This window comes from Thamnophis elegans, chromosome 7 (assembly GCF_009769535.1).
Source record: "Thamnophis elegans isolate rThaEle1 chromosome 7, rThaEle1.pri, whole genome shotgun sequence".
Taxonomy (NCBI): domain Eukaryota; kingdom Metazoa; phylum Chordata; class Lepidosauria; order Squamata; family Colubridae; genus Thamnophis; species Thamnophis elegans.
In genome coordinates, this window is record NC_045547.1 from 29,047,244 (window position 1) to 29,191,422 (window position 144,179).

Consider the following 144,179-nt stretch of genomic DNA (forward strand, 5'->3'; position numbering starts at 1 on the left):
CATGATAGCAGTGTTCCAATATCTCAGGGGTTGCCACAAAGAAGAGAGAGTCAAACTATTTTCCAAGGCACCTGAGGGTAGAACAAGAAGCAATGGGTGGAAACTAATCAAGGACAGAAGCAACTTAGAACTGAGGACATTTCCTGACAGTTAGAACAATTAATCAGTGGAACAGCTTGCCTCCAGAAGTTGTGAATGCCCCAACACTGGAAGTCTTTAAGATGATGTTGGATAGCCATTTGTCTGAAACGGTATAGGGTTTCCTGCCTAGGCAGGGGGTTGGACTAGAAGACCTCCAAGGTCCCTTCCAACTCTGCTATTGTATTATTGTATTATTATTATGATATTTGGAACAGCATACCCCCAAGGTTCAGATAATCCAATTATATTGGTCTTCCAAAGACCTTGAACCTTGGTTCTTTCCCCGTGCATTGTACCCAGATGTTGCATAAACCTCTCTAGCAATGATTTGGGACCATGAATGATTGTGGTTTGACCACAACTATAAATTTCTCTTGTTTTCTTTTAAACAAGAAATAAGTTTTATTTGTAATTATTCTCTGTTTTAACATTCTATTGTAAGTATAAGAATGGAAGGCATATTAATAAATAAAAAATAACCAAATGACAGTGAGCAAAATTGGTACATGTAGTACAGCTTTATGCAAGGCAGGGGGCATAACTCCATTTTTTCTCTTCAGCAGGTCACTGAGATATGTTTGAATAGGAGGAAAAAGTGAATAGCTATCATACACACACACACTTTAGTGTAAATGATGAAAAATTGGAGGGAGAAAAAGAATTGGTGTATCTTGACAGAAAGTTTATTGTACATGGGGTAATGGATGGAGAACTTTTAAGATATGTAAATGCTGGTTGAAAGGGAGATATGGTATGTGATTTGTTACAAGGGATTAATGTCTAAGGAAGCCCAAATGGTTGCAGATAAGAATCTGCATTTGCTGATTTCGTTACAGGGAAGTGAAAATTGGATATATGGTGGAGAAACCAATATATCTCTTAATCTCACTTCCAAGATGAGCGACAATATATTTGGATTTTATACAACTGAAATTTTCCTGGTGAGACAGGAAAAGGGAAGAGAAAACTATTTTAAAACTGATACACCGATATCTAATGCTATGTTATCACACTCATAGACCATAGGCCCAGTGAGGATGTCATGTAAACCAAGGAGACAATTGGGATTGTCAAATATAATAATTCTATAGCAAATTGAAGTGGAGCCAAGATCTATAAAGGATTGTATACAAGCACAGCTAACTAACTAGCATTTCAGCAGCCAGCCCTGCAGATCTTCCAGGGAGCTCCATAATAACAATGTCCTCATAATAATTCTTAATCCCCTTTACACTACTATTGTTCATTAGACTTTTTCTAGTATATGTACTTTAGTATATGTACTTCCAAAACTCTTGTGTTTCATCAGGAACGTGAAAAGGGCTATTTTGGTGGCAAAGAAGTCATTCCCAAATATTGAAAACTGAAGGAATGATGAATATATGGGAATAAAGGTGGCTTTGATTTATAAATATGAAGATTCACATTATAACGTTTGATAGCTTGATACAGATTTTCTTGAGTTGTATGTACACATGGTAGAATCATCAGTGAACTGGTTTTCCTTGGTTTTTGAAGATTAAATATAATTGATTACATTATAACAAGATACACACCTGGAGCCTGACCTCATCACAATTATTTAGTAGTAAAGCACAATGATTTCTAAAATAACAGATTCTGTGCCAGAGCGTATGGACAAGCAACCTTAACCTATAATGTGCAAAGCAACTTTGAAGATGTCTGCCTCAAAACTCCTGGATATCATCTTTAAAGCCTAAATGACAGAGCCTAAAATACATCAAACATCATAATCTTCTGCCTGAACATGTCTCTCAGAAGAGGATTCTTTACACCTTACCACAATTAAGAAATTCAGTGTGTGGATTCACAGGAAGCAACCTTCTTTGAAACAGTACCAAGGTTATTTGGAACTGGAATCCAATTTCATGAAATCTATTGGTCCTTTCTCTAATAATACTTCAGCCCATTAAAATGATTTGTTTCAGTGAGTTAATGGTCTTGATTGAGTTTTATATGCAGTTTCTAAAACTATCAAAACATAACATTGTTATTCTACTTATGTCAACATTAAGATTCAAGGTAGTCTTTGTTTTTGTTTGCTTTCCACAACTTGACTAATATGAGTCATATAATGTGATTAATTCCTATCATTGACCACTATTATGCTGTTAAATCGATAGACTAGGGACAGTAAGAATTCTAATCTACATGTATTACATTTCAAGGGCAGCAGCAGGGTGCCGAACATAATGGAAACCCATGATATAAATATTAACACTTATAATAACAGTGGATAGTTTCTCTTCTGTTATTAGCTGTGGACAAGAAAAAAATGGACACAGAATTGAAAAAAGTACTTGACTTAAGATTCAATTTTATTTAATTACCAGTTTGCAAAAGCAAGCAGCAACCATGGATTAAAAATGATAAAATTATAAAAGAATAGGAATTTTCCTAGCTTTTCATTATGCTTAGCATTAAGAACTGTGCTTCACAGAAAATTGAGTTATTATGCCTTATGGCGATTCCATTCAGACATTTTATACTCAGATGGGGCACGACGAAACCACTCTGACCAGGATCCATCATAGATGGCCACATCTGGTTTACCACAGAGATATGCTCCCAAGGCAATATGGCAGGCTGTAATCCCCTTGCGGCATGTGGCAATCAATGGCTTTGAAAGATCTACTTTCTTCTCCTGGAACATACTCCTGATTTCTTCTTGGGGTTTCTCAAATCCTTCCTCAGTCAAAAAGTTGAAGAAAGGAATGTTTGTGGAACCTGGAATGTGACCTGGTTCTATCCCTGGAATAAGAGAAAGAGTAATCACTCAACCAAGTCATAAAAAGTACTTCCCTTAACTATTATGGTCACATTCAATTCAATTTTATTATAGCCCTAAGGCCAGATACAAACAAAATTATTGAATAAAAGAAGAATTACATCCTTCTACATATATGTATAGATGCATAAGAGAAGAACAATAAGCATAAAAGAGTTTAAAATAATGAAGAACATGGTTACTAAAATAAATGCAAGTAAAATAGTATTATAAGAAGTTATAATTCTAAATAATGGTATGGCATATAAATGGTAGCACATAATTGGGGAACAAATGGTAGCACAGAAGTGGGATTATCAAATAATTTGAAATTATCAATTATTTCTAATACAAATAGGTTGAATAAAAGGTAAGAGATAATGTTGGTTATATAGGTGATCATTAAATGTAAAATAAAACAGCTTTACAAACATCTGTTTCTACTAAATCACAACTCCAGAATTTACTGCATTTAAATATAGATCAAAATAATGTAGATTTTTGGAAAAGATGGATGTGAAGTCAAAATGATGGGAAAGGTAGAAGTAAAAACAAGAGGGCAACCAGCAACATAGCAGATGGATCGGATTATAACAGCAAGAGTATTGAAAGACACATATGTTCTTGACACAGATGTTAAGTCAATCACTATAGATGTTAGTAATATGGTTGTTAAGTGAGTCTGGCTTCCCCATTGTTGCTTGTTAGAAGATCACAGTGACCCTGGGACACTGAAACCATCATAAATACAAGTCAGTTGCTAAGCATCTAAATTTTGATCCTATGACCATGGGGATGCTGCAACAGTCATACATGTGAAAAATGGTCATAAGTCTTTTTTTTCAGTACTGTTGTAACTTTGGGTGGTCACTAAACGAACCGTTGAGACCCGAGGACTACCTGTAGTGAGAAGTATTTGTGTACATACTTTTAGACAGCTCTCTCTATTTTAATGATCTGAATGCTATAGGAAAGAAAGTATTATGTTCAATTAACAAATATGGGCATCTTACACCCTCTCTACATTCATTGTAAGAATGGACATAAGGGAAAATAATACTTTTCCAATAATTTGAGATGCAGGAAATAAAAAAGATTATGCAATGGAATAGTTAGCTATGGCTCTTCTAAGCTGAAAACTTTCTACAAACAGTTTTAAAACTTCCTTTGGCTATTGTGTTCTTTCTGTTGGATCTTCCATGAATACAATTAAACTAGTTCGCTCAGATAAGTGCTATGCAAGGCTTATTGCATACTTAACTACTTCATCAGCTTATTGCATACTTAACTACTTCAAGGACAATTCCTGCCTAGCAACTATATCTTATTGCACTCCTATCAGGAAGCTGAATACACAATCCTCTCAGAACTATTTTACAGAATGAGGTGAAATTCCTTTCTGCCAGTTTTATGCTAATGCATTCCTGGAGGTTCAGTGTCTTGCCCTAGAAACCAGCGCTGCCAGACTGAGGTTCCCTGGGGAAATCTCCAACTAGAAACAACATTGTGAAGGTTGTCATATTAGACGTCAGGTTTGCTTCAGCCCAACCATTCCATAATGACTCTGTGACTTAGAGGCCAGTTGCTTTCCAAAGAAACTTTGGATCTAGCTTACATTATGGAGATTGGTCTAATTGTGTAATGTTTGCAAAATGATCTTGTGTCTATATCACAGTGTTCTAATATTTGGTGTATCCTTCCCAAACTGTCTTTGTCTGGACCTTCATAATGTCTACATTTAGGGATCTAGCCACTCATTTTCCTTATCTATTTTTTACTTAACCATAAGTGCTTACAAGTCCCTTGATCCTAAATATGAATCCTAAATGAAACAAGGATAACCGAACAATAATGCTGAAATAAGGCACGAAGCAGTGGTGGGATTCAAATCATTTAACAACCAGTTTTCTGCCCTAATGATATCTTCCAACAGCCAGTTTACCAAACTGCTCAGAAACTTAATAACCGGTTCTCCCGAAGTAGTGCGAACTGGCTGAATCCCACCACTGCACAGAAGCTATTAAGATGTAGTACAATTTACACTCCACCCCATATTTTTTTTTACAGAAAAATACTTATTGGAAAAAGAGTCCAACACATGAAAAGCTATCAATCGGTGAGATTTTTATGCTGACAGATCCTGGACTTGCTGGGTGTGGCAACCTGGAAAATCATTAACTTGGAATGGATCGATCAATCAATCAATCAATCAATCAATCAATCAGGGTTTTGCTCCAGAAGGCTGTAATTCTTCTCTGACACATGTACATGTGCATATCTTTCATCATTTTCATGGCTGTGGTTCCTGCCCTTTGTCCGGGGGCTTAAAGGTTTTAGCTCAACATTATTGAGATGGGGAAGACCGTATAATAAAGTGAAAAATGTCTTGGATGTTTTGTGTAATTATTGGGAAGACTGATTTTTAGGCAAAGACAAGTCAGACAGTCTCCATTTACTCTAAAAAAATAACATTTTGGAAACAGCAACAAACATACCAAGTTAGAATAGAATAACAGAGTTGGAAGGGATCTTGGAGGTCTTCTAGTCCAACCCCCTGCCTAGGCAGGAAACCCTATACCACTTCAGACAAATGGTTATCCAACATGTTCTTAAAAACGTCCAGTGTTGGAGCATTCACAACTTCTGGAGGTAAGTTGTTCCACTGATTAATTGTTCTAACTGATAGGAAATTTCTCTTTAGTTCTAAGTTGCTTCTCTCCTTGATTAGTTTCCACCCATTGTTTCTTGTTCTACCCTCAGGTGCTTTGGAGAATAGTTTGACTCCCTCTTCTTTGTGGCAGCCCCTGAGATAACCCCTGAGTTACTAGAGATGTATTTTGAACAGGGTCCTAGTTTCTGGGGCAGTGTGTCTGGAATACTGGAATACCCACAAGGGTTGATAGCAGATCCTACCAGCATGGAATCACAAACGAACGAACGAACGAACAAACAAACAAACAAACAAACAAACAAACATAAATGGATCCTGTGTGTGTGTGTGTTTGGGTGTGCCTGTGTACATTTCTTACCACATGAGAAAAAGGGAAAGGCCAGGAAAATAATAAAAGTTCTCCCAATGGATGAATTCTTAGATCCCCTTATTTGTCTACTCAGGAATAGTTTACCTACATGTACCAGTTTTGGAGACCTATGGATTTCCTCTTAGGCACAGTAATATCGAACTGTTATGAAAGTGTATTTAGAAAGTGTTCCACTATGTTTAGTGGAGGTTGCTCACAAATAAGCAAACTTAAAGTATGCAAGAGGGATATAAAGACTGAAATATCATTAGCAGGTAAAGACTATGGAAAGTGGGCCAGTTATCTCAGGGCGCACTCCTACCTGTCTTTCCTGGCTCAGGTTCTGTTCCTCGGAATCGCCCTTCAGATCTGGCATCCACTACCTGGAACCGCTTGGATCCCATGTTCTCCACCATCTCTTCATAGGTCTTCAGGAGAGATGTGTTAAGACTGGCTTTAAAGACAGATGGCTCTGGCCGGGTGATCTCTGATGTTACTGGGTGACCTTCCTTCAGCCAGTTTTTAAATCCCCCATTCAGCACTGAAACAGTTCGATGCCCAAAGACTCGGAACATCCACCATGCGCGTGGTGCGTAGAAGGTGCCCAGGTTGTCTCCATCATACACAACGACATGTGTATCATTCCCAATGCCCAAGTGGCCAACGTAATCGGCAAAATGTTTCTCACTGGGCAGCATAAGCTCATAAGGCGATGATTTGTCTTTGCATTCTTCAATATCAAAAAAAGAGGCTCCAGGCACGTGTTTTTCTTGGAATTCTTTCTGGGCATTTCTTGTTCCAGGTTCATACCAGGAAGCATCCAGCACCCGCAACTCAGGGCCAATCTTTTTGGCTCGGACAGCTTCTGCTAGCCATTTGGTGGAGACCAAACCTCTGTATAAAGCTTGTTGCACCATGTTAAGGAAAGCTTTCTTGATGGGTGAACTCAAAAGTGGAAAATGGTGTGTGCAGAAAAGGGAGGTACTCTGTCCAGGCTCTGATGTCTTGTTCCCTACCAATCAACTAAGAAAGGGTGGAGAAAGAAGCCCTAGCCAATTTCATTCCTATTCAAGTCTGGACTTAGGACTGGCACAGGGATATCCACAATCAGCTGCAAAATCACTCCCTCCCTCTAGTTACTTAGACGAGTTAGACGAGAAACTGAAGTAATTGTTTAGAGAAAACTTCCAGGGCTTTTTGTAAGAATGTGCCTCCCGTTCTTGCACAAGAACTAGAAGGTCAATGGATCAGCCAGCTTTCCGGGTTCTGCTGTATGAAAAAGAAATGCATTAGTGTTCACAGTCAGTGACCGTGCAAAAGTAAACTGGCTTGGTTAGAAGTGGGGCAAAGGGCAGATCTGAAAGAGGAAACCAGCATTGAGACACTCAGTAAGGTCGAGAATGTGGGGTCCCAAAGAGCAAAGTGTAGAAAAGGAAACACTGTAAGAGAAGCTGGTATACTGACTCCAAACATCCAGCTACTGTTTCCTAATATAGCCAGCTTTGCAAGTGCAGCAAGGTGATTACATTGAAATGGTACATATAGCAAACCTGCATTACATGCACATTTTTCAACAGTTTGTTTGGTTAAGAGGGACCCAAAAGTTAAGAGGAACAGTTAGCAAGAGACTGCTGAGTCCTAAACTTTGCAAGTTCTGAAATAAAAGCTTGAATTCCCCTATCCTGAACATGCTCAGGAGGAGGTAGCCAAAGTAGTGGTCTTTAATTTTAAAGACAAATGAGAGACAAATTCTACAGGTTTGTGGGAATACAGCAGTCTGCAATGATCTGGAGTTGGTATGGGTTGAATCACAATTCATATTGTGTGGAATTGTAACAACACTCTTTTGGAGAAGAGATACACCTTGGATAAAAGGTGTTTGGTTGGAAGATACACCTTGGATAAAAGGTGCGTTGGAAGGAGTGTGTGTGAGTGAGTGTGTGAGTGAGTGTGTGTGAGTGTGTGTGTGTGAGTGTGTGATTAAATGATTCACTCGAGGTCGTGAGAGAAGTCCCTGCAGAATGAAATTCTAAAGCAAGTAATAAGTATGAAAGTAATTAGTGTCAAAATGATCTCGCCCCGTCCATAGTTGTCTGCAACATCCCTTATCCAGATTCTTCCTCCTCCTGAGAGAGCAAAGGACTAAAGAGTTTATCGCAACCGGGTCCAATGCACCCTTTGGCTTTCCAAACATCATTGCTGGCGGAGAAGACAACCCACCTTCCGTAACGCTCGTTCTCTAGGAAGCTCAGGCAAGGCGTCCACTGGAAAGCGTTCGAAGAAACGCGCCTCGCCTCTGAGTCACCCTCGGGGAAACAAAATGCTTCTCTACCCCGCCTTCGCAGTCTCCGCAATCGGCTATACCAAGAAGTGGCTGGTAAGAGGGGGGAGAGCAAATCAAATATTTATTTTCCCTCCAAAAATGAGCGGACCATGGGGCGAGTGGTCAGTCAGATGTCGCGAGGATAAAAGAAGAAAATCGTGAGCGATTCCAGTTAGATGAGGGGCCGATCTCCAGGGGCAGGTTAATGGGTTTTCTGCTAATTTTCTCCCCCCTTTTTTCCCCCAGTTGGTTCGCCCCGACAAGCCTTCCTTTCACTGGATATCAAAGTGGGACGTGGTCCTTTTCTCCGCCCTGGAGGTAGAACAAGGAAGGGGGAAATAAGCTGGTGGGCGAGAGGCGCAACGCTTTGAAGGTTCAGCAGCCGACGGGCCACCCGAGGTAAGAGAAGAGAAGAGGAGGGAGAGAGGTGGAGGTAGATTGGTCTTGTTGAAGGTTTAAAGGAAAAAGCATGAGATGAAAACTCGCCCATGCCATGTGCCCAGGGGGTCACTAACCCCGCTAGTTCTCCTCTGGTGGCTTCAGCATTTACCTAGGGGTTGCTCTCCTCCCTTGCAACCCTGGAAATCTTTGAGCGTTGGGTTATAACTCTCAAATCCTTCCTGGCAGGGATGAGGTCTAACACTCTCTTCTCTATATAGGTTGGCTGAGGTGGATGGGAGCTGCGCTGCAACACCTGTTGGGGTTGCCATAGTGGGTCGGCTCACTAGAACTGTCTTTCTTGGAGAAGGAAATACATTGTTTATTATACTCTAGTTGGGTGCTTGGTGCAGTGTTTCGACTGCCTTCAACTGGGGAATTGGAGGCTTTGGTGTTTTTGTGGATGGAGAACTCTTGGGGGAAGAGAGATAGAATCTCACCCTCCAGCTTCTTTTTTCCTGTTCCTGACAAAGAAACTGGGTAATTTAGCAAATAGTGAAACCCACTGATATGAACATATGTGCTCCGAATAAAATGGGAGTGCCTCTGAATATTTGCACAGCATCTTCCTGCTTAGCTTTAACAAAGAGACTCCAGTTCTGTAAAGCTGCAGACGTGATGAAAAGAAAACTGTATTTTCAGGCAGACTCTTGGCCAGGGCTTGTTTAGAGAAATCTCTGTTTGGCTGCTTAATCAAGCAACAGGTATTAAAAACAAACAAACTTCTTTTTAAACTTCAAGAACTTACAAAGAAAATGATAGAAGAAGTACGCTATCTTTTTTTCTCTCCCTATGCATGGAATGAGAATTATTTTTTATTTCACCTGCGAACTCCATATTTCCATATCAGGGTTCAAGAAAGATTGTGTTAAAAAGCAATTAAATGCAACATAATCCTATAAACGGCATTTAATCATGACAAAATAAAAATGACAGTATGAGGTGCATTTTAAAAAAAGAATAAATTAAAAAGAAGATAAATAACAAATGTGGTGTCAATACTGAGAAAGCCCAGCCTACTCAGCTGCTGTTATAGAAGTAATGACTTAGATCATCATGGAGAATGTGCAAGGACTTGATCTCACTTCAAAGTCTATCTTTGTTTTTGTAAACCCTGACTACTCTTGCTTTTTTCTTATTTGCTATTGAACATAGACTTCATGGATGTTTTGCACTAGGTGAAGAAGAGAACTTGGGCATTACTGCGATGAAAGGATGGCTTTTAAATACAATCCTATGCCAATCTAAATAGCTTTTTCAGAGATGAGTCACAAAACCGGAGAAAGTCAAGCATCTGTATGGGCCCTTTTTATTTTGCTTAGATTATTTAATTGTTTCACCCATGGAGAGGTGGACTATTGAAGATTCTTGGAGCTTTTCCCAAAAGAATGGCTATTCTATTCAAGTTCATTTTTATTATAGGCAGAAATACCATATTTTTTGGAGTATAAGATGCACCACAGTTTTGAAGAGGCAAATTTTTTAAAAAGTAGGTAGGTAGATAAAGGGATAGAGAGGGAGAGAAAGAAAAGAGAGAGAGTAGGTAGGAAGGGAGAGAGAGAGAGTAGTTAGGTAGATACACACAAACATGCACACACACGGACGTGCATGCACACACACACACACACACACACACACACACACACACACACACTTCATCTCAAGGGAGCAAGAGGACTTAGAACCTAAGCATCTATGGTTTTCTATAATGGCCTCCCCAAATGCCTACTTCAGATTACAACAGTTCTGAGATACCACAATGGGGGTGAGGCTTTTTCCAGAATAGATGGAGATTTGACAGTAGATTCCCATCCTCCTGGCAATTTTTTTCCTTCAAAGAACAAAGCAATATTGTATTGTTTATAACAGGAACATTACATCTTAACTTAGCCACAGAATTGGCTGAACTTGCTGTTTCGTTCAGGTATAACTAACTACCTGTTATAATGTTCTTTTCTCTTGTGAGGATGATCCTAATTTGCTGTATTGTCTTCTTTCACCTCAGTGCCAGCGGAAATCCCAAGTGACATCCAAACTCAAACAGGCTGTGAGTGCCATGTCTCAGCAGCTTCTCTACCGGGCATTGGTGACTGCTAAATGGGTGTCAGAAGTTATCAAGACTCCTCAAACTGGATCGTCTGTGAAGCTCTTGGATGCCTCTTGGTACCTCCCCAAAATGAAACGTAATCCCCAGAGAGAGTTTGAAGATCGCCATATTCCAGGAGCCGCTTTCTTCGACATTGATCATTGCAGTGACCGCACATCACCTTATGATCATATGCTTCCCAGTGCAACAGATTTTGCAGAGTACGTGGGCAAACTAGGAGTCAGCAATGATTGTCATGTTGTGGTGTATGATGCAAGTGACCAGGGCCTGTTCTCAGCTCCCCGGGTCTGGTGGATGTTCCGAGCTTTTGGCCATGAAGCGGTTTCTCTTCTAAATGGTGGGCTGAAGAACTGGATGAAAGAGGGGTATCCTGTCACCTCTGGAAAGAGTCATCCTGCTCCTGCTGAATTTCACGCTTCTCTGGATAAATCAATGGTGAAGACCTATGAGCAGGTGAAGGAGAACATTGACTCACGCCGGTTCCAGGTAGTAGATGCACGATCTGCTGGAAGGTACGCTGGGACAGAACCAGAGCCCCGAGAAGGTAATGATTTCTTTAAATTTGGAACGTAGATGTGGTGGAATGTAGTCTAGACTAAATGCAGGGGTCTCCAACCTTGGCAACTTTAAGACTTGTGGACTTTAACTTCCAGAATTCCTCAGCCAGCTTTGCTGAGGAGTTGAAGTCCACAAATCTTAAAGTTGCCAAGGTTGGAGATCCCTGGTCTAGAGTCCCAGGAGGAAGGGTTCCAGAGGAGCAAGAGGCAGTGAAGTTTATATAGTTTGGATAGTTTGAAGAAATAGAGGCTTAAGACAATTCCTTCCTTGATGTCTTCAGAGTACATCTTTATTGGTACAAATAGCTTCCTTTAGTTGAGCAAGATTTCTGTCTGTATTTGTAGAACAATGAAGGAGATTGCTTTGGATTAACTCAGTGTGCCTTTTTTGATTTTGGAGCCTAATAAGAATTGTTGGGCTGGTTTAGCTCTGAGATTAAAACCTCTAATTTTAAAACATCATGTTAAAAAAAGAGAAGTTGCAAATTATCAGCATTTCAAGATAGAAGAAATTGGGAAACCAATGACAAGTAGTTCAATACTACTTTTACTGTCAAGCTGTAGTAACAGAATCTTGCAAGTCTGATTATGCTTCCCCCCCCTCCCTCCCTTATCTATGTGTGAACTAGGGAGAGGTTTGTCTGTAGTGTTCTCTCATTTCAGTTTTTGCCTGGATTCAGGCTCCCTTTCATCTGACTGTTAACTTGGTAGTAGCTCTTTCTGCCGTCTTTCAAGGCCATTTCCTCTGACCTCTCCACAAGTCAAGAGGAGATGTCTATATACCAGTACTTCCTCCTAATAAGGTTGTTATTGAAAGGAGAGGGTGGGGCATTACAGCGGTGGGCTTCAAAAATTTTAACAAGGGGTTCTCTGCCTGGTTGCTGGGTGGACGTGGCCATGGTGGACGTGGCCCAGTCAGCCTCCTGCACCATGGCGGGAGCGGGGGGGGGGACGTTTTTGTTTTTCCTGGGCTCTGGAGGCTTTCCTCGAGTCTCTAGAAGGCCAAAAATTACCACCCCAGACTCCGGAGCTCCTCTGGAGGGCCTTCCCAAACTTCTGGTAGGCCCGTTTTTCGCCCCCCTCCCCCCTGAGCTTCCATGCACACCCTGCACTTACCTGCATCCAAAACGGACCGCGTGGGGATTCCTGGGAGGGGAGGGGCTGGGTGGGGGTTCTCCAAACTGCACAGAATCTTAGCTAGAGGTTTTCTCAAACCCCTGCGAACCCCCAGCAGCCTACCAGATATACTGTATTTATACAGTATATCAAATGGCAGTAATTTATACATTACTACTTTGTATAATAAAATGTGTATGGGATTAACAGAACAGGCAAAGGTTGGGCTGTCATTATTCCTAATAGCATACTAACGGCATTTGATTTTCATCTTTGCTGCATCTTTCACTCCTTGCAGAAGAAAGATGAAGTAGAAGGTGATAGGACTCCCAAAAATTGTCAAAAGCCACCCCAGATTGCAGAAGGTATAGCCTGGCTTCTGATTTTTACAACTTTATTAAGTGTCCTTCCTCAATTGGGGAAGATGTGGATCAAATAGTTTTTTTTCCTGCACACTAGAGCAGGGGTCTCCCACCTTGGCAATTTTAACCCTGGAGGACTTCAACTCCTAGAATTCCTCAGCCAGCGCTGGCTGGGTAATTCTGGGAGTTGAAGTCCTCCAGGCTTAAAATTGCCAAGGTGGGAGACCCCTGCACTAGAGAAGTGGGAACAGTCATTCCTCATGTTCTCCAGCAGATGGGTGATATCAGTTAATCTCACTTTATATTCTGGCTTATTGGGGCAAATGGGAAAGGAGGGGGGATTCATTCTTTACCATTAGTGTAAAACAGTATTTTTCAAAAGGACAAATTTCAGATACTGTACATGGACTTCAGCTCCCAGAATTTCCCAGCAATTATGCCTACTTAGAAACAGTGCCATGTATAGGATTTCAAGGCTTACTACATTACAGAATGCATGTGTGTGTGTGTGCACATTATTTCTAAATTGTACTGCTCATTTTGCAATTTTGTTGAATGAACTTTAATAGTAATTCATTTTTTTCAAACTTTCTCCAGGAATCGAACCTGGTCACATGCCTGGCTCTGTGAACATTCCTTTCACAGAATTCCTCACTGAGGCAGGCTTGGAGAAAAGCTCAGAAACTATCCAAAGCTTGTTTCAGGAGAAGAAAGTAGACCTCTTCAAACCTCTTGTGGCTACTTGTGGCTCAGGAGTCACCGCTTGTCACGTGGCATTAGGAGCATATCTGTGTGGGAAGCCAGATGTGGCCATTTATGATGGGGCTTGGGTAGAGTGGTTCATGCGCGCACAGCCTGAAGACATCATCTCAGAGAGGATGAGGAAGAACCTCTGAAGCACTTAGCCTTCTGCTAAGACAGAAACATTAGAGAAGGGGATGTCCTTCCAGATGTTCTACCTGTGGAGTGAAATGTTTTGATAATGAACTGGGGGAGTTTGCCATTCTTTTACTTGTCTCCATTGCCATGTATAGATAATGTCCATTATTCATAGCAAAGAAAAAGCACTAATTATGAGAAGATCATATTAGAGGTCCAGGTAGAACACCAGAACTCTGGAGATTTACAACCACAAAAAAAGGACTTTGCTTTTTAAGAGGATTAATTTTGCACTGTAACTATGGCAAATTGTGTCATGCTTCTGGCTGTTTAGTATTGATTGTTCCTCCACTGAGTCCTGTAATTTGGTTTCTATTCATTTTTATGAAAATGCCACAATACAAACATTTTTAAATCAAAAGCATTTTAGTGTTCCCAACAGTTCATTGCTTTATTTTGTGTTCTCATCCTGAAGTGGGTCAGATTCTAAAAACTTCTGTCCATGCCAGTTTGTGTAGTGAACTGCAGTTTGAATTCAGCTAGTTCTAATCTAGACTATACCAAATAGAAAATGTTTGTTCAGATACCTAGTTCCCTTAGCCATTCTTCATAGGATTTAGTCGCCAGACTCCTTATCATCTTTGATATTATCTATTGGCCATTTTTTATCTCATCCCATAAAAGCTTTATATCATCAGGAACCAATATCTGAAGGAATACGATGACATATCCTGACGTACCCCACCACAAATCAAATTCTTTAGCTCTTTTCTCTTTCTTCCAAATCTCCACTCTAACAAAAGCATAATCTCACTCTCTGTAATCCAACCTCACAGAAGCTAAAACATCATTTTATTGGCTCCAGAAAATTCCACCCCAATAGCCCTAATTTTGCCCCACTTTCAGCTCCATTAAGTCTTAGTCCAGGCACTCCTGCCAAATGCGAAACCATGCTACAGAATAACCCCACCATAGAAGTACTGAACTTTCAATACTAACTGCTAACTCCAGCTTTTATTCAGATAGGTCACCTGGTAGTGAACCAAATGTAAGTAAATTGGAGAGATAAGTTGTGTGATGTGGCATTTGCTATAAGGGAAAAATGCAAGTGATGACATATACTTCACTGGCCTCTGAGAATTACCTCAGTACATAGGAGAAAGATTTCAGTCTAGACCCATGATGGTGAACCTATGGCATGCGTGCCACATGTGGCACACAGAGCCATTTCTGAAGGCACTTAAGGCGTTGCCCTGTCAGCTCCAGCGCACAAGTGCTTGCTGACCAGCTGATTTTTGGCCTTGGTTTTTGGCTGCTTTTTGCCCTCCGGAGACTTCCCTGAAGCCTCTGCATGGCAAAAAACTACCCAACATGCAAACCAGAAGTTTGGAAAAGTCCGTTACTGACCTTCCAGTTTGCATGTTGGGTCATTTTTCACCCTCCCCAGATTCCTAGAAATCCTGGGGAGCCTGGGAAGGGTGAAAAATGGACCACCAGGCACACCGGAAGTCGGAAAACAGTCTGTTTCTGGCCTCCGGGGTTGGGGTGGGGGGTGGGGAGACAGGGGAAATCGTTTTCACCCTCCTTAGGCTCCTAGAAACCCTCTGGAGCCTGGGGAGGGCGAAAAATGGACCTACTGGCCCACCAGAAGTCAGAAAATGGGCAGTTTCTGGCGTGGGGGAGGTGTATTTTCACCCTACCCAGGCTCCAAGAAAGCCGTGTGTGCATGTGCGGGGGCAGCAGGTGTGTGTGTGTGTGTCACACACACATGTGCAGGGGTCACAGCATGGGAGATTAAATTATGGGGGTGAGCATGCGAGCGTGCCTGTGCTTTTGGCACCCGAGGCGAAAAAGGTTCGCCATCACTGGTTTAGACAATCTGAAAGAGAAATATGAGTCCAAAACTGGAACCAGTGCTGGAGAAAGCATATCGGAATTGGCCACCCCCCTCCAAGTCTCTGCATCTAAAGGTGGGAGAGGGGGGTCTTTCAGACTTGCAAGATTTTATTACTTTAATAGGGGTAATTAGGAGAATGGGGTAGTTGGATGGAGTCCCCGAAGCAGTAGGCATGAGCTTAAATGGACTCCAGCAGAGGATGGTAGAGGAACGCCTGGAGGAATGTTATCCATGGGGTTGTGATGGGTCGGACAGGATTTTGCAACTAACAAGAACAATTGGTTTTGGTTGTCTGGTCTCCATTTGAAAAGCTGACATATTCTTAATTAAGCTCCATGCTTTTGAAAGGAGAAATTAAAGCAGTGGTTTTTTACAGTACAAATCTAGGGAACTGGGTTTTTTTTAAAGAAACAAATTACATGTGTAGGACATCCCTGAACTGCAGAAGTTACTAATTTCCAGTTTACTGAATGGAGTTTAGGAAATTATGACATTCTTGTTTTAGAAATGACCCAATACAGATACTGTATATCTAGAAAGAAAAGAGATACTGAATCTTACAACCTTCTTGGCAAAATAGAATAGTGATGTAATGATGCTATAAATAAGATTTAGCCCTGGATAGGTTTGTCCAGTAGATATCAAAAGATTATTAAATAATCCACCAGTTCCATACGTGGCACCCAATGAGCCTTAAGATTAACTTAAAAAAATTGGAATATCATCCTAAAAAGTTGGAACATCACCCAATTCCCCAGATCTAGTGAAAATTCATGCACCTTGTAGGAGGGTTCAGTGAAAATGTCTCTGCCATTAAAATGTATTTTTTAAAGCACTTTTCAACCTTGGCAACTTTAAGATGGGCGGACTTTTATTCAAACATGCTGACTGGAAAAATCTGGGAGTTGACATCCACTCATCTTAAAAGTTGCCAAGACTGAGAAACACGGCTTTGAATTGTTTTTGCACTTTCTGCTTTAAAAAGATCGTTGACCCGTCATCCAAAGGAAACTCAGCCAAGCACGCTGTCACTCAAGTGCCACAATATCGGGCAAAATAACCCGCACGCTTGATTTCTTGGGTTCCCGCTTAAGTCTGAAATGTGTCCTAGCCTCGAAACGAACTACAAGCCCCAGAATCCTCCGGGGCGCAACACCTGCAAGCCGCGTCCCGCCTCTCTGTGAAAGTAGGAGGGGACGCGCCCAGAGAAAGAGATGAGAATGGAACGAGGGGAGGACGCACCGGCTGCACAGAAGGCGACTTCGTACGCGTGGGCTTGCTCGCAGCAGCCGCTTCCCCCCAGCAGCCGAGGCAAATGGGTTCGGCTGAATGTCGGGGGCACCGTTTTCTTAACCACCAAGCAGACCTTGTGCCGCGAGCAGAAATCCTTCCTCTGCCGCCTGTGCCAGGGAGAGGAGCTGCAGTCCGATCGGGTAAGCGCCCGCGCTCCGCCGACCCTCCCAAGGAGCTCGGCTGTTTTGCGAACACGCGAGCGTTTCCCCCTTCGCTTCAATCGCCGGGCGTGTCGAACGCCGATGCTCCCGCTGTGGGCAGCGATGAAGGGGGGGTGTTGCTCCCTTTGTTTCGGAAGATCGGAGCCCACTTTGTAAAGATCTTGCTAAGCTTTTCTCCCCTCGCTTCACCCACTTTTCGAGTCTCGCCCCATAAGCAGAAGTCATTTGTTGTTGGTTTTTTTTGCAAAGTCACACTCGCATGTTTACTTCGTGAACATGCAAAGTTGTCGTCCGTCCGTCCGCCCCCCCCCCCCCAATTCCTCAGGGGTTTTGGAGCTTTACGTAAGGAACGAGGGTTTCTTCCCGGTACTCTTCGGCTACAGCTACACCAATGATTCCCAACATGGGAGCCACGCCCCGCAGGGGGGGATTTGATTTTTGATGGGGGCAATTTGAACCTTGTTTAAAACAAGTTAATGGCCCTTTATGCTTCCTCCGGGTGAGTAGAGTTAGCTTTTGGAGTAAAAAAAGAGTTATAGGTGGGGTGGGAGGGTGGGGAACCAGGATTTTAGAGATGCTTAGGTGGGGTATGGCCCCCCCAAAAAAGGTTGGGAACCACTGGGCTACACTGTTTAAAAAGCGAGGCAAGTCCTATATAGAAGCATCCGCGTCTCTGCCCTGCCTGAGCAGCCAAAGTGTAAGCGATAAAACTTGTTTTTAAATGCCCTCAGGCCAGTCGCTCTGCTGGTTGAAAAATGCCGAGAAAGTCTTCCAGCTTCTGCTTTTTGCACGCGAGGGTGCCGATTAAATGGCTTGGTGGAGATAATGTGGATTGCCCTTTATCTCCGAAGCGCGCTGATTTCCGTTAAAAGCCTCGATAAAGATCACGAAAACTCCACTTGTTCACCCACAAAGGGCCTCGAAGAAATTTTGCCCAGTACTCAAAATAACCGCGAACTTAGGAGTCGTTTCCATCCTCTTCCTCACCGTAACATCCCTTGTGTTAAGGTGGATCTTTTATAGCCAGTGGTTCCAAGAGTTGATCTTGGCGCTGGATGCAGCTTTTGCTAAGGCTAATGTAGTCTTGGGCAGCCGTTCAAAAACTTCATCCTCAGGATGTTTTTTGAGTTGTTGATTTTTTTAAAATGGAGTAAAGCATATGCTCAGTCAGGCCAAGGGCAGTTGACTTCGGTGTTTATCCTCCAAGGATATGCATTCAGAAATAAATATGATGATAGGATCAAAAAGCTGCTAACTTTGGACAGCTTGTTAAGCTAAAATGTGTTTTGTAGTGGGATGGCTGGATTTGCACACAACTAGGCTAGGCTAAGAGGGGCTTTAGCATATTGAAGGAATCCAGCCACTGTGATAATGTATTTTGTCAGCCAGAGTATCAGCTAAAGCCATAATATAAGGATAGTTCATTTAGATGCAGCATGTTAGACCTCAGCAAATGTCTTTTAGTCCCTCTGATTTACACTTCCATTACAAACTGAATAGAATTTATATAAAATGTAGTTTGTTGGGTGAACCCAGCCAATTTGATTAATTCAGATCACATCTTAATCTGTTTCATGAATACTGTGTAGTCTTTGTGAACCCATTGTTTCAAATTGGCCAATATTATTTGGAGGAAGTAAACAGTTGTGCCTGCGTACACGCACAAACACACAAAGTATGGCAGCCTTGCCAAATCCCTCTCTTCCTATTTTTCTTGGCAGCTTTGCTTTTTTTCTCCCCTCTGATCCTGCAGATACATGCAATTGGTTTTGACTTTGTTTTGCAAACTTAGCCATTGTGTTACATAAATAAAATTTATGCCATAGCACAAGGCTTGAGTAAACTCAGTATATTGATGTAGTGCGTTTAACAAAAATTATTTAAATACTTCACAGCTTAAATATCTTTATAATTATTTGCCCTGAGTCTCCTGCTATTCAACTACATTTAATGCCTTAGGGTTCCCATAAATATGACAGACAAACACATCTCTTTTGCTGAGTGTGCATAGTTTTATACAAACTTCCTTTTTTTGTCCATTGTTCCCCAGTAAAAACAAACAAACCATCTCTGTCAGATATTTTCTCTTTGGAGAGTTGTTCCAGATTGATTTTTTTAAAAAGCAGTTTTGAGATACAGCAATTTTTGAGATATAGCAGTCATAGGTGAACAGTATATCTGTGTAACACATTTAATGTTGGCAGTACAATTTGTTTTATTTTTTTCCTAATGGATACTATCCTGGGATGTGTCTCTTGTGGGTTAAGGCACTAGGCTAGAGATCAGGAAACCAAATTTTCTGGCCTTAGGCACGAAAGCTGGCTGGGTGACCCTGGGCCAGTCCCTCTCCCTTACCTTCAGAAGTTGTGGGAGCTTCATCACTGGAAGTTTTCAAGAAGAGACTGGACTGTCCTTTGTCAGAAATGGCGTAGGGTTTTCTGCTTGGGAGGTGGGGGGTTGGACTAGATTACTTACAAGGCCCCTTCCAACTCTGCTAATCTATTAAAGGTGGCTGTTGTGGAGAAAATAGGAACAGGAAGGAGAATTGTAGGTGTTCATCACCTTGAGTTATTTATAAAAAAATGATAAAGGCAAGATATAAATAATAAATACCTTCACACTTTGTAGCTTTATCAAGATCTGTTTCTGAACAGTCATTGCCACTTTATTCCCATCAATATAGTAGGTATGAATCTCTCTTATTCTCTCTCCCTCTCCCCCTCTCTCTCTTTCTCTCTCTCTTTCTCTTCTCTTTCTCTCTGTCTGTTCGTGTGTATAAAACATTTCAAAAGGTTTTGCCCTGTTTTGTATCATTTTACATATAAGCGTATGTTAAGGCATATTCAACCTTTCTGAATTTTCTTTTACCCCTCTTGAGTAATGAAGGGTCAGCAAAATTGGTTACCAGACTGCTGATTTCTAAATGATTCTTACTGGTTTAACTTTAAGCCTTACATAAGAAGCACATGTTCTAACTGGTGTTTATACCCCCTTTATTATGAAACCTGACCCGTTAATTCTTTCTCTGGGCTCTGTTTTTAAGCACTTAATGATCCATAATAATGTTTCATTTCTTATCCCTGAAAACTAAATTTATTCAGAGGTTTGGGTGAGGGATTGAATTCAATTTTTTTTGAAGATCCACATAAAGAAAGAACTCAGAAAAGTTAGTGATACATGGCTTGTTTGGTTCTTTGCTTTTGGTTTAGGATGAGACTGGCGCGTATCTCATAGATCGAGATCCAACCTATTTTGGACCTATTCTGAATTTCCTCCGGCATGGGAAACTGGTACTGGATAAAGACATGGCTGAGGAAGGTAAGTCTATAGATTTGTATGTTCTGGAACCCAGGTATCACTGGTGGGATACGACTGATACGCCCATGTCATGTGATCATCATTGGAAACCTTTCCAGCCAGCTTCTGACAAGCAAAGTCAATGGGTCACTTAATGACAACACAATCCACTTAACAAATGCAGTGATTCGCATAACTGTGGCAAAAAAGGTCATAAAGTGGAGCAAAACTCAACAAATGCCTCACTTCGCAATGAAATTTTGGGCCCAATTATGGTCATAAATTGAGGACAAGCTGTATTGTTTATGGTGTGCAATGAACATAATTGATTGCTAAGCGCTGTTTATTGAAATGCCTCTGAAATACACTTGGGAATACTCTTGTCTCTGTGTCTGTTGTCTAAAATCATATTTTGTGACAGTAATATTATAGCAGGGCCTTAAGAACATGTTAAATATTTTCTGGCAATGTGATCTTTTTCATGAGAGTGAACGCTTCACATATTTTCTCAGGAAATGATTCCCCATGTTCTATAACAAAGAACATAGAATAATGCATTATACCAAATTAGACTACTTGTCTGACACAGAAATAAATATATATGCAGTGATAGGGTACCAAAGGGATGCAGTAGCTCAGTGGCTAAGACGCTGAGCTTGTTGATCAGAAAGGTTGGCAGTTCGGCAGTTCAATTCCCTAGTGCTGTGTAATGAAGTGAGCTCCTGTAACTTGTCCCAGCTTCTGCCAACCTAGCAGTTCGAAAGCATATAAAAATGCAAGTAGAAAAAATAGGGACCACTTTGGTGGGAAGGTAACAGTGTTCTGTGTGCCTTCAGTTTTTAGTCATACCGGCCACATGACCACAGAGATGTCTTCGGACAATGATTTTTTTTTTTTTTTGATTTGTTTATTTATAGGCCGCCCTTTTCCCTGAGGGGACTCAGGGCGGCTTACAATCAAAAAAGGGAAGGGGAGTGTAGGACAATACCAAAAAGAGATGTGCACAAAGTAAATTAGACAGTAAAACTCAACATTCACTCAGCATTCGGGAGGGGCGAAAATAAGATTATCCCCAGGCCTGACGGGCTAGCCAGTTCTTGAGGGCTGTGCGGAAGGCCTGGACGGTGGTGAGGGTACGAATCTCCACGGGGAGATTGTTCCATAGTGTCGGAGCCGCAACAGAGAAGGCTCTCCTCCGAGTAGTCGCCAGTCGGCACTGACTGGCGGATGGGATACGGAGGAGGCCAACTCTATGCGATCTGATGGGACGCAGGGAGGTAATTGGCAGAAGGCGGTCTCTCAAATAGCCAGATCCACTACCATGGAGCGCTTTATAGGTGGTGAGTAAGACCTTGAAGTGCACCCGGAGACCAACAGGTAGCCAGTGCAGCTCACGGAGGATCGGTGTTATGTGGGCGAACCGTGGTGCGCCCACGATCACTCGCGCGGCCGCATTCTGGACTAGCTGAAGTCTTCGGATGCTCTTCAAGGGCAGCCCCATGTAGAGCACATTACAGTATTCCAGCCTAGAGATCACAAGGGCTCGAGTGACAGTTGTGAAGGCCTCCCGATTCAGGTAGGGCCGCAACTGGCGCACCAGGCGAACCTGGGCAAATGCCCCCCTGGTCACAGCTGAGAGATGGTGGTCAAAAGTTAGCTGTGAATCCAGGAGGACTCCCAAGTTGCGGGCCCTTTCTGAGGGGTATAAATTTTGCCCCCCCAGCCTGAGTGATGGTATGTTGGTCAAATTTTTGGGAGGGAAACACAACAGCCACTCGGTCTTGTCTGGGTTGAGTATCAGCTTGTTTGCTCTCATCCAGTCTTTAACGGCTTCCAGTCCCCGGTTCATCACGTCCACCGCTTCATTGAGTTGGCACGGGGCGGACAGATACAACTGTGTATCGTCCGCATATTGGTGGTATTTTATCCCGTGCCTTCGGATGATCTCGCCCAGCGGTTTCATGTAAATGTTAAATAGTAGGGGGGATAGGACCGACCCCTGCGGCACCCCATAGGTTAGGGGCCTCAGGGACGATCTCTGCCCCCCCACTAACACCGACTGCGACCTGTCCGAGAGATAGGAGGAGAACCACTGCAAGACAGTGCCGCCCACCCCTATCTCCCGCAGTCGTCGCAGAAGGATACCATGGTCGATGGTATCGAAAGCCGCTGAGAGGTCCAGGAGAACTAGGATGGAAGCATGGCCTCCATCCCTAGCTCTCCAGAGATCATGGTGGCTCTTTGGCTTAGAAATGGAGATGAGCACTGCCCCCTAGAGTCGGGAAAGACTAGCACATATGTGCGAGGGGAACCTTTACCTTTAACTAATAGGGTAACCTCAAGCTTCTTTTTACTGACCAAAGGCCCATTCTTTCCACTCCTTGCACCCAAGGTGGATGCCCTTTCTCCCCCCCTCCCCACCCCCATCCCTTTGGTATGCTACTGGACATTAATCTAGCAGCTGAAGTGAGGAGAAGAAAGGAGAAGGCAGGCCAGGCTAATTTCTTACAAAATAAACGGGTGGAACTATAGTTGCATACTTCACCTTAATCTGGGTCAGAGATTGACGTCTTCTTATAATGAAAGTTGGCAGTTCTTACTACCCAACTTGGGAATGCCCACATGGATATTGTCCTCACCCACCACAACCATGTTGAGTCGGGTTGAGACTCTGAACTTGAAAATAAAGAGCAGTTGTACTTATTTACTTCTGTACTGTGGTCCTTGATTTGCTTTGGCTCTACCATTTATTTTTAACGGTCTGCACCCCCTTGGTGCAGTTCTGTGTTGGGAAAATGAGAAACAGGCCAAATAGTGCATCCCAAGGGTGATGGTTTGTACCCTTGTAAATACACTGATGCTTGGTATTCTAAATATTTAGATTTAGAAGCAGCGTCTTTCCTTCAATTTTTTTTTTATCGTTTTGTTGAATGCTATTTATTACTCTGTGTTCAGGAATCCTAACAACCAGCTGCCAGTGACATATTTTGGTGGCACTTGTTTGTGATAGCAATCAGCTAATTAAACAGTAGAGCAAACCATATAAATATATACAAGCTATAATTTCCAGTGTTCAAGGAAAATAGTATAAACGCTTTTATTCAGTTTCAACCTTTATTGTCAATACACAACATGTGTACAATGAGATTGGCTGAGCCTTCCTTACTGCATCCACCCTCAACATCAATATATATCACATTGAAAGAAAGAAAATCCCATACCCAAAAAATCATACTAACAACACACAATCCTCTATACCAATATGTGCGCAACTAATATATTGCACCAAAATGAACATGTTTCACCGGCCCTTCAAGTCTATCGTACTACATACTTATGATGTTACATTGCATTTGGGAGTCTGACAGTAGCAGTAAGAGATAGAAGACAATGGGAAGGAAGAAGTCTAATGTTGAAAGCTACATTTTAATGTTGTTTTTATGTTTTTATGTTTTTTTACTTTGCTTTTGGTATTTCATTCTCTTGTGTCTTTTCTAATTTTTAACATCAGCCTGAAGAGTGTAAAGTGATTATGTGCTTATAATAAAGGTTTTTTTTCCAATTTAAAAAGAAAAAAGCTGATGAGCTAATTCCCAGCATTACGCCATTTTCAGCTTCTCTGTTCTGACAGTTTCCTTTTCTTGTGGGAGTAGTTGGCAGTGGTGAGAGTACTTGTCTGAATTATTCAAAGCACAATTTTCTTATAGCACAAAAAAAGGAGTAAGAATAGGGAGAAGAACTGACTGAGTTCAGGCAACAGTACATGAGATTAAAGGTGCAGTATGTGTTATAAGAATTCAGCTACATGTTATGGACACCCATGTCTGGTTTATTTGGGGACATGTTATGTACAAAAATCCTGTCTTGGTAACCTAAGTTTAGAATTTAGCATGTTACAACTGATCACTCTTGAAGAACCTGAAATTACATTTTTTTTTAAAACTTTGGTACATATAAGAATTTATTTAGGAACAATTACATTCAAATTGAGTTTACAGGGAATTTTGGAATTGCAAATAGGTTTAAGACTATGTCCAGGCTAAATAAATTCTGACTGTGGTGAATTATATTTGAGAAAAGGAAGATACAATACAATGATAGCAAAGCATGTAAAGAATATACTGTTAAGTACAGAAAAGTATTAACTCTGCACTCCTACATATATTCACTTATCAAGAATAAGTGTTATTGATCTCAAAAGGGGTTGAGTAGACATTTATAGGATCTCACAATAAGAACATAGTCTTGTGCTCACTTATTTGGAATCACAGTTGCACATAGAAATTTATAGATAAATGTGCACTGGTAGAATTTTAAAAGGCAGTAAATAACTATCATAACATGCTAAATATTTAGCTTGGTCTCAGTTTTTCTAATGTTAAATCTCATAGTAATCAAAACATGTACTATTATAATGAAATTACAATATTTTATTCTATTTCTATTCTTGTTCTGGTTCTGGATACTACTTTAGTATTGAAGAGACGAAGGAAAAGAAGAACAACATCGTTGTCATGATGATGACAGTAATTTTCTGTGATGATTGGAAAATGAAACTGCTTCTTTGTTTTCCTCCCCACAACTTTCAAACTGAGAGTGGCTGTATTTTTTGCTTTGTTTATTAATATATTCTCCTAATTTGCTGAGGAAGGAAAGTGACATATTGTGAGGTTCCTAATAAGGCTTCAGGTCCAAATAGATTGTTCTGATGAATAACAAAATGCTAGTTCCTAAGTGTAACTTTAGTTCCTCAGTGGTTTCATTAAGTGCCTGGATCCCACATGCCCGCTGCTGAAATGTATCACACACAGGTTCCTCTAGGGAAGAGATGTGCGGATGCAAATGATGACAGAGGAACAAAATGGAAATCATTTTATTTGCATATGTAGCAAATAAATTTCCAATTTATTTGTAGCCAATTTCCCTTAGGCTAATATTTCTTAACCTCAGAAACTTTAAAGTATATGGACCTCAAAACTTCCAGAATTCCCCAGTCACCAGTTGCAACCTGGTCTCTGATATTTGGGGCTAGAAATTCCCAATTCCTTAATACTGCTCTTCTGTCTGGCAGATAATTCTGTTTAGTAGATATTGATAGCTACTGTGATAAAAATAATAAGAGCAAAATAGAATCCAACAAGTTTTTATTTAGCTATCATTGGATTAGAGCTAGATAGTGGATATGGTTGAAGATTAAATTTTGAGTGTTTCTTCATGAATCAAATATCTGTATGCTTGGTGATATAATCTGGCTAGTTGGTTAAGGTTAACTAGAGCATGTGTGTTGATTCCAAGCAGTGATTCATCCTTGAAAGAGGGGGTGGTCCAACCCATGCTTAACAAAACATCCCCCCCCCCCCACAAGAAATCATGTTGGATCTGACTGTGTTAGTTAATTTCTGGACTGCTTCCTTTTTAGGAAAAGTTGCTAAGAAAGTAGGTTGCAGTTTCAAAGGTCTCTAGATGTGGATTTCTGAATCTTTCCGAGTAGGGTTTCAAACCTGGGTACAGTGTAGATGTGGTGTTGATTTCATTTGTTGACTTGTAGCAGGATTACTGTAGAGGTGGTATTTCCTCTATTTTACTTGAAAGTATTGATACCATTGATTATTATATCCTTGTGGACTGACTTAAGTGTTGGAAGTTATAAAGTTGTTGTGGTTATCTTTCTTCTTAGGCCATTTCAAGCTGGTGGTGCTGTGGAGATGAGGAGAGAGGTCTAACTCAAGGTTCTAGCTTTGTAGGATAGCTCAAGGCTTGATTCTTTTCTAACTCTTGTTTATAGAAGATTGCTGGATGGGGTCATTCATAGGCATGAAGTTGGATGTATATCTTAATTGATACCATCAATATTCTGTCTTGATGTCTAGAGGTTACAGGGACCTGACTGGCTACAGGGACCTGACTGGTGGGAACAGGCTCAATCTTAACCCTTGTAATACAAGTAGCTATGGGTTTGGGGACCATCTGATCTAGAGACTTTCCATATTCTTTCTGGATAGAATAGCACTGCTTCAAATCTACCCAATGTGCAGTTTGGGAGATGTACAGCTCTTGTTCTAAGAGGAACAATACCAGTTGTGCCTATGTCTGAATCAGGAGGCTCTCCTCATAGTCATTCATGCTTTACAGTTCCAACCTCACAGTTGGATTACTGCAATGGCTCCACATAGGCTGTCCTCAATGACCTCTCAGAAGCTGCTTCTGCTGGCCCAGAATGCAGGGATATGAATAGGGTACCTCTCTATTTTATGAGTTACATTGATTATCAGAGCTTTTGAGCATAGTTCAAGATCCTGGTTCTCATTATGAAGTTTTTCATGTCACAGGGCTGGGTTATTTGCAAGACTGGAAAATAATTTTTGATTATTTTTGCTCTTCAGGTTAGATCTGGCAGGGCAAGTTTGATCAGACATGGTTGACAGTATTGCGTCACTTAGACAGTGTCATGAGGCAAGACACAGGACTTATGCCTTCTCTGTTACTTTCCTGCCCTTTGGAACACAATTTCTCCTTGAGATTTGTTTGGCCCCAACCTTTCCTGCCTTTCAGAGGGCATAAAAATCTGAACCTTTTCCCAAGCAGTGGGGAAATTAAGGCAAGAGAATAATTCTGTTGGTTTAATTTTTCCCAGCACTGAACGTCCTTATGTTTTGAATTTTGTTTTTATTTTTAAGTCATTTTATATGGACTTAATTGTTGTTTACAAATGATGCCCCGAGTTATGTGCTGAGTGGGAGGCTTTATAAATCAAGCTAACTAAATAGATGGAAATTTATTCTTAAACCATCTGTCAAGTTAGTTAAGTTGTTTTTCTGATAGGCACGATTTTGTCACATTTCCATATGGGAAATCAGTTGGTTTTATTGGCTGAAAAGATTTAACTCACTGGATAGATTTATACTTCAAACTAAGTCAGGATTTTTTTAAAAAAAAACTATATATATTGAATAAGCCAGAATAGCTTAGGTAAAGATAAAGGTTCCCCTCGCATATACATGCTATTCGTTCCTGACTCTAGGGGGCGGTGCTCATCTCCGTTTCAAAGCCAAAGAGCCAGCGCTGTCTGAAGACGCCTCCATGGTCATGTGGCCAGCATGACTAAACGTCGAAGGAGCATGGAACGCTGTTACCTTCCCACCAAAGTGGTCCCTATTTTTCTACTTGCATTTTTACATGCTTTCTAACTGCTAGGTTGGCAGAAGCTGGGACAAGTAATGAGAGCTCACTCTGTTACGTGGCGCTAGGGATTTGAACCGCCGAACTGCCGACCTTTCTGATCAACAAGCTTAGCATCTTAGCCACTGAGCCACCACATCCCTCAGAATAGCTTAGTTAGCATATAATGCTTGGGTCTAAACAAGCCATTGGTATGCTCTATTATGGACGACTTAATTACCAACTAGCATTTACTATATTTACCCAAAAAGAATCTAGGTTTCTTCTCGAAGAATTACTTATGGGTGTAGTACATTTTCTTGAGAGAGTTAGAAAGCAACTAACACGGTTCCGGTATAACTGCTGAACATGAGCAAATGAGTGTGGGTGCAAAGTGTGAATAGATATGCTAATCAAGGTTAGTATTAATCACCTCTTATCTATTTACTTATTTAGTTTGTTCATTTGTTAGATTTATTTCCCACCTTTCTATCAGGAGGTCAATGTGAAATACATAGTACTTTGACCTCCCATTTTTCTCCAAAACAACTGTGAGATTGTTTAAGCTAATATATATATAAATTTACATATGTGAGAGTTTTACATGCATACGTTTGTTGAGGGAAAAATATACTTCAGGATTGGTTTCAACTAAAGTTGGACATGAAAATTGAAATGTTCCAGAATACATTGGAACAATTTATGGTTTTCTAGGTTACATCAATCCAGGGGATGACTTAGTAGTTTTCAGAAAATTAATCTTCTGAAACAATGTTTGTGATACACCTGGTCCTCTTAAATTCACATTCATTTTCTTTGGTGTAAATGTGGAGTTTTCTTTTTTCTGGAAAAAAAATCAGGGTGAAGCCTCTTCAGGTACCTCAAAATTTGCTATGAATAAGATAAGAAGGAGTATGCTAGTAGCTCCCCTCAGTTCTATTTACTCAGAGGTTCAGCTCATCATGAACAGCTCATTAACAATGGAATGGGTACCTAAGGATATGTTAGAACCATTACATTTTACTGACTTTCTTAATGGGTTGCTGGAAGTGTCAGACCTGGATGACATCTTTTACTTTTTGGATTTCAGGCCTGCCGCACTTTCTACTGTGGGAAAATGGGAGGGGGGATTATTTTGAGTATGCGTGATGTGTAGCCATAATAACATTCTTTCTCAGAAAGTCAAGGTCACTTTGTCCCTGAACCTGGATGGATGTGGATGGGAGGAATCTTTCTTCGTTTCAATGAAGGATTTTGGATCATGTGATAGACTTGTGGGTGTTGGGGCAGGGTCTTGAACTTTCAACTGGGTGAGGAAAACCTGGAAGCTTTCAGATTTGGGTTTTTCCAGATGTGCTAACCTGACATCTCTAATAAAATGGAATTTTGAGGAAACTCAGGCCTTGAAGTTTTCTTTCGTTGGGGGTGTTTCTTGGAACCCTGATAGGAAGTATGTTTTAAATCAGGAGTCCTCAAACTTTTTGAACAGGCTGATTCATGGTTCCTCAGACTGTTGGAGGGCCGGACCAGCAGGGTGGGTGTGGCTAGGTGGTCATGTAACTGGGTGGGTGTGGCTAGGTGGTCATGTAACTGGATGGGTGTGGCTAGGTGGTCATGTGACTCAGTGGGTGTGGCCAATTTAGCAGTCCATTTTGCTTTTGTACTTGCTCGACCCAAGGAATCTATTTACTTAAGACCCCCCTCCCAAAAGGGAAAAAGAGTGCAAACTTTCTTGCCACTTGCATAACTTCATTATAACAGCAGCTTCATGCTCCTTAAAATAGGCCATTAAAAAAAGAATAAAACAAACAGGATTTTTTCAAAATAACTCCTGATCATATGTTTCAGATAACCACACAATAATCCAGACTGAGAACTACACCAATTTTCGACTGCAACTAAAACCCCCAAGATGGGCATTGAGAGACATTGGAAGCAGGCGGAAGAAGGCGAGAATCAACACACACACACACACACACACACACACACACACACACACACACACACAGAGAGCTTCCAATGGTGAATTAAAGAGGGATAATGGTCCCTCAGACTGTTGGGGGATATAGTTTGAAAAAAACAAATTTCTATGAACACTGCACATATCTTTACTTGTAGTGCAAAAAAACCCATGAAATAATACAATATTTAAAATGAAGAACAATTGTAATGAACATAAATATACTACTAATTCAATGGGAAGTGTGGGCCTGCTTAATTGGGATTATAGGGCTAAAGGTCTTTTAAGCCTGGAGGATTCACAAATGGATTTGCTTTTTGCCACAGTTGTGCATGTGTATATCTACCAAAATTAGTGGATGCACTTTATATATGGGAAGAATCAAAGCAGTGGGTGAATTCTCCTTCAGGCATTATACTGCGGTTGCATTTGAATTAGTGTTAGCCAACTTCAGCTGATTTTAAAAAATCTACGAGACATGGAGATATGTCCCCCACCCATCCATTTTTAAAGCACTACTTTAAAAGCAGCCCTTACCCTACTCACCCACCTGCCCTGGATCACATGACTGCGAAAAACATCTTAAAGCATTTTTAAAGTGTTTTTAAAGACTTTTAAAGCATTACTTTACAAGCTGGCAGCTGCTTTTCAAGCCAGCACCACCCCCTCCCCTACTCAGCTATTGGCCCTGGATCATATGGCTGTGAAAAACATCTGAAAGGCTGTTTTTAAAGACTTTTAAAGCACTACTTTACAATCTGGCAGCTGCTTTTCATCCCACTTTGCATTGGCGGGCCATATCCGGCCCTTGAGCTGTAGTTTGAATATGCCTGTTTTAAAGCTAGTGAAGATATCTGGAATTTTTAAAATGCAGTTACAGTTTTGTGTTGGAGAACTAGGAGTATGCATTTAAACCTCTTACTGTGTAAGAATGTTATGAGTAAGCTGCCAAGCATCTTAATACAATACAATAGCAGAGTTGGAAGGGACCTTGGAAGTCTTCTAGTCCAACCCCCTGCCTAGGCAGGAAACCCTATACCGTTCCAGACAAATGGTTATCCAACATCATCTTAAAGACTTCTAGTGTTGGGGCATTCACAACTTCTGGAGGCAAGCTGTTCCACTGATTAATTGTTCTGTCAGGAAATTTCTCCTCAGTTCTAAGTTGCTTCTCTCCTTGATTAGTTTCCTCCCATTGCTTCTTGTTCTACCCTCAGGTGCCTTTGAGAATAGCTGACTCCCTCTTCTTTGTGGCAACCCCTGAGATATTGGAACACTGCTGTCATGTCTCTCCTAATCCTTCTTTTCATTAAACTAGACATATCCAGTTCCTGCAACCATTCTTCATATGTTTTAATCTCCAATCCCCTAATCATCTTTGTTGCTCTTCTCTGCACTCTTTCTAGAGTCTCCACATCTTTTCGACATCGTGGCGACCAAAACTGAATGCAGTATTCCAAGTGTGGCCTTATCAAGGCATTATAAAGTGATATTAACACTTCACGTGATCTTGATTCTATCCCTCTGTTTATGTAGCCTAGAACGGTGTTGGCTTTTTTGGCAGCTGCTGTACACTGCTAGCTCATATTTAAATGGTTGTCCACTAGGATTCCAAGATCCCTCTCACAGTTACTACTATTGAGCAAAGTACCATCTATACTGTATCTGTGCATTTCGTTTTTCTTGCCTAAATGTAGAACCTTACTTTTTTCACCATTGAATTTCATTTTGATAGATAGTGCCCAATGTTCAAGTTTGTCAAGATCCTTCTGTATCTTAAGCCTGTCTTCTGGCTATTCCTGCCAACTTGGTGTCATCTACAAATTCGATGACTTCCCCATTTATTCCCTCATCCAAATCATTGATGAAGATGTTGAAGAGTACTGGGCCTAAAACAGAGCCTTGGGATACTCCACTGCATACTTCCCTCCATGTAGATGCAGTTCCATTGAGGACTACACGTTGAGTGCGGTTGGTCAGCCAGTTACGAATCCATCTGGTTGTGATGCTGTCTAACCCACATTCTTCTACTTTATCTAGTAGTAGGTTATGGTCTACCTTATCAAATGCCTTACTGAAGTCCAAGTAAACTATATTGACGGGATTCCTCTGGTCCACTAATTTTGTCACTTTGTCAAAGAATTCAATAAGATTAGTCTGGCATAATCTGTTTTTGACAAACCCATATTGGCTTTTGGCTATTACTTTGTTTACTTCTAGGTGTTCGCTTATTCATTGCTTGATTATCTTTTCCAGAATCTTTCCTGGTATTGAGGTCAGACTGATGGGTCTATAGTTTCCTGGATCTATTTTTTTTCTTTTTTTGAAGATGGGAACCACATCAGCTCTTTTCCAGTCCTCTGGCAGTTCCCCGGTGCTCCAGGATCTCTGAAAGATATAGTTCAGTGGTTCTGAGATCTCATCTGCCAGTTCCTTCAGAACCCTGGGGTGTAATCTGTCCGGTCCTGGTTATTTGAACTCGTCGAGGGTAGACAGGTGCTCACTTACCATTTTCTTCCCTAATCTTATTTTGTTCCTCTTTTTATTTTTGTTTTCCCTTTTCTAATTGGAAGAATAAAGCTCTTCCTTTCTCGACCCATCCCTTTCCCATCTCCCATCTCCCTTTCCTGCCCTATCTTCATGGAAATAGAAAACTTTTTATTTAAGCATGCTATTTCTGTTACAAAAATGTCCTTTTGAATCTGAAGCATCTCTTTCTGGATTGTTTTAACAGGCTTGGTTCTATTCACATGCACATATTCTACTAAATATAGACTCACTGAGCTGGAGAAACTGAAGTATTTCCCCTACACTTTGTTGCATAACAGTAATCATTTATACACTATTAAGTGCGATGCTACTGAGAATGGTTCTGAAAAGACCATTCCAGCATACTATTCATGTGCTTATTTTTCTCCACGAGTTCTTTTTTTTAAATCTTATTTCATGTCAAGCCAATAACAATTTATTGAGATAACTGATCGACTTTCAAATTAGGTAGAAAGGGCTCATATAGAAACGGTGATTAATTTATTTTCTCTTTGCAAAATTCATTCTAGCTTCCTAATGGAAGAAAATCACCCCTCTTTTATTAAATTCTTTATTCGGAAATAGAGCATATTTATTACAATGAAATGAATCTATTGCATTAGAAAATTAGGAAATCCGATCTTTGAGAATAAATGTATTGAAATATGAATAATATTAATATTTTGAAATGATGAATTTCAATGCAAGTATTCTTGCTTGTTTGCTTGCTTTCATTAAGATTCAGTGTTATCTGCAGAGATTTCATAAGTACTATTTCTTTTTTTGCATTTGTATGACAATTCTGTTATTCAGGCTGATATAATAAAGTAAACGAAAGTTGTGAGGTTTTCTGCCACCTTTACTAATACGTATCTATTTAGGATGGTTACTTCTTAGTTGAGTATTGGCCTCAGGGCTTCATCTCTTTTATCCTTCTGAAATTTGTATTCTTTATTAAACATACTTCCATTCCCCCCCCCTCTTTTGAGGTCTATTTTGTTTGTGTTTTTTAGGGAGGGCTCCATGCAATTATGGGATTCAAAATTTTTTACTGCTGGTTCTGTGGGTGTGACATGGCTTGGTGGGTGTTGCAGGGGAAGGATACTGTAAAATCTCCATCCCCTCCCGATCATCTGGAAATCGGGAGGCAGAGAATAGATGGGGGCAGTGCCAGTCAGAGGTTCTCTGAACTACTAAAATTTTCTGCTACTGGTTCTCCAGAACTGGTCAGAACCTGCTCAATACTACCTCTGGCTCCATGTTTTATCCGATCACCTTAAACTTCCTTGTCAGTTTGCATGACCTAGTAGGGGGGAAAAAGAGAAACTCGTGTTATGTGAATGAACAGCATATTAATTACAAGCTTGTTCAGTATTTGTCAGATCATTTCTCTCTTATTTTGCCTTTTCAGAGTCTTTTTTGTCTTGTAACTTTCATCCTTTGACCGGTGCTTGGATTCAATATTCCCCTAAGATATCATTTGGTCTAGTCCAGTCATCGCTTTGTTTCAATAAAAAATTAGCATATGGTAACTTTGCATATACAAAACAGCATCTGCAAAAAACACCATATGCAACTTTGTAGGGAAGTATTAGAATTAAGCTATAAATGGCCTGTCAAGCTATTTTCCTAAAATATAGAATTTGTCATTTTATGAAGATCTTGGTTTTATCAAGCCTGGGGCATGGCAAAGAGGATAATCTTATGTAAATGGAAAGGAATATATTTTCCTGATGAATTCAGATAAGAGCCTTATCTATTTTTGAAAAGATTTTTGCTCTAAAAATAAGAATATAAAGCAATAGATTTCCATGTGATCCAGATGGAATAATAATAAGATTGAGTATTGAATTTATTCTATATTGATGCTAAATGAAAATTATATGGATATTTCTTCTTTTTTTCTGTTACTAGTTCTCCCACATTTTCTTTTTATTGTGTTTAATCACCCCATGTACATTTTTTTATTACAAACCACTACATTTTTACCAGTATTGTAATTGCATGTATTCTACTGTTAATAATAATTAGAAATCAAAACAGATGAAAGAAAAATAGATACATGTGCTTAGGTGAAACTATGAGAAAGAATGTAATTGTAATAGATTTGATTGAAGGTGGATTAACCTTATTGAGTGGAATGTGGAAAAGTGAAGTGAAGTTTAATTATTAATGAAAGGATTAAAGTGCATGTCAGAAAGTATGAATTGGTATCATTAGGTAGTTGTGAATGCCCATGAAAGTAGGTATCTGGAGTAATCTTGAACGGAGGGATATTAAAAATCTAATATATTAATTTTGATTTGATTTGGTTTGGTTAATGTTACACTCAAATGACAAAGGAAGAAACAGGCTTAATTGAATGTGATTCTAGAGAAAAATGACTTGGTCAGATGACTTGAATGAATGGATGGGAATCAGGTAAACATTGGGACTGTTCAGAGTTAAATGAAAATGATGTTTGTTTATCACATAGTTGCTAAGAAATATGCGTTTTTTATTAATTCAGAGTTTACGTTTTAGTCTGTTCACACGTACTAATAGAAAAGGAAGGAATGCAGATAGTCCTCAACGTACAACCACAATTGAGCCCAAAATTTATGTTGTTAAGTGAGAAATTTGTTAAGTTAGTTTTGCCCTATTTTATGACTTTTTGTTAAATGAATCACTGCAACTGTTATATTAGTAACATATAACATGATAGATAGATAGATAGATAGATAGATAGATAGATAGATAGATAGATAGATAGATAGAGTATAAGACGCACCAAGATTTTGAAGAGGTACATTTTAAAAAAAAAATTACATTCTGCAGGCCTCCCAAACCCTCTGCATGCTGCGGGGGGGAGGGGGGGGCAAAAACAAGCAAAAAAATGGTGTGGGTTTTTTTTGCAAAAATTGGTCTGTTGTTTTCAAAAAACGGCATGCATAGGCTTTGGGAGGCTTGTAGAGTGTTCGGGGGGGGGGCAAACGGGCAAAAAAACAGCCCATTTCCCCATCATTTTTGCACTCCCCAGCCTCTTGGCAGGCCTCCCAAAGCCTATGCACACACATTTTTGTGAAGGGGACGGGGTTTCGGGAGGCCAAAAATGCTGTATTCACTGTATAAGACACACTCAGATTTTCACCCTCTTTTTTAGGGGAAAAGGGTGCGTCTTATACTCCGAAAAATACGGTAGATGGAAGAAGATAGATTTGTATTCCAACTTTATTATTTTTACAAATAACTCAAGGCAGCGAATATATCCAACATACCTTCCTACTCCTATTTTCCTCACAACAACACTGTGAGATGAGTTGGGATGACATAGACATTGAGCTATAATATACATTTAGTATTAAATATGTCCCAGTATTAGAAATATTCCCTTACGTAATTTTTCATTGTAGCCTTGCCTTCCCCCCATATATTTTGATTGCCTTTCCAAATTTGATCTCTGTGAAAGATATCACACTCTTGTCATATTAGCATGTGATTCTGATGTGAGTTAAGTTTAAGAATTGCCAAATCTTTTCTGTTTAATACCCAAATTTATATTTTAATTAATATTACTTGATAGTGAAATTGTTCAGTACTTATTGTTTTATTGATATGCTCTCCGCTATTATTAGGCGTTCTGGAAGAAGCAGAATTCTACAACATTGGGTCTCTAATCAGACTAATAAAAGACAGACTGGAGGAAAAGGATTACACCATAACCCAGGTGGGTTGGGAAATGTAGAATTATATTTAAGAGAAATTGAAAACAAAAGTGCCCAGAATGTTAAGCTTCATTTTACAAAAAAAAAATAAAAAATTGAACAACGATAAATGTTAAAAGACTGGGAATAAGCAAGCCAGCATTTAATTGTTAAAGCAGGGGCTGTTTTAATTCAGTTAATTTTGTGGTATTTATTATTCAGGGTTAATTGTGCAATTGGAAAGAATGATTCTTGAAAATTCAGTCTATATTTGTTGTTATAAGAGAAGTGAAAAGCTGGAAAACCTCCTAGGATTTCACATATTAAGCTACTTGTCCATATATCTTCCGTTTTGACTGGCAGCAATTCTCATATAGTACTGCAGCTTTTCCCAACCAGGTGCCTTCCAGATGTGTTGGCACAATTTCAGTTTCAGCCTCCAATGATCAAAGCAATATGGGCTGGGAATTCTGGGAAATGAAATCCCAACCCATCTGGAGATTGCTGAAATGAGGAAATCTGTACTTTTAGATCTCTTTTCACTGGAGAGACTGACTAAATCTTGCAAGGCGGATTGCACTTTTTATTCTCATGTGTGGTCTTGCTCTGAATCTCCATGTGAGAATAGTGCAAAACGTTTCATTTCAAGGCATGAAATTTTTCAGGCATGAAATTTGATGTCCCTCTCCTCCTTCCAAGTTCAGAACAGCTCACTCCTTTTGCCTTATAATGAATCACATCATTCATGTAACAGCACTACTTATTTTGATTGCCAGAATACTCTGGATCCTTAGCCCAGCCCTGCCAGAGGATGCTCACTTGGTGAACTATAGCTCTTCTCCTTGCTCATCTAAAAGTTTTCAGTCTAATTCACATGTGCAGATGTTCCAACAACTATCAATTGCTTCTGTCTTTTCTATAGCAAAGAACGGTGATGGCTAACCTTTTTCTCCTTGCGTGACAAAATCGCATGCACGCAATAGCGCACTTGCACATGTGACAGTATGTGTACACGAGCCCATACCCATAATGCAATGCACCCTCTGCACATGTGTGCATGCATGCGACTCTCGTGGTCCCCCTCACATGCATATGACCCCCCGCGTGCGTGTGGAAACCCCCCCATTTTGGGTCTAGCAGACCTCCCTGAAGTCTCCTGAAATCAAAAATGGGGAAAGGGGGGCATTGCACTCCCTACCCCCCGTGCATGTCCCTGTGACCCCCCTGCATCCTGCGCATGCATGCACGTCTCCCATATTTGTGCAGCAGAGACCCGAAAATCAGCTGGCCGGTGGAGCTCAGCTGGGCGATGGCTTGCATGCCCACAGAGAGGGCTCCATGTGCCACCTGTGGCACGCATGCCATAGGTTCGCCATCCTAGACATAGAGTTCTCTTTACTAGGACCTAGAACTGAGGATGGGAAGCAACTGCCTGGCTTTGTTTATTAATAGAAAATCTGGCCAGGTAGACAGGAAAGTCCTTGCTGATACGATCTGTTGTTCCTTGTTCTGTTTCTTCTAGGTGCCACCAAAGCATGTCTACAGAGTACTGCAATGTCAGGAGGAAGAGCTCACACAAATGGTTTCCACAATGTCAGATGGGTGGCGCTTTGAACAGGTATGCAAGATTATTTCATTTATTTATTACGTTTATTAAAAGTTTATGAATATAGGTTTCCCAGTGTAGAATTTGATAGAGATTTCAGAATCTTCAATTTTTTTAAAAAATAGAACATGAAGTCATGCTTCACATATACATCTCTCTTGGCTCTTACAAGTAATTCATGAACCAGATTCAAAGAAGGGAAAAAAAAAAACCCATGCTCTTGACCTAATAAAAATTATTAGTCATTTTCCCCCCACTTCTGACTGCATGCCTGGGAATAAGTTCCACTAAACTGTATGGTGCTTAACTTTTTAATAAACCTGTGTTGTTGTGCAAGACATTTCATGCAATCCTGTGCCCGATTATCACTGTTTTCAGTGCTTTTTAATAACCACAGGTAAAATTGCAGACATAAATTGTGAATTGGCAATACTTCCAATTCTTAGACTAAGGTTAAGATTTATAGATTTCTCAGATCCTAGAACATTCCAAACTTAATAGGAGATCGAGGGGAAATATTCCTTAGCTCTTTCTGGCATGATAAAAAAAAATCTTTTGGCAGATTGAATCTTTTTTGGCTCTATTGAAAATCACAGTTACGTTTCTTTTGTTTCTTGTCATATGAAGACTACTGTGGAGGACAAATGCACTCACATTAAGTCTTCTGCACTCCTCTAACATTTGCCCTCTTCAGGTCTTATGTTCCTTTTCAGACCAGAAATGTTTCCAAATTTTGCATCATTTAGTCTAACAAACATTAATCTCTTTCTACAGTTGGTGAATATTGGGTCATCCTATAACTATGGGAATGAGGATCAATCAGAATTCCTGTGTGTTGTCTCGAAGGAACTGTGCAGCTCACCCAGTGGCCTCTGTTCTGAGTCTAGCCGGAAACTCAAGGTTAGAGCAGTCTTTAAAATTTAAATGACTATGTTCTAAACTCTCTTTTCAGTTATCAAATGGCAAATATGTTAAGACTTGGTCTTTGTTGTTCCCTATCATGTCCAACCTAGTTTTAGAAATGTTTATTTCTAAGCCAATGGTCCATGTTTTCTGCTTTTCAAAAATATTATTTCTGGAATGAACGAAGACTCTTTTTTTACATGGAGAGATGGAACAGAATTACATTTTGATACCTATTTCCTTTCATAGATACAATAATCCAAAATTTAAATAAATGTATAGTTCTTCAGAATTGCTTACATCTGCATGGTATTGTCCTGCTTCGTTTTCTGTTATCTGAAATTCCAGAGTGAGGGATTTTCTGAAGTGAGGTGGTTAGTCCCAAGTTCTTTATTGACAAAATATTAATCACATAATGTGTTGATGTATTTACATTCAAGTACATGATCTAGTTCAGCAAAGGTAGCATGATGCCTTTGAGAGAGATTGTGTCCACCAGTCTTCCTATTCCATCTCACTTTTTAAAAGATTTTTTAAATTAAAAAATAAAACAGGCGAACAGAAGATGACATATATGACAAGGATAACTAAGCACATATATTTTCAGGAATAGGGAACTAATCAGATTTGTAGATGACATCAAGCTAGCAGGAATAGCCCATACTACAGAAGAAAGGGTTAAGATACAGAAGTATCTTGACTTGAACATTGAGTCCTATCTGACAAAATGAAATTCAATAATGAAAAAAGTAAAGTTTTACTTTCTAGGCAAGAAAAAACTAAATGCACAGGTACAGAATAGGTGGTACCTGGCTCAAGAGTAGTAACTGAGATGGATCTTGGAGTCCTAGTGGACAATCAGTTAATTATGAGCCAGCAGTATGCTGCTACTGCCAAAAAAGCCAACCACATCCAAGGCTGCATTAACAGAAGGATAAAAACAAGATCATGTGGAGTGTTGATACCATTTTATAATGACTTGGTAAGGCCACACTTGGAATACTGCACCCAGTTTCGATTGACACAATGTAAAAAAGATGTGGAGACTCTAGAAAGAGTGCAGAGAAAAGCAACCAAGATGATTAGAGGACTGGAGGCTAAAACATATAAAGAACAGTTGCTGGAATTGGCTGTGTCTAGTTTGATGAAAAGAAGGACTAGGGATGACACGATAGCAGTGTTTCAATATCTTTTGGGAGTTGCCACAAAGAAGAGGGAGTCAAGCTATTCTCCAAAGCACCTGAAGGCACAAAAAGCAACCAATAGAAACTAATCAAGGAGAGAAGCTACCTAGAACTAAGAAGAAATTTCCTGACAGTTACAACAATTATTCAGTGGAACAACGTGCCTCCATAAGTTATGAAGGCACAAGCCAAGAAGAGATTGGACAACCATTTGTCTGGACAATTTCTTGCCTGAGCAGGGGATTGGGCTAGAAGACCTCCAAGATCCCTTCTAACTCTATTATTCTGTTATTCCCTAGTCTTAAAGTCATTATCTCAGCCTTTGGGCTATCCTAATTAACTAAACCCAAAGCTGAAGCTCTGTTCCACAACCTTTACAAAAGAGGTGGAATCACCAGGCCCCTACTACTGATATTCCTATTTCTGTTGTTCCTTCCTTAGGTGCCTCCTGCTGCAACACAGAATCCCGAGGAACAACAAGACCCAGAACAAGAACAGCAGAAGGACGAGGAGCTGCAGCTGCAAGACATTGAGGAGCAGGAGGAGGCACCAGTGCAAGCCGATGGGGGAGGCACTTCAAAAGAGGGTGCATGGAATGCCTGTGTGGGCATCAAGCAATACACAGAAGCTTAAGGCTGGTGAGAGGTGGGGTGGGGGGAAACTGTGCATTTGGCAGCTGTTGCACTTTGGTCTAAACTGTTTATTTTAATACTAAATTTGTAGCAAGCTCCATCAACCCAAGATTCCACTGATTCTTTTTCTTCTTGTGACCTTTTAGAGGTCTTTTCCTTTCTGCTCTTTCCATTTTGCACTCCTTCCCCTTTTCTTGTTATTTTTTTTCCTTTGATCCCTCTTCCCATCCTGTCTTTTCCTCCATGAGCCAAGAATCCTGCATTGTAGACTAGTTTAGACTTTCCCCTGTGGGCCTCTCTTTTCCATTCTGTTTTGGTAAAGACAACACATCATCTGCACCGTCACACCTTTTATCCTTGACTCATCCGGCACTTTCCTTTTTATTGGATTTTTTTTTTTTTTTTGCTAAGGTGTAGAAATCTGGCTCAGGGGCTAAGACGCTGAGCTTGTCGATCAGAAAGGTTGGCCATTCGGCGGTTCAAATCCCTAGCGCCACGTAACAGAGTGAGCTCCCGTTACTTTTCCCAGCTTCTGCCAACCGAACAGTTTGAAAGCATGTAAAAATCCAAGCAGAAAAATAGGAACCACCTTTGGTGGGAAGGTAACAGCGTTCCGTGCGCCCTTGGCGTTTAGTCATGCCGGCCACATGAACACAGAGGCATCTTCGGACAGCGCTGGCTCTTTGGCTTTGAAACGGAGATGAGCACCGCCCCCTAGAGTCAGGAATGACTAGCATATATGTCCAAGGGGAACCTTTATCTTTAGATATCTGGACTGAGACCATTCTGAATTTGTCTTCCAGAATAAGCCTCATGATTCTGAGAAATGGAGTATCACAGTAGAAGATTAAAGGCAGGAGAAGAGGGGCTGTTAAATGTCTTCTGAACATACAAAGCAGCCTTTCAAAAAAATGGAATGGAGTGTGCCCTTTCTGATTTGGCTGTATTTTTTCTTATGGGTAGGATTTTTCCAGGGTCTCATATGGAAGTCTTTTCTACCTCTGTTCTTTGAGATATCATTAACTGGAGAAGCCAGAGACCGAGTTTGCTTCTTCTGCATGCCAGTTGTGTGCCCCGCTTTTGGCAGCCACGCCTCCTCCCATCACCAGCAATATATTGTTACTTATATTGTGAATCTAAAAGAAAAACCAAAGTTTCATATTGCAAAGAAACAAAACCTGTTTTTTTGCTAAGGGTAAATTTTGCAACTTCTTACTATCTTCGTTACTCAACTGTATCAAGGCACCTGCTGTTTCTTGCCAATCTTCCTTTTACTCCGAAACCAGAATGTTTTGTAATGTGATAACTTCTTCCTGGACAGGGAAAGGTTTTGCTATTGCTACTGTTGGGAAGACCTTCTCCTTTCCTGCTTGAGTCCTGCCTGCCTCAGAGAGTACACTGCCTGTCAGCTCTATTGCGCACTCCCTCTACTTTGGCTGTTTTCAAGCTCCAGGGTTGTTTTTCCCCTTTGGCCCTTTCCTTCACTTTTCCCTTCATTCATATAAACTCAACAGACCTTCTGCCATGGCCACCAACAGCAGTATATTGTTTGTGGAAGTATCTCCCCAATGGCTGGGGTCAAACAAGGGCTGGCCTTCAGTGGCACATCAGTGCATTGTCTTGTTTCCTCTCCCAAAATGTCTCCTGAGGCAGTGACTACAAATTATGCGGCCCCATACTTGTTTGGACCCCATACAGTAACCACATGCCTTGGGGGACAAAAGAGCGAGATATTGCATTTTTAGGTTTCCTGACTGGAACCAAACATGGAAGTAGACGAAAGGTATAGCTCCTCTTCTCATCCCCTTCTAGATCTTAATAAGGAAAAGCCAGACAAATGAAAAGGGGCTGCTCAGTTCCCACCCATCCCCCATTGTACAGTGTATTCAGGTAGCTCCCCTCAGGACTGGGTAGATGGGGAAAGGGGTAAGTTGTTTCTGGATGAGGAAGAACAACAGTCATTCTCCAAATCCATCAAGTGCTTCCAAAAATAATCAGATCTTCCTTAGTATTTCAGGAAACCTCTTGGCCTCAGGAAGTCAGAATCTGTCACTCACTCATATCCCAAGTCATGTTCTTGAAGTAGAAAAGGATTGTGAGGGATGGATCTTCCATGCTCTTGAAACCCCAAACTTCCCCTCAACTAGAATGTCTCATATCTCTACTGTGAATATCCCTGTGACAGAAATTTCACAAAGATATGAAATATGGATCCACAAATCCCCAAAGACAGGAAAATGGAGATCCTCGACACAAAGCAAATATTTTCCCAGCTATAACAACCACCCTCTTTGTGAGGGGAGAGACAGACTTTACTTCTTCCCTTCCCATAAGGCAACAGTATATAATACAACAAATACGTAAGTTTATTGAATAAAAGCTTGAATATAATTGTTCATTTAGTATATTTCTCAATTCTAACACAGCTAAATAGAGGTACACATTGCTGATCAATCCAATTTCCCCAAATAATGGAAAGCAAAGATGTTATCTAAATAAATTATCAGTTTCTAAAGTTCTTTTAAAGGTCCTTGACTAGATTTCCTAGAGTGGAAAAGACAGTGAGAGAATTACAAGGCAAAAGTATCAAACAAAATATAATAAATAAGCTCTTAAACTCTAGATGCACTCTCTTCATTAACTCTTCACTCAGAGTTCTTCTTCATCTCCTCTTTCATTGCATTTATAGCATCAGACCCGTGGTGGTGAACCTACGGCATGCATGCCAGAGGTGGCACACACCTCTCTGGGTGCATGCCTGCTGTCGCCAGCTGCTCTTCTGGTTTCCAGCGCACATGTGTGCTCCGGCCAGCTGGTCTTCGTGGGTGCCGGAGCACCAGAAAATGGCTGAAAAACAGCCCACAAAAGCCCCCCCAAAACAGGCATGTGTGCATCGGCCAGCTGGTCTTTGGGTTTCCAGTGCTCCAGCTGGCAAGTGTGTCAGAAACCCAAAGACCAGCTGGCTGGCATGTTCATGCCTGGTGTTTGGTTGTTTTTGGCAGTTTTTGGACAGCTGGTCTTCAGGTTTCCAGCTTTCTGACGTGTGCTCGTGCACATGCATGCATGGTTTGGGCACTCGGTGCCGAGAAGGTTCACCATCACTGTATTAGACCTTGATCAGCTGAGCTCAGGAGCCCGTTTTTGCTGGCAGAGCACTCGGGCCACCACACGTGCCCCTGACACAACTGACGTCGAGCTGGCCACGCCCACCCTGGCTCTCCAAGGTGAAACACAACCCTGATGCCGCCCTCAATGAAATTGAGTTTGACACCCCTAGCTTAAACAAAACAAATCATGGGGAGGGGGGGGGGGAGACAGACAGACAGGCCCAAAATCACCCAATCAGCTTTATGTGTAAGGTAGAACTAGAATTTACAGTTTCCTGGTTTCTAGCCTGGGTGCCTTAGCCACTAGACCAAACTGACTCTCTAGTACTTTACAAGTGGCACTTCTTGGTACTTTTAATCTTTTAATCATTCTTTGTTATTCATTGCTTTAGTGTACTCAGTCATGCTATTTAATTTCCATGCACCTATGTTTTGAATGGACTGCATATATTTATTAAACTAAATATTTATCATATAGTTTATTAAGCTTATCCACTGTGATTCTTAGAAGAGGTTGTTTGCTGGTCATAAATTCAACTGAAATATCAATTGTCTATGGATCAATTAGCTCAAATCACTTCTCCTGTATGCCATATTTTTCGGACTATAAGACGCACCTTTTTCCCTTAAAAAAGAGGCTGAAAATCTGGGTGTGTCTTATACATTGAATACAGCATTTTTTTGCCTCCAGAAGCCCCTTCCCTTCATCAAAATAGCCATGCATAGCCTTTAGGAGGCTTTCAGAGTGCTCCTGGGGGCAGGGGAGGGCAGAAATGAAAGAAAAACGGGCTGTTTTTTGCTCATTTCCCCCACCCCAACCCCCAGGAGCACTCTATAAGCCTCCTTAAGGCTATGCATGCCATGTTTTTGGGAAAAAGGCCATTTTCTGCTCATTTTGTGTGTGGGGGGGCACCCCCCAGTAACACTCTACAAGCCTCCTAAAGGCTATTCATGCCCCCCCCCTTTTTTGGGGAAAAAAAACAGGCCCGTTTTCATAAAAAACGGGCCATTTTGGGAGGCCTGCAGAGTGCAAAAACTTTTTTTAAAAAATGTGCCTCTTCGAAATCTTTGCTACCTCAGTCATGGCCAAGGCTTCTACTCTACGATTCAAAGAGAAAACTGGATCCAAATTATGTCAAGAAATCCGAAAAGAAGGAGCTCGCACAAGTTATGAACAACTAGCTAAGGTCGCTGCTGCTTTCGTGGTAGATTCTTAGCCAGAGATAAGGCAGTTAGTGTTGCCTCAAGGAAGTAATGGTAGCTAATAAATAGGAAGGTAACCCTAAATTAAAATTGGGTCTAATATTGGGTGTGTGTATATATGGTAACTTCAGTCAGTCAGAGGTAAGGACACGTCTTAGCAAAAAAAAAAAAAAGTTATTCATCATCACTCTGTACCTGCACCCTTCGCTTTATGGCTGCTTTTTACTAGAACCAAATTGAACCCTTTTCTTCTGCCACAATTCCAGGATTTAGTTAAAAAGGATTGCCTCATACTAAACATTGGATGACCAGTCAAGATCTATCTGAGCAGAATAGACAAATATAACTCTTTATTTTGGGGGGATGATTTCTCAGAACTATAAAGCCACATTGCCCATTCTCACCAGGTGAATCAAAGCTTGCAACAGACTTTCCCATGAGACCTAGAACAAGGCTGCCCTCTAGGGAGCTCTAGGACATTCACCTAGAAGAATGGCCCTTTGGCTGCTCTCAATGCTAGTCTCCACTTGGGAGACGTCTGTGGGGCTTCCACGTAGAACTCTGTCTTTCTTTATAACACAGTGTTAACCTCATTTGGCTAAAAGCATTTTAAAAATTGCAGACGATAACCGATAACAAGAACTAAGATTCCATCTTCAGAGACAGCTGTGGTACGTTTCACTGTAGGAAAACTGTAAAGTAGTTTTTTTTTCTACAATGGGGACAAACATTCAACCCATCCTGATACATTAAAAAGAAAATATTTGCCTGCAAAGATCTATAATGTATATACTGTTCATGCACTTCTTAAGGGTTTCTTTTCTTCCTTTGTGATCTGGAATATCAGTCCAAAACTGGGAAGGAGGTATACTCTCACAGAAAGCAATGCCAGATATTTTATAGCTTTGCCTATGGAATGAAGGGGAAGGAATAACTCCCTTTGGAATGTCATGTCTTTGCTGTAAAAACAAAACAAAACCCCACTTTCATTGTAAATCTAATTTCCTGTTCCTATTTTCCCACCTAATAACCTTGAAGACTACAAAGTTAAATTTGATATTCCCAAGAAAACCAGGTTTTGGATTAGATTACCAGCAGCAATCCAGTACTGATTTAGGCACTCTTAAAACCATTGATTTCATCTGTAATCAGAATAGAGAATACGGTAATCAGCTTTACGATTTAAGGTTTTCTAATACTATCTGGCTCATTCTGTAGGAAGAATACTATTGTTGGTCTTTTGTATAGAGGTACCCATATTTACCCTCTTCTCCTTATATAAATTCTTTGCTGTTGAGCAACATTGGCCTTTTCCAAGGATTATGGGCTTGACACTTAGATGAGCTTTGTCTTTTGTTGAAAAGGAAGGATCAAGGCATCCCTAAGGCTCAATTTGCAAAGCGCTCCTTTCTGTGATCATCTGCAAGGGGAGGCTCTAGCAGAAAAGGTTTCTTAATCTTTTGTCTCTGCAGGAATGTCTTGGCTCTCTGCTGTGGCCTGAAGGTCAGGTAGTCTTTGAGACCACTGGTGCTCTGTATTCACCTGATTCCCCCCCTGCCCTCCAGCTGCTTTTCTAGCTACTACTTTGAGCTTTTCTCTTGCATCCTGTTCATTTGTTTTGTCCTCACTTCTCCTGTTTCCTGCCCTTGTTGTCCCTCATTGCCATTTTTTAAAAAAGCTGTTACAAACCAGATGTCTCAGGATATGATGCTAACGATGATCAATGTCTCTCTCTTTTTAAAGTTAACTTTTAAATCTTTATTTTTGTACTGTTATTTAAAAAAACAACGGGGTGGGTTGTTAGAATAAGATGAAATATTGTATTTTCCAATTTCTAAGCAGCACCCTCTAATTGCTGTCTGTTCTGTTATTTGGCAAAATACTGGATTACTTTTCTTACCCTTGTGTTAACTGTTGGAGACGTGGCATGCACTTTCAGGAACTAATTTTCTCCATGGCCCCCAAAATCGACTTTCCATGCTGTCACAGCTTCCCCTGCTGGGGAGAACAATGTAAAACAGACAGGACTTTCCTTCTAGCCTTGCAGGTTTTAGGCTTGCTCAGTGTGGGAATAGACAAGAAAAAGACCTCAGGAGCTTTTAACAATGAATGCGCTGCATCCTGCTGCAATGAACGTCCCACAATCCCTGTGGCTCTTTGTGGACAACCATCTCTGTTGAATTGAGTTCTAACATTTTGGCCTGCAGGAATATCCTTGCAGTGCAAATGAGAGGAAGCATTAAAGAGATGCAGTACCTCCATCTTTGCTCTTTGCATTGCATAGCGTGTTTTTTTCCAGAGTTCCATTTTTAGCTGCAAAGGGCAGCATAAGAAGTTGTGTAAGAAAATACATCCCTTTTTTTGTAGAAAGAAACCAGCTGGAGTGTTTCTCCTTCGGTAGATATGCTTCTAGATGGCGAGCTTGGCTCGTGTTCAAATAACAGTTCTTCCTTGGGAGCAGATCCAATAATAAATCTTATGCCTTTAGACTGAGATGAGAGTGTTGTCCTTCTTGAGAAAGATTTTATTATTCCTGAAAGTACATCACTAAGAAGATCACGTTGGCTTGGTGTGAACTGCACCATATTTTACCGAAACACAGCAGTATCTGAGGGGAAAGTCAAGAGAGGCGTTGGAGGGTGGGGCGGTGTGTGTGTGTGTGTGTGTGCAATCTTTCAATGCGAGCCCCATCACTTCTGTACACATGTTGTGACATCATAATATGTACACAAAGGGTAGATTTTGCAGTGCAGTTTTACTCCCCCCCCAATTGGATGAAAACAAGCTACGGTGGATGTTGCTGCTGAAACGTGCCCCCTGAAGATCTAAAGCAGGGGTGTCCAAACTGCAGCATGGCAAATATTTCATTTTCCTTCCAAATCTCTTGTCGCCGGAGCAGTTTTTCCAGCCGCCTGTTTCCCAGCCCTGTTATAATTCATTCGCTTTCCCAGATTTGCCATCTGGTAAGCAGATCAAGGGAGTGGATGGCAGGAACTCCAAGAGCCTAGAGAAGAGGGGTCGGTGTTGCTTTCTTTATATGTGTATCATTCCATGGAAGACCAGCCCCAAAAGAAAGCATGTCCATGTGGGCAGTTTTACGGAGCTGCGGTGGCGCAGTGGTTAGAGTGCAGTACTGCAGGCTACTTCTCCTGATCTTCGGCTGCCAGGGGTAGTTTGACAGATCGAATCTCACCAGGCCCAAGGTTGACTTCTGCTGACTACCGGCTGCCTGCAATTTGGCAGTTCAAATCTCACCAGGCTCAAGGTTGACTCAGCCTTCCATCCTTCCGAGGTGGGTAAAATGAGGACCAAGATTGTTGGGGGCAATAGGATGACTCTGTAAACCCCTTAAAGAGGGTGGTAAGGCACTGTGAAGCGATATGTAAGTCTAACTGCTATTGCTATTTAAAGATATACAAATGTCCTCTAGCATGCAACTCACCAGACCACTAGGGAGAAGAAAACAGACTTGACTCAGCAATAATGTTGGTTTGATTTTTACCTGGTCGATCCATTTCACTTCTATTTATCTTACAGTTGCCATCTGTATAGCTGTTTGGAGATACTTTTTTAAAAAAATGTCCTTATGGAATAGACATTAGAAGTAAAAATATATAGTGGGGAGATGGAGTTATGTGTTCTCTAATCCTGCCCCTTCCAACCTACTGTATGATTCTGTTAAATTTCTACCAGATTGGAGATGGTTCACAAATTCAGGTTCCCAGATGCACAACTGTAACTGCAATTAGCCAAATAGTTTTCTTACTCACATTTTATCCATCCCAGAAGGTCAGGCTGAAGGGAAGCACATACATTCTTCTCTATAGCCTTCCTTTCTCGTGATACTTGAGGAGGGTTAGTAACAATACTCTAATGGATAAGCATCTTGTCTTTGATACACTTGAATGCATGTGTTTCTGCATGCACACACAACCATCTATGTACAGTACATGTTTCATTTGAGTGCTCCAGGAAATATCATAGCCATTTATGTAAATCAACAGGATAAATATTACTTCTGATATAAAACCACACTTCTAATATAAAGCCACAAAGATATCCATAATTCTGTTAATTGAGACAGCAATTTTTAAATTGTGTCCAAGGATGCTGTGTAAAAACTCCTGAATAAATTTCACTATCTCATTACTATGTCTCATGTTCTCGTGCCCTTAGTGAATACGGACTCATCAGAATGTACATAGGAAACACATCCTTCCATATTGGCATTTGACTCCAACAACACATTTATTTTGCTGGAAAGATAACAAGATTCTAGAGGGAGGAGGAGGAGAATAACAGCTAAAAGGTTGAAACCCAAGGAAATGGAGATTTGGCCTGCTTCTCCTTGGTGCTGGTCGAGCCTTTTTCCAGCAAGAAGAACTACTGCTAGTTGGGCCTGAGGTTGTGGGCCTTGAGAGTTATTTTATGTTACAGTGGTCTCCGATTAGGATGCAGCTTTCAGATCTTAACATTTCATTTTCCAGTGCTATAAAGAATAAGGAGATCTATTTTTCCAGCTTCTTACATTCAAGAGAAAGTATGAATTCATGAAATTTATTTTCCTTGGATGTAACTGTCCAACTGTCAGAAACCTTAGGTTGTGCTCCGGAAACATACTAAATGAAACATGTTTTCCAAATAAGTAACTGGAATTTATGTACTAAACAATATTTCATTTAAGGAAACCATGATTTAGTAAATGTGCAATCTCAGCCATAATTTTATTGATTTTAGGAGTCTGGCATTTAAACCGTTAGCAAAACATGCACAGTTTTGACCTCTCTGAAGTATTTAAAAGTTGTTTTTTTAAAGGCATTGCCATTTAGAAAAAAAACGTTCCAGGTATGAATTCAGCCTTTTATGTACAGCTATTCACTTCTTTGAAAACATGAATTCAATTTTGTGCCTGAAGAAGGAACTAGAAACACTTTCAGTATTAAAGAATGCACTCTAAAAGGCTATTGATTCAAACCAGGCATGAATGGTCTTATCAGGTTGAAGTAATAGCTTCAGGAACCAGCTATATGTCATGGAAGACTAAGAAAATAGTTACTGGTTTTGAGTTTGTGTATTCTTTCTGCCCTCTGGTAGAAAGCAGAAGTTCTTAAAAGATTTGGCCCCTTCAGTGCCAAAACAATTTGGACTAGCTTAGAATGCTATGAGCAGTTTCTGGTGGCACCCTAATTGTATTTATTTATCACATGTATATAACCACCCATATCACAAGAAGTGTGTTTTTAATTAGTTCTGAAACCAGGAAACTGCCCTACAGACAAACCGGAAGTCACTTCCGGTTTGCTTGTAGGGCCGGTTTTTGTCCTCCAGAGCCTTCAGGGGTCGAAAATCAGCCCTACGAACAAACTGGAAGTCACCATTCTTGAACTTCCGGGTTTCCCATAAGTCCAAGTGACTTCCAGTTTGTCCATAGGGCCAATTTTCGACTTCCAGAGCCTTCAGGGGTCTTCAGGAGGCTTCCCTGAAGGCTCTGAAGAGTGAAAAGTGGCCCTACGGCCAAACTGGAAGTCCCTGTTCGGCCGTAGGGCCGTTTTTTGCCCTCCAGAGCCTTCAGGAAAGCCTCCTAAAGGCTCCAGAGGTTGAAAATTGGCCCTAAATAGGAGGTTCCCGAACTTCCGGTTTGCCCGTAGAGCCTCTGGAGGACAAAAAATGGCCTTAAAAAGGCTGAAGTCAGCTGGCCAGTGCATGCATGTGCGTTGGTCAGCTGATAGGGCAACACCTCGTGTGCCCTGACAAATGGCTCCGTGTGCCACCTATGGCACGCATGTCATAGATTCGCCATCATGGCCCTATGCCATTTCCAACAAATAGTTCTCCAATCTCTTCTTAAAAACCTTCAGTGTTGGAACATCCACAATTTCTTGTTGTTCCACTGATTTATTGTTCTAACTGTCAGGAAATTTCTCCTTAGTTCTAGGTTCTCCTCCCCTTGATTAGTTTTCCTTCTTGTTCTCTTCTTTGGGGTGCTTTAGAGAATGGGTTGACCCCCTCTTCATTGATTTATGAATAAACACAGGGCAAATGCTAGCAGCTTATCAGCTTAAACCAGGGGTGTCAAACTCAAGGCCTGTGGGCCAAATCCGGCCCATGGGTTGCTTAGATCTGGCCCGCAGGGCCACCCTGGAAACAGCAAAGGACTCACCTGCAGTGCCTGTGCCAGCGAAAATGGAGGTCAGGAGGGCTGTGTGTGACCCTCTTGAGCTCCATTTTTGCTGGCAGGGGGTTGCATGAGGCCGTCATAGCCAAAATTGAGCTCAGGAGCCCGTTTTTGCTGGCGGAGCACTCGGGCCACCACAGGTACCCCCGACACAACTGACGTCGAGCTGGCCACCCCCACCCTGGCTCCCCAAGGTCAAACACAACCCTGATGCCGCCCTCAATGAAATTGAGTTTGACACCCTTAGCTTAAACAAAACATGGGGAAGTATCATTACAGGATGATACTTCTGGAACAAGCAAGTTACCAATTTAATAAGGTCCTCTTGTGTTTACCAGCTCTTCTATTTTTTCAGGAGGTGGTGGTGATTCTACTTCCGAGTGACTGCAGTAGCTTCAACCCATACAATGCTAGCCTGCCACTGTCCTGCTACATTTAAAGTCATTCATAATTAATATCATTGTAAGGACTATGCCCAAGTTGATAGGATGTTAAAATAAAAGTTCTACAGTTTTTGCTAAGGACAAATATACCATAATTTTGCAAGTAAACAAAAAAGTTAAATTTATGCTGTGCAACAAACCTCCTCTTTTGGCAAGAGGCACACTAGCCTTGGAAACCTCTGAAGTGTGTTTATATTATTTTCAGAATAGTTTCATTATAATTTCTGTACAAAGCTATAGCGCTGAACATGAGCTGAGGTTATTCGGTTACAAGATCCTTTGCATTTATTGACAGAATTTCTCTTTTGCTGTCAAATGATGTAGGGAGCCTGAAATCTTATTTAAATTTGCAGTAAACATTCTGACTGCAAAAGAGCTCTGCTCCTCAGTCCAGATCGATGAAATGATCTCATGCAAGGCAGAGAATCTTAATTTTGCAAAGGGAGTCAATCTACCTGGATGCCTTAAAGTAGAAGCAGCTTGTTTTGATCTGGCTGCCCACTTGTTTCCCAGAGAACTAAAGGAAATGGCTGTCAGATATTGTGCCCAGTCAGGACATGATGGTGGATCAGTTGGCCAAGGAAAGAGATCACCAAGTCGGCCATTTTGTGCAAGCAAGGCTATTATGCCAACACATGGGACAACAGTCTCAGGGAGTCAAATCAGTCTCCTGATTTGGCATTTAAAAGATTTTTATTACCAGACTTAAATTAAGAGGCCTCTCCTCCTACCTCATCCACACCATAGTTTGGGGTGAAGCTGCTGTTGGATAATGATGTCACTTTGAAATACATTTGTTTTCTGCTCATTGAGTGTTTCTTTCCAGATACGTCCATTGAAAACTCCAATAATCTTAGCAGTAGGAAAATCCATGCATAATTTTCTTCAAATAATCAGTACGTAGATAAGGCATGAGTCATGTAAGTAATAACACAACATTTACCTGATGCTCTTCGCTTAACATTACACAAACAGCTCCTCCCATTTCTCAGTATTGTGGTCACTACCGTTTGGGAATTGATTTTTAAATAATACAAGAAAAACTAGATGGACTTCCAATTTCTACTTCCACATTTAAGATTAAAAGAGAACCAATTTTCCTAATGCCTTGGATTTTTCATCCAAACTAATATAAGGACCAGCCTACAGTCAATACCTTTTAAAGGAGGACAACATACCTCTCTATTGTTTCATTGGAAGAACATCTCAAATTTTATATTTATTTTCAACAATCTTTCTTCAGTGGCCGCCTTAGGCTTCTTCACACACTAAAACATCCTTAAAGACCAGAACTTGAATCTCAGGTGCAACAGGAGCCAGATGTAAGGTGGGATGTCTCCACAGTTTTGGCTATTTGAAACAGTGGGACAAGGACAAAAGATGTCTCCTCAATAGTGTTTCCTTGTAATAAAAGGTGGGATTTAGAACCATGCTCAGTTTGACATAGTTTGTTTCATCCATTCCTTCAAACTAGTAATTCTGGTATACACTCCATAGTTATTGGGACGTGCACAACCCATTCCCCAGCTCACCACACCAGCTAGAAACCATTTGCCACTGGCTTCCTGGCAGACAAGAGGTCCTCCAGAATCTCCCTAGAAAAGTGAAACCAAAGAGCAGTCAGAATATGTAATTCAAATAGAAAGAAAAGAGAAAGCTCTGAGTAACGAGCTTTGCAACACTCAGTGTGTGACATTGCATGCCAATAAGGCAGAGCTTCACGGGAGAGGGAAAAGTTCTTTCTAGATCATGGAAACTAGTGCTTAAAGTTACCTGACAGGAGTCCTTTTTGCCCTCGTGATAGCCAGCACAAAGCATCCTGGGAGAGACCTGATAGTGATAAGCTTCACTGCAGCTGTCTTGCTGAACTAATTGCACATCCACTTTTTCCAAAATCTTGCTTGTAGGGCCTGTGGGAGAGGAGCTGCAGGTTAGCAGAACTTGACCCGAGCAAGAAGATCTTTCCTGTTCCTATGAAATTCCAATGTCCACATATTCTATATCAAGGTTTCCTAACCTTGGCAACTTAATGATGCATGGACTTCAACTCCCAGAATTTCCCAGCCAGCCATGCTGGCGGCAATATTCTGGGAGTTGAAGTCCACAGGTCTTAAAAATTGCCAAGGCTGAGAGACCTTGCTTTAGAATATGTGGAAATGGGAATGAAACCCTGTTCTATAGGGAGGAAACAGTTCTTTCAGGTCGATGTTTACCTGCTTTATGCTTAAAAGTGTGTGACATTATAGTCACATTTCCCTGTTTTAGGAAATCTCCGTTGAATAAGAAATGGAATGGTACCTTTAGGCAGGGGTGAAATCAACTTACCTTTGCTAGTGGTTTGCAAGTGCGAGTGTGTGTGTGCACACCATGGTTGTGCATTTGCAGGACTTTCCGCGCATGTGCAGAGCATCAAAATGGGACACGCTGCTACCGAGCATGCCTGCAAAGGTAAGTAGAACAGCGGAGGGGGGTGGGATTTGCTGTGCCAGGCGATTTGGATTAGCTAGAAAGCAGGAAATCTGATGATTCTAACTAATATAAATCACATGTCACAGCTAATCGTTGGTAATACTGTTTCACCTGAACTGGTAGCATTTTTTTACTATCAGTTCGGGCGGACCAGTCCGAACCGGTAGCATTTCACCCCTGCCTTTAGCAAATAAAACACCCTGTTGGAGCCTAACAGAATGGGTTGAACCCAGTGGTGTTACTCCTCTGGCAGCTGCTGATCTGGGATTAGTAGCTCTCATTCCAGATGCTTGGAAAAACCTCTGAAACAAACCCAATGTAGTTATGGAGGGGAAAAAGGAAAGGAACAACTCTTGAAGTCCCCTCCCTGGCATTCCTAAGCATGCTGTGATATTTGCATGATTTATGCAAGGATCCACTAGAGGGAGCTTGCTAGCAATCTTGCTACAAAGCCCTTGCAATGCTTGGCCTGAGTTTAGCACACATGTAGTATTCCTATGAGGCTGAATTTGCTTTCAGCAGCCAACATTTAATAAGCATTGCACACTCTTTTTGGCAAACGCTTAGGATGCCTTTTTTGATCCTATAATTATATCTGATCCATCCTTATAAATCTTGAAAAAGGGGGCCTTAAGGACACAAACCAAATACTGTACCTCCTTCCTTGACTGCACCCCAGCCTGTGACCCAACACAAGAGGCCAGGCTCAAAGAGATGGGAGCTGGCAGGCAAGCAGACGGGCTGGATGAAAGCAGAATAGATGACTGGGTGGTCAAGCTGCAACAGAGCCACGTCATAGTCGTGGCTGTCTTCCTCATAGTAGGGATGCTGCAAGATGCGGTTCACTTTGAAGGAAACCTCATTGTGGCTACTGACGTTCAGAAAGTGCTTGCCCAGGTATACGGTCCAGACTGTGGGGGAAACATGGCTGCAGAAGAGAAGAGTGGGAAATCGCTTAAGCAACTTTGTTTTTCTCTTGATAACTTCATTTGTCCAGCTCCCAAGTACAGGTCAAAGGACTCTGTGTCTAGGGAAGAAAGGGAACTGTCTCAACACCTCGTCAAACTCTGCCCAAGACCCAACATTTGTGGAACTGGCTTTATTGATAAAATTGTATTAGTCACAGGTCATTGCATCTTCTGTAGGGAGGCTTATCCTAAGGGAAGAACATTGTAAGCACGTACTTGCTTGCCGGGAGGAAAAGGAAGAGAGAAACTAGGAGCAGTTAAAATTATCTTAGATAGTGGCTATAAATAAAGGAGTAGACATGTCGGTTTTATGCAAGAGTCCTATGGTATCTCAAAAGACCAACACATCTCTTATCATGTGAACCTATCTTGAAAAAGAAATGGTGAGAGGAAAGCAATGGGGTGCTTTCCAGAAGCAACCCGAGAACAATAAACAAGGAGAAATAAAAAGCTAGCAAAAACGTTGCGGATTTGCTATAGGCTAAATATATATATTTAACTATTTGTTCAGTGTTATTAATTTATCTGACTAAAGAAATCCAGTGCGCCTGATAGTGTGACATAAAGCAAATGTAGAAAGGTGAGTTTTAAGCTGCCCACCCCATTTATTTACCTGTCTTCCTGGAAACAGTGAGCTGCGGTGATCACCCAGCGATCTGCAATCAACGTCCCCCCACAAAGGTGGTGCCCACGCACTTGCAAACTTGCTTGCCAAGGCCACTCCCCTTCCACAGAATGAGCCCCACCAACAATTCTGTGTGTTGCCATCTCCTGCACGCCACAGTCTGAGAAAAAAGAGAAACTTTAGGAAGTAGAAAGAATGATAAGAATGAAGTGAGTGGTAGAACAGAGTGCGGGAGAGGGGTACTTGCAAGACTTTTTATGATGGATTTTGTTTTTCTGTTTTGAAAAATCATGCCTACATAAAAAATCTAGGTTTTCCTTACTGATTACCACTCATTCATCCACTGCATTGATGCCACAGGCTTTCCTCTGGGAAGAAGTTTAAGTTGGTGTACTAGGGCAGTGGCGTCTCCTATCATTTTATCTTCACAATCATTCTTGTGAGGATATACAGGTGGCTGATGATTGGCAGATCCAAACTTGAGTTTCTCTGGACTCAGTCCAAATCCCTAATTACATTGAATTGGCTCTCTTACATTAATCACTTGACATATGATGCTGGTGAACAAATTGTTGGGACTGTGCAGTTTGACTTCATTAGGAACAGCTGATTGGTTTCAGTTTGATTTCTTGGATTGGCAATCCAATTTGAGCATCAAATTAATTCAAAACATTTTCTGAATTTTATTTTTAAAAACCCACAATTTGATCGGAATCATTGGTCCAATTCAAAAAATCAGTTCAGAGTCTTCACAGTATTTCCTTCTAACTGAATCTTGAAACCCAAGTATTTCCATAACCATTCAAATTATATGAGATTTTTAGATTAATTGCATCTCTTTATTTCTTGTGAAATCGGAACAGATTCTGTGAGAACATAGTTCAAGTTGTACATTGTAAACGGGCGCGTGCACATGCCAGAAACCGGAAGAGCAGACGCTCGGTGCGCATATGTGCACCAGGAAGATGATCTTCCAGTTTCCGGCACTCCTGTTGGCGTGCCAGAACCCAGAAGAGCAACAGGTGATGGCTTGTGTGCCTGGAGAGATGGCTCTGCGTGCCACTTCCAGCACCCATGCATAGGTTAGCCATCACGGGTCTAGTGCATGGCACTGAGGCCTAGTGTTAGCAATCCTTGATAGAATGAATAGCAGAAGAGCTCTGCTATTAGGACCATTCTAAGCAGAAGAAGCTAAGATGGTTTTAGATATTCCTCTGACCAAGATGGATCTCTTCCCCTGAGTTGCTTAGTTGCGTACCACAATGCATTTCATCCGATTGATCCTTGCAATCAGGGACTGAGTCACATTGAGGGTTGGGCTTCTTCACACAGTTCCCATCAGCACATTGGTAAGTGTAGAGACCACAAGGGATCCCTGCAAAGATATATTAAGTGGTGGAAAGAGAATATGGTTTTATTCTTATCAATTGTTGCACTTAGTACAGTACTGCAATTTTCTCACAGGGTAGATCATTGGTGACCTTCCATATGTGCATGAATTACCATGTCCAGAAATGTTAACAATTAAACATGTTGGCTGGGAGTTATAACTTGGCAGTATCACTGAGTCCACAAATTTACCTGCCAGCTGCACTTGATTACCTTCATGAAGCTCAGTCTCAAAGGCATGATAATGGTGAAAAGAAAGTGACAATCACAACATCAGTGCCCATTGCTTTAATATTAAGGAATAATTTGTACTCTGAAAACAAAGCTACAAGCAAGGCAAGCTGGACTGGTTTAAAATGCAGATGGAATCATAGGGAAGGAGTCACTTGGGTCATCAAGTCCAGCCTTCAGGAATCCAGATCAAGATGGTAGAGCCTTTGCTTGAATTTCCAATAAAAGACTATTAGTTTCACTGCGGAGCTGCTTTAACTGTTAGGAAATTTCCACCCTTAACATTTAACTGGAATTTGACTTCCTATGTCTTAAATCATTCATTTCACTTCCTGCGTTCTGGAATAAGAAAGAACAGGTCTTAACCTTCACTCAGGTGGTTTCCTTTCAGGCATTTCAAGAATGTGGTGCACAAAATAGGGAAACAACAGGGGGTCTGATTGGTTCAGAATAGAGTGGAATGATTCCCTCCCTTGATTTAAAAATAATACTTTCTATTGATGTAATCTAAATTTATATTTGTTTGAATGATTCCCTCCCTTGATTTAAAAATAATACTTTCTATTGATGTAATCTATATATTTATTTTTTTGCAGCAGTATTACATGTCAGCTCTCATTAAATTAATTACTATCCCAAGATCTTTTTCACAACTGCCATTACCACTCCAATATCTCTCTCTCTCTCTCTCTCTCTCTCTCTCTCTCTCTCTCTCTATCTCTATCTCTCTATCTATCTATCTATCTATCTATCTATCTATCTATCTAGCTAGCTAGCTAGCTAGCTAGCTAGCTAGCTATCGTGTGTGTGTTTATATATTATGCCTCTGTGTGTGTATGTGTGTGTATCCTGTATCCTGTATTTCCTATATATATATATGGATATATGAAATGCAATACATTTACATTTCTCCCCAATCTAGTGTCTTCCAGATGTGTAAAACTTTGTGTCTCAATACTATAGCAATAGGACTTAGACTTATATACCGCTTCACAGTGCTTTACAGCCCCCTGTAAGCGGTTTACAGGGTCAGCATATTGCCCCCAACTATCTGGATCCTCATTTCACCAACCTTGGAAGGCTGAGCCAACCTTGAGCAGATCAGGATCAAACTGCTGGCCATTGGCAGAGTTAGCCTGCAATACTGCATACTACCCACTGTGCCTCCTTGGCTCTATCTCAGTTAAGGTTATTTCTGAGGATAGGAGGTTCTAGAAAGTTTCTTTATTAGATGTTCTTGATTCTATACCTTCATTGCATTGCTCCTCGTCACTCCCATTGATGCAATCCAGATGTTTATCACAGAGCTTGGAAAACTGGATGCACATGCTGTCTTCTTGACATTGAAATTTTGCAGGGCAAACTAGCAAATTACAAAGCATAAGGAAAAGAAAGAAGAAAAATCAGGAGGCAGAAGAGCAACAGGGATTAAAAAATGAAATGATACAAATGGCACCCAATACCGACGTATTTTCATGCATCTTTTTGTGTTGGTGGTCAATTAAAAGGCCTTTGCCTTTATGTTGTTTTTATAGAATAAGTGAATTTTTACTGGCCATTCAATCTAACATTGCTTGTGAAATTCATCCACCTGTACTTTATATGGAAATATACATTTACATTTGCTCTTTTGCAGCAACTACATATCACCTCACATTCAATTAACTACTATCCCAAGATCTTTTTCACAGCTATATGCACAGATGCACAGAGAGAGAGAGACACACAGGCAAACACACACAGAGAAAACATATAAGGAATGAATGTTTCCTAGTGCATAGTCTCCTCTTTGGATATGTTTTTTTAAAAATCATAAAGAAAAAAAGAAACTAGAATGTATTTCATTGAGTTACACACTTAACTCAACCAGCAATGATGTTGATCAATCCACATTGTAAAATAATGGTTTTTTTTTAGATTGTATGTTTGATTGTGTGTGAAAATGTAAGTCTACTCTCCCATGTCCAGGTTCTGTCAGCAGGGTTCAGAGCTAAATGACAGAGCAATTGATGAATGTGGCATCTATTTCTTCATTTATAGATCTCCTTTCCCATAGAAGATTGTTTGTTTACAATTGTTTCTCACCAATGTCTGCATTATAGGAACTTCAGATGATTCTGAAAGAGTAATGTTCAATATGTTTTGGAGAAGCTGGCTCATAGATAGGAATAAATTCTTCTGTGAGAAAAGCACATGTCCCCTGCAGAGATCCTCTTGATCAAAAAGGACAATTATTTACTAACAAAAGTCACGAAGACAAGTGGGGGAAATGATAAAGCATTGCTCACCACAGTTTCTCTCATCTAGTCCATTGGGGCAGTCTTCAATTCCATCACAAGCTGGCACACATAAACCATTCACAAGGCAAAGAAATTCTCTGGGGCATGCTTTTTTTTTTTTTAAATGGAAAATGAAATGGAATATTAGTTGGTTTTTAAATGCATTTTCAAAATTCAGTTTAAATATTGAAATATTGTGCTGTGCTTCCAATCTACTTTCCAATCTAAGATGTGGCAACTCTAGAAAGAGTGCAGAGAAGAGCAATCAAGATGATGAGGGGACTGGCGGCTAAAACAGATGAAGAACGGTTGCAGGAACTGAGTATGTCTAGTTTAATGAAAAGAAGGACTAGGGGAGACATGATAGCAGTGTTCCAATATCTCAGGGGTGGCCACAAAGAAGAGGGAGTCAAACAATGGTGGGTTCCTACTGGTTTGGCTGAACCAGTAGTAGTTTGGCGGCCTGGGTTGCTGGAACCAGCAGTGACCCAGGCCTGCCAGGCCCCCGAACTGGTTCTCCGGGCAGCGCCATAGGCGGCACTATCTTGTTTTTAGCTTCTGCGCATGCACAGAACAATTTTTATTGCACTGCGCATGCACGCACAGCAGGTCCATGAGAGAACCAGCAGTAGTCCCTGCTGGAAACCATCCCTGGAGTCAAACTATTCTCCAAAGCACCTGAGGGTAGGACAAAAAGCAATGGGTGGAAACTAATCAAGGAGAGAAGCAACTTAGAACTGAGGAGAATTTTCCTGACAGTTAGAACAATTAATCAGTGGAATAATTTGCCTCCAGAAGTTGTGAATGCCCCAATACTGGAAGTCTTTAAGATGTTGGATAGCCATTTGTCTAAAGTGGTGTAGGGTTTCCTGCCTAGTCAGGGGGTTGGACTGGAAGACCTCCAAGGTCCCTTCCAACTCTCTTATTTTAGTCTATTCTAATTCTATGTGAAATTGAATCTATAATATAATTTTGAAATCTGAGAATGAAAGATCCCTCTGTCAACAATAAATGATTATCATCAATATTATGTTAAACCCATAAAAGTCTTTTAATCCATGTAGTATTAGCTGTAAAATTAGGAACTGGGAAACTCTCTTTTAGAAGAGTGAGTGATGATGTGTGCATTTGTGTGCATGCATGTGTACGTGTGTGCCTTCAATGCAATCTTGTGCATTTCCTGGTGTTTACCTCAACCAGCTCCTCCTATTTTCTTGGCAAGCATTTCAGAAACAGTTCCTAGAGCTGAAGCTAAAAGAGAACACCTGGCCAACAATATCCAGCTGGTTCTGTGCTAAGGGGGAACTAAAACGCATTGTCTTCTGGCTTCTAGCCTGGTACCAGCTTTAACACTATACCAAAACTGGCTGTCACGTTAGAAGCTGGAGAGCAGTGCACCACTATGAGTTAAACCTATGGGAATATTTGAAATGTTGGAGTTTGGTGTTGCATTTAGTTCTGACATTGTAGTGGGATCTAAGATGAGGCCTGCCCATCACAGAAGAGAACAGAATATTACCTGCCTGATTTCCCCCCCCCCAATTCGAAGTACCAACTTGTATGGTAAAAGTGCTGTGCTTTTAAGAAGCAGAAATTAGTTTGTGTGGTTGGTACCAGAAAACAGCAGGAACCCACCCACTCCTTGTGATAGATCTAGCAGCAAGTTAAGGCAGGAGTCCAGATTCATCGCAGAGTATTGAAAACCTGCAAGTGTAGTGCTGATCATGCAAAAGACACCATTCTAGGCCATTTAGGGAAATGTCCCCTGCAATTAAACAATATTGATGTTCTGCTGTAAACCATCCAGTTCCCCATTAGTCTGAATCAAGTTTGGCCCCTGATTCATGTTCAGTCACAATGGCAACACTCATAACAAGGCATGCGTTGATTTTTCCATAAGTTTCCAGTTACTGCATGAACTGCATCAGAGGTGGTATTCAGCAGGTTCTGGCCAGTTCTGGAGAACTGGTAGTGGAAATTTTAGATAGTTCGGAGAACCGGTAAATGCCACTTCTGACTGGCTCCTTCCCCATCTATTCTCTGCCTCCCAAGTCCCAGCTGATCAGGAGGAAATGGAGATTTTACGGTATCCTTCCCCTGTCACGCCCACCAAGCCACGCCCACCAAGCCACACCCACCAAACCACACCCACCAAGCCACACCCACCAAGCCACACCCACCAAGCCATGCCCACTGAACTGGTAGTAAAAAAAATTGAATCCCACCACCACTGAACTGCATGTTTTAGATACTAGTATATACTTACGGTCTGACTGATTATACAGACTGTAAGCAACCGACACTCCAGGCCCTGTTAGGGAGATCTGAGAAGTAAAGTTGATGGTGACACCAGCTCTAGACATCACAGGTATTCTTTCAGCATAGGCTTGCAAAATCCGCAGACCACAGAATCTAGATTTTTTTAAAAGAAAGATTAGGGCCATAAATCACAATCAACCATTTTGCCTTTGAAAACACCAGGGGTCTAGAAAGAAAGATGCCATGAAATTTGGGGAGCAAGAGAAGGTCAAAATCATCTTCTTCTGGATCTCTTCCAACAGCCAGACTTGCTGATAATGAAGACAGCAACTGTGAGACATCTGCCATTGTAAAATTACCTACAATTCCCCCAGTGGATAAAATTAAAATAAGTTACTATCTTCCAGGATCAGCTATACAGTGTGTGGGGGGGGGGAGGGTGAGGGTGTGTGGGGGTGCGTGCGTGCGTGCATGTATGTATGTATGTATGTATTTATGTGTATATATATGCTGGTCTTGTTGTATTCGGGTCTTTTCCCATGTAAGATTGAGATTGTCTTGGCAACGTTTCGGCGAGGTCTCACTCGCCATCTTCAGGCTGGGTTTTGGGCTTAAAACGTGGTCGGAGCTGCTGTCTTTCTATAAATATTGGTGGGGTGTGTGGAGTGCTGGCTTTGTTTCAGTAAGTGGAATGATTGGTCATGTGGTTGTATCATGATTGATAGATTGGTGCTGATTGGTTCTGGCTGTGTGACCGTTGTTGTTTTGTGTTGTAATGGCCTAGGTGGTGGGTGGGTTGTAGATTTGTAGATTAGGACGTCGAGAAATTTCCCTTTCTGGACATCCTAATCTACAAAAAACCCAATGGTTCCCTAGGACATACCATCTACTGGAAAAAAAAAAACACCAACCGCTACTTAAACGCATAATCCCATCACCACCCTGCACAGACCAACTCTGTAGCCAAGACCCTCATCTCCAAAACCAAATGCCTAGCCGACAAAGACCACCTGAAAACTGAATTACAAAGTCTCACAAATGTATTAATCTCCAACATATTCCAAAGTAAAACAATTACCAACCTAATCCAAAGGGAAACTCCTCCCCAAAACCCAGACACAGAACAGGACAACGGCATCGCCCTTCTCCCTTACATCAAAGGCACCACAGATAAAATCAGCAAAATTCTCCACAAACACAATATCAAGACAGCCTTCAACACTGACCAAAAAATAGCCAACATCTTAAGAAACCCCAAAGACAAAATCCAGCGAGAAAAATCAAGGAGTCTACGAAATACCATGCAAAATCTGCCCTGCAGCATACATGGGACAAACAAACAGAAGAATAAATGCACGCATCGCAGAACACAAGAAAACAGTAAGAAAAAAAGAAAAAACTTCCTCCCTTTTCAAAACACCTTAAAGATACAGGACATGAAATTAATTCTGAAAGAACCAGGTTAATCTCCAAAACTGAACACTTCAACAAGACAATAATTATGGAAGCTATCAAAATAGAGAAACACCCACACAACATGAATAAACGTGATGATACCTCCTGCCTACCAGACATCTGGAAACCAGCCCTAGTCAACAAATGAGCCCCACCCACCACCCAGGCTGTTACAATACGAAACAACAACGGACACACAGCCAGCACCAATCAGCACCAATCTACCAATCATGATACAACCACATGACTAATCATTCCACTTATTGAAACAAAGCCAGCACTCCACACACCCCATCAAGTTTTATAGAAAGATGTCAGCTCTGACCATGCTTTAAGCCCAAAATCCATCCTGAAGATGGCGAGTGAGACCTCGCCAAAACGTTGCCAAGACAATCTCAATCTTACATGGGAAAAGATCCGAATACAACATGACCAGCATACCTACACCTGTGAAAATCTATGAAAATAAATATGTGGCACAGCGGTTAGAGTGCAGTACTTCTGCTGATCACCGGCTGCCAGCAATTTGGCAGATCAAATCCTACCAGGCTCAAGGTTGACTCAGCCTTCCATCCTTCCGAAGTCTGTAAAATGAGGACACAGATTGTTGGGGGCAATATGCTGACTCTGAAAACCACTTAGAGAGAGCTGTAAAGCACTGTGAAGCTGTGTATAAATCTAAGTGCTATTGCTATATGCATCCTGAGGTTGGCATTAGCTGTGATCACAATCACAATATTAGAACCCAAGTTGCTAAACGGCCCCCTCTCTCCACTGCCCAAAAAATAAAATAAATTCTGGGACCATCCAGGTCTTGTTTTAAAAATGAGGGAGAGGGCTATAAACCATGGCAGCAGGAAGAAGGCTCACCTGATGAAAGTATAATGTTGAAAAAGTGACGGAGATGAATTACAAACCTGAGACCAAATTCAAACTTTGAATTCTTTTAAAACCTGAGCCAGTTTAAGTAATGTAGCTATATAGCAAGAAAACTATCCAATTGTTGAGGGGGTGAGGGTGGAATTGGATCTTGTTTTTCAATATCTTTAAGGAAAATTACTTTTTCTTTTAAAAAATGAATTATTACCAGGAATCTAGCAAGTGCAATTTTCCTTAGCATTGAAAATATAGCAAAAATGGAAAATTGTATATTCTGAATATCTGTCCATCATGCGGTTGTTAAATGCACAGAGTCCCTAGAACTCAATGCACTGAAGATATGAAGCAGCAGAAGCAGATAAAGAAATCATTTCTCAAGAGTCACATCCTTGAGTGATGGATAGCAGAGATGAAGGGAAACTCAGTCTGAAATATAATTCCAAGTCATTTAACAATGAGCTGGAGTACTCATGAAGAGAGAAATTTCATTATAGAATTTAACTTACAGCTAACAAGAGGCTGATTTTACAAAAGTTATGAAACCATCCAATTTCTTGGTGGAAAAGATGTTTTATGAATGCAGATGCATTTTGTAAATTTAAGTCCTGCTGAATCCATTGACGCTTACTCTGATTAAGCACATATAGGATTGCATTGTTCCTCTTGCTTAATTCTTCTCTTCTAGTTCTAAAATATAGCAAGAGAGACTTTTAAACAGAGAAAATTTCTCAAGCTTAGTCCTTTTTATAAACCCTAAAAAGCAGCATGCTGGCTAGGTTGGATAACTGATATTCAGGTAGGAAGTCAATAGTTGTTTTTTTTAAAGCTTTCCTATTTGTTTTACTCTCATAGATATGGTTTCTTGTAAGTCACTCCTGTAAAATGAACATACCAAGATCCTTACTTTCTGTTCTGGATGGTCCATTGGCCTTGAGTACATAGAAGGTCGTACTTCTGCCTCTGGAGAGTATAAGCATCAAACCAAAGAACAACTCCATATTCCAGAGAGGGGACCTACAAAGAAGGAAATGCAGTCGATGACATAGGCCCATGAGGGCAAACCTATGACACGGGTGCCACAGGTGGCATGTGGAGCCCTCTCTGCAGGCATGTGAGCTGTCACCCAGCTCAGTTCCACCACCACATGTGCGCGCGCCTCCCGACAGGCAGCTGATTTTCGGGTCTCTGCTGCATGTGGGGGAGATGCACGTGTGCGCGCAGGGGGTCACACATGCATTGTGGGGTACACGAGAGGTGCAGGGTGCGCCCCTCCCTGCACCCCATCTTTTTGCTTTAGGAGGCTTTAGGGGCATGGGGGAGGTTGTGCATGTATGTGCGGGGGAACACCGGGGAACACATGCATGTGCAGGGGACACGGGGGGGGTGCAGGGGATCATGCATGCATTGCATTATGAATGCGGGGATGCACGCACGCTGTCACACACATGCACAAGCGTTCAGCACACGAGGAGAAAAAGGTTAGCCATCACTGGGATGGGCCCATGATGGCGAACCTATGGCCCACATGCCAGAGGTGGCACACAGAGCCCTCTCTATGGGCATGTGGGCCATCACCAGCTACTTTTGTGGGTTCCATTGTGCACATGCGCACCGGCCAGCTGCTTTGTTCCAGGCTCCAGCATGTGCATGCACGCCAGCCAGCTGGTCTTTGCACATACGCACGCCGGAACCCACAAGAGAGCAGTTGGCCGGTGCGCATGCATGCCAGACCAACTGTCTGACGTGCAACGGAACTTGGACAGTCGCATGTACAAGCTGCTCTTTTCCGGGTTCCTGCAATCCGACACGCATGCCCGTGCGCTCCAGTTTCGGCAGTCAGTGCCAAAAAAGTTAACCACCACTGTTATAGGCATTTGTGTGAGTATATGCCTTTGAATCAGTCTGGATAGTCACTGCTGTTTTCTTGGCAAGGTTTTTCAGAAATGGTTTGCCATTGCTTCCTTCCCAGGGCTGATAGAGACTCACCCAGTTAGTTTTAGGCTTAAGAAGGGGCTTAGAGCGGGCTGTAAAGCATTATGAAGTGGTATATAAGTCCAAGGCAGGACTAGAACTCATGGTCTCTCAGTTTCTAGCTCAATGCCTTAACCAAAACACCTAGTTGTATCTCTTATGACATTGAAAACTGCTGAGAATTTTATTTGCATACATATGGAAATGGGAGATTTGTCCTTGGTTCTTACAAAGCATGAGTGTTACAAAGCATGAGAAAGAGAGGGAGGGGAAAACAGTTTCCCTAAAATACAAAACAAACCATATTAAAAAACATCCTCGGTGAGATCAGTAAGGGCTTATAAAATATGACAATGCTGCCACTGTCAGTCTTTTCAATATAGAGAAATTCAAATCTCCATTCTTTCAATTGAATTGTGTTAAATATCTATTTATGAACAGTGCTCAGTGCAACTTTTGAGGAACAGTCGAATATAAAGTTAATAAGAATTTACAATAATAGAGTAAAGGTATATTGTCTACACAGCAACTGGCTTCTCTTATTTAAATATAAAAGTACACACAGCTCAGTTTTGCTTAGGAACAGCCAAGATCGTACCATCATGTGCCAAGTGCATTGTGTATTTGGTGCATAGTAACTTGGGTAGTAAGGGGTCTTGATGTTCCCTTGCTGTCCCCAGCTTTCTTGCAGCATTAGATTCATCTGGCAGGCTGAAAAGACAGAAGCATTGTCACACTTACTGGGTCCCACAGAAAACATTGCTCATGTTTATTATTTTGACAAAAAAAAAGAGAATATTTACTCATACTAGGCCAGTGATGGCGAACCCTTTCTCACTGACATGCCAAAAGTGGGGGGAGCACAGGGGGGGGGTCATGCACCAGCGTGCCACACCCATAATGTTATGTGTGTGAACCCCCCACATGCATGCACATGACCAGCGACACCACTCCCACTTTTGCCATGGTTTTTTCGGACTCCCCAGGCTCCAGAGGCTTTCTAGGAGCCTGGAGAGGGTCAAAACAGCCTGCCCCGCCTCCCCCCAGATGCCCACCGGAGGCCTCAGGAGCTTCCCTGAAGCCTCCGGGGCACAAAAAATGGACCTACGGGGAACCTGGAAGTTTGAGAATGGTGACTTCTGATTTGTCCGTAGGGCCAATTTTTGACCTCTGGAAGTCACCATTCCTGAACTTCCGGGTTCCCTGTAGGTCCGTTTTTCACGGTCTGGAGCCTTCAAGGGCCTTCAAGAGGCTTCCCTGAAGTCTTGGGAGGGCAAAAACCAGTCCTACGAGCAAACTGGAAGTGATTTCCTGTTTGTCTGTAGGGCTGGTTTTTGACCTCCTGAGCCTTCAGGGGCCTTTAGGAGGCTTCCCTGAATGCTCTGAAGGGTGAAAACTGGCCCTACGAGCAAACTGGAAGTGACTTCCGGTTTGTCCATAGGGCCATTTTTCGCCCTCCAAAGCCCTCAGGGAAGCCTCCTGAAGCCTCCGGAGGGTGAAAAATGGTCCTATGAGCAAACCGGAAATCCATTCCCGAACTTCTGGTTTGGCCATAGAGCCAATTTTTCACGCTCCGGAGGCTTCAAGAAGGCCAAAGTCAGCTGGCCAGCACACGCATGCATGCTGGCCAGCTGACAGGGCAATGCCTTGCATGCCCTGACAAATGGCTCCATGTGCCACCTGTGGCACGCGTGCCATAGGTTCGCCATCACGGTACTAGGCTATGATAGATTATTAATGAAGCCACTTATTTCACTTTTCTCATCTGATTCTCACCGGCAAATTTTGTTTGCCAATGTTTACTATTCATATATACTCCCTGCATATTCACACATTCATTTTAAGCAAACTCCTTCAAGTTATTATGCACCCTGATGCCAATATTGAAAAAGGATTCTGACTAAAAAAAATGAAATAACATTGCATTGAATCAGACCATAATTTATCCAACTCAGCATTATTTATTTCCTGCCTTTTCATAAAGAAGTACTAGACAACCTTCTTCCCATAATTCTCGGTTGGTATGTAAACCCAATACATGAAAAGGTTGAGTAGCTGACCTACTCTAGTAGGCAGCTATGTGAACTCTTCCCACAATCAAGCAAAAGATTCCATGTCTCAGATCCACCGCCTAAAACCAGATGTTCCATTTGAACTGTTTGTAGGCTTTATGAGCTATGTTTATGAACTCAGGGTACAAGAACTCCCACACAGCACTGTCTTTATTTTTTTAAAACTGTCTTCAGCTGTTTCCTACCACAGCTGCACTCTGCCCTACCATGCTGCTAGCTACTGCTCCTTCCAGCTAACCAATGAGAAGATGCAAAACAAAATCAAAACACTAGGTAGTTTTCTACATTTATATTTACTTATTGTAGCAAGAGCTGGGGGCAGGGAAAGTTTTGGGGAAAAAAACCTTAACTAGTCCCTGTCCCTTTTGTTGTTATCATAACAACAAAACTGCTTATTAGAGGAAGGCAATTGAGGTAGCAAAGAACAATTGCAGCTTAGCTGAGGGAAGAACATTCTCCAGACTTTTGATATTCCCAGTTGGGTCATGTCAAAATTCCTCAGTGTAATTGCACAGTATATTGCATTAATATACTGAATAGGCCTATAGACAGCCCAGTCCATGCTCTACTGAAACACACCCTTCGGCTCTTACCTAGAATGTTCTATGCTTAATCAGAGCACAATTTTTCTCTCTCTTTTTTTTTTACAATAACCTTAATGTCAGGTATCCTTCTTTGTTAATACCAGATTTTATCTGAACTTATCTTCCAAATGTTTGTGAGTCCCTTTGCTTAACCCTATGCAGTTGCAGATATGTGACATCTTAAAAGTTAACAGAAACAGTAACTGGAAAATATACAAAAAGACAGATCTTTAGAAGAGCACAAATGGAATCTGCATTTTCTATCTCTTTCTGCCCATATCCTTGTTTACCTTCAAAGGGCACCGCCTGAGCAGAGAGTATGAACGGATCATAGTAGCTGTACATCCCCTTCTTCCATACAATAGACATGACTGGGCCAGAAGATAGAACTTCAACCACAGGTTCCTGCCGGCTACACCCATATAGTCTAAAGAATGACAACAGATTGTTATCATATTCGTACGTTGAAAATGATGAAGGGTGGGTGGGGGGGTTATAAAGAAAGAGATGCAAGAAATGAGGAGAGATAAAGAAAAGTCATTACATAGTGAAAAAGGCCAGGAAATAAATAAATGTCTCTAGATAAATAAAACATTCTGGCAACAATAAATGATGGTGGCTAGATAGATCATTTTTTCTTTCAGATATTTAGAATTAGAATAACAGAGTTGGAATGGACCTTGTAGATCTTCTAGTCCAACCCCCTGCTTAGGCAGGAAACCCTATACCATTTCAGGCAACATTTACCTCTAAATCTTTTGGCTTAACTAGTATTTTGAGGAGGAGAGGCTAATGTACTTTTCCTGTCTTGCTATACATTTTGTTTTTATTTTTTTAAAATCAGATTTCAGTGTGTAGAAGACATGGCTAAGAGAGGTTAGAATCAGAGGTGGGTTCCTACCAGTTCACACCAGTTCGGTAGAACCGGTTCGTCAAATCTACCGAACCGGTTAGAAGAGATTCCACCAGTGGACCCGGAAAGCAGGCCACACCTACAGAAGAGGTTCCAAAATTTTTTGAAACCCACCACTGACACAGACAGACAGACAGACAGACAGACTCACACAGAGAATGAGAAAGAAAAAGAAAGGAAGAAAGAAAGAAAGAAAAAAAGAAAAAAAGAAAGTGAGAGAGAGATGAAAGAAAAAAAGGAAAAAGGGACAGAGAGACAAAAGGAAGGAAAAGAGAGAGAGAGAGAGAACACATGGCCGGCAAGCCACTCCCACCAGGTCACATGGCCAGCAAGCCACTCCCACAAAGGAGGCCACACCCACAGAGTAGGTTCGAAAAATTTTTGAAACCCACCACTGGTTAGAATCTACCAGAATGCTAATTTTGATTTTAACATCAAGCATGAATGCAGGACTAGCCTTGTGAATCAATCACCACACAAAATTGCGCCAGATATTTCTCTTCCTTTCCCTGCCACTAACCAAAACCAAAACAAATTGTTCTGGAGACTGGAAAAATCGCCTTACTATATTCTACAGGATTTGTAATCATTAGTAGCTTTTTAATTAGTTTAATGGGTACTACGTCCATTGATTATCTGGATCATCATTTTGCAAAATGAAATTTCTTGTATATCCTGAACCGAAACTGAAATTTCCATGTAAGTAGATTATGGGAGAGACATCGTACTCATGATTACTCTTCTGCTCTTCCCATTGTTGCTGTTACGAAATGAAGGGTACCTACGAAGTGATGAGCTGTTTCTCCAATGGCCCAGCTGCATCATACATTGCCAACCGGTCCCTGCATTCCGAGAGAGTCCATTCCAGGTGAAGCTTGATCATGTGACTTTTGGGCCCATGGAGATGCCAAAGGCAGCTGGAGGCTACATAGTCTGGACCCTTCAGTTTTAGAACCACATCCTCTCTGATGTAGCTGTACCTATAGCAGCCTAAACAGATGACACAGACAGAATTGAAGATTGCACCATGCAGTTGATAAGAGATGACATGAAAGAAACCAAATACAATTACTCCACCCACAGTTTTAAGGCGGGGAGCGGGGGGAGGAATTCTGCATAAACCAGGGCGTTTGGTGTGCTTTTTAAAAACTGATATATCCAATTTTTTGTGCTGTTCTTTATTTTTATGTAAAGCCTTGCTAACAATCTATTCTGATTTATTTCCAAAATCTACCGTATTTTTCGGAGTATAAGATGCACATTTTTCCCCTCAAAAAAGAGGGTGAAAATCTGAGTACGTCTTATACACTGAATACAGCATTTTTGGCCTACTGAAACTCTGCCCCCTTTGCACAAATGGACGTACAGAGGGTTGGGGAGGCTTGCAAAGTACTCCAGGGGGCTGAGGAGGACAAAAAAGCAAAAAGGGGGGCATTTTTACACCCCTCAGCCCCCAGGAGCACTCTACAAGCCTCCCAAAGCTCTGCATGCAAAAAATGAAGTGTGCAAAGGGTTTGGGAGGCCTGCAGAGTGCAATATATTTTTTTTTAAAAAAATTACCTCTTCAAAATCATGGTGCATCTTATACTCTGAAAAGTACGGTATTTATAATTTACCCCAAATAGATAATTTTGTACCAAGGTAATCAATTTCAATAATTCTTCCATTGGAAATGAGTCTGCTCCATTCATCTGTCTAATCTCAGGTTTAAAACTAGGAGTGTTTAAAGGTTTTACATCTTTTTATCATGCTGATGCCAACTTCAGCCTTCATGCACACAATAGCTTTCAGCCATAGAGTATATTCACAGAAACTTTGCTTGCACTAATATGCACTGAGAATCATAAACAAGTTGTCATTTATTTATTTACAGGTAGTCCTCGACTTACAACAGTTCATTTAGCAACAGTTTGAAGTTACAACTGGAAAAAAGTGACTTACAATCATTTTTCATACTCATGATTGTTGAAGCATCCCCATGGTCACATGATTTATATTAAGATGCTTAAATTGACTCACATTTATGATGATTGCAGTGCCCCAGGGTCATGTGATCCCCTTTTGCGACCTTCTGACAAGCAAAGTCAATGAGGAAGCCAGATTCACTTAACAACCATGTCACTAACTTAACAACTGCAGTGATTTGGTTAACAAAAATGGCAAGAAGAATTGTAAAATGGGGCAAAACTCACTTAACAAATTTATCACTTAGCAACATAAATTCTGGGCTAAGTTGTGGTCATACGTTGAGGACCACCTGTATTTATTTATTTCTATAGCTGTTCATCTCAAACAAGTTACTCTGGGAATCAAAAAATCATAAAACAGTTAGAAAGATGTTACAATATAGGACAAAATTAAATATATCTGGCAGCCAAGAAAGAAATGTCATCGTAGATGTTAATATAGTCAGGAAATAGGGGCTTCTTCGCATACTTGAGTTATTGGAAAACTAGCCCAATACTGAGGAATAAGTATTGATTTTTTGAGACCTAATGTGCACCACAAAAAGCAGTTGTTCCCACATCCTTGAACTATTTATTCCAACTGGCTTTATCCTATGCCAGGAGGCCTTTCCAGGAGAAGCTGCTTATCATATTCCAGTTTCACAAGAACAGATAACACAAAGCCAGAAAATACTTATAACAGCTTCTTCCCCCTGGAGTTATGCTGGTTGCCTTGGTGATCAACTTCCAGAAGTTAATGAAGACTGAATTTTCTGAAAGGTACTTTCAATTTACATTATTTATTTATTATAGATTATACATCTTGGTTTTAGTTAATGAATTGTTTTTGTGTTACTTCCCATCCTTTATTTGGGTGTTTTCTTACACTGCTAGATACGCCTCTGTGAGTCTGGAAAGAGTTGGTGGCATACACATTTAATACCGGTATATACCTACACACCTGTGGTAGGTTCCGGCCGGTATGGCCCAGTATGGGCGTACTGATAGTAGCCGGGAGCAGCGGCCACCGTACCAGTATGGTGGCTCATTTGGCCCACCCGCCCGCCCCATTCCATACCTGTTTTTAAAGCAACTGGGCCAACTGCACATACACGCACAGCATGCACCCCCTATGTGACCTCTGACGAGCAGCTGGGTGTCCGATCAGCAGCAGGGGCAGTGGAATGTGCATGCGTGCATAGTGCGCATGCCCAACAGGACGCTCGGTCCTGTGTGCAGCATATCGGTAGCAACGGGGAGCGGAACCTACCACTGATACACACTCAATTAATATCTTACATAGAGAAAGATATTTGCTTTAAGATGATTAGATATTTTTCATTTGATTTGTAAAAAATCGGCTCCTTGCTGAAACAACTAGTGTTAAGACGTATCGGGAGCAGAATTAGCATTGTGCATGCTTTTATGATTCATATTTCTTATTAACCATATTTTGTTCGCAAGATGGACTTAAAGAGACACTAACAAGCATTAGATAAAAAAATCAGCCCATACTAAAAATACATCAGTGCAAAAATACAAGTGCAACATTAAAGTGGTACATAATATTAAAAAATATATATTTCATTTTGGTCCCTGATGTCATATTAATTGACAGGGCTGTCTGCAACAGTCTTTACTTCTACTTCACAATGCAACAAACATAAACAAATAAAGAATTAAATAAATAAAACAAGGGGGAAATGAAGAGCCTACCCAAGGTGGATTTCAGCACCATTATGTCTTTGAGACTGGATTCTGTGGAAAAGGAAAAAAAAAGAAAAGGAAAAGAAAAAAGGAAAACAAATACATGAGATGCCACAACTAAATTACCTATTGCTCCTTGCTCTGGTTCACGTCAGTCACATTCGTGGCCTACCGGACTTTACTCCTCTCTGTCTTGCAATAACACTTCAGTTCAGACCTAATTCTAAACCATAGTTTAAACATCCTGCAAATTCTCATTGTAAACATCCTCCTCCTTCTTCAACACATGCCAAAAGAGAAAGAGTGAGGTATGTGAGGTTCACTATGACAGCTGGATTGGTAGCTATGATTAGTTTAAGGAAAGTGTGAGAGATGGCTTCACACATTCCACTAATTGGATTAGTCACACTATCTGGAAGATACATTTGGCTATTTCACACATCATTCTAGGCTCAAAACCAGGATCTACAATGGTAGGTTCACAAGTTGGGCTACGTTAAAGTCAAATCACAATATATTTTAGCAATAGGATGTGCTCAGAGATATCTCCCTCAGCACACACAGGCTCCCATTCCCACCTGACCTTTTGCTTTAAAAAGTATGAATATAAAAGAAGATAGATGCTGCAGAGCAAAATGCCAGCTTCCATTTCCATCCATTATTTCCCCAAACAACTTTGACCTGAAATGTGTCCAATAAACTTTGTTAGAAAATAAACATGATATGCAGCTGCATCCCAGGACTGTGGAAGGGTGTCAGTTTGTCCAAATAAAGGACAAAGATTAGCAGGGATGGTAGGAATCGCCCTGTTGGTAAAGTGGGTACAGTACACGAGACAGGAACTATGTGAATAAATCAGTGCTTTTAACAAGTCGGTTTAGTACGACAGTTATTTTGTGAATGAGGAAATCATAATAACCAGTGGTGGGTTGCCAATTTTTTTTACTACCGGTTCGGATGCGCTCATGTGATGCTTCTGCACATGCGCAAAAGTGTTCGGGTGTTTGGGCAGAGCCTCCCGGCACCGCTACTGTTGCATCACCCCATCCGGGCTGAACCGGGAGCAACCCACCTCCAATAATAACGCCGTATATTTGTATTGGTTTGTTGTATTTTTATTATTGATTTTTAAGTTGTTTTTGAGTGGGTGTTGAAATTAGTGTGTGGCCATGCAAATGAAAGGGATCAAATTGAAATGAATTTCACAACAACACATGCAAATGTTCCAACATGCCATCCAGGACAAAACAGGTGGAAGCCATGAGCTATGCAAACCCAACCTGGGGATGAAAAAGCTGCACCCCCTGAAAATAAGCCTGAATAGTCACAGCCAGAGCTGATTGTATGACCCCAAATATTTTAGTACGATTGCCTTATGAAATGTTCCATATGTTGCCTTTCTATGAGCTTTTCCCCTGCCCCTATTAAAACATTCTTTTCTTTTTTTGCACATCTGTAACTTCTGTTCTAATAACCTGGGAAACCCTTGGTGCTTTTTGATCACATCCCAATAGATTTCTGAAGCCTTTCTGTCCAATGTACAGATTTTGACTTAAGATATGTATTTTCATGAATTTCCAGCAATCCTGCGGTTTATACTGTAATGCTGAAAGGATATATGGGAAGCACTGCCTGTTAAAACGTGGAAGCATTCACCTCTGAATTAAATTCTGCCCCCTCCTCTCCCAATTTACTTACAAAATGTCTGCCAAGCATGCTAGCCAGCCTTAGAGTGCCTGGGGAGGCAGTGTCAGAGTATAAAAGTGGCTAAAGCTGAAACCGTTACAAGTTGTAATTAATTCTACCAGGTTCCTTTTGGAGCAGTGGAGGAAAGGAACATTGAAGGAGGGATTGAAGGAGCATCCTGACACTCACTAAGAAATGTATTGATAAACCCATTTATCAAATGCATTGATAAATCACTACAGGATGCAAAACCTATCTGTAGAACTTGAGAGTATGCAACACTGAAGCAAGAGGATGGGGAAAAAATAGAAAGAAAATGGTTTAGGTAAGTAAAGTTTAAAAAAATACTTTCCGTGAGTCTTTAACATCAGCTATTTTGACAAGGGAAACCAGGCAAAAAGCAATTAAGGAGGTCCTTGCTTGCTTAGCATGAATAAAAAGGGAGAGAGAGAAAATGACCACAACTATAACATTCTAGAAAGAAGATTAACTATTTGTGCACTTAATCTGAACTTTCCGATACAATGCTGCAAGATTTCTGTGTTGGTATAAAAAGTGGTTAGAGGAATAGTAGAGTTACTTTAATGCAATAGTCAGCCTTGCACAAGCCTCCTTGCAAAATAAATCTGTGACAAACATTGAAAGCAGATCTGGAGACAAGGATCAACTCTAATTCTGAGTAAAAAAGGCAACAGTGCAGATCATCTGGGAAGTCCGGCATGGAGATCAAGTGCCTCATTTTCAGTCTCCCTGTCTCTCACTCTCACTATTCAATTTCTTTCTGTATGCAAAGCAACAAGGGAGATGATGAAAGTGTTGCAGAAATGCCGACTCATTGAGTGTGAGGTTCTACTCGGTTGTGAAAGGGCCACAGGCTTGTGCAAGTACCTCAACTTTCAGTGTGCCATCAGTTCTCCTGGGCTTTTAATGCTGCAATTCAGTCAAAGGAAAGTAAGATAAAATAGCACTTCTATTTGCTACTATGATTAAGGGGGAGTTCTTTCCCTACAAAATTGTTGGAGAAGGGTTTCTGCCTCTGAAGACATTCTGAAAAAAAAGATCCACTGATTACTTTGGTGATAAATCTTGTGCAGGATCTTGTGAGGCTATTGATGTCCGACTCTAATTTGCACAGAGAGGTTAGTATCTGAAATATAAAAGTTTTTAGCTGCTCTTTAGGTAAAATGCAAGTGTTTGTGCACCTCACAAGTGAGAAAGATCTTATCATCTCTTCCTGAATGAAAAGACATCTCCATTATCAATGTAGCACGCTAACCAATTTATTGACCCACAATGCATCCTTGAGTTGATCAAATTCTCTTCTCGTTTGAAAAAAAATCTTATTTTTTGAATTAATACAAACAAATTGAAAAGGCCTAGATCTAGATCTAGATCCAGCTCTCTTCATCTTCAGACAGTACTAGTAGAAAGCAACAATGCTATTCATTTGATGATACCATACAAGGATACATACAAGGAAATTCAAAGAATTGGAAATAATGATGCCTTTTCAAAGAGATAACCCTTGTTATAAAAGAAGGGAAACCCGTAGTGCTTTTTCACTTATTCCAATGGCCCAAAAGGGCCAAAATGTTCAAATAATCAGACCACCAGATAAATATAAAATACATAGAATATTTTTCTACTGTTTTCATTGGGATGTTCGGTTGGATCAGGCTCCTATGTATATCTTTTAGGATGTGTAATCTAGCATCTAGTAACAATTATTTTGGTAGAAGAATAATTTTTCAGTGTGGTTTATTCTAGAGAAGACATGCTTTACAAGATTAATTCCTCTTGAAGATTATGTCTTCTACATTGGCAATACAGTAGGTATATCAATATGCAATCCCAACCTACATGACTTCATTGCACTTTCCCCCCACAGTATCAAATTGAATTTCAAATTTGGAAGCTGCTTTCTTGGAAATATGAAGGGAAGATATATAGTTAGTACCTACCCAATATAATTAAAGATTGTGGATCAATTTTGTATTCACTCTGATAAGACAGGTAACCTGTTCTGTTGAAGCTGGTAAGAAGTTCATTATAGAGTGTATCTTTTACTTCTTCCACTGTCACCTCCACATGCTGACCTTTTGGGACTTGAAGGGCGAGCCAGAAGAAGCATGTCAAAGACCCTTCTCTATTAGACAAAACAATTTTCACATTTACCACCTTTTTTCTAGTTTTCTAGAAACATCATTAAATTATGATAACTAAGTTAAGAAGCTACAACATTCCCAATCATCACAATAGATAACTCAATCCAATTATCCAATTCCATAACCAAAATATATCCACAATTATTTAAGGTTTATATTGCAATATCTAAGACAGATATAGGCAGGTGTCAGGCTAGCAAGAACCACTGAGGTTTGTTTTTTGAGGGTGGGGGGAATCAATTGCTAGAAAATTCGCCATTAAAGGCCAGATGCAAAATGATAATTCAGATTAGATAGAAGAGATTTCTTTGGGTGGAAATAATACTCTTCTGCCTCCCATGAAGAACAAACCAGAATAACTTACGTATATATACAAGTGTAAGCTCACAAATATCCTATTATTATGGAACAGTAAGTCAATACAAACTCTAAAAGCAGGTTGTATAAATGCACACCAAAGGATCTATAAGCAAGTTAGATCAGGTTCTACTTCTGACCACCCATGTTCTATGATCTCTCAAAAAACTAATAAAGCTTCACTCACCCAAAGGCATAGACAGCACTGGAGTTGTAGAAAGAGGCCAGGTTAGTGGCACGAATTAAGTCATTTAACTGTAAAGGAGATGGTTAAATCATGTCAAGCTGAGATACCGGTATGTTCCCCTTAACAATACATGTCACCTCTCATTTAGTGATTGAAACTAAATCGTCTAGCTTTAATCAAGATCACCATAAATTTAAATTATCCCTGTTCCAATTTTTTTTTAATCCACAACAAGGTACAAAACACATAAGCAATATCTGAGTAGATGAAAATGATCATCGGAGAGAGAATATGGACATATTTAATTGTTCATTATAATGCTACTACAAAACTACTGAGGCAGATCCAGTAAAAATGCTGTCAAGGTTTATGCTCATATCAGTGGTGGGTTCCGGATCCTGTTGCAACTGGTACGGTTGCAACAGGGCCCGGTGTCCTCCACATGAACGCATACAGTGTGCACGCACACAGCGCGCATGCATCCTACCCTCCAACGACGCCTCTGACACTCCAGCTGCTCAGTGGAGCGTTGCACAGGCGCTGTACACGCTGTGTGTGTGTGCAGAAACGCCAAAGAGTTTAAAGACAGGTAAGGATGGCAGGCAGGCGGATGGACCCTCTGGAGCACCATACCAGAATGGTACCCGGTGCTCTGGACAGGCATCGGTATGCCCTAGTACGGGGTGTACCACCTGCAACTCACCACTTGCTTATATCCATTAAACTACCTGGTCGAATATGCTATTTTACTCATGAAATCCTACCATCTTCTGTATCTTTGATCTCTCTGTCCAGAAAGCTCTGGATTCCATTCTCCCATGATCCTGGGAATACTGCCGATTGATGATCCTCAAGCTTCCAGAGTAGAAATGCAGATGAGCAGAATCCAGATATCGCGATCTATAGTCTGCCACAAAGAGATATGGATGCTAATTATTTCTGGGTAATGGAAGATTATAAACATTGCCCTTAGATCATAGGCCTAAAGTAACTACAAATCTAGACAGAAATCTTGCTGTTTGTAGCAGTAGTGAAAATCAATTTTTTTTTTACTACTGGTTCTGTGGGCATGGCTTGGTTGGCAAGGCAGGGGAAGGATACTGCAAAATCTCCATTCCCACCCCACTCCAAGGGAAGGATACTGCAAAATCTCCATTCCCACCCCACTATGGGGCCAGCCAGAGGTGGGATTTGCCAGTTCTCCGAACTACTCAAAATTTCCACCACAAGTTCTCTAGAACATGTCAGAAACTGCTGGATTTCACCCCAGGTTTGTAGTGTAATGATTCCTTGGCTGAAGTGTAGTACCTGGCAATTTTAGATCAATGGTATTGGACTTAAATGGAAAATAAGATCTACACACACACATATATGCACACACACCAATTTAATAACACATTACAACAAAACAATCTCTCTACCTTATGTGGCCTATATCTTGACTATAGGTCAGGGGTGTCAAACTCATGTTTTTTACATTGTCATGTGACATATTGTGACTTCCCACACCTTATCTAAACTGGGGATGAGCATGGCCAGCACATGATGAATCTGACCCGTAGGCTGTGAGTTTGATACCCCTGCCATAGGTGAACTAAATAGTCCCTGGTCATGGCCATGAGGCAGTCACATGCAGCTATACTGACTCATCTCCCTGTAATGCTTTCCCTGAGCACTTTCTCCCCTTGACCCCCAATATTGGAATCAGGAATACGAAGAATGATGTATTGCATTTGTTACCTAAGAAATACCAACTTATTGCTCCAGCTCCACCCAACAGCACCAAGACTATCAAAACTGGAATGCAGCGTTGGCAGATCATCACTTTACTCTTCTGTCTGTTTTGTGGTGGTATTTCCACTGGATCCTCCTCCTGTTCTTCTCCCTCAGTCATGCTTACCTTACCAAACAGCAAAGCAAGAATTAGGATCCACAATTTATATTTACACTCTCCAAATACATGTTAGATTCCCACCTAAATACTTCTGGGGCACATTTATAGATAAGGAAAAATGGAAGCAAGCACAATTTTGAGAATGTTGAAGTATTACTTCCGTGCACTTAGGAGTACATTGAATCCACAAGAAATAAAAAGAATATGGGAAGATAAGATGCTGCCTTTCTCAATTCAGTAAACAGCAGCCAACTGGCATGTCACTGGATTTTATTTCAGTACTAGATATATGCTAGCATCTGATGCTACATCTGAAGGCTGCAGGCTACTTCAAGGATCAAAACAAGCACCATAAATACCCAGACCAAATTCTTAACTGCTTACCCGTGGAGTGACCTACTGAAATTCAATACTGAAAGTCTGAAATTCACTGTAAATTTATCTGAGAATAAGCCACATTAAACATATGGACATCTTTTAGTTAAATCAGACCATATGTCAGCTTATAAACTGTCCCTTTGCATAGTTTTGTGGTCATTTGATTATACACATTTTCATGATAGCATAAGTAATTAAGTAATGTTGGAAGAAATGTCCATCTGGGTTCAATTGCAAGTAGGGAGAAAGACACTGGAAACATGGAGGCTATTTGGAAAGATGATTTAATGGTGGACAGGACCGCATCGTTTGAAGTCCTGGGCAAAATGACCACGAGTGTGAGAGAGAGATTGATTTATAACCTCTCTTGAACCCTGCCTTGGATCTTCCTGTTCCTGTGTAAGAAATGTATTCTGATTGGTTGTCAAACTCCCATGGGGCCATGCAGGAGTAACTTTGTAGGTTGTCCCAGGCCTGGTTGAATCTTGCTGGGTGATGACATAATGCAGGAGCTTTGGGCAATTCCTATTATGGCTTAATGGCTTTGTCCTGGTATGGGACTTGAGTGAGGGCTAATCCTATCACCCTGGAGCTGAAGGTCTTTTGTGCTGTAGCTAAGCTGGTCCAGCCTTTGTCTTGTACAGAGTTCTGAGAACAGAGTTCACAAAAAGGCTCACTACATTGTGCCAATGTCTTGGAGGGAAATATTCCTAATTAAAGCAATTGCATAAATCTGTGACGGCAAACCTATGGCACGTGTGCCAAATATGGCACGCTGAGCCCTCTCTGTGGGCACCCCAGCCGTCACCCCAGCCCAGCTCCACCGCGCATACATGCATGGCATGCCTCCTGCTGTCCAGCTGGTCTTTGGATCTCTGCCGTGCATGCACTGGGCTGGGGCCTTCCCCGATCTCTGCAGGTTTCCCCCAGCATGCCCTACCTTTCTCCCCCAGTGCACCCTAGCTTTCTCCTGCATTCCTGCTGCCCGTTCCCTCCCCAATCTCCACAGGTTCCACCCTCTGCAGGTGCCTCTCTGTGGCAGGAATGGAGGAGAAAGCCTGGGCGCGCGGGGGAGAAACTGCGGAGATCATGAGCCCCCCCTCCCCAATGCCCCATTCTGGGCTTGAAAAGCCTCCTGCACCAACCTGGAAGCCAAAATGGAGGGTGGGGTGCAGGCATGGAGAAGGGTGCATGCGCAGAGAACACACACGGGGTGGGGCGCATACATGGGGGCACTTGCATTGCATTCATGCGCACGCTTTGGGCACTCAGCACCGAAAAGGTTAACCATCACTGGCATAAATTTACCATAAATAGAGGTAGTCCTTGACTTACAGCAGTTCATTTAGAGACCGTTTAATTTACACTGGCACTGAAAAAGTGACTTAGGACCATTTTTCACACTTATGACCATTGCAGCATGCCTGTGGTCACATGATCTGAATTCAGATGCTTGGCAACTGACTCGTATTTATGATGGTTGCAGTGTCCCAGGTTATATGATCACCATTTGTAACCTTCTGACAAACAAAGTCAATGGAGAAGCCATATTCACTTAACAACCATGTGACTCACTTAATACCTGCAGTGATTCACTTAATAACTGTGGCAAGAAACATTGTAAAATGGGTGGAAAAATCACTTAACAAACATCTCACTTAGCAACACAAATGTTGGGCTCAATTGTGATCATAAGTCGAGGTCTACCAGTATATATCAGGGGACAGACGTCTGACAAAGCTTATACTTGACCTGAAATAAATTAAACAGATTTGTGCCTTCCTTTGTTTTCCTTTTACTATGGTTTATGTGTGTGCGTGTGTGTGTGTGTGTTAAAAGAGAAAGAGATTAAGTTGTCTTCTTGAAATATTTATTACGTGCCCTCCCTTTCTGCATTTTCTTGTCACAGAAAGTTTAATATTACATAGTATCCCATGGTGAAATTGGCAACTGAACAAAAATGTGAAGAGTATAAAATTACTGCATTCAGTTTTGGTTGTCACGATGTAGAAAAGATGTGGAAACTCTAGAAAGAGTGCAGAGAAGAGCAACAAAGATGATTAGGGGACTGGAGATTAAAACATATGAAGAACGGTTGCAGGAACTGGGTATGTCTAATTTAATGAAAAGAAGGATTAGGAGAGACATGACAGCAGTGTTCCAATATCTCAGGGGTTGCCACAAAAAAGAGGGAGTCACCTATTCTCCAAGGCACCTGAGGGTAGAACAAGAAGCAATGGGTGGAAACTAATCAAGGAGAGAAGCAACTTAAAACTGAGAAGAAATTTCCTGACAGTTAGATCAATTAATCAGTGGAACAGCTTGCCTCCAGAAGTTGTGAATGCCCCAACACTGGAAGTCTTTAAGAAGATGTTGGATAGCAATTTGTCTGAAACAGTATAGGATTTCCTGCCTAGGCAGTGGGGGTGGACTAGAAGATCTCCAAGGTCCCTTCCAACTCTGCTATTGTATTGTATTGTATTGTATTGTATTGTATTGTATTGTATTGTATTGTATTGTATTGTAAAACAAGTCCAAGTCTTTTAAGTGTGCTATGTTCCAAAGATTACAACTTCCAGAATTCCCAATCAATACAGCCGATGTTGAAAACTGTAATCTCAACATGTGGAGGGCATTAAGTTGTGGAAAGCTTCTTGAAATGAGGCTGTATCAGTTCTTCAAAAGCAGCAAGAACACTATTCTGGGCAATTAACACTGATCTTGGGATAAGTTACTGCCACATGGTTTGACCAGTATTGCTAATTCCAGAAGTATAGTTCGGCTTCAAGTTTTCCCTTTATCCAGGTTTATTTTTTTCTTTTTTCTTTTTGCTTTCCATAACAAAATCTAAAATGTTAGGCTCAGCAAAGACATTCCCATGATCCAAAAATGGAAGTCACAGAGTTTATTGACCATCTCAACTCCAGAATTAAGGCAGGAAATAGATTGCTGTATACTATCTCCTCATATAGAAATGCACAGGCACCTACTGTATATCCAGTCATCCATCTACTGATACCCTGCCAAAAACCAGTTTGGGACAGATTTCCACTCACATCTTAGCTGCCAGTCAGAAAGACCACTATTAGCTTAAATAAACCAATACTCTGGCCCAATATTAGGTAGCTCCCCATGTTCTTCTATCTTATTAGTGCTGCAGTTATTTATGCTCCCATCTTTAGGAGTTTTCCTCATTGGTTCTCTTTGAAAATTGAATGTGTCTCAGCCTTCCTCTCCTCAGCAATGTTGGGGACCTCTTCCTTCCCTCGCCACATGTTTTATGAAATAAGACAGAGATTATCTGGAGAGAAAAGTTGGCATCCTGAGGTCCACAAGCCCCTTCCTCCACCTGGTTCTTACCTCAAACTGCCTCAGCCATGCTCTCCGTCTGCAAGTGGCCTAGGGAAATGGGACTCCCACCTGCTCCATCCTCCCCCCATCTTGCTTACAGAGTTTACTTCCCACCTTTATAGCTTCTGTAGACCAGATCGCAGACCAATAGTTTGTCTTTCCAATTAATCACAGCAATGCCCAAAAATGTACAGTATATTCTTTTTGGTAGAATTATAGCAAAATGTGTACAAGAAAATAATTTGGGCTTTCCATAATTGCTAATTCCTAGCATCAGCTAACAGTTAATCCCTTCCTATCAATTGTAACACATAAATACCCACTCAACATCCACACTGATATACGACTCTCTCTCTCCACTGGTGTAAACCTAATATTACGCTCTTACCTTATTTGAAGCCTTCTGTGGTATTGTTCACTTGACACAGGCTCATCCAAAATGAGGCACACACAAAGCCATATGTAAACACTGGTGAGATGTAATATTTACTCAGGCCCAAGGTCTTCTCTGAGGTGAGTTGTCCAATCCTCTGTCCTGCTTTTTTGGCCTTTGCCCTATTCTCCATGGAAAGCAGAGCTTGTCCTGGGAATTGTCTATCACATGGCTGCCCAGCCAAAATTTCTGAGTCACTTAACAACTATGCTGGTCTAACAGGTTTCTCAAAAACAACAGCAGCACTATACCTGTTTGATACAGTTAATTCCTTAGAAAACTATAGTAATTTTCAGTACCAAGTGACTTGAGATATCTCCAAACAGCTGAGCAGAGACTAGAAAAACTAATAGCCCACAAGAGTTCAGTTGTGGCTAGTGGAAGGTTAAATGGATATTGCAACTGAGAGGATAATGCTGTACTCCTACCTCTCCCTCCCTCTGGACCCTGCTCTAGAAGCTGTTACCTAGTTGCCCAGCAACTGTTCCCTGTCTTAGTTACACCCCTTGGCTTCCAGCATTGGTGGAAAATAATAAGTGAGGGCAAAGTTCTGGATTTTAAGGAAATGTGGAGTTGTGTGAAATCAAACACATGCTGTGAACTTCAAAGCAAATAGAATTTAGCAAACTCAAAGAAATGCTAAGTAAGATTCCAAAACTGGAGACGCTGATGGGGAAGTGGTTAAAGGTGGTTGAGAGATTCTAAAGCAAAGAAATACCCAAAGCACAATTAAAATTTTTCCATTGAGGGGAAAAACCTTCAAAGACAGCAGCAATAGAAACTAATGCATCTGCATAAAAGACTTAGTGAACAAATAGGAAGTAGAGAAAGGGAGACATCACTAAGGAAGAGAGTCTGTAGACAAAAGTGAATGTGTAAGGTAATAATTTTGACAAAAAAGTATAAGAACACAATTGGTTTTTATTTGGATGCTATTTTCATTCTATTGTTAGCTACTTGCTTTAGCATATAAAATAATGAAACAAATAAAAAGCACTTTTAGATAGATTTAAAACAAAATAAAAATAATCAGTACTCTAGCTGTTCGATGCAGACAGTCAAGTACTAATAAGAAAATAAAGACAAAACTTTTCAACTCATTTTAAAAAAATATGAAGATGGTGATTTTGTAAGCTGGTCTAAGAAACAGCCAGCCACCAATATAAGATAATTTGGAAGCAACATTTAATGCCTTTCCCTTTCTTTCCCCTTTCTCTTTCCTTTCCTTTCCTCTCCTTTCCTCCCCCTTCTCATTTCTCTTTCCCTTCTAACTAAACTAAAACTAACATTGATTCTACATAGCTCTTTAATATTATCTTTGGATCATCTGAAATGTCTGATGACTGATTATTCCAAGCCACTACCAGATGGACAACACAAATCCTTCCATTAGTTATCATGCATGAATTCCATGCATGCCTTACCAATAGCTATAACAGTGGGGTAAGTTAGAATTCAATAACATGTGAATAGCCTCAAGATCTGATGCTTATCTTAAAAGACTTAAAGTCAAGACAGATATGCAGCCTTGTGATTATCTTTGACTCATTTGAAAATCCTTATTACATTACTAACAGTTTTCCTCACAGGAATCCAAGGCATGAAGTTTCTCCCATTTCTAAACCTGCCCTGAGGAAAACTTTCACAAGCAATTATAAAGTTTTTAAAAAAGTGATAAAGGCTTCCCTGTTCTGTCCAGTTGCGTCTGACAGTGGCTCTGTTTAGGATGGCTCATGCCCTGGTAGATAAGGAAGGGCAGGAAGACCTGGACACAGACATCTTTGCCAAATGTTCTACCAATAAAATCACTCATGTTGCTCGGGTTTGGATTCCACCTGGACAGATTTTGCTGAGTAGTGCAACGTCTTGCAAAGTCATCTGGATTTTACTTGCAGTCATGAACTTTGAAACAGTGAAACAAAAATGCAGAAATCATGGTCTGGATCTTGGACCAACTGGATCTTTTGGGTAATTTGAAAGGACATGTGTGGCTTTATATGGGAAGTGTTAGGTGCTTCTTTGAGAGACAAAAATGTACCGTTTGCCTTAAAGGAACCAATAGACCACACTCTACTACAGAATCTGTAAATAAGAAAAGAAAGAAAACCGAAAGGCTGTGTGGCCCTGCCTCTTTAAATCATTTCCCTCAAAAACATGTATACATCCTGCCACAGTGTTAGAAGTGCCAAGTCAGGTATCTCTGCTAACACTTTTATTGTGGCCCTGCTGGTCTTCGTAGATTTGTTTGCTCATTCCCTTGTTTTCGCATCTTTCCTCTAAGATGTGCAAGAAACAAAGCAGCAGTTCATCCTCTTTTAGTGCTTATTCATTCAAAGACTGCATTGCTTGGACTTCACTGTAGCCTGCACTACTACTTTTATGAAGATTTTATCATACGGAGGTAGACAACTTGCAATCCCTGCAGTTATATCATAGTTGCTGAGAATTGATGTTGAAGTTTTCCTTCAATCCAAGTCTTAATGCCAACTAAATGTAGTCAAATATTATTTTCTACTAGATCAAAATTTGGATTTTAGATCACAAATTTGGGTAAAGAACTTCCCTCATATGCAATATGCTAGGCATAATGTAGGTGTATTGATCAGTAGCATTTCTTTCATTCTACTAATCATGTGGCAAATTAAAAATGGCCTGCAGATTTAGATTCTTATTATGTAAAATGCATCAGATGGGAATCTGTTTATTGAGTGTGAATGTTAATAGGAAGAACAGTTAAAACAAGCACGAGACTTGCTGTGATTAGAAAACAGGAAACCATGAAATATCAAGTCATTTCAATGCTGCAACCTCTGTATTGTTGCAATTGGCAAGCAGTTTTCAATTTACTATTGTGCTTGTAATGTTAACTACATTTTTTTTCATAGACTCTTTGTTATGAGAAAAGCAGAAAAGATACATAAACAAGTTGTTGATTGACAAAATATGATAGAGAAAGAAAGTCTCCTTCATCCATATAGCCTTTTTTTGTACACTGTGGAAAAAAATCAGGAATGGCTGATTATATCCTAATGAGAGAATCCTCTGTTTAAATTAATAAGTTTTACTCTCAGTTTACCAGGATCTTGGATCAAGCAAACACTGAGTGGTGTATTGTGTATTCCACTCCAAAATAAATGTTTAGAGGCAGAACAAAGGCTCCATTTGAATCTTTTTCAATTGTCATTAAATTAAACTTAACTATACTTAGCCTGCTTATAATCTAGCCTAGTATTTATAATTTCCACTTTAGATACATTCAAAATATCAATTAGGTCAAAGTTTCTTAAAGAGATAACCAGGACTTTGGGAGTGAGGGCGGGGGACATGAAACTTTGAAAACTTCTGATTGTGCACTGTTGATGTAGAAGATTAGATAAATGGGCTTGATTCAGCATGAACGAGAAGAATGGGCACAATGGAAAGTATGCTAATGAAGTGTTACAATTTATTCTCTTTCATTGTGTTATTATTAAAAGTACTGCCACACTGCATGACTATGGCAGTTCTATTGTGGCTTCAAAGACAGCAGTCTGACAAATATTGACTGAACTTGTATTTGAAATTGGCTTTAGGCACAGGTGCAGATCTAGCTGCTTAAATGAGCTGATCCACCCATCTTCCTAACTAATGACTTGATGTTTTCTTCAAACAAGGGATACAATGAAGATAATTATCAGATTTTTTCTCACATGGGAACTGCGTTATGTTGCTCCACAAGATTTTATTCTTAATCAAATGAAAGATGGATCAATTGTCTGATCAAACAAAGAGATTATTTGTTCAATATCCCAACTGCAAATACTATTTTTTTAAAACCTGTGTCACATGTTCCTCTGTTCACTTCACAAGGAATAAAAAATAACAATGTGTATATGAATATTGAAAATATATAGAGAAGAGATGATAGCACAACAAATAGATCTAAAACCAAATTTATTCTTATTAGGTATACTACTGGGGAAATACAATAAAAGAATTATATCTTTAATGTTACACGTAATAACAGCAGCTAGAATTACGTATGCACAAAATTGGAAAAACAGAAGTACACCTACAAATGAAATGGTAATAAAAAAAGCCATTGTGCCGAAATGGATAGGTTAACAATGGAACTTAAAGATAAAGGAGAAACAGAATATTACTCAATATGGGACTTATGGTACAAATGGCTAGATAATAGGTGCAGAGATTAGAAAATCAACAATGAAAGAAGATTAACAAATTAGAAACAATTGTGAAAGGAAAGGTATAAAAATATACATACATACATACATACATACATACATACATACATACATACATACATACATATATTGCAAGCAATAGTATTATCGGAGTGTAAGCAATGATAGATTAAAATGTATAGAGTGATAAAGGTATAGAGTGTTATGGCACAACTATGGAAACAATAGACATAACTATATTGTACAATATCATGTATTTAAAAAGAGATTATAATACTATATGATTAAGAAAATAACGGTTACGATTAAGGTGTATAAGCAGAGGTGGCTTCCTACCAGTTCGCACCTATTCGGTGGAACCGGTTCGTCAAATCTACCAAACCAGTTAGAAGAGATTCCACCAGTGGACCCGGAAAGCAGGCCACACCTACAGAAGAGGTTCCAAAAATTTTTGAAACCCACCACTGGTCCTTGGATATGATTATTCTACACCCTATCAAGCTCATATTTATAAAACTCAGTGCCTCTGTGAAAGGTAAGGATGACTACTGCATTTGTGGTGCAATCAGAACATTGAGTGTGTTGAAGTTGTTTTAACGCAAACCAAAAATGCCTTTTAAAAAACAAGTTTACATCATATTCTTATGCATGCCAGTGCTGTGTGTGAGGTAATTTAAGGTGGCTCTGACAAGTGTCGTCAGCATCTTCATATCCGGTCACATGGGTGGCAAGCCACTCCCACAAAGGAGGCCACACCCACAGAGTAGGTTCGAACAATTTTTGAAACCCACCACTGTGTATAAGGTAAAGGTAAAGGTACCCTTGCACATATGCCCTAGTGGTTCCTGAATCTAGGGGACCGTGCTCATCTCCGTTTGAAAGCCAAAGAGTCAATGCTGTCTGAAGACATCTCCGTGGTCATGTGGCCAGCATGACTAAATGCCAAAGACACATGGAACACTGTTGCTTTCCCACCAAAGGTGGTCCCTATTTTTCTTCTTGCATTTTTATGAGCTTTCGAACTGCTAGGTTGGCAGAGGCTGGGATAAGTAACAGGAACTTATTTATTTATTGTGTTTAATAATAATAATACGTGGTGCTAGGGATTTGAACTGCTGAACTGCTGACCTTTCTGATCGACAAGCTCAGTGTCTTAGCCACTGAGCCATCGTGTCCCATTTAAGGTGTATAACATCTTGATGCAACCAATATACCGTTGTTGCAAAACTGAAATTGTGATGTAGAATAAATAGAAAAAGTACAATAAAAACATTTGTATATAAAAAAGAACATATATAATTAAAGATCCCACTTTTCTCATGCAAAAAAACTCAAATTAGCTATTGGCATGCAACACAAAATAATCAAAAGAGTAGTAATAATACATTTTTGAGATAGTCCTGCAGAAAAAATAATTCAGATTATTTTTCTTTCTCTTTTTCACTTCATTACAATGTTGCATTTAATCTTTTAATTTTGGAGAACAGATTCATTCTGTAAATAAAGCTTGCCCCTTATAAGAGGGAAGATGGGAAAGACAGCCAAAGTAATACTTGGATATTACTATGATAAATATGAATTGTATAATATTTCCAAATAATTATGGTTAGCCAGGGGATGAAATTAAGACAGAAATAATAAAGTGGAAGAAATTAAAACAGTCAGTGTTGGGGAAAATATTCATGATAATAATAAATCTTTTGCCAGCAATGTCTTTGTTTCAGATAATACCCATTTTAATAACTGATATACCACTTAAACAATGTCAAAAAGAGATATCTAAATGTATAGGGGAATGGGAAAACACAAGTTAAATACAAAGTGTTAAGAGACACACAGAAAAAAGGAAGATTTCGTTTACCAGATCTGAAATTGTATTTTGCTGCTTCTTGTTTGGGCCTGGATAAAATAATGAATGTTGCTGAGAAATGGGACTTTTAGAGTTAGAAGGTCACAATATTAGATTCAGATGGCATGGATATTTATGGCACAATAAAATGAAAGTTAATGTGGAATTCAGAAACCATTTTGACATACCATATTGAAGATATGGAATAAATATAAACCCCCAGTTGTGCCCCAAACACTGTTATGGATTTCAGCTCAGGAGAAAATGGAGTAAATGGTGAACTTTCCTTGAACTTCCTTTCTTTTTTTTTCTTTTTTAATAAAATCTTTATTAAGTTTTAGCAAAACATATCAAAACCCAGGAAAAAATAATTTATATTTGGACTCAAGCCAAGGTGCTGCTCCTAAGGGACTCCACAGACAATAAAGCAGACTATTATATGAAACAGTATAAAGCAGTTTAACAAAAGGGAGCCTCCACATGCAGCCTTGTGAACCTATAATGCTCCATCTTGACAGCTGAGCCAATGTATCTGAAAGCATTGTGAAGCTCCTTTAGGTTTCGAAGGGTTTCAGGTCTCTGCAGTTTACAGCTGGTTTCTTTTCTCCTTTGCTGAGTCTTCTGCCTTATCCAGCCCATTGGTTTCTGGACTGCAGGAGAAAGCTTTGAAAGAGAAAGGTGACTTGATGGCTTTTTAATCCCTTCATGGGACAAAAAGGGTTTTCTGTTTGCCTTTGTTGCTGTTGGGACTGTGACAACTCAGAACAGAGCAGTGTGACCCTTGCTCAGCATTGCAAGGTCAACAAATGTGGAAACAATTGCTGAATGTCTTTAAACTCTTTTCAGGGATTGGGGAGTAGAATCAGTGGAAGATATGGAAGCGCTCAAATTCAGAGCAAGGAGCAACAAAAACAGCAACAGAGATGATCTTCTAGTTACTCCTCCAAGACTTGCATTCAAGAGACTGGAGAGGAATGTAATAAAACACAGAGCAAGGCACCTTTGAATAATAACCACAATGCTGTTAAAAAAAACAAAACAACCAATCCCACCTTGCTTCAGTTAGATGCTGATTTCAGTTTCTCAGACTGACTTGAATGTCACTGGGCAGAACCCTACTGCAATTTATCATAAGATCATTGTTTCAGTTACAACGAGCAGACAGAATTGCAAAAGCATCTGGTAAACAGAAGGGAGGAGGCATATGTTTATATATCAAATGGTGCAAAGACATAACTATACTGAAGAAACACTGTGATGTGGACTTAGAGACATTAATTATCAATTGAAAACCATACTATTCTCCACATGAGTTCTCATTTCTCCTGATTGCTGTCTATGTTCCTCCACAAGCTTGTGTAAACAATGGATTACGAACTCTATCTGAGTGGAGGCTGAAACCAAATACCCAGATTCACTGTCCATTATTTTAGGAGACTTAAGCAAAGCAAACTTAAGGAAAGAACTTCCAAAATATTTTCAGCATGTCAATTGTCCCGCTAGAGGCAAGAATATTTTAGACCACTGCTCCACAGCACTAAAAGATGCTTATCGGTCTTTACCGCGAGCAGCTGTGGGACACTTTGATCATTGCATGATTCACCTTGTACCTGCTTACAGACAAAGACTTAAAACCATGAAACCAACAATTAAATCAGGGAGGACTTGACTGTGGAGGCAAAGCTAAAGCTACAGGCTTGCCTAGACTGCACTGACTGGAATGTTTTGGAAGATACCTTTGCAGACTTGGATGAGCTCACAGATACTATAACATCATATGTCAGTTTTTGTGAAGACCTGTGTGTATCGACCAGAAAACTGAGACTATACAGTAACAATAAACCTTGGTTCACAGCTAAACTTAAGTAGCTACATCATTCCAAAGAGGAAGCCTACAGAAAAGGTGATAGAATGCTGTACAATCAGGCCAGAAACACATTAACAAGGGAGATCAGAGCAGCAAAAAGAAGCTTCTCTGAAAAAACTAACAAATCAGTTCTCAACAAATGAACCAGCCAACATGTAGAAAACTCTTAAAAATATCAACGGTTACAGCAAACCTTCCTCCAAAGCTGAAGGAAATAAACAATTGGCAAATGACCTGAATGTGTTTTATTGCACATTTGAGAGAAAACTACTGCCACCCATCTCCACAATCCCCATCTCAGATACACCAACAACAGCTAAGCCTCCTACAATGTGCCCTATTCCACTGAGCCCACCATCTCTGGTGATTACAGAGAATGAGATGCAAAGCCTTTTCACAGACAAAATCCAGGTCCAGACAAGATAACTCCTTCTTGCTTAAAAACCTGTGCTGATCCATTGTCCCCCATCCTTTAATAAATCACTAGAGATGTGCTATGTTCCTTCTTGCTTCAAATGCTCTACTATCATCCCAGTGCCGAAGAAACTCTCCATCAAGGCACTGAATGACTTCAGACCGGTTGCTCTAACATCTATAGTTATGAAGTTATGAAAGACTAGTGCTTGGCCACCTGAGAACACCACGGATCCACTATTTGATGCCTTGCAATTTGCCTACCGAGCAAATAGATCGACAGATGATGCTGTTAATATGATTCTGCACTACATCTACAACATCATGAATCTCAAGAGTCCTCTTTGTAGACTTCAACTCAGAATTCAACACCATCATTCCAAATAAGCTAAATCAGCTAGCTGTACCTGACCACACTTGTAAATAAATTGTAAGCTTCCTAACAGACAGGAAGCAGCAGGTGAAGCTAGGCAAAATCACATCAGATACCTGTACAATTAGCACAGGAGCCCCCCGGGCTGTGTGCTTTCTCCACTTCTTTTCTCTCTGTATACCAATGACTGCATCTCAAAAGATCCCTCTGTAAAATACCGAAGTTTGCAGATGATACAACAGTGATTGGTCTTATTCAAGACAACAATGAATCAGCATACAAATGGGCAGTTGAACAACTAGCCTTGTGGTGCAGCCAGAACAATCTTGAACTAAATACACTCAAAACTGCAGAAATGGTGGTGGATTTTAGAAGAGAACCTCCTATATTACCACCTTTTCTAATATTAGAACACAATATCAACAGTAGAGACCTTCAGGTTTCAAGGTTCTATCATATCTCAAAATGGACACCTTAACTTAAAATGGACACCTAACATCAAAAATGTCATTAAAAAAGCACAACAAAGAATGTTCTTGCGGCGCCAACTCAGAAAGCTCAAACTGCCAAAAGAGCTGCTGATTCAGTTCTACAGAGGAATTATTGAGTCTGTCATCTGCACCTCCATAACTGTCTGGTTTAGCTCTGCAGCCAAACAAGACAAACATAGATATCAACAGTTATTTAGAACTACAGAAAAAACAATTGCTACCAATCTGCCTTCCATTGAGGACCTGTATACTTCATGAGTCAAAAAAAGGGCTGTGAAAATATCTACAGACCCCTCACATCCTGGACATAAATACTTTCAACTTCTATCCTCAAAACGACACTATAGAGCACTGCACACCAGAACAACTAGACACAAGGACAGTTTTCCCCCGAATGCCCACACTTGGTTTAACAACTAAATCCTACAACACTGTCAAAAATTTACTAAGAATGTATTACTATTATTCATCTCTTCTTTTCTAGTAACTATCTCTCCCCATTTATGACAATACCCATGTTGCTTATATCTTTCAATTTATATTTTTTTATTTGTTTCCTGGTACAATTTGATAGCTTACTAGTAACCTTGACTATCACTAAGTGTATCTTTTTTATTCTTGATGAATGTATTTTTAAAATAGTTTTTATTAAACTTTTTTACCTTTAAAAATAGAAGGAAAAATACAACACCCCCCCCCCCCCAAAAAGACAAACACAATAATATAAGTTAGTTATACAGGCTTCTGTATAAGCATTCTGATGAATGTATTTTTATTCTCCTTATGTACACTGAGAGCATATGCACCAGAGACAAATTCCTTGTCTTGGCCAATAAAGAATTCTCTTCTCTTCTCTTCTCTTCTCTTCTAGTCTTTGCTTTTCTCTTCTCTTCTCTGTTATTCTATTCTATTCACAGTTTCATAAGCAATTTTTATCCATTCTACTACTTTTTTGGCAGAAAAACAGGACACACTTTACATTGTTCAACCTTTAGAGAGAGCAGGGTTCATGGGGGTAATATGATAGCATAAAAAAACCCAAGGATGACATTTTTCAGTTTGGGGTTTGGGGAGGTATCTGTCAACATCCCATGTTTCACTTAAGGAAAGATGAAAAATAATGCAGCTGAAGTTTGGCTATTTGCCATCAACATTCAAAGGATTCTAGTTGGCCAAAAAAGGAGGAAATGGCTGGAATCTACATGGCTCATGAGTTGTCTAATTTCCAAGATAGGAAAAGTTCTTCCAGAAATAATCAGGCCTTGATATTTGTAGGATGTTGAAGATGAAACCTTGAGCTGAGGCCACAAACTAACAAGAATCTACCTTCCTATTTGCTCTTTGGATTGTTTCTTGTCCGACAGAACATCTAGCAGGTTTTGCTAGCATGAGATTACATATGGCAGTCTAGAACAAAAAGCACTGTCTTCCTTCCTTCTAAAAACTGTATCATCCAGCAACGTTACATCTTTATAACACTTTCTAAATAAAAATTAATTATGTTTAATAACAAAGTTTCTAGACCTCCTTTCTTAATCACTGTTTACAATTATATCCAATTTCCCTTTTATCATATCAATACAAATATTACATTATTATCATTATCAATCATTTATTTAACAATATCGTCAGCATTTTATTTTTTTTTCCTTTTTCCTTTTGATCTTAGTTTAACTAAATGATCACCATTTAGAATTTATACCAAATTTCCTTTTATCAAACCAATACATATGTGTACATTGTTATCATCATCAATTATTTATCTAACTATATCCATTATCACTTCATTTTTGACATAATGCTCTAATTTTAACTAAATTTGACTAATATTTTGTTATTAGTTTTCATATCTCAACCTTACCACTTCTCACCACTTCTCCATGTAGAAGCTGATTTCAAGTCAGCTGTATTAAATGACCCCATCCCCACCAAAGGATGCACATGCAATGGTCAATGAATGTAGAAATCATGCTAACTAGTCATAGTACTAATTAGCATATTTGCTATACCTAAGACCCAAAACATGAATTGATCCCAAAGCACAAAAAGCAGAATTTGGATCTGGATTTGTAAGATATATTTATGATGGAGATGCCTAATGTATAGGTGCTCCTCAATTTACAACCATTCATTCAGTGACTTTTTGAAGATAAAACGGCACTTTAAAAAAAAGATTTACAACCAGTCCTTACACTTACAACCATGGCAGTATCACCCACAGCATCACCTTGCATATCAACTGAAATCCTGGCCCCAACTGTGGTTGGAAGCCAAGGGCTACTTGTCTTCCCACATGAAAAGGAAATAAAAATAAAAAAAGAACTGATCAAAATCAACACCAGTAGCAGCAATTTGTGTTAAAACTTTTGTTGGGTGAAATTGTACATTTTCCACCAATTTTAGAGCAAAATTTAGTGATTTAAGATTTTGAGTTGTGAAATTCTATGCAAAGTATAATAACAAAAGTATTTTAAAGAGAAAAAAAACTTTGGAGGCACTTAAAGTTGATTCTAGGACAACTGGCCATGGCAACTCACTGCGGTCGACTTGCCAAAACTGTGTCGCCCTGGCCGACTCATCCTGGTTGATTCACTCCAGCTAACTCACTGTGGGACAACTTATTGCAACCAACTCACCAGGGAATAACTCGCTGCAGGACAGTTCAATGGTGAGATAATTCAAGAGAGGGACAAGTAAATTGCGGAACTTGTCTTGCTTTAAGTTAGAAGTCCTTGAGACTGGGGTGAGCTGCAATTCTACTTGTCCCTCTCTTGAGTGAGAATGAGTCGTCCCATGGTGAGTTAGCTGCTGTGAGTTGTGTCATTCCACTTTAACCTTTCTGGCCAGGTTTCTCTGAATGTTATCCCTATAAAGTATGAAATCTTTTATCTATTCTTTTATTACACTCAAAACCATAGAAATGGTGGTGGACTTTAGGAGAAACTCTCCCATACTACCACCTCTTACAATACTAGACAACACAGTATGAACAGTAAAAACCTTCAAATGTCTAGGTTCTATCTTATCTCAAGACCTAAAATGGACACCTAACATCAAAAACATAATCAAATAAAGGACAACAAAGAATGTTCATTCTGTGCCACTATAGAGCACTGTACACCAGACACAACTAGACACAAAAACAGTTTTTTCCTGAATGCTATCACTTTGCTAAATAAAAAATTCCCTCAACACTGTCAAACTATTTACTAAGTCTGCATTATTATTACTATTAATCTTCTCATCGTTCCTATCACCCATTTCCTCCCACTTATGACTGTATGTCTATAACTTTGTTGCTTGTATCCTTACTATTTATATTGATAACTATACAATTTATATTTATAGTATGATTTTATTGCTTATTTGTACCATTTGACTATCATTAAGTGTTGTACCTTATGATTCATCACAAATGTATCTTTTCTTTTATGTACATTGAGAGTTATGCACCAAAGACAAATTCCTTGTGTACAATCACACTTAGGCATTCTATTCTATTCTATTCTATTCTATTCTTAGAAATCATATCAAAAGAATGGAGATTTATTTATGCTTCCTTGACTCGAGCAAGTGAAATATACCCACACACCCACACCCATACCCACACCCGGATACCCGTGCTTTGCTACGAAACTATGTGATTGGGCTTGATACGTTGACACTTAAAGCTTGAAAATTGAAAATTGTTGTGGCCCAGCAGGAGCTGTTGGAGCTGCCACTAGACTCCGACAGCCAGGGGCCCTATGAGTTGGCTCTGGATGATGTAGAGGACCCTGGACAGGGTTCTGACTCCGAGCAGGGTGCAGAAAGGCTGGTTGGCCACCAGGAGGAGCCTGAGCCTTGGACCAGTGGGGAGGAGACAAGGGAGTGTGATCTGGACGTCATGCATTGGAGCAGTGGAGAGGAGCCAAGGGAGTTGTTCCTGGATGCCCGGCAATGCCGGGCAGATCGACGTAGAAAGCAGCTACGCAGTTACCAAAGATAATTGGACCCAGGTGATTGTAATTAGGCTCCTCTCAAGATAGTATTTAAAGAGAGACTGGGAGGAGCCTGGATTTGCAGGATTCAACGTCATTCCTAATGCTGGAGAAGTTGTTATCAGTCGAAGTCTGAGTTGCTGCCAAGGTTCTTATCTGTGTGTTATGTTTGGCTTTCAGCCAACAAGGTTTTGGTTTCTTGCTAATAAAGTGCTGTGAAATTCCAGTTAAGCTTGTCTCGGCATTCGTTACTGGACGGAGGAGGGGTTCAGAACAAAAATTAATGTAGAATGTCTAATTCTGTAGCATCAGAGCGTGTTAATATAAGGCAACTTGCAGTTGGAACAGAGTTCTTTTCAGGTGGGGAGGGGGAGTAGAATGTCAAAATACCCAGCCCACAGGCTGGATGAGTCACGTGCTGGCCACGCCCACAACCGGTCCAATGAAGAGGTAGCATCAGAGCATGTTAATACAAGGCAACTGGCAGTTCCTTTCAGGTTGGGAAGGAGAGTAGAACATCTAACTCCTTAGCATTGATGCATGTTAATATAATACTGTATAAGAAATACTGATGATATAATGGTCATTTCAAAAAATTATTTTCTTATCGAGCACCTAGAAGCCAAGAGGAACATACATGCTGAATTTCAAGTTTGTAGGCTTTACAGTTCTGGAGATCTTGTGATGATTGAGTGGTATTTGGCTTTTATATATATAGATAAAGAAACTAATTTGCTCTCAAAAGAGGCTTCCTATTGTGGACTTAGACAGAATGATGACTATAATGTCTCTGAAGATCCCGCAAGGACAAATAGGCTTCTGAGGAACTGGGGATCTGGCTGGAGGATGCAGTTCTGCAGATATCATTGGATTGGCCTTGATTTAAAAACATGAACCTGTCATTTCCCATAACACTGTTAGATAAGTCTTCATTTCTGAGTAATTCTGTTCCATCAGTATTGTGGCTAGATGATTTTGGCTCGCTTGAATCATCTATGGAATACTGCTCAGGGGATTTTGAAGATAAGGCAAGAGGAATTCTCTCTTCTGTGTTCTCATTCTGTTCTACTGTTGATGCTATTGGGAAGTCACCACCTGATGGAAGACTGCCTCTTGAATAACCTTGAAGAAAAGCATCATTTTCCTGGTCACTCATGATGTTGGTAGATAATGCGATATTGTGATTTTCATCATGGAGCGCTTTGTGGAAATAGGAATCACTATTTTCACTATGAGTCAAAGCATCATAGGTAAAATACACCTTGCAGGAATCAATCTCAAGGGAATCAAGATGATGGAATAAGAAATAGCCACGGTTTGTAAAACAGCTGCTTGAGGACTGTCCACTGGTCTCTGTTATGTTCTCAATATTTTCGAAGTATTCCTTAGGAGGGAGAAGATAGGAGTTCTTGCTGCAACTCTGCATTATCTCTAACATAGAGACATTGGAAGCTTCAGCTGTAATATGGAAGGAATAAATGGATGCTGGGGAGGACAACCACTTCTGCTGGTTGGAAAAGTACAGAAAGGGGGTTTAGTATTCAAAATGAGCTGCAGTACATACCTTAACATATAGATGTTCAAGAAATTTTATCCCATTTCCACAAGCTATTGACCTGTAATATATCTGGTTAGTATATTTCATAGATAACAACATCATGTGCCATGTTCCCCAGAGCAATCTCCCCCAGCCTAATGTCTTCCAGATATTTTGGCTCCAACCAGCAGGGTCACAACTATAAGATACTGGAATGGAGATGACTGAAATAGGACAACTTTGGGTTTGAAATTTAAGGTTAAGTTTGCTACAAGAAACTGGTCAAATGACCGTTAAGGGAAATGCATGGGAATTAAGAATAGAAAGGAATTCGAGGTGGCTGGACTTAAATCTCTTGCAAGTGTGAAGGGACTCATGACTTATGGTGTATTTGACCCCTCCCTCAGGCTCGGCCTTGTCATATCCTACAATCTCTTTCTTCTAAAAGGGAAAGGAAGTGACTTCACTCCACTCTACAGCCTCTTTGACATTTCTGAAAGCCAGTTAATGATGGACAGAGGAAGCTAAGAGGTGATTTCCTAAATAATATAGTGCTCCCTTTATCCTAAGGTAGATAAAAGCAAACATTTTAACCCTCACTGTGAATGGATGTTCTCACTGCGGTAACTGCTATATGTAGGGCATTAACTTTATTCTCCTTTCTTCTCATTGAGATCTGTATATAGGATGCTCTCTAGAACTTTTAAGTTTTCTAAACCTTAAACCAAACTAAAATATGATAAAATTTAAATTTATTTAATTAATTAATATGAATTAAATGATTTTCAAAAAAAGGGGTATCTGATAAATTAGGACACATTTAACACATTTAACACATGTGCATTTTTAAATAAATGTGCACAACAGCTTTCAATTAGGTTGCTCATATTTATTTTGCAAATATGGGTAGATATCTTAATATACCCCATTACCCTTTCATTTTGTGTACACATGAAGGAACACATTGTGAAATTAACTTCTAATCCATTTAGAAAAATAAAAACTTTTGTGATGCAGATGAACCGCATAATGATGACATAAAAAAAATATCACCTTTTAGAATGTCTATGCATTCTAACAGCTACCTTACGGCCTTTAACTTTATTGAAGTGGGGATGGTAGCCTTTACCTTATTCTTCATCTAAGTCAAGGGTGCGAATTCATGGGCCACTGGCTGAATATGTTACACTGGCCATGCCCACCCCCCTTTTAGCGAAGGGGGGAAAAGTCGTGATACATCACATGATGATGCTAGTTTCACACCCATGATCTAAGCGTTAAATGTTATTTGAATAGTGTTGTTGGCAAGGAGGGGAGACAATTTTCCTTTTTTTGTTTCAGTTTTGTTTTAGAGGGGAAAAAAGCAAAGATAAACATTTCCTATTACTCTGATAAAAACTAAAAACAGCAGCATTGGCTTCCCAGTTTAGTTTCTTTTTATTATATTTTTTTCAGCCACATGTAGTTTGACCTAAATTTTAAAAGTGAAGTTTTGAATATTATATATCATTTTGGTTGCTTTGATTTTATCAGACAGTTGACCTTTGTCATCTATTACAGATTCTCATTACTCTAGTGGTAGTGACATAAGTGCAACCTTAATTGTCACTATAGGTTCTAAGTAAAGTGTTCGTGCAGAATGTTTTGATCATGTACTATTTAAAGCTAGAAACTACACTTAAAAATAACACATGCCCATATATGACAGGGTGTGGGGTGCGAAGGACTAGAGAAAGCTCATCCTCTTGAATTTATTAATAGCATTGATAATTTGCTAATATGATAGGTTGATATTGAAGATATATTTTGATCTAAATACATACATCAAACTAAAATGTAGGGATGTATGAGAATTATACACAACCCATTTCAAAGTATCCCAACAGTTTGGAGAAGCCCAAAATATATATAAATGTGGATATTTCAGAATTGTACAATTCATTTAAAACCATTGATAAAGTAGCACATCCTACTAGATACAAGAATGTATACAATGTGGGTAAATAAGTACTTATATACAATTTTTATAAAATCAGTAATATTGGTAAAACTAAATAAGACAATTGCCTACTGCTAAACAAATATCAACATTCAGTTAGTAAACAATAAACAAATTTGTTTATTAAGGCTACACTGATTTCACCAAGAATCAGTGATTACAGTGTACTGTAATCTCTGATGAGTAATTTAAGGAATTATTTTTGTGCAATTATTTAAAGACATAATTATGTTAATTCTCCATTTATTTGGTAGTAATAAACATTACTTATTAACAATAATATTGCTAAGTTTCATCTTAGCTTGATTATTTAATCCTGCACCCAGATGTTATTCTATATGCAGTGAGAAGCATGCATCAGGTTAACTCTAGCCTACTTTCTCTTTTCCAGATAGCAGTTATGTCCTAGACTACATATCCATCAATTTCACACACACACCCATACCTGGATATCTCCTCCATGGATACTAGTGAGAGATGGAAAGAACTCAGCTGGATCTGGCAAATTGATATTAAACTTCTTTCTAAAACTAAAATAAACACATTTTGAAAGAGAATGAAAAGTACTATAAGTGTTTGGAGAACTTCACAAGCAAGCACGGAATCAGCAGATTTGGATCAAAACAGTAAATGTTTCTATTTATTTTTGCATCTTTTTCAGAATGCTTTAGAGCAGGGGTGTCAAACTCATGACCCACTGACCGAATGTGTCACATGCTGGCCATGCCCACCCCTGATTTAGCGAAGGGGAAAAAAGTTGTGATACATCATGTGATGACAAAGCATCATCACAGGTTTGACACGCCTGCTTTAGAGGTTGGGTGTTGGTATTTTTGTGGTTATCCTGTTACATAGCAGCAAACTGTAATGTGGGTTTCTCAAATGTATTTATAATGTTGTTCTGGTTTCTAGACTGAGACTGGCCCTATTTCCTGATAGTGGATATCATGGAAGGAGTGATTTCACAGAGGAAGGCAATATAGAATTGGCATATCTGATTTCTAATGGAACACCCTCTTTTCCTTTTAGAAATTCACAATAATGAGAAATTACAAATCCTGCATTGCAAGATTTCAGAACTTTAGAAGAGTTAATTATATTTTCATTAGAAAAAAAAGTTAAATGCAAACTATATTCAGAATTAAAAGATGTAATCAAGTGGAACAAAGGACAAAATGTTGCAGCACTTACTGTATTTTGTCACAAAAAGGTGAAGGAAGTTAAAAATATCTAACTTTTCCCAATATTCATTATTATTTTAAGAAACAACTGATCATATTTACTAGTATGGTTCTTTAGGGATAATAGGACCTGGACTCCAAAATATATGCAGGGTATCAAATAAAGGTTGGTACATAGGTGATGTTCACTCATCTTTGATCTTATTTATCACATATGTTGCCAAAACTTTCTTCTGTTTCACATAGCAAAGAAGCATTTAAGTGATATGAGTTCATGCAATTGAACAGATATGATGATAGAGACCACCTTTTTATTCCTTAATGGAGCTGTCCCCTATATGACTCACTCCATATGCATGGGGCTACAGTTCTCACATTTGGACCACATCAACTGTTTTGGAATGTCCATCGTAATAATCAACCTTTTTTCAATGGAATTAGTTCTACATGACCACTCTATGGACATTTGAACTAGGTTTAAGATCTTTTAGGTCCCTTCAAAGGTTGAGTCTTGTGTGTAATGCTTTCTGAAATGTTCATATATTCACACAATGTGAATGTGTGATCATATTGTCAATCAAGAAAGTGTCACAAAGAATAGTCTCGGAGGAAATCCCCAAGCTGCTGTAAATACAAGAAGTAGTATGTGCTAAGTATGCAGGACATTTTTGATTCAAATAAAATAATGGTCAAACGACCCTGCCTGTAGGTACATATATAGCCGTGGTGGCCCAGTGGTTAGAATGCAGTACTGCAAGTGACTTCTGCTGAGTGCCAGCTGCCAGCAGTTCAGCAGTTCAAGTCTCACCGGCTCAAGGCTGACTCAGCCTTCCATCCTTCCGAGGTTGGTAAAATGAGGACAAAAGTCACAAATGTAAATTTTCAGCTCACTTTTACCGTTTTGATGCTGGAGATACTATCAGCAAGAATATGATGCAGATGGAAATGATGAAACTGCCGACACTGGCTACAATAACTGGAAGGACTGTACTTTGTGGTGGTGCTACACAAACAACCAGAAACAAATAAGTAGAAATTAGCTATTCGTTGAAGATAAGAAGGTCTTATCTGAATATAGAGGGAGATTCATTATGCAAAACAAAATGGGTTCATGGGTGTACAGCTCAATGCAACACTGCAAACTTGAGCTTTTGTTTAATGAATAAGATATTTTTTTGTATTGCTTTTGTAATTATTTTCTAATTATTCTGGTCTTGCTTTTTCTTCAAGTTGCAGAGGATACAATGTTAATTTCTGTCACTTACATCCCTATAGGGATGCTCCAAATCATCCTATGAAGTTCAGAGTTGATTGAAGATCTGAACTGGTTCACATGGCCCTATTTTGGTATACAGTAGCCCTCCCTAATGTGCATCATGATCCTTGCAGAAAACTCATTAGTTCCTATCAGGTTTTTTGTTGTTTTTGAGATTATCCACCTCCGCAGTAAAAAAAAAAACCATAGTATGAGATGTGGTAAAGGGAAACACTAATCTTCAGCACAATCTTTATTTCTAAGAATACTTTCCAAACCCTCCTTAAAAAAAATAAAAATGATGATTGGCTACTAGCCTATGTTTTTCATGCTCTATGTTTTGACTGGATTTGTGTTGTGTTTATTTTATAACAATCATTATTGTCTCCTTCCTGTGCATTTATAGGTCCAAATTTATTGAGCATGCGGAACTTATATTCTATCTTTGACTTGCAATAGTTTTGTGAACTAGCTATTTGTCTTTGAGTACTATTGGTCTGTATCTAATCTAAGTGTTGGAGAATAGCATTCTGAAGGCAAAGAACTGATCTGCAATTCTGAATCCATCTGTAACCAGAGGCACCCATGGGAAACAGAAAACCAGAAAAATCAAGATGGCACTACAACTGGATGAACAAGGTTCTACTTTTGTTACATGTGTCACAGTGGCTGCCAGCCTCACATTTTTATCTCCCCTGTTGACACCCTTGGTTGCACTAGCTTTAGGGTATTTAATTTTAATTGACATTGAGTCTTTATTGATTAGTCCTTGGGCCATATCAAAGTGCAAAGTTCCAGAAACAAATTGTTACTAAAATTTGATAAAAGCAATTTAAAATGGAATTTGATAAAATACAATTTAAATGAAATTGGAATAAAATACGATTTTATTTTTACAGGTAAAAATAGCAGCTATTCTGTGAAAAAGTGGAATGCAGATAGAAGCTAGTATTTATTCATTAGATTTATATCCCACTATTCCTTCAGGATTTAATTTTTGTCCACACCAACAATTCTATAGGATTGGTTGAACTAAGAGATAGACTCTGGCTCAATATTCTCAGTGAACTTCCATGTCTGAAGAAAGACCTGAACTTGTGTTTTTCCTAGTTCAATCCTAACCCAACACATAACCATTATATCACATTTGCTCTTATAAATTCCAGATGTAGCCTGTTGCCCCAAAAATTCCTGAAAAAGTATACTGATTAAAAATTCCTCATGAGACTTTTTGCATCCTGAAGCAAAAGACTCGAACCCAATCTTTCACACATCTAACATTGCAATGCAAAAGTTTTAAAGAGGCACATTAACTTTTATCAATAGGCTCAACTACTCTTTTTTCCAGCTCAGTCTGAAACCTGAAAAAGACTGGCTGTTTTAATTAATAGCAGAGAGGTGCTGTACGTGTATGATCCAGTCAGAAGCATTTCCTAATTCAGATTTTAATTTTAGTTTGTTTTGTTTAATGAAAGTAGTTTTAGAGATGGTTCTTTAAAATAATTTCACTTCTTTGTTTTATAGAATATGTTAGGATTATAAACTATCTGGAATCATACTGAAGATGGTACTATATGAATATTATAATAAATAGATTTCTGAAGGGTGCTCAATCTCAAATGTATAAATGCAATATTTTAAGAAAACTAGGCTTTTGAGTAAACATCTTCAAAAGTAGTCAGACAAGAAATTGTCCCTAATTTTGCATGACTGAGATGCAGGTACCTTAGAATCTGCCCATTCAACATGCTGTACATTAAATTGTAGATTTGTTTGTTTGCCTGAAACTTCCTCCCACATCCTAACTCATATGCACATCACCAGATTTCTTATTTAATTTTTTTTAATGTCAAGTATTATTGTTAAACATCATTTAACAATATTTACGATGTTCTTGGGAGTTATCATTTCAACATATTCTCTAGCGATGACCCAAACCTTCTATTATGCACCTTACCTTTAGGATCTGTCCTCCATCTTAAAGGAGGCATGCTCCATCTGCTCCATATGCTGTTGTAAAATTTCATCTGTTTTACTTTGACACGAATGGCTGCCTCAAACACTGTGTCAGGAGAAAGGTTCTCCAATACTAGCCATTTCTGATCCTGAATTATGGGCAGGATTGTGTCATTCTGCAAAATGGAATTAAAAGCAATGATATTTGAGATGTGTGTAGTTGTAGCATATATAACATTTGCATATTTCCCACCAAATTATGATGGAAAATTCATAGCCTTATAGCTATAGGCCTTAAGACTTAAAATATGTCCCTCCCACCTTTAAATACTCCAGCTTTGGCCACTTTAATATTACTGCAATACTAGCTATAGATTTCAGTGATTGTAAAACATACCCACAAACACACACACACGCACGCACACAGACACACATGCACACACAAACACACAAAATAGACATTGCAACTATTGACTACAAGAAGACTGCCCAACCTACAGTGCCTTCTAGACAGTCTTATCTTCTCCATATACAATATGTTAGGGTACAGTTCACACCCAACCTGGATATTCTAGGGATGTAACACCTTTCAACAGTACTCTCTTAGAGAATTCAGTTCTTTCTGAATTTGTGGATAGATCTCCATGAATCCAAGAAACCTCACAGACTAATATTATATAAATAATGCCTCACTTCTGTTGTTAAAATTTGCAACAACTAAAGATGCATCTTATCTAGGTTAAAATTGAAAGAATGTTTCATTTTTACCACTTAAAGATCCTTCCTCCAAGGAGCACCAAGGTTTTATTCAGAGTTCTCCCATTGCCCCATTTCATCTTCCTGGCACCCTTGCAAATTAAGATAAGCTACATCACCCTGAAGGCTTCAAAGTGTAACTGGGATCAGTGGCATTTGGGGCAGTGGTGGGTTGCAGGCAGTACACCCCGGTACGGGTGTACCGGAGCCAGCCCGGAGCACCGGATACCGTTCCGGTATGGTGCTCCAGAGGGCCTGCCTGCCTGAACTCCTTACCACTGTTTAAAGGATTCTGTGCTTCTGCACAGGTGCATGACACATATAGCGCCTGTGCGACGCTCCGCGGAGCAGCTGGAGCATCACAGAGGCGCTAAGACGCATGCTCACTCTACACACGTTGGAACAGGATTTGCAACCCACCACTGATTTAGGGGTGCAGGAGGAGGATGTAAAAGAAAACCAAGTCAGTCGAAGCAGCCTTACCCCTTTATCAGTAGGTGAACTCTTCCCACTCTGATGGATGCCACTGGTGAAGTTTTGAAATTGGATCTCTCTTGTATAAATTCAGGGTAAATATATGAGCTTGTAATTTTTCCCAGTTTTGAACTGTTGTCAAATGCAATGATGATGGCTGAGCACAACCAATTGTTGTATATTGTATGAAGCCATTACTTGGTATTTAGCAAATTCAATTTGACAATTAAGTTACAATTGATTAGAATTTGACAACTTAGTAACCCTAAATCTTGACGTATAAATCACAGTATCTCGGTTATGTTTGGCTTTGGTTTAACATGTATGAACTCAGCCAGCTGACCAGCTGAAGATGTCTCAAATACATCTTCAATCTCTTGTTGCATCAGGCCATGATCCCATCATGTTTTAAGACTGCAATCATTGTATCAATGCCACCACCCCCCCCCCCCAAAAAAACCACATGTCTTAATGATTATTGTTCAGTTGCACTCACTTCTATTATGATGAAATGTTTTGAGAGGTTGGTAAAGGACTATAAGGTTCCATTCTTTCCCCCTACATTTGTCTCATTACAGTTTGCCTATCGAAAGAACTGCTCTATAAATGATGCACTTTCCTGTGTGCTTCATCTTAGGTTGGCACACCTGGAGAAGGAGATACTCATGTGTGAATGCTGTTGGTTGCTTTTAGTTTGGCATTCAACACAATCATTCCTTGGCATTTGGACCTATTGGGTTTTAATACTCCTTTATGTAATTGGATACTGGATTTCCTTATTGATAGGCCCCAGTTTGTGCGAGTTGGAAGAAAAGTTTCCAACTCCATCTCCTTGAGTACAGGTTCCCCATATGGCTGTGTCTTGAGTCTGCTACTGTTCACCTCGATGACCCATGACTGCAGTATCAAATCTGCTATGAATCATATTGTGAGGTGTGCGGATGACACCACAGTGGTGGGTCTTATCTGGGATGACAATGAAGATCCTTATAGGGGAGAGGTGAAGGCTCTGGTGGATTGGAACAATAAAAGTAACCTGGTTCTAAATGTTAATAAAACAAAGGAGATCATTGCAGATTTTAGAAAGAGCTGGCATAGTCATACTCCACTCAGTATCAAGGATGCAGTTGTAGAGGTGGTCAACAGTATTAAGTATCTGGGGGTGCAGGTAACTAACTATCTGAATTGGTCTCTCCTCATGTCATCCTTAGTGAAGTGTGCAAACCAGTGTCTGCATTTCCTGAGTCAGATGAGGAGAGCACATCTTTCTCCTTTTGTCCTGGCCCCTTTTTACAGAGGCACAACTGAGAGCGTTTTAACAAACTGCATCACTGTTTGGTTTGGTGGCAGCAGTGCCTCAGATAGAAAGCCCATACAGAGAGTAGTAAGGACATCTGAGAGGATTATAAGAAGCTCAGTTCCTGTTATTCAGGATACTCCTTATAAGCGTTATGTGCTTAGAGCTCAAAGCATTGTTAGAGACCCCACGCACTCACTTTAAAGTCTGTTTCTGTTGCTCCCCTCTGAGAGGAGGTTTCAAAGTATTTCTAGCAGGATTACCAGATTCTGTAACAGCTTTGTTCCCTATGCCATCCGTCTGGTAAACTCACAATATTAATTTTTCTTGACATGTACATGTATACATTCAAACTAGACTGCGTTGTTTCTCTGTGTCATATAATATATTTGGAAATATGCATAATTTTGTATTTATTTATTTTGTCATGTTTATGTTGTATATATTGGAGGCGGTGACCCTTTGAGAGCTGTATGCAATGAAATTTAATTTTAATATATGCCAATTAGTGTATATTCAAAGTGACAATAAAGCTATTCTACTCTAACTGTGATTTATTCATCAAAGCATGGTTAAGCGTACAGTGGCCTAGACTGATTTCTGAAGTAAGCCAAAAATTTGGGCTGCAGCCGATTGTTATCAAGCTTCAAGAATAGCTGATAGTTCTTTCATGCCTTTGTACTTGTAGTATACTGTATTGTTTTGTTTTCCTATACCATATTGCTTAGAATGTTATTGTGGGTCCAAAGCAGAATTGCAGAATAAAAAATCACCAGGGGTATAAAAGTTGTTGCCTTCCCCAAAGAAATTTTCCTGCTTACCTCACCATGAGAAGTTGCTCTATACCGTATTTCGTATTCCAGCTTTTCATGTAGGTAGTGGGAGACAACACAAAGTGTCCATGTTAAATTGTAGGAAGGCTTGTGGGCATTTGCCAGTTGAAAGTTGCAAGGAGGCTGAAGCTGGACTAATTTTGAAAGCAAAAAAGAAATTGATAACTCACTTTCTTAATAGTATACTTTAAATATATTTTAAATCGTGGCTATCATAAACTTCAGTAAGAATATAGCAATAGCAATAGCAATAATAGCAATAGCAGTAGACTTATATACCGCTTCATAGGGCTTTCAGCCCTCTCTAAGCGGTTTACAGAGAGTCAGCATATTGCCCCCAACAATCTGGGTCCTCATTTTACCCACCTTGGAAGGATGGAAGGCTGAGTCAACCCTAAGCCGGTGAGATTTGAACCGCTGAACTGCTGATCTAGCAGTAGCCTGCAGTGCTGCATTTAACCACTGCGCCACCTTGTCTCTTATAATTTTCCCCACTTTCCCCATTTCTGTGTATAGTTGACCACAAAACAACAGCCTAATGGCAAGAGAGATAGTTGTCCTATCTAATAATCCTAATTGTTTTCCAATCTACTACAATTATCATCATTGGACAAACAGGGAGCTTGAGTTAGAACACTTTGATGGGCAAAGAAGTTTTAGCCAGCTAAGAAGCAGAAATGGAAAAATACTGCACAATCAGGAATCAAGTGATACTTCCTGTGTTTTATGGAGCCTGGGTGTAACCACTTGCTGGGGACATAGTCACAACAGTTGCAAGGAGATGGGAAGGAATGTGTTCATGCTACCCCCCTTCTCTAACTCACATCAGTTGTTGCTGGAGCTATCCTAGGAGAAATATTTTTGTGAGTAAAGAAGCCTTGCCACATCAAATGCAATCAAAGCGGGGAAACATTTAATGTGTATATGCACATGTGTGCGACAGGGATTCCCTTTGGGGCAATTGCTTCTATAGACCAAGCCACAACAGCTGCAATAAGAGAACCAGGAAGAGAGAGCTTTTTTTTATTCCACACTCCCCTAACTTAGAGCTGTTGTTGCTGGAAGCATTTGGAAGTGCATTTTTTTTTATGGAACCTGCCCATTCAAGATGTCAAATTATGTAGTGTTTGCTACTTGCTAAAAATTACTCATATATCACATTTTCATACTATCTAATCTCATGATTCTTGGCAGGAAACAACAATACAAACTATAGAAAGGCAATAAATGAAATAAAAGCTTGAATGAGGAAAAACAGGCTCCAGCTCAGCCCTGTCAAAACTAAGGGTAGATCTAAGTCACAGGAACTGTAGTGACCTCAAATTTGATTCTCAGTAGGCTTCAGAGGTGATATTCAGTCAGTTCTGACAGATTCTGGAGAACCAGTAGTGGAAATTTTGAGTAGTTCGGAGAACTGACAAATAGGCCGGCCCTGCCCCTGCTTCCTCCCAGCCTCTTACCTGATCTTCTTTTGTTGCCCTGAACAGGAGAACGGAGCTGGAAAGCAGGTTAGTGGGGTGGGGAGGAAATGGGGATTTTGCAGTATCCTTCCCCTGCCACGCCCACAAAGCCATACCCACAAAGCCACACCACACCCACAAAGCCATGCCCACAGAACCAATAGTAACAAATTTTAATCCCACCACTGATAGGCTTTCACTGTCTCATTCAAATTTGTTGTACAATTCTGGAGTCCTCCTGGCCTCACAGTTCTTGTTTGAAGAGTGTGACCAAAGGCACCATTGCATGTGTATTAGTTGCACCTGTTCTTGGACTTCTCATAGACACTCATATATTAGTCATCTCTTGATTGGATTATTGCAATGTGTTCTACATCAGGTTGTCTGGAAGTTCAGTTGCAATGGTGGGGCTTGTTATGGGCATTTCTCATTAAGTTTATGTAATTCCTCTACTCCATGAGCTGCACTAGGTTTATAAACAACATTTTATAGCTGGCTTTCAATCCAGAAGTATCCCAAACGTAGTGAAGTCCTCATTCTCACCTGTGGCACTATGTGTATCCAAAAAAGGACCTTTTCCGGTCCACAGATGACTATTATTTCAGTAAACATTGAGGGTTTGTCTATACATTAGGAAGAACCATTTCAGGATTTGTGCCAAAAATATAACTGTGATGTCTTGTGTATACAGCAGACCCACAGAGACAACCATCAGAGACCTAAAATACAGGGCAGGTGGCTTGTAGCAGATGGGTCCCACCAACAGTAGGGCGGTGCAGTTTTTGTGAAGTCCACAACAATATCAGAAATAAATAACACAGAAGTAATAACTGAAGAGCTGAGAAACTACATCGTTACTTCAGTGTATAAACCACCACTAACTAAGATTAAGAGGGATGAATCGAATACATCTATCAAGGATAAAATAAATTTTGTCACTGGAGACTTTAATTGTCACAGCAGCATCTAGGGATAACTCGATGATAACAGAAATGGGAAGGCTGTGATATAGTGGGCAGATTCAAACAACCTGGCTCTTTTTACATGACAACAAATTATCACCTAGGCCCCTAACATATGGGGTGCCTCAGGGCTCGGTCTTATCCCCCCTACTATTCAACATCTACATGAAACCGCTGGGAGAGATCATCCGCAGGCACGGGATCAGATACCATCAATATGCGGACGATACCCAGTTGTATCTGTCCGCCCCGTGCCAACTCAATGAAGCGGCAGACGTGATGAACCGAGGCCTTGAGGCCGTTATGGACTGGATGAGGGTTAACAAGCTTGTACTCAACCCAGAAAAGACCGAGTGGCTGTTGTGTTTCCCTCCCAAAGATTCGACCAATATTCCATCACTCAGGCTGGGGGGTCAAATTTTACACCCCTCAGAGAGGGTTCGCAACTTGGGAGTCCTCCTGGATCCACAGCTATCGTTTGACCACCACCTGATGGCTGTGACCAGGGGAGCATTCGCCCAGGTTCGCCTGGTGCGCCAGTTGCGACCCTACCTGAATCGGGAGGCTCTCACAACAGTCACTCGGGCCCTTGTGACCTCTAGGCTGGAATACTGCAATGTGTTCTACATGGGGCTGCCCTTGAAGAGCATCCGGCGACTTCAGCTAGTGCAGAACGTGGCCGCGCGAGTGATCGTGGGTGCACCTCGGTTCACCCACATAACACCTATCCTCCGCGAGCTGCGCTGGCTACCTGTCGATCTCCGGATGCACTTCAAGGTGCTATTAGTCACTCATAAAGCCCTGCATGGTAGTGGATCTGGATACTTGAGAGACCGCCTCCTGCCAATCACCTCCCTGCGACCAATTAGATCACACAGATTGGGCCTCCTCCGTATTCCATCAGCCAGCCAGTGCCGGCTGGCAACTACAAGGAGGAGGGCCTTCTCAGTAGTTGCCCCGACCCTTTGGAACGAACTCCCCGTGGAGATTCATACCCTCACCAACGTCCAGGCCTTCCGCACAGCCCTCAAGAACTGGCTAGCCCGTCAGGCCTGGGGACAAGGATAGTTGCCCCTCCCGAATGATGAATGTATGTTGCTTATTACTTTTATTATATGTGTCTATGTTACTGTTTGTACTTCCCCTCCCTGATTTTATGTGAGCCGCCCTGAGTCCCCTCAGGGAAAAGGGCGGCCTACAAATGTTAATAAAATCACAAAAATCACAAAATCACAAAATCACAAATCATCTTAATTTAACAATGGAAGTTAGCGCAGGGGATAGAATCCATACTAATCTGCCATAAATCAGTACATGATTGGAAAGTAGATGTGGCTCTGAATGAAGCTAGCAGAATTATTACCGGATGCCTTAAACCTATCTCTCTAGATAAGATCTACCACCTAGCCAACATTGCCCAGCCTGCTGTTCATAGAGAAGCAGCAGCACACCAAGAGAAGCTCCAATCATTACCATCTAGGCAACTCCTTCTCTATGACCTACAACCAGCTCATCAGAGATTAAAACTCAGGAAAAGCTTCCTTAGATTAATGGAAGACTTTGAAGAATTTTAAAGCAAGAGTGGACTATGGAATGCTACAAAGAACCAACATTGGATGGAAACAATGCAGGAGCTGGCACCTGGGTGTGATGAAACCTGGGAAGTATGGAAATTGTTGAATAGACTGTGCTCGGGTAACCACAAGATCCAGAGGCACTCTGAACAAATGGAGCTATTAAGTGGCTTCTGCTCTTTGTGATTGTAATGGCATGCAAATAACAACACACATCCCGATCAATATATACATGAGGAAATCATGGCAATGCGACAGAACACAATAAATGTTGCTGGTTTCTGGGCAGGATCTGCTTAATTTGTACATATTTTAATCTTGAATTTTATATTTTAAATGTATGTCATATGCTATACCTTATTTTAACTGTGATGCTTTTGACATGAATAAACAAACGTCTGATTTCATTTATGGTCATTATGATGAGTAGACCTCAAAGATAAGGACAGTGGGAGATGATAGAGTTTGAAATTAAAAGATAAGAGATACGTTGAACATGTTCCTGGTCTTAATACTATGAGAAGTGATATTGATTGTGAAATCCCTACACTATTATCATGATGCCAGGTCAGTTAAAAACAAATTTATCTCATATTAAAGGAAGAAGTACATTTGGCAAGTTTTACTGAAATTTGGGTAGACAGTTAACAAGCTGACATTGATCTAACCATGAGTGAATCAAGTATTTTCCTTTGATAAATTGCAGCTTTCCTAGCTTGACCACCTCTAATTATGTTGCAACTATAACTTTCATAGTTCCACTCACATGGATTTTAACCACGTTGACTGGGTTTTTGAAGGAGCTGTAAGTGCAATATATTTGAAGAACCTCGGAATTGGAAGATTATATAATGCCTATATAACTGGTAAAATAGTGGTGGTGGTCTCAAATCCTTTCCAGAACATGGGAGACAACAATAGTTATGCTGAGTCTAATCTGATTCAGCATAAAATTCACAGTTCTCATTATTTCATTTCATCAGCGATCCTGGCAGAAATGTTTCATTCACATGCATACATAAAGTCAGATGACATGGGAAGGTTCTTAATACATGATGCATTCTGAATATTTTGAGCTGTGGGTTTGAATGAATGTTTCAGTTGCTTTGAGAAACTGCAAGCATTCATTATAGTGCTGAATTATGACCTACTTGTGTTATGATTGTTGCTACTTTTTTCTTCTTCTTCACATCATTATTCATTATTTCAGTCCAAAGCTATCATTATCCTTGAGTTTCCACTACTGGTTTAGCAAAGACTGTATTTAATTGGTTGAATGTCTCTCATTGATAGCTAAAATAAAAGATAACAGCTGTTGCCTATATGTCACAATGACTGGGCTGAACCTAATTTCCATTGCATAGTGCTATTTTGGCTACATGAAATATAGCACATGGAATCATAGGAATGGAAAACAGGAAAATATATCATACAATCTAGTGAACTAGCACAGGTATCAAATATCTCCAACCAGACATTTTCAACTTACTGTTCTGAAATGGTTTCATTGTCTGATTATGAATCTCTGTCCACTTCTCCCCAGTATAGCAAGACACAACGAAGAGAATGGTGTCCACAATAGTCAAGCTGTAATCCTAAAAACAAATATAGCACTGTTAATTAAGAACAGAACCAGTTATTCTATCACAGATATTGTTGCGAAGAACAGTACATAAAATAAAAGTATGTCAGATGATGTTCTGTAACTCATGATAGGTATGGCTATTAAATGTTCTTAATTAAAATTGGAGATTTACTATTCAGTTATATAATTTGCAAGGGAACTTTCACACAGACATACTGTAATACTACAGCAGGTCATCTTCACAACGTTATTTTGGGATGCATTTCTGAGTTGTAGCATATGTATGATTTTGTGTGTATGTGTGTTGTATATAGTGATACATTCTTCACAATCTTAAAAAAGTGTCTTTAAATAACTTTAATTAATGTTCCTAGAGCTGGCTTTTATTTATTTTTTTGGAAAGCAATGATTTTGATACTGTTACTATAAGTTTTTTTTTTTAATGTAGTCTTACATGAACTTTTTGAAGAAGGTTTGAAAAGCGTAGTTGGTTCAGAATACTGATCCAGATTTCTGTTCAAAGTTAGGTGACTTACCCATTTTTTTAACACTTTAATTTAATGAAGTTCAGCCTAGCTTCTGGTTTATTTGGGATAGAAATATAACAAATTTCTTTTAAAGTCCTAAATATTTTTTACAATTGTGTCTATCTGTTCAATTATTCCAGAGAATCAAGGCCAATGTAGGTACGATATCTAAGTCAAGATTCTCAATAGAAGGGGATGCAATTCAGAAATGAGGATTTCTTCTCAGTTATGAAAATATGGTAGTCTGTCTCTCCACTCTATCTCTGTTTCCTAATATGGAATTAGGCTGGTATTCATAAGAGAGAAAGGACCTTTTTTATAATGGCTCTGAATCAATTTCCTTTCCCTGGAACTGTACTTTAACTCATTTTTTTAAAAAAAGGTATTCTGAAGACAAATTTTACAACTCTTGATTTTGATGATATTTTGTGTCATTTTTTTTTGTTATAACTTTCTATTCATTTTTTTCTCTAATTAATGTTTTGTGGAAATTTGATACTAATTGTTTTTTTAATTGATGGGGAAATGGTGTTTGCATATTTAAATGTACATTTCAATATTACTTTTAATTTATGAATTGTGATATTAAGTTTGAATTCAATTTCAATTGAAACAAGTAAATAAAATCACCCACAACCGTCAAATCAGTTGTTATACTGTATATATCCTTAAAAGTTTGATGGCTTTGGTGATAGTTGACATATTTCCCCCCCCCCCCCTGCCAAAGTAAAGGGAATGGATCAAAGCAATATGGAGAAGAATAAGAGTGGTATATAATAGAAGACCTGAGTCTTCATATACCAATATCAGTGAACAAGTTAAAGTATTATTGTAACAGAAATTTCAGCCCTATATCTTGAAATGAGGCAATTTTAATATCCTCAAATATGCAGCCAAAGGACAAAGAATTTTTTTGGTGTTGGAGGATTAATCACTTTGTAGCTGTAAGTGTGCTTCATTAAATACTGTTTTTTCCAGCATCATATACTGAGAACAACTTTTGTAAAAAGATTGTTCACATTAGCCAAGATTTTGTAAAAAAGATTACTTACCTCAAGAATCAGCTTACAGCTCCTTATAGTTGTGCCATTCATTTGACATGTCGTAGGTGGTTTCCTGCAAGGAAGACTTGCCATAAGGCACATAAATTTCTAAATTTTGCACATAAACAATTCATTCACACAATGCAAGACAGCAGTTGTAGGATCAGATAATTTGCACACAGGAATAGTTTATTAATTCAATATGACTGATAGAATTATTCTCTAGCCAGGCCCAATTCGGAATATTGATGTTTATGTGAATAAAACTGTAATGTAAATTCAGAATGAAATAGTTATTTCCCAATATTTCTAAATTTATATTTTAAGATTAACCGAGGAAATCTTGCCATTTGGTCCTACGCTGTGATAGCTTGAATCTGAACTTCATGAGAAATTATGGATTTTGGAAGAAATATGATGGAAAAACATATTTGTATACAAACTTTGGAGGTGTAATCTGATTACAGGACTATTTTTGAAATGGTATTTTTTGTGTTTTAATTCTGGTATGGAAGGACTTCATTTGTATTACATACAACCTGGATTCTTTAAAAGGAAAGCCAGCATACGAGCAAAATACATAATAAAGCATGCCTCCAACTCTTTTCAGATAAATTATGTTCAGGTGCCAGCCTGGTATTTCCATTTTAAATACTCCAGATGAGTAAGTATACTTTTGAATGACAACAAATTATAGAACCAGATCAACATTTTAATACATAAATTTCAACTGCACAAATTTTCAAATTTTAATGCATAAATTTAAATATTTTATAAAACTAATAGGCAGGTATAACAAAAGCAAACTGGCCACAGCCAATTTGCCACGGCCAACTTGCCACGGGACAATTCAACAAATACAAAAGTTAAATTAATTTTGATGGAACCATGGCTAATAATAATAAAACAAGGAAAGTCAACCCAGAAATACAAGAGTTACAATATTTTTGACAAAAACATGGTCACCAATAATAAGAGTAACTGAATGAAACAATACAGCATTGAATTGTCTCCCGACATGTTGCCCTGTGGTATATTGGCTATGGTGAATTGTCCCATGGTGATTTGGCCATGATAAGTTGGTCACAGCAAGTTGGCTGGGATGAGTTGGCTATGGTGAGTAGAACATGGTGAGTTGTCCTAGACTCTTCTCCTAGGGCTCCAGAAAGGTTTGGAAACCTGGCTTTGGTCCGAGGCCTGGGTTTGATGCTGATGATTTTTCTAAGGCCTCTGTTTTGTTTTGTTGATTTTGTCATTTATTAGATTATGTGATTGATTATAGCATTTTAGTTTGGACTGATTTTATATTTTTAGCTGTTTTTTTTGGGGGGGGGGGTTTCCTAGTTTGTATACATCGCAGAATCCACTGGAGTTGGGCAGTTAATACATCTAAATAAATAAATAGTAAAATAACTCTCAGAATTCCCCAGCCAACATGGGGAAACTTGCCAAGATTAAAAAACCCTATTTACAGATTACAATATTGTCAATTGTGTTACAAATTAACTTGTTAAACTTTTAACTGAAGAGTGACTTAACCAAAAATTAAGAATACTAAAGAAATTGAGCTTGACTATTTTGATGAAGACAATATATGAAAAAGTTTTACTATCAACCCCAAAACTGGTGCTGATCTCTTCGAGTGGTTACCATCCACATTTTGAGAATCTCAGGGATTAATAAAATTCTTACAAGACAGAAATGCAAATTATTAAGGTGCAGAGGTGTAAGTATTCAAAGTCAATATCTTCCTAAGGGTTTTGAAGACAATGTGCTTGGTGGAAACCAATATTCTATATATCTCTTTGACAAGAGATTAGATGATTTTTTTCCAATGATGAATGACTTTAATAGACCTAGGACAAGTCAAACTGGTTTTTATCTTCTAAGTGCATTTTACTGATTACTTACCCATATTCGACCGAAGCAGTGAGTTGGCATTGCCCTTTCGTAGCATTTTTCACAGGGATCCAGGTGCAAATGACTGTCTCAAATGAGTCATATAAACAATCCAGAACTGAAGAATCTGTTAGTAGAGAGGTGAAAATCTGTTGTGTCATTTCATTTTGTCTTATGCAAAACTCACTATGCCAGATCGGCTGAGCGGGCAAAAGAAGGCTTATTCCTCCCCCCACTTTTTTTTTCTTTTGAGTGGATGAGCAGATTTTGTTATTGGAAAAGATATAATGGATATGGCCAGCCATTGGGCAACACTTTGGTTATGAAAGAAATATTCAATATATCATAGGGTACTTTTTAAATACCAATGATGGGTAAACAATTATGTTGCTCTTTACTGTTTTCCTTATAAACTGGTCTGAGATGTTGATTTCAATAACAAATTATATAAAATTTTTCTGGCACCTAGCCTGCTTTTTCTCATGGAAATCTTACACCCAACCTAGCTCCTGCTTCTATTCCTTCTGGCTCTTCCTTGTCATATGTACATTATTAGCTTCCCCTTCTCTTACTTACTTATTTGAACTATATTTTCCTAATTTGGGTTTGGATCAGAAAGCAGTGGGATAGTTCTGCTTATTTACAAAAACAAATAGCAGTAGCAGTTAGACAAATGTGGGATAAAGCCTCTTTCAACAATCAATCCATTTAATTCAGCCACTTCCCCACTATCTCTGGAACCCTTTTCTCCTCTTCCTTTCATATCACACTGAACAAGATCTGGGGCTCAATAACTTGGCCCCTTCCAAAGCAAGGGCCCCACTACACACCATGATAGTTAGTAAGCCCACATATCATCACCCTGTTGCTTTGTGGGGCCCTGTAAGTGAACAGTTAGAAGAACAAGGTGAAAGAAGCATCAATCTCTACTCATTTTGCTACCTTCTTTTTAAGTCTGAATCATAAGGAGAAGGCAAGCAAATGAATAAAAACACTATCACAAAGCAACAAAGCAAAGAGGGTCACTGATTGTATCTTTACTCAGGGATCCCTTTATGAAACATGCAGATAGCTGAGCACTGGGTTTAGAAGATCTCTTTGGTGAACCATTGCACCTACAGTATACAGAATATACCACAGTTTTTGGTTGTGTTTTGCACTGGGAAATTGGGATCTCAGGGGCACGATTTGAAAACTACTAGATTAGCATTTGACCCTGACACAGCTCTAGTGTTCATTCTGAAATATATACAGAAATCAAACTTACTCTGCCTGGCTCCTGACGCTTGGAAGAATGAAATAATGTAGAGCGGAATGAGCAGGCGGCTCTCCATAACCAGAGATTTGAAAAGCTGTGGGAAATAAAAGAAGTAATCTCAATGAACCTCACCTGAAAAGATGTGCATATTTCAATTCATTCACTCACTCTCCCACTCATCCATTCCCTCATTCATTTATTCTCTGGACGCATCTCACAGAGTTTGCAATTTGATTTCTTTAGTAAAGCCATTCTGTCATAGCCGTTTGATATCTCAACAACTTTGGATAATATCAAAATGGATAACTTACTGGATTTTCTTCATGAGGAGGGAGGTTTATTGTGGTACAAGAGTTCTGCTTCTACTTGCAGGAATTGTATAAAAAAGTGTTTATGTCTTTGAATTCTGACAACTATGCCGTTGTATACCATAAGGCTATTTTGTCCTGGGTGCTATTTTTTTGTATCTGTATGAAGCTTCTGAAGTGGTTATCAATCATTTTTGGGAAAGGAATCATCAGTATGTTTGCTCTACTCATCTCTATAATTTTTTAAATAATATCTAAATCACCCTCTGATTGAATTGATGGAGAAAATGTAAGTCAATTAAGTGATATTTAATGTTGATAAACTGGAGAATGTGTAGATAGAAGTCAAAACCTTGCTTATTCTCAGTGGGTCACTCTGTCTTGGAAATGTTATATAGAAGATATCTGTGAATGTAAACAATATAATTGGATGTCTAAGTGATCTTTGAGGTGAGAAACACCTAAAAGAAGCTCAGCTAAAACATTTCTTAAGCGAAGACTGCTAAGCTATTATTGTCCATACGTTAATGATGCTCAGATTATTGTGATATGTTTTATATGGGACTATCTTTGTACTTGGTTTGAAATGATATATGTATATCCATGAAAGCAGGTTCATTGTTATAATTAGTTATCTAGTCAGGTTAATAATTTTACATATGATATATAAGGAATATTTATTTATTCATTCATTTGTTTCTATCCTGCCTTTATTATTTTTACAAACAACTCATATCCAAAACACCTTCCTCCTTCTATTTTCCCCACAACAATGCAATGAGATGAGTTGGGTGAGAGGGAGCAACTGGTCGAAGGCCACCCAACTACATTTCATGGCTAAGGTAGGGCTAGAACTGATGGTCCCCTGCTTTCTGGTGCCTGACCCACTAGACCCATCTGCTCTTGTAGACCTCAGTTATTGAGATTTTCAGGAGAAATCCAACTGCATGTGCCTGGAACCACAAAATTCCATATTGCAGTTACTGCACTGCCGCTTTCTCCATAACGATAGCTGCTTTCTGGAATGTTCTGTCTAGTGAACAACATTATGCTCCTCCTGTTACATTCTTCTTGAGATTTACAATTCACCTAGGCCTTTTTATATGAATGTGGGATAAAGGGTTTTGTTTTCATTTCCCAAGATTTCTATCTCTTGCCTTTTTTTTTTTTAAAAAAAAAACTTTTTATCATGCATTTATATTTTATAATATCTGAGATTCATTTATATAGGAAGTAGCATAAAATATAATAACAATATCAATGATATGGTTCCTTAAAACCATCCATGTAACTGAAGACCTTCACAGGATACCTCTAGACCTCAAAATGCCATATATTTAATTTTGTGCCTGCTAAGAAACAGGTACCCTGCTATGTCTGATTTTTAATTAGAATTAACATTATTTTAACACAAGCACTAATTGGGAGGCTGACATGCTGCTAACCAAACACCAGACTTCAAGATCAACTTTATTTCTAAGAATGTTACTTGGTCTCTGCAATTATTTCACATGGGCTCATTAGCATGGTTGGAAAATAAAATTGTTGAGTAATTGCAACCTAATTCTTTGACTTAGGAATTAAGAATGGGTGGGACAACACTTAGCTAAGAAAGGACCTTGCTTTATAAAGCAGTTTTGGAAGGCTAAAGGGGAGATGGAAATCATGGTCATCAGTTTACTTACTAGTGTATTGTTTGGGAAGTGGCCATTCCCACCATGGTGGCTGTTTTGTAAATGGACAAAGTCTTCAATGGCAGCCATTTTATAAGTGCATCCAAATTGTTCTCAAAATTCCAAATAGGTTTAAGTGTTTGCTGCACAAAATGTATAAACCTTCTTAGTCTCCACGATCTGGCAGTGTAAAAATGTATTTGCAGCCAAAAATACATCAGGGGACGGGCGTAAAGTATCATGAAGTGCCCTTTTCAGACATTTTTTCCTGATCAAAAACAGCTTAAAAGATGCTACCCATTGAGCATGCAAATGTTCACTGTATTTCATTTCCTGAGTACATTTTCAGTCATTATTCTAATCACTCTGACATTTACACTTGAAGTGGAAAGTTTCTCAAAATGAATTCTTCTTTACGATAGTAGAAGCTATCTCAAAATGAATAGATTCTACACACCACATTTCTTTAGGCAGTTGAGTATTTTCTTTTGAAACCTAAGATTTATTCAGAGTAGTTTCTTTGTCTTCATCAACAACATATGCATAAGGAAACAAAGCAATAGATAACAGGATTCTAGAATTAAGAAGAAGAAGCAGTTGATTCTCTTTTATGAATGTTAAGACTAAAATTATTTCAGGAGAATTTTTTAAAAAAACAAATTTATCAAGTATCAGATTTTGATATTTTTATATAAATATCAAAACTATATGCTCAATATAGTACTAACTTTATTGAGTATTTTGTTTCTCATAATGACCAATCAGATGTCACTGGTTTGCTCACAAACAGGAGGTAAAGATATATGTCTTTCTTGTTGTAGTTCCCCTGCAAATGGCATTTGGGGATACATTATTGTCAGCCCAGGAATAGTTGACTCAAAACTAATATTGATAACACCTCTTTTCTCCAGGAATCTCCTTAATTCCCTTAAAAGCCATCAGGGATAGTCACCTGCTATTAAGGAGACCCAAATTCAAGGCCACCCTCAGCCATGTAAGATCACTTAGTCTTTCTCAACTTCAACCAGTCTTTCTCAACCAAACCACCTCCATGGGGAATTGTTTAAGGTCAGGAATGGAGCACTATGTGTACTACCTTTTGCTGCAGCATCCAGGTCATGTAGAAAAAAGTCAATCAAATGTATAAACAAATAAAGCAAGTTATAACAGTATTCATTCATTTGGATTTGCATAGCACGTGAGGAGTCTCTAATTCACAAATTCCAATTCTTAATCCCATTTCTTTGAAACCTTTGAGGGAAGGATGAAGTTGCAAGATGAGTTGCATGAAAGCTGCTTTATGCATCCTCTCTTAAACTACCCCATTTAACAACATGAATCTATTACCTGGTTTTATGATAATCCTTTTCTGGTCTCATGAGTCAAGTTGGAAGTGCAGTGCTGTTGATCCTGGCTTTTGGTGTGACATCCCAATAACAACTGCAGCTGCTGGATTATTGGCCTAACGATGTGCTATCATCAGAAAGAAGAATGTTCTGGTGCTAACACATATTCTCAACTCTTACCTTTACACAGGAAGCATAGAATGAGACGAAACCCAAAGTATACATTGTAAAGCATAAAAGGCTTAAAAGATGACAGTCAAAAAGCCCCAGGCCACAACATAGACCACTTCCGGATTCGTAAAGTCAGAAAATAGAGGTTTGATATCAAAGCTATTTTTCAAGATGAAAGTCTGTAGAGATTCTCAGTCATCCAGGTCATGGTTATTCCAAAGGTGATTTTTCAGGAGGCAACTGGACTTACTTGTTTTTTTTCTTTGAAGACGTTTCGCTTCTCATCCAAGGAATTTTCTTCCCTCTGACTGGATGGTGGGGAATGGAAGGATTTCTATTCCTGGCAGACAGCTGGTCATTTGCATCCTTTTAGAGGGTTGTTGAAGCACCAATTTCGTTGTATTTAAGTACAATGACAATAAAGATTATACTTATACTTATCGGTGATCTTTGATGAGAAGTGAAACATCTTCAATGAACCCTGTGGTAACCTTGTGACTATGCATGCTACTTCTTAAAATGTCCAGATACTCATCAGTTCTTTCTATTTCATGACCATTTCACACTGAGTAGAATTAGTTAAAATGAGCTCTTTTGAAATTACACTAAAATATGGAAATATACTGTAGAATACACATCATCTCCAGTCCCAAGAGGGCTGCTGCTCCTGTTTTATTCAGCTTTTTGGGGAAGCCTGATCAAGCCATTGGCACAAGCAGTTTTAGGTAGCCTCCAGTACCTTACTAGGTCATCGCACAGAAAACCATTTTTGATCCTCCTTAGACTTCCTTTTTTATTGAGTTGTTACAGTCATCTGGAGGTTTATCTGTGTCAGCAGGTTCATCTGACTGATGCAAGTGGATGTGGAGTCTTCTTGGAACTATTGAAAGATATTGATTGGAGATAGATGATGTTCTATCATTCCCCCCACCTCGGTTCAATTTTGACATAGATGGCCTTTTTGACCCTTCTTTCAAAACAGTGTTCCTCTTTGTCCAAAATGTGGACTTTGCTGTCTTCAAAAAAGTGGCCTTTGTCTTTTAAATGTAGATGGACTGCTGAGTCTAGTCCTGATGGGTTTGTTCTCCTATGTTGTACCATGCATTTAAGAAGTGGCTGTTTTGTTTCCCCAATGTACAGATATGCACATATCTCACTTTATTATACTGCATATACCACATTACTCATTTTGGTCTGAGTGTTTTATCATTGGGGTGGACAAGCTTCTACCTCTTGGGTTTGAAGTGTGCATATTATGTGTATTATGTTGGCTGAAGATCCTCTTGAGCTTTTCTGATATTCCTGCACCACATGGAATGACAACATTGCTTCCTTTATTGTTCTCTTCTTTGTCTGTTATGGAGGAGCTCTGTAAGATCTTTTTTGAGATTAGATGAAAGCCCACTTGGGATAGCCACATGTTCTAAGGGTTTCCTTGATGTGCTTTCATTCTTTTTCTTTCCCATTTTTGCTGATGGCAGGTCCTCAGTGGTGTAGGTTTCTGATGACTCCCATTTTGTGCTCTAGTGGGTGGTGGGAATCAAAATATAAATATTGATCTGTGTGAATGGATTTTCTGTAAACTACAATGTTAAGGCTTCTTTCTTTTTTAATGTACTGCACAGTCCAGGAAAGCTAGACTATTTTCCTTAACAGATTCCCATGTGAATTTGATGTATCTGTCCATAGAGTTGTTATGTTTGGTGAATGCTTCCAATTTCTGTGTTTTGATATTGACCCAAGTATCACCTACCTATACGAACGAGTGGGTAGAATTCCTATGAAGGAGTCTAAGGCTTTGGTTTCTACCTCTTCCATGTAGAGGTTGCCCAAAATGGGGGACACAGGTGAACCTATGGCACAGCTATGTTTTTGTCTGTAGAAACCTTCATTGTATTTAAAATAGGTAGTGGTCAAGCAGAGGTGCAACAGGGCACATTCGTGGTCTGAGCTTAAGCTGGACTTAAGATGCTGTATTGTAGCACTCATTTTTTCACTACTATGACAGGTTCGGTAGTTGGAAGAGGGAAGTCACATCATAGGAAATCATGGTTTCATCCAGGTCCAGTTTTAGTTTCCAAACCTTGCTGGTGAAGTCCTGTGAGTGACTTGGTATAGGGTTTCTGCCTTGGCAGGTGGTTGGTCTAGAAGACCTCAAGGTCCCTTCCAACTCTGTTATTCTGTTATACAGTTGAAGGCTAATGATTTATTTCACATATTGGCTAAGTAAAAATCAGATGATATTCACAACACTGTAAGTTTTGGTGGTTGGCCCCTGGATGTTGATTAATGCAATTTGGGGGAACTTCATGGACTATGAAAAAAATAATAATTACATTGCCCACTTGTACTCCAAATGTTGCTGAAGGACAAAGCATTAACATGGGCAATAAATAAAACACACCTATTCAGAAATTAGTTCCAATGAACACAGTAGAATTTCCCTTATAGGATAATGTACATAACTTTGCAATTCTAATTATTTGGAGAGTCTGTTGCGAATCAGACAGCAGAGCCTTTGTTATTCTGTAAAATGATGTAATAGTTAAGATGAGGAACTTGGTACATGGAAATCTTGGTTCAAATCCCTATTCAAGTATGTGTAATATCTCACCTCAAGATACCTCACAGGTGAGCTCAGGCTTTTTAGCTGACCATAATGTTTACTAGAAAATCTATTATGAAGACAAGTTTAGAGGGAACATATATTCTGGTTGAAATTTTAGAGAAAAATACACCTCTATATAAGTGCAATGCATGAAGTTGGCTGTTTCATAGGAAGCTTAATGTGGAACAGTGGAATTTGGACTATGTATCATACTGTTTAAGACACATACAGTACAAGCCATGTGTGGCCTATAACCTTCACCATTTTCCTTTTCTCTTCTGAATTTCTTCTCATGAAAGTGCATAAAAAGTACAAATTTTAATATAGCTTTTAAGAAAATAGTTTGAAGTGCAGCAAGTTCAATTGAACAGATTTATAAAAAATTGATAGAATTCCCCCTTCCCAATTCCAATCATTTGAAGAACTAGATTGCTTCTCCACATATACATAATGCAAATATGATATCCCACCTTATGTACTGTACAATACCTGTCCCAGGATTTTCAGACCATTCCACATTGAACTCTCATAGACAAAAACACAATGCTACTGTCAGGCCTGCAGTTATATTCCTTTTTAAGATCTTTGGCCTGCCACACTCTCTATTATTACATTATGCTGTTTCATTAATGTAGTAATTGGGAGGGGGAATAGAAAAGAGTAGAATTGTGGAATGTGTTGTTGTCATTCCTTTCTAGAAGCCCAAAGTCATCTTTTGTCTCCGTACCTGACCAGAAGCAGCTGGGTGGAGATGCCTGCGTGGCCGAAAAAGATTGGACCATGTGATAGATTAATGCGTGTGGGGATAAGATCATGAACTTTCAACTGGGTTAATTATCTTCACTATTGGGAATGGACCTAGATATTTTGGATCAAATTCCTTACTAGGCATTCTTAATTCTGCATGATATTTGGAACGTTTATCAGGTATCTTGGTATTCAACTGCTTTGAAAGTCATCGGATTTGGTACTCAACACATTTTGACATGAAAAATTTGTCCCGGTATTCATTATTTGTTTGATACTCAATGCACAAGCTTGAATTTGTTGGTGTTGGCTGCCTTGTGACTCACTACTTTACTCCTTATGGGAAAAATTGTTTGGTACTCATAGATTTTGGCAGTCCCAAAGTTTCTTTTTTCAGGAGGTAACTGGACTTTCTTGTTTTTTCTTTGAAGAAGTGTCGCTTCTTATCCAAAAGGCTTCTTCAGTTCTGACAGGATAGTTGGGAATGGAAGGATTTATATTCCTTGCAGACAGTTGTTCATTTGCATCCTTTTAGAGGGTCCTTAAAGCACTTGGAGGATTATCTGTGTCCTCAGGGTCACCTGACTAGTGCTAATGGTTCCTGTCGTCTGCAATTTTGTTTTGAAATCTATTCATACTCCCACAACATACCCTATTTTGGTGTCAATTTAACAGAAAGAAACCAAATTGTCTCAAACTGTTTGTAAGTCATCATAATTCTCTTCTGCATTAAACAATTTTTTATTACAGAGGTGTTTATAAATTTCAATTTCATAAAATTAACAAAAACATGGGGATGAGAGAGGGAGGAAGATGAATAATGCAGCCCTTCCCCAAGTAAAGGTCCATTTCTGTACAATAACTGATGCTATTTGTTTGGAATTTAGGAAGTTTCTAATCCAAAGCTTTTTCTGCCGTTTAACAGTTATAAAAAGAAAATATATGGAAATACCATTTTCAAATATTCCAACAATGTAAATACTGCTCTTGTATAACCTCTCCTACCCCAAATGTATTAATCTCGAACTACCAGCAGTATCTTTTTTAAAAATCCATTTTTTTTCTTCAAAAGGTTTTTATTTTCCATTTTTTCATTTTCATCCACTCACATATATACTGTGCATAGCCAGAGCCATACAACATTAAACAATAATTGCAGCAATGCCTCTTGTCAACAATAGCCCAAAAAATAGAAACCCCAATATACATCTTTCACTCTCCGTACACCTCTTTCTTCCACCCCTCTCCAACTTACTATCTTCCCTCCATCATCCCCCTCTACCCTACTTCCCCTCCCCCTCTACCACTCCTCTCTCCCGATCCACTCCCTCCCTTCCTTCTCACCCTCCCTCCCATCCTCTCTCCCGCCCTCTCTACCCATCTTTCTTCTATCCCACTCCTCCTTCCCTTGGTGTATTTTCACTATATGTCAATGTACTTAACTTATCCTATTTTTACAGAGAAATTAAAGAAAAGCAGTATACATGTGAAGTCGCATTACACTGAAATCTAACACATTGTCTCTAACTTAGTATATATCCCTCCCTCCCCCCACCCTCCCCCCCAACGCCCCACCTCCCTCCCCCCGACTTCCCAGAGCCCGTACATGGTATAGATTTTTAACAAACACAGTCTAAAATATATTGAGAAAAAAGAAATAAAAAAGGGGGTTAATAACATCTCTACATTGATCTTAGCTTCTTCTTGCTACGCTAACTTTAAACAGTTTGAATCATTCCTGATCTTAAGCATAGGCTATCTGGAATTTCTTAGTCCCATATTTGTTTTGTATATAGTCAATCCATTTTTTCCAGTGTCGTTTATATCTCTCATTTGAATTATCTTTAAGATATGCCGATATTTTAGCCATCTCGGCTAAATTTGTAACTTTCAATGTCCATTCTTGAGTTGTAGGCAGGTCTTCCTTCTTCCAGTATTGCGCCACCAACAGTCTTGCTGCCATTATTAGGTGCAGAATCAGGTTAGTCTCTACCATTGTAAAGTCATTACTCTTATACCTAGTAAAAATAACTGGGGAGTAAACTTTATCCTTCTTTTAAAGATATTTTGCATAATCCACCATATTTTTATCCAAAATGCCTTAACCTTTTGGCAGGTCCACCATATATGAAAATATGTAGCATTGAGAGAACCACATCTCCAACATTTGGGTTGTAAATTCAGATACATAGAAGCCAGCTTTTTAGGATCTAAATGCCATCTATAGAACATCTTATAAAATTTTTCTCTCAGGTTTTGAGCTTGTGTAAATTTCACATTTCTTACCCAGATTCTTTCCCATGTATCCAACATTATTGGTTCTTCAATATTTTGAGCCCACTTTATCATACAATCTTTAATTCTGTTTCCGAATCTATCTGTATTAATACATTATATATCCTCTTTATATGCATTGAACTTTGATCTCTTATTTGTTTAAACAGATTATCCTCAACTTGGATAAAACCATTTTTTTGATCTATTTTCCACCTGGCCTGTAATTGCCCGTACTGGAACCATGTTTCAACTACCTTCTCCTCTTTTAATACCTCTAAAGATTTTAGTTGTAGTACCCCCCTTTCCAAAAATCCAAATTTTAAAGGAATGTAGATAAAATCCCCCTAATTAGCTTGTCTTCTTACTTGTTGGACATGATGATGCTACTATTCCTTGTTCCACATTTAAATATATTACCGTAGTGTAATTTCAAAAGAGCTCCTTGCAACCAAATTATGCTCAATGTGAAATGGTCACGAAATAGAAAGAACTGAGGAGTATCTGGACATCCTAAGAAGTGGCATGCATAGTCACAGGGTTACCAACCGTTTTCTTTGAAGATATTTCGTTTCTCATCCGGTTACAGTCGGAGCACCACCAGTGCAGAGCTTGCTCAGGAATGGCAGCAGGCAGGCAGTGGCTTGGTAGTCACGTGTCTGGGTGGGAGTGGTTTGGGGATCGTGTGACTGGGTGGGCATGGCCAATTTAGCCGCCCATTTTGCCAATTTAGCAGTCCATTAAGCAATACACAGCAGCCCCCTTTTCTATTCTTTCTAATACTGCATGAAGTTTTTGCTCTAGGTTTTTTTTACTAGTGGGGAGAGGTTCGCAATGCCTGGGGATTTCTGGGAATTTGTGTCAGAGGCACTAAAATAACCAAGATGATATAAGGTCTACTGCTGCAGCAGGTTGGACTAGATGACCTCTGAGGTCTCTTCCAGCCCTGCTGTGCTGTTTCAAAGCATCCTCTGAAGCAAACCTCTAGTGTCAGGTTTGTGGTCCTTCCTTCCTCTCCTTTTTCTCTCTTTCCTTCCCTTCCTCCCTCTATCCATCCATCCATATCACATTCACCTTCCCTTCCCTTTTCTCTATTCCGTCCCTTCCTCCCTCCCTCCCTTCCACTATTGATTAGCTTAGCCTGAGCAAGGATAGCTAGCCGCACTTTCAATAAGCTCTCAACTCCATGCCAGAGGTTTGCAAACTTGGCAACTTGAAGACTTGTGGACTTCAACTCCCATAATTCTCCAGCCAGCAGAATTGAATTCTGGGAGTTGAAGTCCACAAGTCTTCAAGTTGCCAAGTTTGCAGACCTCTGCTCCAAGCTCTTGGGGATCCCCCAGGATTTCTTTTTTCTTTCTCTCTTGAACCCCCACCCTGCTTTTTTATTCCCAGAGAGTTGCAGGGATGCTTCCTAGTCCCCCCACTCTATTTTGGGCCTTGCAGGCCCCCCTGAAGCCTGCTTGGAGCCAAAATGGGGCTGATGGGGATCCTGGAAGGGGCAAGGGAAGGGAAGGTTGCGAGCCTGGTGGGCATGGTGAGAGTGTGTGTGCAGCAAGCTGTGTGCCGGGGGGGGGGGCGCTAGAGAGACTTGTAGGCAGGAGGAGGCAGGCACCACATGGCAGCTTAGGCAGGGAAGCCACCCAGAAGGTGAGGAGTGACTGGGTGGGGCGGGTGGGTGGAGCATTTGCACTTAAAACAGTCTGCGCATGCGCACAACAGTAAAAAGGGAAAAAATTCATTTTTCCATGAAGATTTTTTTCTGCACATGCGCAGAACAGAAAACCAAGATGGCGACATACCGATACGGTCACGTCTCTGCAGGAGTTACTACCTATTCGCCCGTACTGGACCAAATAGGTAGAAACCCATCTTTGATCTACACGTACAGTGAGGCAAAGACTTTTGGTGGATGGCCTGTTGTCAAGAAGGGCAGTAAATGAGCCACTTTTCTCCAGGAAAAACATCAGGGACAGACTGACATTTTGCAAAAGATCGAGGGATTGGACTGCTGAAGGCTGGCTTTCCATTTTCTCTAACGAATCTCCTTTCCAATTGTTTGGGGCATCCAGAACAAATCTTGTCTGTAGAAGAAAAGGTGAACACTACCATTGATCCTGTGTCATGCCAACAGTAAAGCATCTTGAACAGGGGTTCCGGCAGGCACTCCTGCCGATTTGCTCCTGTGCACTCTGTGCTTTGTGCATGCATGCTTGATGCGCACTGTGTGTGCATGCCCAGTGCAATTAAAATTGTTCTGTGCATGTGCAGAAGCGAAAAGCAAGATGGCGGCCTATGGCGACCAGGAGAACCTGTTTGGGGGCGCGGCAGGCCTGGGTTTCTCCTAGTTTCAACGACCCAGGCCACCAAACCAGTACTGGTTCAGCCGAACCAATTCAAACTGGTAGGAACCCACCACTGATCCTGAGACCATTCATGTGTGGGGTTGCTTCTCAGCCAAGGGAGTGGGCTGACTCGCAGTTTTCCCTAGGAACACAGCCATGAATAAAGAATAATACAAAAACATCCTCCAAGAGCACCAGGAAATTCCCCAGATCTTAATCCCGCTAAGAATGTGGGGTCAATCCTCAAGAGGCTGGTAAACAAACAAAAGCCCGTGAATTCTGACAAACTCCAAGCATTGATTATGCAAGAAGGGGCTGCCATCAGTCAGGATGTGGCCCAGAGTTTGATTGACACCATGCCAGGGCAAATTGCAGAGGTCTTGAAAAGGAAGGGTCAACACTGCAAATATTGACACTTTGCATAAACTTAATGTAATTGTCAATAAAAGCTTTTGACACTTATGCAAATGCTTGTACTTATACTGCACAAAGATTTTCCAACACTGGAGCAGCAGACTTTGTGAGAATTAATAGAATACAATAGAATAGAATACAATAGCAGAGTTGGAAGGGACATTGGAGGTCTTCTAGTCCAACCCCATGCCTAGGCAGGAAACCCTATACCATTTCAGACAAATGGGTATCCAACATCATCTTAAAGACTTCCAGTGTTGGGGTATTCACAACTTCTGGAGGCAAGCTGTTCCACTGATTATCCACTGTTCTAACTGTCAGGAAATTTCTCCTCAGTTCTAAGTTGCTTCTTTCCTTGATTAGTTTCCACCCAATGCTTCTTGTTCTACCCTCAGGTGCCTTGGAAAATAGTTTACCTCCCTCTTGTTTGTGGCAACCCCTGAGATATTGGAACACTGCTATCATGTCTCCCCTAGTCCTTCTTTCTATTAAACTAGACATACCCAGTTCCTACAACCGTTCTTCATATGTTTTAGTCCCCTAATCATCTTTGCTCCTCTCTGCACTCTTTCTAGAGTCTCCACATCTTTTCTACATCGTGGCAACAAAAACTGAATGCAGTATTCCAAGTGTGGCCTTACCAAAGCATTATAAAGTGATATTAACACTTCACATGACCTTGATTCTATCCCTCTGTTTATGTAGCCTAGAACTGTGTTGGCTTTTTTGGCAGCTGCTGCATACTGCTGGCTCATATTTAAATGGTTGTCCACTAGGACTCCAAGATCCCTCTCAGAGTTGCTACTATTAAGGACGGTACCACCTATACTGTACCTGTGCATTTCGTTTTTGTTGCCTAAATGTAGAACCTTACTCTTTTCACTTTTCTAACTTTGTGTCATTCTCAAAACTTTTGGCCAGGATTGTATATGCTGAGATGCAAGTTTTAATAATGAGATTTGCTGCTCCAAGGATATAAACAAGATGTTAGTCTCCCTATAATAGTATGTTTGTCATATGTTAGTAAAGGGCTGGAAATGTTTGTTTTTTTCTCAATGCACTTTGAGAGTTCTTACTGCAGCAATATTTCCCTCCCCTATCTCAGTTGCTTCTAAGAAAAACCAGCCAAGCTAAACATCAAAGTGTAATATAATTAAGGAGGTATTTTTAAGTTTTAAAAATATATTGACCTTTTCAAAAAGTTGTGATGTTTGTTGCTTGAAGAACATTGACGCTCATGTGTGAGCTCACACATTTTGGTTGGCTGCAGTTCTTGGGAGGCAGAGGAAGCGGTGTGGGTGGTGGAGGGTGTTGTGGTCCCCATATGTGTGAACTATAGGCGAGTTTTGGAGTTAAAACAGATAAAAGTGGAAAGCAACTGAATTGTGGTACGAAATGTTGGCCTATCAGCTTGGTGTTTGCATCAGTGACCATTCTGCTTTTTCTTTTAGCAGCTCATCTGGTCACCTCAACCTCCTCCTCCTTCAGCTGCCTATAGGTTTTCTTCTAAAACTCAGAAATAACGGGGGCCATGTTCAAAAATAAGTAATCTATGTGGAGAGGAAAGTTATTTTATGTAACTTATTTATATCTTCCTGGATTCTCTCTAGCCACATTTGGCCAGATTAAGATTCATCTTTTTCAAGCTAACTGTCTGCAGCATTATCGGCTACTATTTGGGTGCTACTTGGAAACAAATATGCAATAATCTGCTTTCTTTGGTATATGCTTCCAACAGTTCCTCCTGGTTATCTGGCTTTCTCAACCCATTGCTTTCCCCAGATGTTTTAGGACAACAGATCCTGGCATGGGAAGAACTTCCATTGCTGTTTTGAACTTAGTATTTACATGCATAACAAGCCATATTGTCAGAATTATTGATGAGTCCAGCAACATCTTTCACTATGTTTATTTACAATGAAGGTCACAGATTGTTTCCACTGCTGGTGGCTAACTCATTTTTTTCTTTTTGTTATTGTATGAAATAGTAATTCCCTATTCTTTATAGCTAAAAGGTTAGTCAATTCTGAAGTGGGTTCAGCTACTTCTTATAGAATACATAACTTTCTCAGAATTCCCCAGGTTCTCTTGAAATTCTGAGAGCCTCAACACATCTTGGGAGTTGGGAGAAGCTGCCTATAGGAATTTGGAATAGGGCTACCTTTCTTCCAAAGTAGGAGAAGGTGATTTTGTGGATGTATCATATTTAGAAGTAGGATATTGGTTATGATGATCCAGCATGTCTGTCTGTCTGTCTGTCTGTCTGTCTGTCTGTCTGTCTGTCTATGTCTCTGTCTCTCTCTCTCTCTCTCTCTCCCTCTCTTTCCCCCTCCCTCCCTCCATCTCTCTATCTCTCTATCTCTAATCTATCATATATCTTAATATATTTAACCAACATTCTAAGACAAAGGAAAACCATACAACCCATGTGGAGCTTGGCTTCTGAGAAAAAATAGAGTAGCTGAAGTTTGGTCTAGAAATTTTGCCTCCAGATAGGATATGGTATTTCAAGGTCTACATTGCAATGAATCACTTAGAGTTGCACCTCCTATATTAACAGAATAGACTGAATGGGATATGCTCTTCATATACTACTTGACTGATATTCCCAGTAACTGGATGTTTATATTTTACTTCTGGTCAGTTGTACAGGCCACTATTACACACACTATATTAGAAAAGATACTCTTCATAAATACAATTTTTTAAAAAAATGATACTGTAGCTATGGATGCAAAGAAGCATTTAGCTCAATGTGGGAATCACTTTATTCAATTCTGTTCAGGTCTGCAAATCATGACAAGATATTACCTTTTTCTTCAAATGGAAAACCATATTAAGAGAGCTTTGTTCAAAGATACCTGGGGTGGAAATATGTGTTAATCTATACTGAATCATTTTCAATCAATATTTGGGTATTTACTGATTATTATATCTTTCTTTTTCTATATAATGCTTTTGTATCCTGCTTTCTTTTTCTTTCCTTAATTTTTGAAAAAAAGAATTAGGATAATTTACACTTTTAAGTGGCTTGGAGGCACCAAATTCAATTCTAGGGCGTCACTCATTTCTAGAACATTTCCTCAATAGACCTGTCTTGCAGACTTTAAAAAGTGTTAGCTTTTATTTATGACTAATAGAAAGGATAAGTTTTTCTGAATGTATTAATTCCAACTTAATTTAAAACACATGTCTCAATTCCTTCATTTTTATTGGTTTTATTATAAAAATTGAATACCATGAAATACCACATTAGCAGCACATGGTAACATACCATAAATAACAACCAGAACATTTTATTTTTATTTATTTATACATATATAAATAAGGCAGTGAAAAGTAAAGTTTCTTCCTCCCTAATTACTTTTAACTATTTTTCAATTAAAGGTCAATTTGTTTCCCCATATCTTCTAGCAGTTGGCTTTCTCTTATTTCATCTCATAGTATGCTTCATGCTATGATTAAATTGGATCAACTACTCTCATATCTTGTATTCTAACTAGCACAACAATAGGTTCTTTATTCTTTCCAGTCTTCAAAAGGAAATTTCATGATTGAAAAGAATTGCAATGCCAGAAAACTTTTTTAAAAGAATATTTTACCCCACCACCAGAATGGGCCTTGCACAAAATTTACCGAGCTTTCCAGATGCATCCTGGGGATGGCTCAAGTTTTGCTTCTGTATCTCTACTTGTTGGTAGAATCAGCATGGTTTTGATTGGTTCCATTCCTACCAACTGCTGCTTGAGGCAATGAATCCATCGCTATGTGGATTTGATAGAATCTGCCATATACTGTAGGTATAATACAACATAATGTATAATGAAAACCCTTCCATTCCCCACTGTCTTGTCAGAGCTGAAGAAGCTTCTTGGATGAGAAGTGAAATATCTTCAAAGAAAAAAACAAGAAAGTCCAGTTGCCTCCTGAAAGAGCACCTTTGGGACTATAATGCAACGTGTTTGAAGGATACTAGATTGGGAAAGGCTGTCCTAAACCATAATATAGCAGTATACTCATGAATTTTTGTAAACATCAAATACAGGTGGTTCTCAGCTTAACAACAGTTTGTTTCTCCAGCTCAGGTACTGCACTGGTTTAATGGAAGAAAAAGAAACACCCAACATTAAACTAGACCCTTTAAAAATTCCCCTTTCAGACAGATGATACATAGAAATGAGAAACTGGATAGATGGACTTATAAGGCCTCTATTCACCATCAAGGCTTTAGTGGGGCATAGTATTTAAGCAGAACCTTCTGTAATGCCTCAACAATGCAAAAGTTCAGTGCTGTGCATAGAGCAATCAATCAAAAACACCCAATTCTTATTTTGTAGAAACTGGCAGTATCTTGATTAGTATCTACTGATTTCTGTTTTCAAGACACAATAATAAAATATAGCATGTTCTTGGTTTGCTTTTGCTACTAAGACAGCAGCAGCAAAAGCAAAATGCAGTAATTTGAGAATAATAAAAAATGACACATTGGCTAGATTTGTGCTTGCAAATTCTAGAGCAGTTCGAGACCAATTTTCCCTTTCTGGATGTGACAATGACTTTGGGGGAAGTCACCTACCTATTTGATGATCTTCTGACCTGGATGGCTAAAGTGGGGAACATAGTACAGGACTAGGTAGGAGTAGAATACAAGGTTGGCAACATAGAAAAGTGTAGTTGTTTTGGACTTCTTTTAGAATCACAGAATTCTTTATTGGCAAGTGTGATTGGACCCACAAGGAATTTGTCTCCAGTGCATAAGATCATAAGAGTACATATAAACAGCAAGTACTAGGTCATAGATCATAATAAACAACCATTGATAAATCATAACAAACCAATAGGAGAAGATAGTGGGACAGATGAGAGGATAAGAAAAGATACATTCCTCAGATATGAAAGGAATCCAATTGTCTTTTATTGCTTTGCAGGATTTAGAAAATAAACTAAGAGGAAAAGGAAGAAAAATGGTGGATCTTTCACTTTCGATTTTTGAAGAATATGTGGTAATGTGTTTTTGTTCCCGTAATAAAGAGACCTACATCGTTGTGGTATACCACTATGCTTTTAGTTGCACACAATTTATTTACCAGGTGCTTTCTTACTGGCTCCTTTAAACTGATGTTGAAACCACAAATCACCAGAAAAGCTGCAATGGTTGAAAAAGCTGGTCCTGAATATGATCAGAATAAGAATTGGAAGGGACCTTGGAGATCTTCCTAGGCTCCTGCTCAAGCAGGCAACCCTATATTATTTCAGACAAAAGGTTTTCCAATTTCTCCTTAAAGCGATCTCTTAAAGCGATCACGCTAAAGCAGAGGTGGCAAAACTTGTGGCGTCATGTTGCTGTCGTGTGATGTTTCACAATGTTTTTCCCCTTAATGGAGCTGGGTTGGGCATCCAGCCTGCAGGCCACCAATTTGACATCCCTGCTCTAAAGCATGCTGGTTGGGGAATTCTGGGAGCTGAAGTCCACTCATCTTAAAATTAATGTTGACAAATTTTACCATAAATGGCAATTTAATTGAACTAAATGGCTCAGATCTGGATACATAAGCCCCTTCTTATATGTACTGTATTATCACCAACTGCGGTATTTGGAACAGGGTACCAAATAATAGAACACGCTTTTAGAATCCATATGTTCTATTAAAAACCAATTTGTTACTGTATTTCATTTTAATTTTTGAACCTCAATTCTCTCAACTCAAAGGCAAGGGCATGATAGTCAAGCCATTACTTCCCCCATTTAGAAACTGTTACTGAGTGGGAGGTTAATAAATCTTATAAGAAAGGTTAAAATTATTCAAAGAATCTGGAACTGATTACTGCCCTAGTAATAGAATATAAGACCAAATAACAATAATGCAGATTGATTAATTAAACATTTTTACATTCTTAATATAAAAAAAGTTTTCTATGAGACCCCAAATTTTACTGAAGCCAAAGAGTTCAGAAAGGGGATATTTTATTTTATTTTTAATCTAAATTATACAATCCTGTTTTTCCACTAACTCTTTAGGATCTATTATAAATCAATATAGATTGAATATTATTTAGACAGAGGGTAGTGGCCCAAAAGACATTTAGCTCAAAACATCAGAACTTTGAGTCCTTCACAGTTGGTTTTTATGTTTTATAATCCCAAAACATTGAGGTTCAGTTCACATTACACTTTTATTTGTGGTTAACCATGATCTATTTATTAATATTTTTAGACTTACATGGCAACTGAAGTATAAACAATATGGCTAAGGATGTGGTACATATACAAATATCAATCAATTTCCTTTAGAATGAAATTAGTGATTAAATTGATTGATTTAATCCCAATGTTATATTTTGGCTTCACAACCCAAAGTCAGACTCTGTCTTCCGATTATATGGGAACATATGAGTACTTGCATGTATGTATTCATCATACTATGTGTAGGAATTATAGTTAAGAATTGCATTATAACTCAGTACTGGAATGCAGCAAGTCTTTACCTTATTGGCTAGAACTCACAACTGGTCTATTATGGATTTTAACAATAGAACTACTATCTTGCCACATGTATTGTGCATATTATACTCACTCCATCGGATCCCTGATCTCGCCATTTTCTAATAGACTTGCTAGAAGTGACAGATGGATAAAATAACTTGAAGAAGACAGCCAATCCAGACTGTTCTTGAGATAGCCGTGTTTGGCCTACATTAGGTGTAAAAACCTAACCACTTCTCTTCCAAGAAGCACTTTTTTTTTCAAAAACTACCTCTGTATGTAGATTTTTATTAGATCAAAAACCTGTAGGAAAGAGGAAACCACACAACGGGGTCAATATTTAGGGCCAAAATAAGCACATTACCACCAGACACATCTTGCATAAATAACATGTTCAGTTTCTTGAATGTTGAAAAGACAGTTGACCTACCTATCATCTTATCCCATCCCATATCATTTATTTTATACAATTACAGTGCCACCTCAATTGCAGGACTCTGGTGGAATGGATGGATAAAGGGAAAGGGAGAGGGAGGTTAAGACACCATGCTAGAGACTGTGTCCTGCCTTAGGCACAAGCCCAGCTTGGACCAACTGCTCTCTGTCAATCCTAGGAAACAGGTAATGGCAAACTAATTAAGTCAAGGAGTCAAGACAAGTCATGTATATTTGATGCTAAAAATCAAACCACCTATTCTACCTATTTTATATAGGTAAAAAGAATAAATATACATACATAGTGGGATTGCCAGTAGCATATCTGATTTCAAACAAAGCACAACTCTTAGCTGGAGCCTATGACAATTTTGGTTCTTCAAAAAAGAAAGAAAAAGTTTATTAAAATAAAGCATGTTTTCCTAATGCTTTTATTTTCTAACATTTAATACATTGATTGTAAGTCTTAATATGGCATGAGTTGTACATGACAATAAATTTCACTAGTACTTGGACTGAGATTTGTTAAAATTCCAGAAAAGGCATATTCATTTCAATATGTGCTGAAGAAAAGGAAAGTGGGGCATTCATTGCATTTTCACATAAAAGCTCCCATTTTCTATAAATTTTCATTTTATGAAGTGATGAATATTTTTCAGCATTTGCAAGCTGTACAGAGAACACCGATTCTCCATGCATCCTACTTAAGAACAGTATTGTAAGGACTTTCCCACAAATGGGCAGCAGCTGAATTTGTACACAAGTGCTCAAAAATTGAGCATATCTCCTGTTTTTGAATATTGCTAACATTTTGCTACAAAGGCTGTATGATATGACGGAGAAAGAAATCTACACAAAATCATAAGCTAGACTTTTTCCAATAGTTTTCCTAATCAAAATACCAATTCACCGCAAATGTACTACATCTGTGTGTAGTTGTGGGAGAATTCAGGGACTTATTTCTCCCTTTGTAGCCCTTTTGTAGACACTGGACACTACCAAAGGGCAAATACATAAGAGATTTTTACACATGATCAGAAACTTAGGCAAAGCAAGCCACATTTGAGGATGCTTCCAACTAGATAACACCTAGTAACTAGTAATCAAATCATACTATCTTCTTTTCCATCTTTTCAGTTCCTGCAAGGTGCCAGTGCACTGAAAGGGGATCCCTGGAGTGTTTGATGACAAATGGAAATTGTTATTATTCTCATTTTCCTCATGCCTTAAACACTCTTTTCATAGTACGTGTAATGGCTTTCTCCCATCAGTCTGCATGCTGGTTTTCCTATATTTTAGAAATATTTCCATCAAAAGTGTCATTTGTACTCTTCCCAGGGATGCTAAAATCTTGTAATAGAAAATCTTTCTCATAGAGAAAAAAAGCCCCACGAAGAAAAGGACAACTCAAAGTGCAATCAAGAAGTTTTAATATTTAAAAGATATACACATATACACACATACACACAAAGCATTGTTTGATGATTTCCACAAAGCACCATAAATTCCATAGGCTTTCCTGTTTCTCTTATCTCCAGCATATCTCCCAGCAAATTCAAAATATTTTTTTCAAATTTTGCATCAAAAAGGTCTCATTAGCACCAAGAATGATAAAGGTTTTATATAGCACCAAAAAGTAGGCCTATAGCCTCATAAAAACTATACACAAACTTTGTCCTTGTAACATTAGACGCTGCTTCCCAATAGAAGCACTTGAGGGAGTTCTGCTGAGACAGGAATGGAGGCAAAGGCTCAAAGAGTTCAGTTCTCACATCTGGAAGCAATTCAGTCCTAGAAATTCTGGTTGTTCCCTCTGGAGACACAGGGACGCCATGTGTTGCATATAGCCAACAGCTGGTTTTTAAAACTACTACTTTGCAGAGAGCAGGAATTCAGATTGTTATGCAATCAGCTATAGCTTTCCCTGTATTACAAAAACAGGCATCCTGATACTTCCCATAGCTTGCCTTACAAGGTTACCCACTGGGTCAAAATAAAAAAAAATGCATGTTCTGTCTATTTCTCTTTTTTAAAAAAAAATAAACTGAGAAGCTCTTGGTTTGCAATTGCCTGTGAGTGGAATAGGCAGCAAATGCATATAGCAGGGTCTGTGAATCTTCCCCATCTATACACAAAAAACCACAGTGCATTGTGATAGAAATTCTTCAGCATCTAAGTCAGTGGTGGGATTCAAATAATTTAACAACTGGTTCCCTGCCCTAATGATTTCTTGCAACAATCAGTTCACCAAACTGCTCAGAAACTTAACAACCGGTCCCGAAGTGGTGCAAACTGGCTGAATCCCACCACTGATCTAAGTCACATTTTAGGAAGTGCTCAGTGCTTTACTTAAAGCAATCTTCCCCAAACTTGCATCTCCAGATATGTTGAACTGCAACAGATGCAGTAGAGGTTATAATCCTGCCTTATCTGCAAGGTATCAGGTTGGTAGAAGATGATCGATATCCTGACCACAACACTGTAAGGTAGGTCAGCATTTAACACAGATAAGCAGTGATTTGGGGAATAAAGGGATACGTGTCATCTAACTTATACTTAATGGCAGAATGGAAATTGGAATAGATAGGAAAAGAAATGTGCCTTTATATCCTCTTGAACAATTGTGATTTATCCTGATGTGATAGAGAGAAAAAATTCTAGATGGACACTTCTGGATGGAAGGTTAAGTTTTAGATCACTCTTTGAATGACAGCATAGATAATTCTTCCAAATGTTCGATCCCCCAAACAGCATATTTTGCACTCATTTGATGGTTACTCTTGGGAGAGCAGGGGAATGGAAAACTAAGGAAAGAGGAGAATAAAATGCTGTTTCCTGGAAGAGGGTATGCTGGATTTTGAATGACTATGCACTTTGCCATATTTTATTGCAGGTCTCATGTGAGAATCAAAAGGTAAAAGTTCCCCCTAGAAACTCTTCTCTTCATGTTTTTCCATCCTTGGAGTAGCCTATTTCTTTTGTAGCTTTAGCAAGAGAATGCTCCATATGTAGAAATGGCATTTGCTTCCCTCAATGAGAGAAGCTGATATGCAAGCCACTTGTATCTTTCTTTTGCTTATAATTCCTTGGGATCCTTTGCCCTTACAATAAATAGTTTCCCCAACTAACCAGTAGTGGCTGCACAGCATCTTAAGCTTGAAGGGGGAAGATACTTCGGAGCATGGGGAGCAACATATAGCACATGTTGGAAATATCTTAAAACAGCAACATAGAAATGCAGTTGCAGCATAATCTCTGGAATAGATCTCTTAGGTTTAACAAGTTACTGCCAGGGGCTGGGTAGAAATTCTTCAAAGAATTTATCCCTTAGAATCTGAAGCCCTGCCCTGCTCCAATCACTAATTCTATCACGAGCCATTATGTCAGATCACAATGATAGTAAAGGAAACCCCACTGATTAATTTGCCCACATGATGGCCTTAGTGTGATCTGCCTATGGGAAAGTCTGTAATATCAATCTAGGTCAGTTGAAGGAAAATGGATCCTGCTGTAATATGTTTATAGATTTGCTGGGATTCAATCAATTACAATATAATTTTAGGCACCAGCATGGAACCTCTTTAGGAATCTTCTGATTTGGGGGATAAATTAGAAGCATTATTTCTACTCTTTTGCCACCCGGGATAAATCCTAACCCTGCATATGTTTAACATAGTGATGGAAGAGATCCCTACAGCGTTATACAGTGTACTGCATGTCCATTAGACAGATGCACAGATCACAGTTACATTTGCCAACCTTATAGAACATTTACAAAGGTAAATTTTGTGAAGGTGATGGCAACTATCAGTCATACAAGGCTTCTCACCAGGAATTCTTAGCAAACAGAAGAGGGCTGTCAGGCACCTACATGTGGTTTGTAGATTTGTAGATAAGATACGGTAACTTATCTCACTTGAAGTACCTCAAAGAGTTTATCTCATGTAAACAATCTAAATTAGAACATTCTGCTTAGGAAGTGTTATGTCCAAACAAAGATGTTTACAAAATGATTCTGAGTTAGCAGGTACAGAAATTTCATGAGGCTTAGGATTTTCAGCCCGTACCTTACAATCACATCTAGTATTGAGAAGGACACATAAATCAGCAAAACTTTTCTGGAGGGTCTTTTTGTTTGACCCATGAATATTTTTTCCCAGTTGGCATTCTCAAAAGAAAATAAAAGGTTTTTTTTTCAGTGCTCTCTCTGTTTTCAGATCTGTTGGTCATTTTCTGTATTATTTGCAGACGTTCACAGGAAATCAAGAGGATGTTGAGAGGTTGAATTTGTGCTTTGGAGGGAAACAGCTATTCAAGACTGGGCTTGATCAAATAACCACTGAAAGTGATGTAGACATCCACATCGTCACTGTAGATGGCGTTGTCACGCTGTCGCTTGTAGAGACGCACCCAAACCTCATCGTTCTCCCGTAGCTCCAGCATCAAACTCTGGCTTTGCATGATGCTGCGGTCACTGGGCTGAGCATAGAGAATGACTTCCTCTTGGTCATTCCGCATGACGTGCATGTAGGTCTCCTTGAAATTCCAGGTGTGGACGTTGAGACTGAAAAAATACAGGCCTGCCACGTAGCAGTAGAACTTACCCTTAAACATGTCAAAGTGGCTATAGAGGTTCACAAAGACAGTGTCAAAGATCAAAGCCTGGTAGCCTTCATTGCTGTGGAGAGCCTTCTTCCGGCCCACTGAGAAAGCTGCATACTGGTGCTTGCAGGGATCTCCAGGTGCCCCCATTTGTCCCTTGCTGCCCTTTGGACCCTGGTGTCCCCGATCACCAGGGGGTCCCTCTTTGCCCCATTTACCAGGAATTCCAGTCTCTCCCTGGTCTCCTTTTTCTCCTGTGGAAAGAAGGAGAGGAAAGGAAAAAAGAAAGAAAGGGAGAAGCTGTGTAAGACAACCATTGCTTGTGGGGGCTCCAAAATCCACTCTTACAATGTAATTTCATTCCTGCGTAGCATCTCTAGCAACCATAATTAAAGAATAGTACAAAATTCCAGAAAGGGAGATGGAACATAGGGGTGATGCAGGATATAATACCTGTGTTTCCCCAAAAATAAGACAGGGTCTTATTTTCTTTTGACCCCCAAAATAAGCGCTTGGTCTTATTTTCAGGGAGGTTTTTTTTTTTTTGAGGTACAGGAGACGGCGAGCATGGTCACCTCATGGCTGCTGATGTGTTGCAATATTTTTAGGGAGGGCTTATTTTCAGGGGAGGGCTTGTTTTAGCACATGTGCTCAAAAGCCCAATTGGGCTTCTTATCCAGGGAGGTCTTATTTTCAGGGAAACAGGGTAGAACATGTGGCAACCAATCCTGTCCTAAGGAGGATGCTTGAATGACCCAGATGGAGAAAAATTTTAAGTTTAACCTGTATCTAAGTAAAACATACAGGCTACACTTTCTGTAACAGGCCTTTGTTTTATCTGTATTAAATGTGCTTTAATTTTGTCTGAAGAAATTGCCTGTTTTGGTCGCCATCTGTGCTAACTGTAGACTTTTTAACCAAATGAAACTTTATAGCAGAATTTTCCAAGTTGTCACTCCAGATGTTTTGGACTTATTTCCCAACAAGTTTGGCCATTGCAGCCGAGGGATATATGACTAAAGGTTTAATGTGGTTAATTATTCCTTCCCTAAATAAACATTTCCATGGTGGTTGACAGTTATTGGCTTGGGAAAGATGATGTGCATGCCTTTAGCACAATAATATACATGATGATTTACTAAGGCAAATAAACAAATCACAAGATCCTGCCAGGGAAGTTTCCAATTTGATTTAGGTAAAGAGATGAAGTGAGGAGGAAACCACGAGAAGGTAGCATGAGTCAGAAAGTAACAGATGATAATAGCTTACCTTTCAGAATTGTGATGTTGATATATGGACGAACTTCTGGCATTACGAATGGCAAAGCTTGAGGTCTGTCTGTACCAAGACTGGCTTCAGAGGAGCCAGGGACATCTAGAGAATCACAACATCTCTTGCAACCATTCAAGCTGGTAGGGACTTCTTGCTGGCCAAGCTCTTCACTGGGAGCCCCAAGCACAAAGAATGGGAGCACAAGGAAAGCCAGGGGCATGCTGATTTGGAGGATTTTCATTGTGAACTGCAAGGAAAAAAAAATAGTGAAAAGGATTGGACACCAGAATGGAGCTACTTTTTTCTCTGAGAACTGTTCAGAAATAATAAGGAAGGCAAGCAAGCAAGCAGAATTCCCTTGCCACTGAAGATTTACAGTGACCAGCTTCATCCCAAAATAGCCGGCTGAAAATCGATTAGTTCTGATATTTATCTTTGTTTAACACATGAGAAATAGTCATTTATCCCACTACAATATGCCAATCAAGGGGAAATGTTTTGTGCCACACCAAACAACTATTCTGTGAATGGCTAATATCGCTACAAGTAGCATGCCCCAACTGAACTCTTTACATTTCATTTCCCTCTGATTATCTATGGAGATTCTCAGTCATATCCAGGTCATGGTAGTCTCAAAGGTGCTTTTTCAAAAGGCAATTGGACTTCCTTGGGGAAGACATTTCGCTTCTCCTCTAAGAAGCTTCTTCAGTTTTGACTCTGTTCAGAACTGAAGAAGCTTCTTGGATGAGAAGTGAAACAACTTCCTCAAGGTAAAACAATGTCCAGTTGCCTTTTGCAAAAACACCTTTTGAGATTTCCTTCTGATCATTCGTTTTATTGTTCTTACTTCCCAGCCACTAATAATGCTCCCTTTGGATAACACTCAAAGCATCTATGAGTTCAAAATGTTGTAGAGGTAATCCTCAACTTACAGCAATTCATTTAATGATAGTTCAAAGTTACATTGGTCTCAGAAAAAGAGACTTATGACTTGTCCTCAAAGTTATGACCATCACACCATCCCCTTGGTTACCTGATTATAATCTAGGTACTTGGTAACCAATTCACATTCAAAATTATTGCTATATTTTAATTGGGTCACATCATTGTGATTTGTGAACTTCCTTGCTGGCTTCTGACAAATAGGAAGCCAGATTTACTTCACAATCATGATTCACTTAACAGTCATGTGATTTGCTTAATGACCACAGGAACAATGATAACAGAATTGGATCCAGTCATGTGATAATTCGCTTAACAACCTCATTTCTTAGTGAACAAAATTCTGGTCCCAACTGTGGTCATAAGTCAAGGACTACTTATACTTTAATAAATGTATTGATTCTAGAATTTAATTTGGGAGGAAATAAAAAACAAATAAATTCCTTTTGTACAGACAATTTCTGTCTCCATTCTGTAAAAGTTATTAATTGATGCTGTGATGGAAGGGAAAATGTTTATTCCTCAGTTGTACAATACAGATCACAAGGTGATCTATAAACAAGTTATGTCTTATGGTAAATGAAGCTGACTGTAAAACTGATCCCTTTAGGATGAGTGTTTTTTCCTTCCATTTCTCTGAATGG

General features: G+C 39.7%; 6 protein-coding genes across 9 annotated transcripts in view; 2 read left to right on the forward strand and 4 right to left on the reverse strand.

The window, feature by feature from the left end:
* Window positions 1–2,459: 2,459 nt before the first annotated feature.
* Window positions 2,460–8,286, reverse strand: TST (thiosulfate sulfurtransferase). 2 transcript variants are annotated; one of them, XM_032221623.1, is made up of 3 exons: window positions 8,170–8,286; window positions 6,272–7,218; window positions 2,460–2,913 (listed from the first exon to the last, which is right to left on the reverse strand). In XM_032221623.1, the coding sequence occupies exons 2-3, from the start codon at window positions 6,864–6,866 to the stop codon at window positions 2,615–2,617; spliced, it is 894 nt and encodes a 297-aa protein (XP_032077514.1). In that variant the 5' UTR covers window positions 6,867–7,218; window positions 8,170–8,286; the 3' UTR covers window positions 2,460–2,614. The 2 variants fall into 2 exon arrangements, with proteins under 2 accessions (XP_032077514.1, XP_032077515.1); XM_032221624.1 differs by having other exon boundaries at window positions 6,272–7,215; window positions 8,170–8,280.
* Window positions 8,287–8,563: 277 nt separating this feature from the next.
* MPST (mercaptopyruvate sulfurtransferase) lies at window positions 8,564–14,155 on the forward strand. The gene is made up of 3 exons (XM_032221961.1): window positions 8,564–8,671; window positions 10,716–11,361; window positions 13,450–14,155. The coding sequence occupies exons 2-3, from the start codon at window positions 10,767–10,769 to the stop codon at window positions 13,746–13,748; spliced, it is 894 nt and encodes a 297-aa protein (XP_032077852.1). The 5' UTR covers window positions 8,564–8,671; window positions 10,716–10,766; the 3' UTR covers window positions 13,749–14,155.
* A 2,616-nt stretch (window positions 14,156–16,771) lies between these two features.
* Window positions 16,772–40,473, forward strand: KCTD17 (potassium channel tetramerization domain containing 17). Its single transcript, XM_032221942.1, has 6 exons — window positions 16,772–17,061; window positions 20,292–20,400; window positions 35,641–35,732; window positions 37,232–37,327; window positions 38,090–38,215; window positions 39,844–40,473. The coding sequence occupies exons 1-6, from the start codon at window positions 16,843–16,845 to the stop codon at window positions 40,033–40,035; spliced, it is 834 nt and encodes a 277-aa protein (XP_032077833.1). The 5' UTR covers window positions 16,772–16,842; the 3' UTR covers window positions 40,036–40,473.
* Window positions 40,474–51,193: 10,720 nt separating this feature from the next.
* Window positions 51,194–83,219, reverse strand: TMPRSS6 (transmembrane serine protease 6). 3 transcript variants are annotated; one of them, XM_032221279.1, is made up of 18 exons: window positions 83,116–83,219; window positions 78,845–79,004; window positions 77,869–78,011; window positions 77,105–77,172; window positions 76,357–76,541; window positions 72,719–72,760; window positions 69,842–70,046; window positions 68,434–68,570; window positions 66,086–66,198; window positions 64,421–64,530; window positions 61,190–61,335; window positions 58,933–59,031; window positions 57,894–58,007; window positions 56,283–56,399; window positions 55,013–55,184; window positions 54,088–54,359; window positions 52,736–52,872; window positions 51,194–52,557 (listed from the first exon to the last, which is right to left on the reverse strand). In XM_032221279.1, the coding sequence occupies exons 2-18, from the start codon at window positions 78,996–78,998 to the stop codon at window positions 52,396–52,398; spliced, it is 2,376 nt and encodes a 791-aa protein (XP_032077170.1). In that variant the 5' UTR covers window positions 78,999–79,004; window positions 83,116–83,219; the 3' UTR covers window positions 51,194–52,395. The 3 variants fall into 3 exon arrangements, with proteins under 3 accessions (XP_032077170.1, XP_032077171.1, XP_032077172.1); XM_032221280.1 differs by having other exon boundaries at window positions 78,845–78,999; window positions 83,116–83,207; XM_032221281.1 differs by lacking the exon at window positions 56,283–56,399.
* A 13,757-nt stretch (window positions 83,220–96,976) lies between these two features.
* IL2RB (interleukin 2 receptor subunit beta) lies at window positions 96,977–121,421 on the reverse strand. Its single transcript, XM_032221580.1, has 10 exons — window positions 121,243–121,421; window positions 117,924–118,008; window positions 116,669–116,783; window positions 114,767–114,830; window positions 113,092–113,197; window positions 107,595–107,740; window positions 104,248–104,422; window positions 101,933–102,038; window positions 100,300–100,384; window positions 96,977–97,822 (listed from the first exon to the last, which is right to left on the reverse strand). The coding sequence occupies exons 2-10, from the start codon at window positions 117,988–117,990 to the stop codon at window positions 97,082–97,084; spliced, it is 1,605 nt and encodes a 534-aa protein (XP_032077471.1). The 5' UTR covers window positions 117,991–118,008; window positions 121,243–121,421; the 3' UTR covers window positions 96,977–97,081.
* A 19,471-nt stretch (window positions 121,422–140,892) lies between these two features.
* C1QTNF6 (C1q and TNF related 6) overlaps window positions 140,893–144,179 on the reverse strand; it is a 6,899-nt gene continuing 3,612 nt past the window's right edge. The window contains exons 2-3 of the mRNA XM_032221548.1: window positions 142,591–142,840; window positions 140,893–141,575 (exon numbers count right to left, since the gene is read on the reverse strand). Coding sequence (XP_032077439.1) covers window positions 141,028–141,575; window positions 142,591–142,834 — 792 coding nt within the window. The 5' untranslated portion in view covers window positions 142,835–142,840 and the 3' untranslated portion in view covers window positions 140,893–141,027. The remainder of the gene's footprint in view (window positions 141,576–142,590; window positions 142,841–144,179) is intronic.

What these genes read in the sequence shown, in the direction of transcription:
- TST (XM_032221623.1), bottom strand. Translation starts at nt 6,866, where the DNA reads ATGGTGCAACAAGCTTTATACAGAGGTTTGGTCTCCACCAAATGGCTA. An exon ending in ACCTGAGCCAGGAAAGACAG is followed by an intron (nt 2,914 to 6,271) that starts GTAGGAGTGCGC and finishes CTCTTATTCCAG; the next exon opens with GGATAGAACCAGGTCACATT.
- MPST (XM_032221961.1), top strand. Translation starts at nt 10,767, where the DNA reads ATGTCTCAGCAGCTTCTCTACCGGGCATTGGTGACTGCTAAATGGGTG. An exon ending in AGAACCAGAGCCCCGAGAAG is followed by an intron (nt 11,362 to 13,449) that starts GTAATGATTTCT and finishes AACTTTCTCCAG; the next exon opens with GAATCGAACCTGGTCACATG.
- KCTD17 (XM_032221942.1), top strand. Translation starts at nt 16,843, where the DNA reads ATGAGAATGGAACGAGGGGAGGACGCACCGGCTGCACAGAAGGCGACT. An exon ending in AGGATTACACCATAACCCAG is followed by an intron (nt 35,733 to 37,231) that starts GTGGGTTGGGAA and finishes TGTTTCTTCTAG; the next exon opens with GTGCCACCAAAGCATGTCTA. An exon ending in ATGGGTGGCGCTTTGAACAG is followed by an intron (nt 37,328 to 38,089) that starts GTATGCAAGATT and finishes CTCTTTCTACAG; the next exon opens with TTGGTGAATATTGGGTCATC.
- TMPRSS6 (XM_032221279.1), bottom strand. Translation starts at nt 78,998, where the DNA reads ATGACTGAGGGAGAAGAACAGGAGGAGGATCCAGTGGAAATACCACCA. An exon ending in ACTAGATGAGAGAAACTGTG is followed by an intron (nt 58,008 to 58,932) that starts GTGAGCAATGCT and finishes GTAATTTGCTAG; the next exon opens with TTTGCCCTGCAAAATTTCAA. An exon ending in GCAAAAAGGACTCCTGTCAG is followed by an intron (nt 52,558 to 52,735) that starts GTAACTTTAAGC and finishes TCACTTTTCTAG; the next exon opens with GGAGATTCTGGAGGACCTCT.
- IL2RB (XM_032221580.1), bottom strand. Translation starts at nt 117,990, where the DNA reads ATGGAGAGCCGCCTGCTCATTCCGCTCTACATTATTTCATTCTTCCAA. An exon ending in AATGAAACCATTTCAGAACA is followed by an intron (nt 107,741 to 113,091) that starts GTAAGTTGAAAA and finishes TTTCAAAATTAG; the next exon opens with TCCAGCTTCAGCCTCCTTGC. An exon ending in TCCATGGAGGAGATATCCAG is followed by an intron (nt 97,823 to 100,299) that starts GTATGGGTGTGT and finishes TCCAACCAGCAG; the next exon opens with AAGTGGTTGTCCTCCCCAGC.